General features: G+C 44.7%; 2 protein-coding genes and 1 long non-coding RNA gene across 3 annotated transcripts in view; 1 reads left to right on the forward strand and 2 right to left on the reverse strand.

The window, feature by feature from the left end:
* Positions 1-37,518: 37,518 nt before the first annotated feature.
* Positions 37,519-101,829, reverse strand: LOC116990692 (TNF receptor-associated factor 1-like). Its single transcript, XM_033048614.1, has 11 exons — positions 101,525-101,829; positions 65,282-65,518; positions 63,544-63,628; positions 60,769-60,867; positions 58,982-59,143; positions 56,659-56,730; positions 51,760-51,828; positions 48,305-48,823; positions 46,321-46,498; positions 41,943-42,091; positions 37,519-38,345 (listed from the first exon to the last, which is right to left on the reverse strand). The coding sequence occupies exons 2-11, from the start codon at positions 65,488-65,490 to the stop codon at positions 38,127-38,129; spliced, it is 1,761 nt and encodes a 586-aa protein (XP_032904505.1). The 5' UTR covers positions 65,491-65,518; positions 101,525-101,829; the 3' UTR covers positions 37,519-38,126.
* Positions 101,830-115,982: 14,153 nt separating this feature from the next.
* On the forward strand, positions 115,983-137,053 carry LOC116990847. Its single transcript, XR_004416638.1, has 2 exons — positions 115,983-116,202; positions 136,770-137,053. It is a non-coding gene; the product is annotated as an uncharacterized LOC116990847 (long non-coding RNA).
* Positions 116,202-142,912, reverse strand: part of LOC116990846 (TNF receptor-associated factor 1-like) — a 37,635-nt gene continuing 10,924 nt past the window's right edge. Inside the window, exons 2-6 of the mRNA XM_033048903.1 lie at positions 133,284-133,349; positions 128,826-129,236; positions 123,192-123,369; positions 122,062-122,210; positions 116,202-116,615 (exon numbers count right to left, since the gene is read on the reverse strand). Of these exons, the coding sequence (XP_032904794.1) occupies positions 116,385-116,615; positions 122,062-122,210; positions 123,192-123,369; positions 128,826-129,236; positions 133,284-133,349 (1,035 nt within the window). The 3' untranslated portion in view covers positions 116,202-116,384. The remainder of the gene's footprint in view (positions 116,616-122,061; positions 122,211-123,191; positions 123,370-128,825; positions 129,237-133,283; positions 133,350-142,912) is intronic.

The following is a 142,912-nucleotide window of genomic DNA, read 5'->3' on the forward strand; positions in this document are numbered from 1 at the left end:
CCAATTCATTGAGTAATTTTAAAGCAGAGATTGACAGGTTCTTGATTAGTAGGATGTCAAAGGTTATGGGGAGAAGGCAGGACAATGGGGTTGAGAGGGAAAGATAGATCAGCCATGATTGAATGGCGGAATAGACCTGATGGGCCAAATGGCCTAATTCTGCTCCTATGACATATGCGCTTATGAGGTGACATTTGAGAACATTAGGTGCGCACACATACACGTCAGAATGGTAGATACACACATAATACATGTGAGAATACCGGCTGCAAGTGCACGACATTTGCAAAAACATGAGGTGTACGTGCACAACACATACAGGTACATCAGGTGTACAAACATGCCAAACGCAGAAACAACAAGTGCATACGTATGACACACATTCAGATTCCCACAGCGTTCCGGTTCCCCACAAACATACACGTGCTCCCATCTTTCTATTCCCAGAGGCAATCGCAGCACAGAATGAATGATACTTTATAGTGACGTGATGTCACAGTGACATTCTTCGTCGTGCGTACACAAGGTATGCCAATAGTCTCCACATAAAGGGCACTGACAAACTTCGGTTTAGTTTATTGTCGTGTGTATCGAGGTACAGTGAAAAGCTTTTGTTGCGTGCTAACCAGTCAGCGGAAAGACAATACATGATCACAATTGAACACTGGCAGCTCAACAGCGTATCTACGCAGTAGATCCTGATATATTTGAAGAGAAACCCATTTGCTGATTCTACAGGAATCTCATGATCGTACAACCCTGACAGTACAGTTGACCCCCTCAGTCTCTGGCTGCTTCGGACATAGCCCTCCCAGCCCCTCTCCGTCACGCTTCCTCCTGAGCCTGTAAATTATTCCACCTCAGTGCTTATCCCATCTTTTGTAGGCACTGGTGGACTAGCAGGTAACAAACTCCACCAAGAGCCCCAGCGTGTGTGGACCAGGAGTGTAAGGAGCAAGTCATCACCCTACTATAGGTACAAGATATTGTGTCGTTGTAATTATCGTTGTTCCATATTTTACTCCAGGCAGACAGAGAGAGGCTCCTGAATGAGTGGCACAGTGTTGCAGCAAGAGCTGTCTCACATCGCCAGTAACACAGGTTCAAACCTAACTTTTGGTGCTGTCCGTGTGGAGTTTGCACGTTCTCCCTGTGGCTGCATGGGTTTCCTCTGGGTGCTCGGTTTCCTCCCACATCCCCAAAATATCCAGATTCTTTACAGTAGGGTCCCGATCCAAAACGTCACCTATTCCTTTTCTCCAGAGATGCCACCTGACCCACTGAGTTACTCCAGCTTTTTGTGTCTATCTTTGGTGTAAACAGCATCTGCAGTTCCTTCCTACACAGATTCTTTGGTTGATTGGTCTCTGTAAATTACATCCCACACCCCATCACCAACATTGGTTTTGGTTTACCGAGGTACAGTGAAAAGCTTTGTTTTGCATTGTATCCTAAAGATATCAGATAATACTACACATAAATACAATTGAACTTTGCTCTACAATAGGTAGAGCAAAGACAATAGACGCAGGAGTAGGCCATTCTGCCCTTCGTGCCAGCACTGCCATTTAATGTGCTCATGGCTGATCATCTACAATCAGTACTCCCTTCCTGCCTTCTCCCCATATCCCTGACTCCGCTACCTTTAAGAGCCCTATCTAGCTCACCCTTGAAAGTATCCAGAGAACCGGCCTCCACCCGAGACAGAGAATTCCACAGACTCACAACTCTCTGTGAGAAAAAGTGTTTCCTCGTCTCCGTTCTAATGGCTTACTCCTTATTCTTAAACTGTGTGGCCCCTGGATCTGGACTCCCCCAACATCAGGAACATGTTTCCTGCCTCTCGCATGTCCAAACCCTTAATAATCTTATATGCTTCAATGAGATCCCCTCTCATCTTCTAAATTCCAGAGTATACAAGCCCAGCCGCTCCATTCTCTCAGCATACGACAGTCCCGCCATCTCAGGAATTAACCTTGTAAACCTACGCTGCACTCCCTGAATAGCAAGAATGTCCTTCCTCAAATTAGGAGACCAAAACTGCACACAATACTCCAGGTGTGGTCTCACTAGGGCTCTGTACAACTGCAGAAGGACCTCTTTGCTCCTATACTCAACTCCTCTTGTTATAAACGCCAACATGCATTTCGCTTTTTTCTCTGCCTGATGTACCTTCATGATGAATCACTGATGAACAAGGACCCCCCCAGATCCCGTTGTACTTCCCCTTTTCCCAACTTGACACCATTTAGATAGTAATCTTGCTTCCTGTTTTTGCTACCAAAGTGGGTAACCTCACATTTATCCACATTAAATTGCATCTGCCATGGATCTGCCCACTCACCCAACCTGTCCAAGTCACCCTGCATTCTCATAGCATCCTCCTCACAGTTCACACTGCCACCCAGGTTTGTGTCATCTGCAAATCTAAATCATTGATGTATATTGTAAATAACTGGTCCCAGCACCAAGCCTTGTGGTACCCCACCAGTCACTGCCTGCCATTCAGAAAGTGATCCGTTAATCCCTACTCTTTGTTTCCTGTCTGCCAACCAATTTTCTATCCATGTCAGCACTCTACTAGGCACAGCCACCTGGGTCTCCTACTCTCCACGATTTCCACCCTTTCTCTCCATCACACACCTTTGTTCTTCCCTTATCCTCGGTGTGACAACCTCACTGTAGGTCCTGTCCAGGAAATTCTCGTTTTCCCAGATGGCCCTGAGGTCATCCAGCTGCTTCTCCAGTGCCCCAACATGGTTCTTCAGGAGCTGAACCTGGACGCACTTGCCACAGTTGTAGCAGCCAGAGGCTCCATCCGAGTCCCAGGGCTCCCACATCCTGCAAGCCTCACACTGTCTTATCTTACACCTCATGTGTTCACCGTGTCCCGTCCTCTCCAGCTTTTTGCATAGTCTCCTCTCCTCCACCTCCTCATCGAAGACTCTTGAGCCAAAGACTCGCACTTCCCTCACAAAGCACTTCCCTCAGTGCCGCTCCCCTAGAGCAGCCTTGCTTATATTGACTGATAAATTGCCTAATTTGCCAATTTACAAATCAAATTCCTCAGTTTTAAACTGTTTTCCCCCTCTGACTCACCTTTCCCACGGGTTTCAGCCAATCTCTTCTCCCTGCATCTCTGTGATTGCTGCTTCTCTGAGATCCATGTAAGCACTGGGCAAGACCACATAAGCAAAGGGGAAGATACAGGGTGCAGAATATAGTTCTCAGCAGTGCAGTTCCTTAGACTGTGTCCAATGTCCGCAATGGGGTAGAGGTGAATCGGACAGTACCCTAGCTTATGGAAAGACTGTTCAGAAGCCTGAGCCTGAGATGAGAAAATCATTTTTTACACAGAGAGTGGTGAATCTGTGGAATTCTCTGCCACAGAAGGTAGTTGAGGCCAGTTCATTGGCTAGATTTAAGAGGGAGTTAGAATTGGCCCTTGTGGCTAAAGGGATCAGGGGGTATGGAGAGAAGGCAGGTATGGGATATTGATTTGGATGATCAGCCATGATCATATTGAATGGCGGTGCAGGCTCGAAGGGCCGAATGGCCTACTCCTGCACCTATTTTCTACGTTTCTGTTTCTAACAGAGGGGAAGAAGCTGTTCCTGAGTCTGGTGGTGCGCGCTTTCAAGCTTCTGCCCAATGGGAGGGAGGAGATGAAGGAATGACCGGGGTGGGGCATGTCTTTGATTGTGTTGGCTGCTTTTCTGAGGCAGCGTGAAGTGTAGATGGAGTCAATGGTGTGAAGTCTGATCTGTGTGATGGACTGGGCTACATCCACAACTCTCTGAAATCTCTAGTAGTCTTGGGCAGAACTGTTCCCAAACCAAGCTGTGTCGCAACGTGCCAGTAGGCTTTCTATGGTGCATCTGTAGAAGTTTGTAAGAGTCACTGGTGGCATGCCGACGTTCCTCAGTCTCCTCAGGGAGTAGAGACGCTGGTGAGTGGTGGAAGTATTGAGCGTGCTTGGACAATGTGTAAGAGGAAAATTAATGATGGAATGGGATTGCTCCATAAACCAGTGCAGATTTGGTGGACAAGATTCCCTCCTTCAATGTCATACGGAAATATGAAAGGCCAGGAGAAGCCAACAGACTGGACATTGTGGACTCAGGAATCTGCAGAGGCTGGAATCTGGAGCAGATATCAGCTGGACAGGCAGCATCCACGGAGGCAAAGAGATGGTTGGCATTTCTAGTTGACACCCTGCATCAGGACTGAGACTGTGGAGGGAAGATCAGCGCTTAAAGAGGTGATGGGGAGAAGGTGGGAATTGGGAAGTGACAGGTAGATAGATGCAGGTGAGGAAGGGTTGTTGGGAAGATGGAGGCTGGAAGATGACATCTGGAGACAACAAATGGCAGATGATGGAGTTGTGGGCATTGTCTCCAGTTGGGAAAGTTATTGTGACATTGTGATTGGAAATGGGAACTGACCATTATCAAGTACTCCACTTGAATTAGTATATCGAAACACCCGACTGATGGAAAATAACATTCTATTGCTAATGTGTTCTGAATATCACAGGTGTCCGTTGTTTACATATTTATTACACGGCTAAATTTGTGAGTTTGCTTCACCGTGGGTATGCAAGTCATGATCCAAACTATCAGCTTTGTAATGGAGAAAGTCACATGCAGACTGGTCATAGAGTGATACATGCTATTTGGCCCAACATGCCCACACTAACCAACATGTCCCATTTACACTAGTCCCACTTGCCTGCGTTTGGCCATATCCCTCTAAATCTACCTATCCATGTACATCTAATTGCTTCTCAAACGTTGTGATAGTCACTGCCTCAACTACCGAGCAATCCTGACATGTATTCAATCCTTTTTCCAATAAGCTGCCCACTAGAGTGGAACTAATTTACAGGGAAGATGTTCGACATATCGCCACAAATCAGAACCAAGGTCTCCTCAACACTCCAGACTAGCTGCAGATGACATGCAGACCTCCATGTCATCGATGACTCATTCAAGGAAGCATAGAAGAAGACACACCGGGGATCCCTGGAGGGGAGCTTCGACTGCCGGCCCTGCGGTCTGCGGTGCTTCTGGCTGCGGCGGGAACTTTAAATCTCCGACCGCCGGCCTGCGGCCTACACCAACTTGAAGCTACGGTCTCCGGTGGGGGAGGCACCGTTTCAGGACTTACCTGGACTTTTAACCTTGTCTGTACATCTGGACGCCAGCAGCGACGGCTGCGGAGGGTTGAGGTCCCGACCATTGGGGGAAATGGAGGAGGACTGGCCAATTTTTGTGCCTACCACCACAGTGATGAATGCTGTGGTGGATGTTTGTGTTAAATTTTTAGTGTGTTTTTGTGTGTTCTTTTTCATTGTACCGCTGCTGGCAAATTCATTCACTTGCACTTTATGTGCAATGTGATGAATAAAACTGATTGTATTGTACACAAGATGCACCAAACTGCTCTCTATGTATAATGCCATTCTGACACCCAAGATCCACAATGTCACCCTGCAAAGGCCAAAGAGGAAATGATCCAAGATGGGGCCCAACCTTGGCGACTCTGTGTGTGCTGCTCACTGAAGTGGATCTGCAAACACACATCATCAAAATCGCTCCACTCTTTTAAATCTCTATCTGTACACAGTGGATGTCCTGATTGCTGCCATGTATTGTCTCTCCGCTGACTGGTTGGCACGCAACAAAAGCTTTTCACTGTATCTCAGAACACGTGACAATAAACTAAACACAAACTCAAAGTATGAACCGATTGCAACATCTTTGAAGCCACTGCTGAATGAAGGAAAATATTGATGATGATTAACAAAGATATTGATGCTCAGTCCGCCCTGGTCCACGTGTTCATCTGGTTTCCAAACATTTTATCTCTCCCTCCCATTCCCACATTGACCTTTCTGTCCGGGGCCTCCTCCACTGTCAGAATGAGACCACAAGCAAATTGGAGGAACAGCACCTCATATTTCACTTGGGCAGCTTACACCCCAGCGGTAAGAATTCTGATTCTCCAATGTCAAGTAGCACCTGCAGTCCCTCTCTCTCGCCACCCCCCCATCCCCCCCCCTCCCCCCCTGTACTTATCCCCCCAATCCCCCAACCTAGTCGTCTTTGTTCGGATCCTTGTATCCCTTCATTATCTCTTCCACCCCAGCCCACAATGGGCCATTGTGGGCTCCACCCTCCCTTGGCCATCTGTTGCCGGCCCTGCTTTGTTCCGGCCCTCCCCTCTAAAAATGGGTCCGTCACCCATCCTTTTTCTCCGGAGGTGCTGCCTGACCCGCTGAGTTACTCCAGCTCCTTGTGTCTATATTGGTGGTCAGGTTCAGCAATGTCTGTGTGCAGCAGCACAGGTCTTGGCCATCTGAGGAGAAAGCTGTTTACAAATTAAGTGACAGGCCTGGATAGAGTGGATGTGGTCAGTGGAGCGAATGTTCCCTCTAATGGGAAAGTCTAGTGACCAGAGGTCATAGCCTCAGAATAAAAGGATGTAGCATTAGAAAGTAGATGAGGAGGAATTTCTTTAGTCGGAGGGATGTGGAATGGAATCCATTGCCACAGAAGGCTGTGTAGCCAAGTCAATGGATAGTTTTAAGGCAGAGATTGACAGATTCTTGATTAGTACGGGTGTCAGGGGTTATGGGGAGAAGGCAGGAGAATGGGGTTGAGTGGGAAAGATAGATCAGCCATGATTGAATGGCGGAGTAGACTTGGTTAGAAAACTTGCTTTAAAAAAGGCTGACAGTGGTGGGGCAGTTATGCCGACTTTGAAGAAGTCCTCCTCCTCACTCTGATGAGAGTTCTGCACCACCTTCTCTCACTGCTCCCCCTCTCTGATTCCTCCTGCTCTCTGGCTCTGATCTGTTTATTTGCATATCTTTCATTCTATGTACCTTTTCATATCTCTCGTTTCCCTCACCCTGAATCTCAGCCTGAAGAAGGGTCTTGACCCGAAATGTCACCTATTCCTTTTCTCCAGAGATGCTGCCTGACCCGCTGGGTTATTCCAAGTTTTTGTGTCTGTCTTTGGTGTAAGCCAGCGTCTGCAGTTCCGTCCTCCAGCCCTTCTGCTTCATAGCTTTGGAGAGAAAGGTTCGATCCTGACCTTGGGGGCTGTGTGGAATTTGCATGTTCTTCTTCTGACTGCGTGGGTTTCCCCCAGGAGTTCTGGTTTTCACCGACCTACAAAGATATGCTGATTTTTTTTTAACTTTTTCTTTAAAAAATTTTTTTTTAGTTTGTTTTAAAGTATGTTTTTGATGTTCCTCGGTGTGTCTTGTGTGGGGGGTGGTGTGGGGGGGTAAGGGGGAAACCGCTTCGGTCGCCTCCTCCATGGAGAGGCAACTTTTTCCAGGTCGCCTCCCCCGTGGCCTAACATCAAGGATCGGCGCGGCCTTTCCACGGAGACGCGCCCGGGACTTCAGCGGCGGGCGCAGCGTGGACTCTCGGCGTGGAGCGGGTGAGCCCTCGCTGGGGCTCGCCGGAGGGGAGCGCTCGGTTTAGCAAGCCCGCGGCAGCCGGCAGCCGCAGTCTGCAGAGCTCCAGCTGGTGCGGCGTCTACAACCCGGGATCCCTCGTGGGGGACCCGGGGGGGGAAGAAGAAGCCACCACTGCCGGCCCGCGGCCAACTTCTCCCGCGGGCCCGGCGTGAACTTAACATCACCCCTGGAGGGGAACTTCGACCGCCGGCCCTGCAGTCTACGGTGCTTCTGGCTGTGGCGGAGACTTTAAATCTCGTCCGCCGGCCTGCGGCCTACACCAACTTAAAGCCGCGGTCTCCGGTGAGGAAGAGCCGATCCTGGACTGACTCTGGACTCTGGTCCTGTCCACGGGGGGGAAATGGAGGAGGACTGGCCAAGTTTTGTGCCTTCCACCACAGTGATGAATGCTGTGGTGGATGTTTGTGTTACATTTTTGTTGTGGCTGTGTGTTCTTTATTATTGTACCGCTGCTGACAACCCAAATTCCACCGACCCTGGTTGTGTGGCAATAAATTCTATCTAATCTAATTAGCTACTGTAAATTAGCCCTTACTGAAGTAAGGGACAAAAAAACCTATGAGGGGTACATGACAGAATGCGAGAGGAATAATGAGAGGGGAATGGGACTGGTGGGATCGCTCTCCTGGCTGTTAGCATGGACCCGATGGGTTGAATGGCCCCTTTCTGTGCTGTCATGAGTCAGCCCCATTGTCACACCATTTGCATGCTTCTTATGAGAGACAGAAATAGTGTATTCCAAGCAATGTCACAAGCTGGAATGGGTGCAGAGAAGAATGACAAAGATGTTGCCAGGACTTGAGGGAAGAGAGGGAGAGGTTGGCCAGGCTAGGACTCTGTTCCTCAGAACACAGGAGGCTGAGGAATGATCATATAGAGGTGTATAAAACCATGAGGGTTGAATGCACAGAGTCTTTTACCCAGGGGAGGGGAATCAAGAACCAGAGGTCATACTGTAAGTTTAAGGTGAGAGGGGAAAGATTTAATCAGAACCTGAGGAGCAACATTTTCACACAGGAAGTGCTGGGTGTGTAGAACGAGCTGCCAAAAGAGGAGGTTGAGGCAGGTAACCATAATAGCATTGAAAAGACACTTGGACAAGTACATGGATAGGAAAGGTCTAGAGGGATAGGCAGCAAACACCGGCAAATGGGACAAGCTTGGATTGGTGAATGGATGATTGTCAGAATGGATGATTTGGGCCAATGGGCCTGTTTCGGCACTGTATGTCTCCCTGAAAAAGATTAGCAGTTGGACAGTAGAGAAGATTCAAGGATTTCCAACACCCCTTTCAGATAATGCAATTCCTGGGTCAGATGGTACTGGGAATTCAGGAGTGTAATGCCCCTGTCCCGTTTAGGAAATCTGAATGGAAACCTCTGGAGACTTTGCGCCCCACCCAAGGTTTCCGTAGGGTTTTGTCAGTCTCCCTACCTGCTTCCACTACCTGCAACCTCCGGCAACCACCTGCAACCTCCGGGAACCGCACGGAAACCTTGGGCGGGGCGCAAAGTCTCCAGAGGTTTCCATTCAGGTTTCTTAAGTGGGACAGGGGCATTAACATGACTACATCAGTGGATGCAGTGGGGCAAGTCTTCATGTCCCAAAGGATTGCCTAAAGAAATGAGGGGCATGCAATGGTTGTCCTCACCTCCACATCTATAGCTTCAGGTTCAATGCAAGGCCAGTACAATCGGCAACAAATACATTTGCACTCAGTGCTGGCAATTATAGCTCATTTACTGCTTTTAGTACTTTAATTGCTGGTTCACAAATTAGATTCCTAAATTAACACAGGGAAGATATGGCGGAAATGAATGGCAGGAATGGGGAGCGGCTTTAAGGATGAACATGATTTAATTGACAGTTCAATAGTGCACGGAATTGAGTTCACAGTAAGGTTGAGAAAGGAGAAATACAAAACAGTTACTAATGTTCCAAATATATGTAAATCTATAACCCGAGTGACGTGAATCAGAAAGCCAAGTGTAAGCGGAGCAAAGTTGCTGAAGTGTAAAACCAAAGTCATGGTGTTCAAAAAAATAACTGTGATTCACACAGGGACAGGCCCTTCAGCCCACAATGTCTGTGCTGACCATGCCAAGACCATCACTTCCTCCATTCTCCGCATATCCACATACCTATCCTAAATATCACTAACAAATCTGCTTCAACCACCATCCCCGGCAGCGTGTTCCAGGCACTCACCACCCTCTGTGTAAACCATTGTCCCTGTACATCTCCTTTAAACATTGCTTGTCTCACCTTATACGCTAACGGCCAAGTGCTCCACAGAAATGTAGTGACTGGAATACTTAGAGGAAGGGGAATAGAAATTTAAAAAAAAATACAAAAGGTCCAAAACTGAAGAGGGTTCCTGAACCAAAATGTCACATATCCATGTTCTCCAGAGATACTCCCAGATCGCTGAATTACTCCAGCATTTGGTGTCCTTTTCTTCTAAAACCAGCATCTGCCATTCCTTATGTCCATATAGATCCAGGTTTCTGGCTGAAATACAAAGAGCAAGGTGACAAAGGGACAGGGAGACGATGGAAAGTAAATGTGAAGAGAAGCTTGCAAAGGAAATCAAAATTAATACGTCATGGTCAGGAGCAACTTGGGAAACAGAGAATGGTGATACTGTAAGTGAGGAAAGTGCAAGTGTGTTAAATGAACACTTTGCATCAGTATTTACAGAAGAGATGAGTGGTGTACACCACACCAGGAACACCAGTTATCAGGCTCTGATACATGTCAAAAAGAAAGAAAACAAAGATTATAACACACCATGTGGGGGGTGGGGGGTGTATGATGTCCATTATTGCAGATTGTCCGTTATAACAGAGTAAGGGGTGTAAATATGTCTCATCCATCGTCCCCCATTGACATCAGTGCCCGGGCGCTGGGTCAGAATCCTGGATCCCCGTCACTGAGAGCCCAGTGGGACCTCCCTCACCACAAGAGGCCGCCCGGAACCACCTTGTCCAGCGCAGCCGGGGAACGGCCATAACCACTGCCCCTGCTGCTGATTCCCACGTTCAGAGATCGAGAGCAAAACAGGAGGGCTGGAGCAATGGGCTGGCGGGTGGCAGGATGAGGGAGATTCCCACGACCGACTGCCTGCCTCCCGGAGTTCAGGATGAAAGAGCGGCGCGGCACGGCACGGCATGGTGGCGCAGCAGTAAAGTTGCTGCCTTACAGCACCAGAGACCTGGGTTCGATTCCAACTACAGGTGCTGTCTGAATGGAGTTTGTACGTTCTCCCCGTGACTTGCGTGGGTTTTCTCCAGATGCTCTGGTGTCCTTCCACATTCTATAGATGTGCAGGTTTGTAAAATTGTGAAATTGTCCCGAGTGTGTGTAGGATGGTGTTAGTGTGCGGGGATCGATGGTCTAGGTGGGTCGAAGGGCCGGTTTCCACGCTGTATCTCTAAAAAGACATTGATCTTTTACTTAAGATGTTTAAGAAGGAACTGCAGATGCTGGAAAATCGAAGGTAGACAAAAGTGCTGGAGAAACTCAGCGGGTGAGGCAGCATCTATGGAGCGAAGGAAATAGGCAACGTTACGGCCCGAAACGTTGCCTATTTCCTTTGCTCCATAGATGCTGCCTCACCTGCTGAGTTTCTCCAGCACTTTTGTCTACCTTTGATCTTTTACTTGTTCATTCTACTTCCAATGATGCTGCCTAACCTGCTGAGTCTATCCAGATGTTTCCCAGTTTTAGTTCAGGATCAGTTCTGTTTCTCTGACTCCAGGATCGTGCAGTCTCTGTTGGTCCCAGGATCCAATGATCACATCCCATGGATAGAATCTTTCTTCAAGCCCAATGTTGAAAGTGAGATTACAACAGATTTCATCCGCTATAACTGAAATCAGTTATAAAGAGGTCCATAACAAGGAGGTAGGCTGCAATAGCATCAAAGAGTAACAAATAGGCAGGACTGGAGGCTTTCCTTCCCTGGATCTTCTGCCTGATGGGAGTGGGGAGAAGAAGCAACAAGTCTTTGATTGTGTAAGAAAGAAAAGTCGAAGGTAGACACAAAATGCTGGAGTAACTCAGCAGGTGAGGCAACATCTATGGAGAGAAGGAGGTATGTAACAGCTTAAAGAGCCTGTCCCACTTTGCAATTTTTTTGGCGACTGCCGGGGTCATTGACTGACGTACCAGGTCGCCGAAGAACCGATGAGTTGTACAACAAGCTACGACACAGTGGATGACAAGTTGCCACAATTTACGTCATCCGGCATCACAATTTTTTGGGACCTGGGTCGACCACAACAGCGACAACCTACGACATCCTGCGTCAAACAATGGCAACTGAGGTCAACATTCGTCCACCCTCGACACGATACGGCAAGATACAACAAGCTACGCCACTGTCTGTGACGTCTGAAGACAACAGAAGACGTAACGTCATTTTGATCCGTATCTTGACACAGGCATTGTCGCCGGTTGACGTATGATGACGCAGGTTGTCGCAAAAGGAATTCGCCGAGGTCATGACCTTGCGACATCGTACGTCACCTTGCGCCATCCTGGCAACAACCTCAGACAGCACGTACGACAGGAGACGACAGGCAACGTCAAGCCCACTGTCGCCGCAAGGTTTTGAACATTTCAAAATCCAGCGGCGACAAGAAAAAAGTGAGGACACTTGCGGAGACAGCTCACGACAACACAGGCGTCAGCCCGCTTCACACCGCAAACGCCACGTGTGACAGGGGCTTAACGATAATTATCCAAACTTCTCAGGTCAAGAACCATTCTTTTAGCTTAAGAAAAGTGATAAAGGGAACAGGAATTACAGGCTGGTTCGGTGAATATTAGTTGTTAAAGACTTTGAGTGTTTACAATTAAGGATGGAGTGACTGAATATAGACGCACAATGCTGGAGTAACTCAGCGGGTCAGACAGCATCTCGGGAGAAAAGGAATAGGTGACATTTTGGGTCAAGATTCTTCTTCAGACAGAGTCAAGGACAGGGAAACGAGAGGTATGAAAAGGTACAGAAGAAATCAGAGCTGTCACTGATGACCCAGGAAAGGTGAATGGGACAGGGAGAGAATTGAAGGGTTATTTGAAAATAGGGAAATCAATATTAATACCAATGGGGTGTAAGTCGCCCAAGCGAAATATGAGGTGTTGTTCCTCCAAATTGTGCGTGACCTCTCCCACCCTAGTCGTCCTGCTAATTTCACTGTTCGTACCCCTTTGTTATCACCACTTCCACAGCCAACAATGGACTATTGTGGGCTCCATCTTTCCTGGGTCATCGGTATCAGCTCTGATTGGTTCTGATCTTTTCATATCTCTGGTTTCTCTCTCCCGTGACTCTCAGTGTGAAGGAGGGGTCAGGGCACAAACTTTAGTTTGAAGTTTCATGTTGTTTTCTGCGCTGTTCTTACAGTGAAAGGCTTTGTTTTGCATGTTATCAGACAGATCAGATAAAACTTAAACACAATCAAGTCAAACTCTTGTGCAATAGGTAGAGCAAAGGGGAAGATACAGAGTGCAGAATATAGTTCTCAGCATTGTAGTGCACCAGTTCCATAGACAAAGTCCAATGTCCACAATGGGGTGGAGGTGAATCAGACAGTACCCTGGCTTATGGAAGGACTGTTCAGATGCCTGATAAAAGAGGGGAAGTAGCTGTTCCTGAGTCTGGTGGTGCGCGGTTTCAAGGTCATTTATCTTCTGCCTGATGGGAGTGGGGAGATGAAGCAACAAGTCTTTGATTGTGTAAGAAAGAAAAATCCTGTATAAAAATACAAAATTTCTGGACGGGAATATTCAATATCATTTCTAAAACACTTAAAATTCAATTGGAGTCAGATTCAAAATGAATAATATTAGGAATGTCAGAGGGCTGCCCTAATTTAACGATATCCCAAACACGCTTCCTTGACTACGGTTGAATCACAGCGAAAAAACATACTTAAATTCTGGAAAAAGATAACAGTCCCCACAGTGAAGATGTGGATCACAGAAATGACCGAGACACTACATCTAGAAAAAATAAGGCTTGTCTTGACTGACAAACCAAATCAATTTTCCAAAATATGGTCTCCTTTCATTGAATTTCTTCAACAACATAATGGTTGAACACAAATTCAAAACCGACGCTAGGGTCGGGTGAGCGGGCGTAGGGAAGGGTAGTGGGATATATCTCCGCTTTTTATTTCACTTCTTCGTTAGTTCAGGGGTTTTTCTTTTTTGTATTTCGTGTCTTTTTCGAAATTCTTTCTTTTCTCTTTTCTATTTTCTTTCCCTTTTTTCCTTTTTCTTTTTTGCTGATTTAGTTATTAGTTTATAAAATGTTAAAATTGAAGCTGTACGAAAATTGTATAATTGTTATGTCGATTACTTTCTTCTTGTACAATTGCTTCTAATAAAATATATATTTTTAAAAAGAAAGAAGAATTGAAGGTAGACACAAAATGCAGGAGTAACTCAGCAGGTGAGGCAGCATCTATGGAGAGAAGGAATGGGTGATGTTTCGGGTCAAGTGCAAAACTGCCTGTACTCCTTTTAGGTTCGAACTTAACTAATCCAGGAGTAGAGTCAATAAGTCAGTCCACTTGTCAGCATTGCCCAAATAATGATTCTATATTGATAACTAACTCTCAGTAACACAGGGGTATAAATTTTCTCTAAGATAATGTACAGCAGATTGGCATTGTTCAAATGTGTGAGTACTAAGGGCAGCACAATGGAGTCAAATAGCCTGGCAACAGGTCCTTCGGCTCAACTTGTTCCACCAACACTAGTTCCACCCTGCTGCCTTTGACCCACATCCCTCTAAACCTTTCCTCTCCAGCGACCTGTCCAAATGTCTTTTAAATGTTGTTATTGTACCTACCTCTACTACCGCCTCTGGCAGCTCGTTCCATACACCCAACATACTAGAAACATAGAAACATAGAAAATAGGTGCAGGAGGAGGCCATTCAGCCCTTCGAGCCAGCACCGCCATTCATTGTGATCATGGCTGATTGTCCCCAATCAATAACTCGTACCTGCCTTCTCCCCATATCCCTTGATTCCACTAGCCCCTAGAGCTCTATCTAACTCACTCTTAAATCCATCCTGTGATTTGGCCTCCACTGCCCTATGTGGCAGGGAATTCCACAAATTCACAACTCTCCGGGTGAAAAAGTATTTTCTCGTCTCATTCTTAAATGGCCTCCCCTTTATTCTAAGACTGTGGCCCCTGGTTTTGGACTCGCCCAACATTGGGAACATTTTTACTGCATCTAGCTTGTCCAGTCCTTTTACAATTTTATATGCTTCTATAAGATCCCCCTCATCCTTCTAAACTCCAGTGAATACAAGCCTAGTCTTTTCAATCTTTCCTCATATGACAGTCCCGCCATCCCAGGGATCAATCTCATGAACCTACACTGCACTGTCTCAATCACAAGGATGTTCTTCCTCAAATTAGGAGACCAAAACTGTACACAATACTCCAGATGTGGTCTCACCAGAGCCCTATACAACTGCAGAAGAACCTCTTTACTCCTATACCAACATTCCATTAGCTTTCTTCACTGCCTGCTGTACCTTCACGCCAACTTTCAGTGACGCCCAGGTCTCGCTGCACGTCCCCCTAACCTAACCCCATTGAGATAATAATCTGCCCTCTTGTTTTTGCGCCAAAGTGGATAACCTCACATTTATCTATATTATACTGCATCTGCCACGCACTGTGTGAAAAACTTGCTCCTTGGGTTCCTATTGAATCATTCTCCTCTCACCTTAAACCTATATCTTCTGCTTCTTAATTCCCCTACCCTGTGCATCTATCCAATGTATTCCTCTCATGATCTGATACACTTCTGTAAGATCACCCCTCATCCTCAAGCACTTCAGGGAAGAGGGACCCAACCAACTCAACCTCTCTCTATAGCACAGATCCTCCAGTCCTGGCAACATCCTTGTAAATCTTCTCTGTACCCTTTCCAACTTGACAACATCTTCCCTATAACACGGTGGCCAGAACTGAACATACTCTAAATGTGGTCTCACTAATGTCTTAAACAACTGCAACATGACCTCCCAGCTACTATATTCAATACTCTGACTGATGAAGGTCAATGTACCACCTTATGTACCTGCGACTCAACCTTCAAGGAAGCATGCACCTATACTCCTAGATCCCTCTGCTCTACAACACTATCCAGAGGCCTACCATTCACTGTGTAGGTCCTGCCCAAGTTATACTTCCCAAATCCAACACCTCACACTTTTCTGTATTAAATTCCATCAACCATTCCTCTGCCCACCTGGCCAATCGATCCAGATCCTGCTGCAATTTTACACAACCATCTTCACTATCTGCACAACCACCCATTTTTGTATCATCAGCAAACTTGCTAATCTTGCCCTGCATGTTCTCATCCAAATCATTGATGTAGCTGACAAACAGTAACGGGCCGAGCACCAAACCCTGAGGCACACCACTAGTCACAAGCCTCCTGTCCGAGAAGCAACCTTCCACCATCACCCTCTGCTTCCTTCCATGGAGCCAATTATCTGTCCAATCGGCTAGGTCTACCTAGATCCCATGCGATCTAACCTTCCAGAGCAGCCTACCATGCGGAACCTTGTCAAATTACTTGCTGAAGCCCAAGGCACTGTCTTTGCCCACATCCATCTTTTAGCCAATTTCTTCATAAAACTCTATCAGATTCAGAAGACTTGAATAAGTACAATGCACTTCCTTGCTTGTACACTAGAGGACTCCAAGTGCTGGCAAGAGTGTATGACCGATATTCACCTTGACAAGAAGCACTTGTTACTTATCCCGAGGTAAGTCTATATCGATTGCATTTATTTCCTTGCCCTTCTCAGAGGAGGAGTTGATATCGTATTGTCCCATGTACTGAGATACAATGAAAACATTGTTTTGTGCTATCCAGACAGATCATACCATAAATGAGATCAATTATACCATACCTGAGTACAGTGGGTAGTGAAGAGAAGATAAACAGAGTGCAAAATGTAGTGTTGGAGCTACAGAGAAAGTGCAGTTTAAAAAAAGTTCAAGGGTCACAATAGGGTAGATTGGAAGATTGAAAATACATCAGTTGAGGCTTTGGTTTGCTTTCTTGGTTGTAGCACTAATGTGGGTGAACCTTGATTCATTGTTGGTGATATTAACACCTAGGAACTTAAAGCTCTCAACCATTTCCACTTCAGCACCATTGATACAAATTAAGGCTTGCACTCCACCCTGCTTCCTGAAGTCAACGCGCAGCTCCTTGCTATAGCTGACATTGTGGGTGAACTCGGTTCTCCATCTCTTTCCTGGAGTCTGTCTCATCATTGTTTGAGATCCAGCTCACTACAATGGTGTCATCTGCAAACTCGCAAATGGAGTAAGAGCACAATGAGTGAGGAGGGTGTTTCGCTGCCGTTTCTTACTGATTGTGGTCCATGGGTCAGGAAGGTGAACTCTGAGCTGCAGAGGAGTTGCCGAGTCCAAGGTGCAGGAGTTTGGATGGTATTATGGTGAAATTTCTTCTCATCTCCACCTGAAATGGGCCATCCCATCTTCTGAAACTAAGTCTGACAACTTGAGAGATTCCCAGCTGGGGCCACTTCCATCATGACAATGACTGTCTCACCTCTCATGCTTCAATCTATTCTCGAATCAGCATTGATCAAACACTTCTTCATGTGACAACCCCTTCATCATTTGAAACAATCTAGATCGGCATGGTGGCGCAGCGGTAGAGTTGCTGCCTTACAGCATTGACCAGAGACCACCAGCACCAGAAACATAGACACTAACACTATACGCTGTTCTCTCAGTGTGGTCTCTTCACTACTTTTATATTCTATACTCCCTGCAATAAAGGCCAACATTTCATTAGTCATTATAATTGTTTGCTTTAGCTGCAGGCTAATTTAGTATTTCATATGCTGGGACTTTGTACTGCGACACTTTGTGTTAAAATAATAAATTAATCGTTCATTTTGCCTTCCAAAGTAGATGACCTCACATTTTCTAACCTTAATTTACAGTTATTTTTTATTATCCATTCACTTTTCACATTCTCTAAGTTTTACTACAATACATTCTGTTCTTTATCCAGAGTCATCAAATCATTAACAGTGTTTCATAAATAAGTTGTTGATCGGTAAATGAAGCTGGTTGCCAAAATGTTTATTCTCAACAATGTATTTAAAACATACTGCTGTTCAGAGGCCGTTCATTACTCATACTTTATTCTATTACTGTTAAAACACTGACCATATAAAAGATTGATTTGGGGATATTAAAATGTACACAATAACCAAGAATTTAAAAAAATTCCATTAAGGTTAGCAAACTTAGCCTTTGCTTGGTCTTTCACAATATGGATTAGGCAAAGCAACATTTGTTTAGTAAAACAAATCAGGGTTGACGTGACCTTATTCAGAGGTTATTTAGGCATGCAAAGTTACAAAAGTTATAAAATAAATTGTTTCTTATGTAGTTACAAGGAACTGTAGATGCTGGTTTCAGGGCTGCAAACTCTGTGTGAGAGTTGAGAGTGAGAAATTGTGAGGGAGAGTAGCGACCGAGGGGGAAGGGTGTTGGAGGAGAGTACTCCAACGGTAGGGAGCATTTCCATTTTTCAGCTTGAAATTGTGCAATCTGGTGCATTTTGTAGTGAGCCTTTTAACTTACACTTGAATGTAACATTTATGCTTTAAATTGGATTAGGTATAAGGTTAGGCTAAATTACAATCCTAATTACATTCCACAGTAGAGCCAGGCTCTGATCAACAGGTGCAGCATATGAATGACCTTATTATATTCATGTATGGAAATCAGATTATAATTCATACTGTTTTGCATATCTATAGAGAAAAAAACAGAAAATCAAGGCAAGAGGAGTCAGGCTTCCATCATTGTTCTGCACAAATAAATCAATCAACCTTACCCTTTGACTATAGAAACAAGACAAAAATAATGCCACATATTCAACTGTATATGGTTCAATAAAATTAAGAGATAAAACATATACATGGAAACAGGCCCTTCACCCCACCAAGTCCACAACGACCAGCAATCTACCATGCACCAGTTCCATCCTACACGCCAGCGACAATTTACAGAAGCCAATTAACCTACAAACCGGCACTTCTTTCGGATTTGGGAGAAACCGGAATATCCGGAGAAAACCCATGTGGTCATAGGGAGAATGTACAAATTCAGTACAGACAGCACCTGTAGTCAGGATCAAATCTGGGTATGTGGTGCTGCAAGGCAGCAACTCTACCGCTGCGCCACTGTGCCACCCCATTAAATTATTTTTTCTGTAATATATTTATTATGGTGTCAGGTCAATAAAGATGAACACATGATTCTGATTTCTGCCCTTAGTTGGATAACACACATCTCCAGTCATTATGTTTTATGGCTGATTTTCAACCTCTTCAGTCTTAAGGTCTCGACCCGAAACATCACCTATTCTTTCTCTCCAGAGATGCTGCCTGTCCTGCTGAGTTAATCCAGCTTTTTGTGTCTATCTTTTTCAATTCAATTCAATTCAACTTTAATGTCATTGCACAAATACTGAGTATGGGTACAACGAAATGCAGTTTTGCGTCAGTCCGTAGTAGTGCAATATAGAAATTTAAAAAAAAAGAGGATACAGAATAATAAAAAATACAGAATAATTAAACAATGGGGACGGAGGGACCGGAGGAATCTATCGGCGGGACTCCGAGTTCAGCAATGCGACGGTATGATTGTAGAAGCTGTTCCTCATCCTACTGGTACGAGACCTGAGGCTCCTGTACCGCCTCCCTGATGGGAGGAGGGCAAACAGTCCATGGTTGGGGTGGGAGGAGTTTAAACCACCATCTGCAGTTCCTTCCTACACTCTTTGTTAAGCGAAAAGGTCCTATTCTCATAATATTATTCATCTCAACTAAGTTTTTTCTTCACCTCCGTTACTGCAGAGAATACAATCCCAGTTATCAAATCTTTCTTCAAAGTGAAAAAAAAAAAATGTCCAGCCCTGCCAACATCTTCATAAATCGCCCCTGGATCCACTCCAGAGCAATTGCACCCTTTCTACAATGTGTCATAGTCTTACAGCATGGAAACAGGCCCTTCATCCTAACTTGTCCATGCAGATCAAGATGCCCCATCTAAACTAGTCCCATTTATCCGCATTTGGCCCATATCCCTTTAAACCTTGTGTGCGCCAGTGTGTGTGTGAGAGTGTGTGTCAGTGAAGCGGCGACAATATCCGGAGTGAGCGTAGACTTGGTGATGCCCGGGAAGCGTTTCCCTCTCCCCCCCCCCGTCACCTTCTCCATGACCCCCCTCCCCCGGGGCATGCAGGCCGGCCCAGGTGCTCTGTGTCCAGGGGGAGGCGAGGGTCAGTGACCCGGGGGTTGGGCATCGGAGCGGAGCCTTAGCCTGAGATTCATCCCGCGGCCCCGGAGGTGGCACTGACGCCCCCACTCACCGGGTCCGCTCCTGGCTCCGGGCCGGGGTTAAACCTCCATGGGGTGTGGACAGAGCGGCCGATGGACACAAAGCTGCCGGAGGTGAGGGTGGGAGGTGTGAGCGGTGCCTCAGGGATCACCGCCGTGTCTCACCTATCACACCATCTGCACGGGAAAAACTAAACTACCTTTTTCCCCAAAATCATCCCGCGGGCTGGATTGGATCCCTTTGCGGGCCGGTAGTTTGACATCCCTGCTTTAAACCAATGCCCTCTAGTTCTTGAATCACATATCCCGGGAAAAAGACTATGCATTCACCTTATATATTCCCCTCATGGTTTTTACTCATCTCTAAAACAATTTTTGAATTCCAGCACCTGCAGATTTTGGTTCCATGAATGTCAAATGTACTGCAGTTTGCCATTTTAAATAGTGAGGTGGAGCTGCTCACAGGATGGTGCAAATCCCACAACCTCATTCTCAACGTGGGAAAAACTAAGGAGATGATGGTTGACTTCAGGAGGGCGGGAAAACAACACCATACACCTCTACACATCGATGGAGCTGATGTGGAAAGGGTCAGCAGCGTGAAGTTCCTAAGACTCCACCTGTCAGATGACCTGACGTCCACGACCAACACCACAGCACTGGTCAAGAGAGCCCAGCAGCGACAACACCCTCTCCGAAGACTACGGAAAGCAGGTCTCCCCACTACACACCTACGAACTTTTTATAGGAGGACAATCGAGAGCACATTAACCTATGGCATCACTTCCTGGTTCGGGAGCTGCAAGGCGTACGAACGGCACCAACTAGACAGGATTGTGAAGACCGCCAGCAGGATTATTGGTGCTCCACTCCCTTTCCTGCTGGACATATACAGGAAGAGATGTATCAGCAGAGCCATCTCCGTCATCAAAGACCCCTACCACCCATCGCATCACATATTCTCCATCCTGCCATCTGGGAAGAGGTACAGGAGCATTAGCTGCAAAACCAGCAGGATGCTCCTCAGCTTCTTCCCGCAGGCTATAAGACTGATAAACGGACTTTGCCCCCTGCCAAAGTATCGCGCACCAACCACCAACCTGGACACACTGCAGCAGAGCCACTGTTGTGCCGCTGCCGATCGGAACGCCTGTTGATGTTTAGCAGAGAGTAGAGTGTTTAATTTGTTCATGATATATGTACTTTTATTTCTATTTATTTTTTACTGCACACTGAATGGACACTGGTTGAGCAACGCTTTTTTGTTTCCTCTGGGTATGTGAGTACTCAGGAAAATGACAATAAAGATATACTACATACTATACTACTTGTCTAAGACAATTAAATTGCTCGTTCTTTACGGGAAACCCGCAGACAGAAAACTATTCTCATTGGTGAGTGTGGAGGAGATCTGGAAGCCTTGGGCAAACCAAATTGTTCTTGACTTTATTTATTTATTTATTTTAAATTTGAGCGTGAGAAATTTTTTGATCAGCGTGAGAGCGTGAGAATTTCGTGAAATGCGTGAGTCTCACGCTCAAAGCATGAGAGTTAGCAGCCCTGTGGTTTGCAGAAATCAACACAAAATGCTGGAGTAACTTAGCAGGTCAGGCAGCATCTCTGGAGAAGATGGGCTCTGAACTCTGGAGAATAGGTGATGTTTCTGTTTGGGTCCCTTCTTCAGACTGAAGAAGGGTTTTGACCCGAAACCTCATCTAAATTATTTCTTATCCATGTTTTGTAGAGTTTTGTTTCAGTCTCAGCATCATTCCAAACGGTGCCATGAGCTCGGGAATGAGGCAGCATTTATAACGCAGTCATCACCACACCAAACCAGTCACCACAAGTACAGGGTCAATAGGTTCATGTTTACAGTAACATCACAGTCATTCAGAACCATCAGGATTTGGTGCTGCTGGACTACCAGATTTTCTGGACTATTGGATGTTACTTCTAATAATCCAAGACACCTTTGTTTCTGTTTTTATATGTTACACAGTAATATAAGAAATGTTCCAGTGAAGCCAGGCGTACAAGTGTAGCGGACCCCCGCGTAACAGACCCCAACCCCTGTTCCAGCTGCACACAACCCACAGTGGGACTATCATGATTTCAAAATGTGTGTGTATCCATCCGTCCCTCCTTCCCTCCATAATTGGCAAGGTATATAATTCCTGCACACCCTGATTCAACAAGTCGATTAATTAATCTCTAACACCAGTGCACCCAAGGTTTCACTCCACAAAATCTTTCTCTTGTGAAATAAAAAAGTCTACACTCTTCCATCCTGATACAATACAATACAATACAATACCTTTTATTGTCATTTGAACCTCACATGAGGTTCAAACGAAATTTGGTTTCTGTATGGTTGATGTATGTCAACCTCAATATGTACTTTGGGCAAGTAACAACATTGATACATGAAGCTGAAAAACAAGTGTGTGTAGAAATCTGACATGGTTTCAACACAAAACATCACCTTTAGTTTAGTTTCGAGATACGGCATGGAAACAGGCCCTTCAGCCCACCGAGTCCGTGCCGACCAGCAATCCCCATACACTAGTTCTATCCCACACACCAGCGGCAACTTACAGAAGCCGATTAACCTACAAACCTTTGGAATGTGGGATGAAACTGGAACACCTGGAGAAAACCCACATGGTCACAGGAAGAACATACAAACTCTACACAGACAGCACCCGTAGTCAGGATCGATCCCAGGTCTCTGGCGCTGTAAGGCAGCAACTCTACCACGGAGCCACTATGTCGCCCTACAACCTATGCATGTTCTCCAGAGAAGATGCCTAACCTGCTGAGATACTCCAGCACTTTTGTGTTTTTTTTGTAAATCAGCATCTGCAGTTCTTTGTTTCGCTGCATTAAGAAGCTCCACTATTTATAGCTACTACGATATAGATAGGGGAGACAGTCAGAACCTTTTTCCCCAGGGTGGAAGTGTCAAAAACTAGAGGGCACAGGATTAAGATGAGAGAGGCCAAGTTTAAAGGAGATGGGCAGAACATGTTTTTTTTACAGTGGTTGAGGAGGAGTGCGTGGAACATGCTGCTAGTGGTGAAGCAGATATGATATTGGCATTTATGAAACGTTTTAGGATAGGCACATGGATACGGATATGGATCAGCCGTTGCATAATCCTCACTTTCCACCCCATCAGCCGTCGCATACAACATATAATCCTCCGACATTTTCGCCACCTCCAATGGGATCCCACTACTGGCCACATCTTCCCATCTCCACCCCTTTCTGCTTTCCGCAGAGACCGTTCCCTCCGTAACTCCCTGGTCAATTTGTCCCTTCCCACCCAAGCTACCCCCTCCCCAAGTACTTTCCCTTGCAACCGCAGGAGATGCAACACCTGTCCCTTTACCTCCCCCCTCGACTCCAACCAAGGACCTAATCAGTTTTTCCAGCTGAGGCAGAGGTTCACCTGCACCTCCTCCAACCTCATCTACTGCATCCGCTCTTCCATGTGTCAACTCCTCTATATCGGTGAGGTCAAGCACAGTCAGGCCCGTACGAAGCTTTCCAAAAAGGGGGGTGGCATGACAGGATTACAAAAAAATTAATGTGAAATAGTGTGCGCGCTGCGCACATCATGAGCACGAAGCGTGAAGTCCCTCGATGCCAGGGTCCAGAAAGGGCCCTAGAAGCTCAGGGGTTTTAGATGCTCTCTGATACATTCTGAGCCTTATTTTGGAGCATTTTTGCACCAAATCTATGAACAATATTTCAGAAATTAACAGGAGAGAGGAAGCTTTTTCACACAAAGGGTGCTGAGTGTACGTAACGAGCTGCCAGAGGAGGTAGTTAAGGCTGGGACTATCCTAATGTTTAAGAGACATTTGGACACGTACATGGATAGGACAGATTTAGATGGATATGGGCCAAACGCGTGTGAGTGGGACTAGTTTAGATGGGACATGTTGGTCCGTGTGGGCAAGTTGGGCTGAAGGGCCTGTTTCCACACTGCATCATTTTATGACTAAAAAGTTAAGAAGAAAAATGAATGTAGATAAGTAGTGCAGATTTGAAAGAGGAGTGAAATGTAAAGGGAGAGAGAGGTTTATGGGTGGAAAGGAACATATAAAGGAGGGGGGAGAGTGGGCTTGGGCAGATGGGTGAAGGGAAAATAGACACAAAGTGCTGGAGTAACTCAGTGGGTCAGGCAGCATCTGCGGAGAATATGAATAGGCAACGTTTCACAGAGTGCTGGAGTAACTCAGCGAGTCAGGCAGCATCTCTGGAGAACATGGATAGATGACATGTCACAGAGTGCTGGAGTAACTCAGTGAGTCAGGCAGCATCTCTGGAGATTATATTTCGGGTCAAGTCCGTTTTTCAATAATATTCATGATGTGGCATGCATAGACATTCCTGAATGTTACCCAAACCATCGTGAGCTACTTTGTTACAGTGCTTGCCCTCTCCTATAATGTCTCTGCTGCCTTGGGTGATGAGGGCAGGACACAACACGAGCTTTGGGACACGGTGTGAAGCTGTTGCCGTCTGTCCCAGCCTGGTAAAAACCTGGATGGAGTGGATGTGGAGAGGATGTTTCCACTAGTGGGAGAGTCTAAGACCAGTGGCCACAGCCTCGGAATTAAAAGACATTCCTTTAGGAAGGAGATGAGCAGGAATTTCTTAAGAGGATGGTGAACTGTGGAATTCATTGCCACAGACAGCTGTGGAGGTCAAGTCAATTGACATTTTTCAGGAGGAGATTGATAGATTCTTAATTGATACGGGTGTCAGAGGTAATGGGGAGAAGGCAGGAGAATGTGTTTGAGAGGGAAAGATAGATAGAGCCATAGAGTGATACAGTGTGGAAACAGGCCCTTCGGCCCAGCATGTCCCATCTGCACTAGTCCCACCTGCCCAAGTTTGATCCATATCCCTCCAAACCTGTCCTATCCATGTACCTGTCTAACTTTTTCTTAAATGTTGCGATAGTCCCCGCCTCAACTACCTCCTCTGGCAGCTTGTTCCATACACCTACCACCCTTTGTGTGAAAAACATACCCCACAGATTCCTATTAAATCTTATGCCGTTCACCTTAAACTTATGTCCTCTGCTCCTCGATTCACCAACTCTGGGCAAAAGACTCAACCATATCTATTCAAATCATGATTTTATACACCTCTATTAGATCATCCCTCATCCTCCTGTGCTCCATGAAATAGAGTCCCAGCCTACTCAACCTCTCCCTATAGCTCTGGCCCTCTAGTCCTGGCAACATCCTCATAAATCTTCACTGTACCCTTTCCAGTTTGATGACATCTTTCCTATAACATGGTGCCCGGAACTGAATACAATACTCTGAATACGGCCTCACCAACTTCTTATGCAACTGCAACATGACCTCCCAACCTCCATACTCAGCCTGACCCGCTGAGTTACTCCAGCACGCTGTGAAACGTCACAGAACAGGGCATGATTAGCAAGTTTGCTGATGATACAGATGTGAGTGGTTTTGCAGATAGTGAAGATGGTTGTGAAACATTGCAGCAGGATCTGGATCAATTAGCCAGGTGGGCAGAGGAATGGTTGATGGTTGAATGGCTCCTTGAAGGTCGTGTCACAGGTATATCAGGTGGTCAAAACGTATTTTGGCACTTTGGCCCTCATCAGTCAGAGTATTGAGTATAGAAGTTGGGAGGTCATGTTGCAGTTGAATAAGACGTTGGTGAGACCACATTTAGAATATTGTGTTCAGTTCTGGGCACCATGTTATAGGAAAGATGTCAAATTGAAAAGAGTACTCCGCAAACTTGAGAAGCTTGACAGATGTCTGTTGAGGTGCAGTCATTGGTGTGGCGAGAGTAGAGGAGAGGGGAGAGTACGCATCTTGCGGTGCTCCTATGCTGAGCGTTTGCGGGTCCGAGATATGCTTTCCCGTCTCACATGCTGCATCCTGTCAGTCAGAAAGCTGGTGATCCACCGACAGAGGGGTTCAGGCACAGTCAACTCAGAAAGTTTGGAGCGTAGTAGCTCTGGCACAATGGTGTTGAATGCAGAGCTAAAATCAACAAAGAAAATCATCGCATAGGTCCCCTGGCAGTCTAGGTGCTGGAGGATGAAGTGTAGGCCTAGATTGACTGCATCATCCACAGATCTATTGGCCCAATATGCAAAATGCAGAGATTGTGACATTTTTCAGCTTGGCCAGCACAAGCCTTTCAACGGTCTCCATGACTACAGGCGTCTGTGAGACAAGCCTGTAGTCATTAAGACCAGTAATCCTTACCTTTTTGGGTACAGGGACTATAGTGAAGACTTTGAAGCAGGCAGGGACAGTGCATCTTTGCAGGTGCTGGTTAAAAATGAGTAATTGCGTGTGAAGTGTTGGTTGGGGTGGGAAAGGGTCCACCCTTTTCATACTGGAGTCTTGCCTTAAGTAAGTGTGAGGTGGTGAATGGGAAGGAGAGGGTGCAGGGTCCATTCTTTGCTGACTGGGGTCTGCCTGTGTTTGTTGGTGAGGGGGTACCAGGGTTACGTTTCTGATTTTCATACCTGCAGTAAAACTCATTCAGGTCGTTCATCAGCTGACGATTGTCCAAAGAGCGGGGGGCTTTCCTCTTTTAGCTGGTGATTTCTTGCATGCCCTTCCAAACTGAAGAAGAGTCACTAGCTGAGAACTTGCTCCTCAACTTCTCAGAGTGCCTTTGCTTGGCAGCTCCGATTCCTCTTCTCAGCTCTTTATCGATTAGGCTATCTTTTAACTCTTTAACGATTAGGCTATCGGCTTGACGCATATTTGCACCTCCCCCCGATCTCGAAATGGAAATGTTACATCTGTATATAATGATCCCTTTAAAATGTATATTTATGTCACAAACTATGGAATTCATATTTTTCAGTATTATTATCAAGGAAAAGAAAGCAGTTCCAATTGTTTGATATTATTTGATATTGTTTAAAATTATTCATATGGAGAAAATATAATAGCTCTAAAACCTACCTTAATTTTGCAATCTCACTAAAGATAATCCCCCTTTCCCTGTTCCCTCCCCATCTCTCTCTCCCCTCCCTTCCCCTCTCTCTCTCCCCCTCCCACATCCCCCCTTCTGGGCGTGGGCCCAGTGGGGGTCAGCGGGGGGAGGTGTGGGCCCAGTGGGGGTGGCTTGGGCCCAGTGGGGGTGGCTTGGGCCCAGTGGGGGTGGTGTGGGCCCAGCGGGGTTGGCTTAGGCCCAGTGGGGGTGGCTTGGGCCCAGCGGGGGTGGCTTGGGCCCAGTGGGGGTGGCTTGGGCCCAGTGGGGGTGGTGTGGGCCCAGCGGGGTTGGCTTAGGCCCAGTGGGGGTGGCTTGGGCCCAGCGGGGGTGGCGTGGGCCCAGTGGGGGTCAGCAGGGGTGGCGTGGGTGCAGCGGGGGTGGCGTGGGGGGGAAGATGGCTTGGGCCCCGCCGCAGCGGCGTCTTGTGTTGAGGTTACAGTCGCTGGGTTCAGATTCAGCCACTCCCGCCCGGCGACGGGAGGACGGTCTCGTCGTTGGTGAGGCTCCGACGCCGCGGATGGAGACGCTGGACCGGGCGGGCAGACACCGCACCCCCCCCTCCCTGGGCCCGGAGAAATGGACACTCCCTTATCCCGCGAGCCAGATTTTTTTTTTTCCGATTTTTTTTTTTTTTTTTTTCCTTCTGGATTTTTTCTTACTCTGGGTGAAAAAAGTGGGGTGCGGTTGCACCCAACGCACCCCCCCTTCGGACGGCCATGACAGTCTCGGTGAACACCTCCGCTCAGTCCATCTTAACCAACCAGAACTCCCGGTAGCTCAACACTTCAGCTCCCCCCCCCCCATTCACAATCTGACCTTTCTGTCCTGGGCCTCCTCCATTGTCAGAGTGAGGCCCAGTGCAAATTGGAGGAACAGCACCTCATATTGAGCTTGGGTAATCTACACCCCAGCGGTATGAACATTGACTTCCTCAACTTCAGATAGCCCTTGCTTTCTCCCTTCTTCTCCTCCTCCCCTTCTCAGTTCTCCCACCGTCCTACTGTTTCCTCCTACTTCCTTTATTTCCCCCCCCCCCCTCCCCCTCCCACTGACATCAGTCCAAAGAAGGGTCTCCTCTCCGTAGATGCTGCCTCACCCGCTGAGTTTCTCCAGCATATGTTGTCTATTTTGGATATGGTGAGATATGGGCTATGTCCAGCCACATGCAGGCAGAAGGGCTTGTTCTTGTTCTATTGCATATATCTAATGGCTTGCTATTTCATATTTCTTGTTGATGTTCTCTGGCTTCCGAAAATCAATTCATTTCTGCAAACTTTGCTTTGCTTTCTAAAACCTTCCACATTTATACAAAAAAAAAATCAAGTAAGGTTACAGCCGAAGAATACAGACTAATATTGTTACCGCTGTTGGCGATACTAATTCTCACCATGGTTAGTTTTATATTAGCTGCATGTGGGGTGATAGTGAAAGTAAGGAACATTATATGACTCAACCTCTGCTGAGTTACTCTACTTTTTTTGCCAGCCAGCACTTGCAGTTACTCATTCCCACACGTGCTTCCCTCTGCAGTGCTGTGTAAGGATTGGAATACCCTGTCTTTAGTCATAGTATAGTGGATGTGGAGAGTATGTTTCCACTCGTGGGAGAGTCCAGGACCAGAGGTCATAACCTCAGAATTAAAGGACTAAAGAATTCAAGAATTCAAGAATTTTAGAAAAGAGATAAGGAGGAATTTCTTTAGTCAGAGGGTGGTGAATCCATGGAATTCCACAGAAGGCTGTGGAAGCTATCTAAGGCAGATTTAGATAGATAGATTCTTGATTAGTACGGGTGTTAGGGGTTATGGGGAGAAGGCAGGAGGGAGAGATAGAACAGCCATGATTGAATGGCGGAGTAGACTTGATGGGCCGAATGGCCTAGTTCTTCTCCTATCATTTATGAACTAATGAACATTACCAGACTGACGAATGGAGTACTGGCGTGATGGATGTGGGTCCTGGGGTTGAATGGCCTCCTTGCTCCTGATATCCCTGTGTAAACAATGCACTCAGTACATCGCCCGTCCTGCATCTTGTCAGGCAGGACAAAAACACATTGAAAGATGCAATTAAAATGAATTATTGGTTGAAAACAAGCACAAGGTTACTGGGAAATATTAGCCCTTCCTCCCAAGCTTCTATCCAATGTTGCTGCCAAGCCCCAACTGATGGGGCCAGCTGAAAAACACAACTGAAAATGATTCCAGCAATGAGTGGGTTAGCATATGATGAGCGTTTGACTGCACTGGGCCTGTACTCGCTGGAGTTTAGAAGGTTGAGGAGGGACCTCATTGAAACCTACAGAATAATGAAAGGCATAGATAGAGTGGATGTGGAGTGGATGTTTCCACTGGTGGGAGGGCCTAGGACCAGAGGTCATAGCCTCAGAATTAAAGGATGCTCATTTAGAAAGGAGGTGAGGAGGAACTTCTTTAGTCAGAAGGTAGTTAATCTGTGGAATTCATTGCATAGAGGGCTGTGGAGGACAAGTCAGTTGATATATTTAAGGCAGAGATAGACAGATTCTTGATTAGTACGGGTGTTAAGGGTTATGGAGGGAAGGCAGGAAAAGGCGATTAGGAGTCAGAGATCAGCCACGATTGAATGGCGCAGTAGACTCGATGGGCCGAATGGCCTAATTCTATTCCTATAGTTTGTGAACTGCTGCAAACGTATACAGACGGTGTTAAAAGCCAGGAGGGCTGTGGTGAGCTTGCTGGCGAGGGGGTGGGGAACAATGCTGCGCCTGGTGTTGGTGGAGGAATAGCCGCTGAGTACAAAGGGGGACCTGATGTGGTGGTGCGGGGGGGGGGGGGGGTTACTGCCACGTGCGGCAGCAGGTAGTAGATAGGAGTGTTCAGTGAACTTCTGTAACTTTGTCAGTGCCAAACGTGGTGACACGTGTGACCTGCCCAACCGAGATCTGCTGCATATTTTTACCGGGTTGGGTCAAACCAAAGCGTTTCACTGTAGCCAGGTACACGTGACAAGAATCATTGAAGTTCTGATCACTAGGCAGGGTATTTTCCCCAACCTCTCCCCTCATGTTCTTTCTGTAACAAATTACTATGAGCATGTTGGATGCCATTCATAACAAAGCTCAAACTAACTATGAGAGAACCACCATTGCATTTCTGATGCTAAATTTATCCTTAAAATTACTTTGCCCATTGTGAGTAAATGTAAAATAATCCAAATATAGCGAGTTATGGTTTCAGTAGAGATAAACAAATATATTACACTGACAGTTGCCAAATTTCCCATCCAGTAATGTTATGTTCTGACACTAGAGTTACTGATCAAACCATGGGAATATTTAACATTGTAAATTGCTGTGCCAATTGTCACAATGCTGCTCTTACTGCCGGCTGTAATGTGGCTTCACAGTATGGCGTTCATTTGATACACATGAAGAGGTTCACTTGCACCTCCCCCAACTTCAGCTACTGTATCCGCTGTTCGAGGTGTGGTCACCGATATATCGGCGAGACCAAGCGCAGACTTGGCGATCGTTTCGCTGAACACCTCTGCTCGGTCCGCCTAGGCCTATGCAAACTCCCGGTTGCTAAACACTTTAACTCCCCCTCCCATTCCCACACTGACCTTTCTGTCCTGGGCCCCCTCCACTGTCAGATTTAGGCACAACCAAATTGGAGGAACAACTCATATTTCGCTTGGGCAGCTTACAACCCAACGGTATGAATATTGACTTCTCTAACTTCAAGTAACCCTTGCATTCCCTCTCTCAATCCCTCTCCCATCCCAGTTCTCCTAGATTCACTGTCCTCCTGATTACATTTTACTGATTGTATGCCTCGTTGTCACCTTTCCCATAGCTAACAATGAGCCATTCCTTGATCATCGTCCCCTTTGATATGTTTTCACACCTTACCCTTCCATATCTCTATGTCTCCCTCTACCCTGACTCTCAGTCTGAAGAAGGGTCTCTGCCTGAAACGTCACCCATTCCTTCTCTCCAGAGATGCTCCCTGTCCCGCTGAGTTACTCCAGCTTTTTGTGTCTATCTTAATAATATGAAATTCTGAAGTCCTTCTCTTGCCATCAGCATCTTGTACAAATGAGAAAAATCAAACATAGTTAAGGGGAAATGAAGTGGTTATAATATAAAACACAGAAAGGCAGAAGCAACTTGGGAGAAAATGTATACAGTGCAGAGAGGAAAATTAAAAAAAGCATATTACAATTAGGTAGAGGGGGGGTCAGCAGCCGAGCTGGGGCATTGAAACCCGATAACTATCATTACGTGAACATCAGGCAGTGACAGATAAACTGGTGTCAGTGTTTACAGTGGGAGGCAATGTAGCACTACAGACACGTCAAGGAAACCAACGGTGACTCAAGGTTTAAAAGGGGGCTGCAGATGCTGGAATATCGAAGGTACACACAATTGCTGGGGAAACTCAGCGGGTGCAGCAGCATCTATGGAGCGAAGGAAATAGGCGACGTTTCGGGCCGAAACCCTTCTTCAGACTCAAGGTTTAGTTTGGTTTATTGTAACGTGTTCCGAGGTACAGTGACAAGCTTTTGTTGCCTGCTATCCAGTCAGCGGAAAGACAATACATGATTATAATCGAGCCATTTACAGAGTATAGATACGTGATAAGGGAATAATGTTTAGTGCAAGGTAAAGCCAGCAAAGTCCGATCAAGGATAGTCTGATGGTCACCCTTGAGGTAGATTGTTCTTCAGGTGGAAGATTCACCAAAATAAATGTATGGGGAAAAAACAAAGAATAATGGCACTCTTGAATCACTGGAATACAGTGGTTTCTATCCCAGATTTGAATAGAGTAACTAGAGAGAAGTCCTGAGCTACTATCTACCTCCTTGGTAGAGACCCTCAGACATTCTTTGATCGGACTTTATCTTGCACTAGATGTTATTCTCTTTATCATGTTTCTGCGTGCTCTGGATGGTTCAATTATAATCATGTGTTGTCTTTCCGCCGACTGGTTAGCACAAAATAAAATCTGTTCACTGGACCTGGGTACGCGTAACAATAAACTAAACTATGGGCTCTGACAAAGGCATTTCACAAAGTCCCTCAAAGATATTATTAGCTAAAGTTGAAGCTCCTAAAACTGAATAAAAGTTATTGATCTGCTTCACAGGAACAACAGGCAGAAAATAAAGATAAAGGGCAGATATACAAATAAGGAACGTGTGGGTCTCAAGGGTTTAGTTTAGTTTAGAGAAACAGTGTGGAAACAGGCCCTTCGGCCCACCAAGTCGGCCCCGACCAGCGATCCCCACACATTAACACTACCCTACACACTAGGGACAATTTATACATTTATACCAAGCCAATTCACCGACAAATCTGTATGTCTCCGGAGTGTGGGAGGAAACCAAAGATCTTGGAGAAAACCCACACGGTCACGGGGAGAACGTACAAACTCCGTACAGACAGCACTCGTAGTCAGGATGGAACTCGGGTCTGTGGCTCTGTAAGGCAGCAACTCCACCGCTGGCCATTATTGTTCTCCTATTGTATAGACACCTTGAATAAAGGACAGAATTGTACCCAGTTTTGCTGTTGATACAAGGATAAGCAGCACAGAAAACACACAGGCATTAATTGATGAAGTGACTTGTCAAAACTCTAACAAATGGATTTAAAATCACTGGCTATCCTTTTTGAATATAAAAACGATTAAAGATTTCCATTGCTTCTCATGATTCAGTAGAACATGTGCCTCCTTTATGTGAACGTGGGGAGGGGGGTGAAGTAATGGAGATCAGAAGAGATCAGTAGTCAGATACATGTAAATAACATGTCACTGGAGGAGTAGGGCTGCAGGAATGTTTGAGGATACCACTGTGGCTATCTATCGAAACCCCCTGACTTCTGCAACAAGCAAATCATGTTCAGAAGATAAGAGTGGATCCCTAAGCTTGCCATACAACTCTAATCCAATGCTCAAATAGCCACACATAATAAGAAGATTCAAAAGCCATGGGATAGTATAGTGAATGTAGCAAAGTGGGTACATTAGTGAATGACTAGTTGAAAAGTCAAGAGCAATGATGTGACCCATTGTGCCAATGTCCATTCCACTGTAGTAAATAGAGAATTTAAAATCAGTTCATTCAATAAATTCCAGTTGAAAGTGATCATCTGAAATTATTGGATTGTGGAAAAGTAATCCGGTTCGACTGATAACTTTCAGGGAAGCAAATAGACAATAGACAATAGGTGCAGTAGTAGGCCATTTGGCCCTCCGAGCCAGCACCGCCATTCAATGTGATCATGGCTGATCAAGCCCAATCAGTACCCCGTTCCTGCCTTCTCCCCATATCCCCTGACTCTGTTATTTTTAAGAGCCCTATCTAGCTCTCCCTTGAAAGCATCCAGAGAACCCGCCTCCACCGCCCTCTGAGGCAGAGAATTCCACAGACTCACCACTCTCTGTGAGAAAAAGCGTTTCCTCGTCTCCGTTCTAAATGGCTTACTCCTTATTCTTAAACTGTGGCCCCTGGTTCTGGACTCCCCCAACATCGGGAACATGTTTCCTGCTTCTAGCGTGTCAAAGCCCTTAACAATCTTATATGCAAATGTGAATGTGAAATGCAAATAACTTTCAGGGAAGCAAGACCTTGGTTTTTGTGTGAATACAGATCAGAACAATATACTTGCTGCTTTGCTGTCTTCACAAAAGATATCTAACCACCACCAACTTCTCAATGGCAATATGCTCAAGAGAGCAACTTTGAACACTGCACCTTAGAAATAATCTATCAGCCTGTGAGGGAGTAAAGCGAAGATTATCAGAAAGATATCTGGTACAATGAGACAATTCACAAACTATGGAAGTGCGAGGGGTCATTTGATTTAAGTTTCCAAGACATTAATAGATGTGATGACTTTGAGACTGAAGAGAGGACAAGGATTAGAGTATAAAAATTATATCTCAACCTTTCAGGATTAAAGTCAGAAAGCTGGAGACACAAGAGACTGCAGATGCTGGAATCTTAAGCAAAAGCATTACTGGAGGATCTCAGCAGGTCAGGCAGCATCTGTGGAGGGAATGGATGTTTTGGGTCAGGACCCTTCTTCAGTCTCATTTCCCTCCACAGATCTTGCCCGACCCGCTGAGCTCCTTCAGCATTTAGTTTTTTTGTCACACTACCCACTTTACATAAATGCCGGAAGTCTGGAATATCATGAATGGCAACATAGCTAAGAATTAATGTTTTACTCTGAGTCCAATGAGACAAAGGGACGTTGAGTGAGATGAGCACATTGATTAACGCTCCAGAGCATGGATGTATGACTGTGGCTCTCAGCCCTGATCTTAATAATGAGCGCAGATAGTCTTGAAAGTCTGATCTACCTCTGTTCTTATGTATTCTTTCATTAAATACCAATAATCCTAATATGGCACATTAAACATGTGTGGAAAGACCAACTTTAAACAACCATTACGTGAAGTGTAAACATTGTAGCCACATAGGTTTCTCAGCAAGAAGGATATGTGAACGTTTGCGTGCAGGTTTTGTTGCCGAAGTTGAGGAAGAATGCCATTGCCTAATTGCGCTACAACCAAAGGGCAGGTGGCACAGGTGTGGACTACGGGTGCTGTCTGTGCGGAGTTTTACGTTCTCCCCGTGACCGCGTGTGTTTCCTCCCACCTGCAAAGACGTACAGGTTTGTAGGTTAATTGGCTTGGTATAAATGCAAAATAATTGTCCCTAGCGTGTGTAGAATAGTGGGGATCAGTGGGAAAGTGGTGGTGGTGGCCCGTCAGTTACGACGATGGCCGGTTGTGCAGTCTTAATTCTGGTGAATTCTGACATGGCTTCTAGTCCGCTCCCTTAATAGGGTGAGCAGTGTTGTCCTGAAGAGGGCTGCTCAGTCGCCTGGGATGCTGCTGAACTTCCTTGCTGCCCTGATACAAAGAAGAGCGACCACTGGTCCATAGACTGCCTACGTGCAGGTTCGGAACTACGACTTCCAGAAGTAACCTCTACCTGTCGCTTTGCTCCTAGCCCATCGCTGCAGGACTTTGTGTAGAGAAGAGGGATGCACAAAAACCTGTGCATGAAGGGGGGATACAATGGACAACGATCTAGTTCTATCCCTACGGTAGTAAGTGGGGATAGTACGGGAATCACTAGTCGGCACGGACTCGGCTCACCTGTTTCTGTGCTGTGTTTGTAAACTATAGAGCTGCTCCATACTTGTTGCAGTGTGGACGAATGCGAGGCCACCCACCTGAAGCACCACACACGTTCTAAAACAGCGTGGATTGACATAAAATGCTAGAGTAACTCAGCGCGACAGGGAGCATCTCTGGATGGAATGGGTGACGTTTTGGGTCGAGACCCTTCTTCAGACTGCAACTGTCGGTATCTGTAATCCAGGTTGGGTCCGAACTGGGATGTCTGGAACCGGAGCTGGAAGCCCCGCGGTAGGAGATGGAGGCGCAGGCAAGCACCGAGAGAGCACACGTGGCTGTGGTAGCGAGTCTGGGTTAAAACGTGGTTGTAGAACGGGAGGAAATACAGAGGGGGAGCAGCGAGAGAGGATGAACTCTCATTTAAGGTGAACTTCTTCAAAGCAGACACACCTTGAGGAGATTTCACAGTGGAGCAGACAACATGTGTAGGAAGGAACTGCAGATGCTGGCTTACACACAAGATAGACTCAAAATGTCAGCGGGACAGGCAGCATCTCTGGATGGAAGGAAGAGGGGGCCACCTTACTCACCCCAGGACAATGATGAGTAAGGTGGGCCAAAAATTGTAGCGCTATCATGTACCGTTTTGGCGTAATTTCAGGATCATCCAGCAGACAAACACGAATAAACTTTTAGTAATATATACTAGACCAAGTGGGACCTGCTGGGCCCCGTTCCCCCAATACAATATTCCACCACTCACCCGTTTCCCCAATGCAACCCGTTCCCCAACGCAATATTCCACCACTTACCGATAGCCCCCTCATCCACCAGCACTCCCTCCCCCTCCTCTTCACCCTCTCCTCTTCCCCTCCCCCACTCCCTTCCTCACCTCTCCCTCCCTCTCCTTTCCCCTACCCTCAGTCACGCCCTCCCTCCCTCCATAACCCCATTCCCCTCCCTTCCCCACTTGACATCATTGTGAGGTGGAAACTGCTGGGTTTTTTTTAATGTAAATGAGATCCCATTGTGATGTCATTGTGGGGTGGAACAATGCTGATGAGCAGTTTATGTAAATGAGATCCCATTGTGACGTCATATGCTGCTAACTGCCAGCGCAAGTGATTTTTGTCAAACTGGATTTTGTAAAGTTTAAAATGTGAATAACTTGTAAATATATACCATAACGAAACTTGATACACCACACAACAATGGCGAGTAAGGTGGTCCAAATTTTGTAGCGCAATCGTGTACCGTTTTGGCATAATATCAGGATAGACAGGGACAGACATAGACACAGACAGAATCACAGACATAGAAACAAACAAGATGAGAGTTTTAGTAATATGTGCAGATAGATAGATAATAGATGGAATTATGGGGATAAAATGAAGTGATTTATGGTAGAAGACCAGGTGTGACCCGAGTGAATGACACAATAAGTTACAGGAGGCAATGTGTTTTATATCCCATCTCTTTTGTAATTATCAATGATTCAATTTCACAATTCTTTAGCGATTCCTTTGTGTGGCATAGAACAGTACAGCACAAGAGCAATGTCTGTATCAAACATGATGCCAAGACAAGCACTCATCCACCTGCACATAACTCATATCCCTCCACTCCCTGCATATCCATGTGCCTGTACAAAAGTTCCAGGCACTCACCACCCTCTTTTTTAAATTTGCCCCTCTGACCTTAAAGCTATGCCCCCTAATATTTGATTTTTCTATCCTGGGGGGGAAAACATTCTGATTGTTTATCTTACATTGTCTCTCACAATTTTACATACTTCTCTATCAGGTCTAGACACAACCTCCAGCGTTCCAGCTAAAATAATCCGAGTCCGTCCAACCTTTCCCTGCAGCTAATAACCCCTAATCCAGGCATCATCCTGGTAAAATCTGACATGTACTGCATACATTGTTGACTCAAGCTTATAAATGCCAATGCAAATCAAAATATTCCATTGCATCATTGAATTAAACCTATCAGGGGAAAAAACACCAAAAAAGTGAAAGATTAAATTCCATTAAATTAAAATACCAAGACATAAATGGGTGGCACGGTGGCGTAGTGGTAGAGCTACTGCCTCACAGCGCCAGAGACACGGGCTCGATCCTGACCACGGCTGCTTGTCTGTACAGAGTTTATATGTTCTCTCTGTGACCTGCATGGTTTTCTCTGAGATCTTCCACACTCCAAAGACGTACAGGGTTGTCCATTAATTGGCTTGATATAAATGTAAAATTGTCCCTAGTATGTGTAGGATAGTGTACGTGTGTGTGGGGATCGTTGGTCGGCGCAGACTCCGTGGGCCAAAGAACACATTTTCATGCTGTATCTTTCAATCGATTTCGAGCAATTAACAGAGCAATGAAGTTTTCATTAAAAAAATATGGGTAGGAATCTGTATCTGCCCATCAATTTTAAAATTATCTTAATTTTCTCTTTGCAATAAATGGAAATTTATTTTTCATATTAATTCCCAAATGACGTTCACACCATTTCTCTTGTCAAGCCGTTTAACAGAAATAGTCTTTATAAAGCAGTAATCGGAGACGGTCAGTAAAGTCAGATATTCAGCAGACGCTCCTCATTGGCGAAGGGACAAACTCAACTGGCAGAAGGCACAATCCAAGAGACAAAGACCTCTTGCATATATTTCATACACAAAATAAACGGAATCACCAAACAATATTTCATACTCAAAACAACAGGAACACAGGGAACACTACTGTAAAATAAATTATTACATGCACCACTAAAAATTTGCAACACTCACACAATGCAATGATTCACAATCATGAAATTCAATCATCTTAATTTTACATTTCCAAAGTTGAAAATATATATTTACAGATACCAATGTTCTATTAATAAAAATCACAATAGATGATGCAGTACATCATTCACACAGATATTTCTGTTTTTAAATAAAATTATTGTTCTGTGGTACTTGTAAAAACATCAGTGCGAAAGACAAGGCAATGAAAATACAAACTCGTTTCTGCAGCTTTTCAACTCTTGCCCCATTAACTTGCAGCATCTACAATGCATTTGATAAATATGGCATCATTTTTCAGGTAGGCCTGCTTGGGAGCGTCGAGTTTGGACAATGGTAAAAACATAGGGCATCCACTGGCAATATTCATCTCACTGACTGGTCGTTGAAATGAGGACGAGTTAGCATCTGGACGAAATGCATCAATTAAATGTTCCCGACTGTTCTGGTCCAAGAGCATGAACGTAACCTTGGAAAGGCACAGTTAAAACATTCCAAGATTAATACATTCAACTAATTAATCGGCAGCAACATACCCAGCAGGTCCCAGTATTATAGGAATCAATACTAAACCTGGAGGTGGGATACATTTAGAAGCCATTTAGTTTTGTGAAAGGGATTTTTCACAGAGTTAAATATGGAACATTAATGTACCTTCTGCATCAATATTAAATGTACAAAATCCAGGATATTCTACTCATCAGAATCATCACATTACACATGCAGAACAGAACATATTATTTTGATTGGATTTCGAATGCATGTTTCATTATTGTATGCCGTACAGCAAGGATGAATCTTTAAAGATAGACACAAAGACCTGGAGTAACTCATCAGGTCAGGCCACACCGCTGGAGAAAAGGAATAGGTGACGTTTCTCGTCGACACCCTTCTTCAGAATGAGGGTCAGGGGAGAGGGAAACTAGAGGTATGAAAAGTACAGAACAAACAGACCTGGCACCGATGATCAAGGAAATGGTCCATTGTTGGCTGTGGAAGAGATGTTAATGAAGGGATATGTACAGTGGAACTAGCAGGACCACTATGGTAGGGGAGGGGTGGAGAGAGGGGTAATGCAGGGGTTACTTGAAATGAGAGAAATCAATGTTCATACTGCTGGGGTGTAAGCTGCCCAAGCGAAATATGAGGTGCATTTCCTCTAATTTGCATGTGGCCTCACTCTGACAGTGGAGGAGGCCCAGGACAGAAAGGTCAGTGTGGGAATGGGAAGGGGAGTTAAAGTGTTTGGCAACTGGGAGATTAGGTAGATCCAGGCAGAATGAGCAAAAGCGTTCAGCGAAACAATCGGCCAGTCCACGTTTGGTCGCGCCGATGTATGAAAGTCCACACCTTGAATAACGGATATAGTAGATAAGGTTGGAGGAGGTGCAAGTGAACCTCTGCCTAACCTGAAATGACTGTTGGGCCAAGGCTAACGTGTCCATTCTGAGTACTAGATTGTTAAGGGCTTGGACACGCTAGAGGCAGGAAACATGTTCCCGATGTTGGGAGAGTCCAGAACCAGGGGCCACAGTTTAAGAATAAGGAGTAAGCCATTTAGAACGGAGACGAGGAAACACTTTTTCTCACAGAGAGAGGTGAGTCTGTGGAATTCTCTGCCTCAGAGGGCGGTGGAGGCAGGTTCGCTGGATGCTTTCAAGAGAGAGCTAGATAGGGCTCTTAAAAATAGCGGAGTCACGGGATATGGGGAGAAGGCAGGAACGGGGTACAGATTGGGGATGATCAGCCATGATCACATTGAATGGTGGTGCTAGCTCGAAGGACTGAATGGCCTACTCCTGCACCTATTGTCTATTGTTTATACTCCTCATCTTACACTAATGGTGTGTTGAAGTATTACACAAGTTGCCAATGTGCACGAGGCTCTCTTCCTCTCCTTGTAAAAGAAACATCAGGAGACTAGAACATATGCAAGGACATCCAATGTCACATTGATGGCGCACAAAAGGTGGCGACTCTTGTGTGCCGACACAGTGTGGTCCACTGCCTTACACTCTTGTACCTAGTATGACTATGCCTGATGTATAGTAGCATTGTCACTAACCTGCATGCAAAAACAATTTCACTGTACTTGGGTACATGTGACTATAAAGTGAACCATTACTGCACCTTGTTTCACTGCACCTTCCTGAATTAGGATCAGTGGCACAGAACTTTCCTTCATCCATTTTTAATTTCTCTTGGGCAGTATTTTCACTGAAATTGATAAATCATTCTGGGAAGTGTTAAGTGTGAGCAAGAGTGATGGCTTTTTGAAAATTTATAATTGTTCCAAATACTGGCTGGCCTAACTTTGAGGATACAATGGGATAAAAATGAACATGAAAGCAAGTTCAAACACTAATTTTAATTAGGGCAGGACTCATTAAGGAACCTAATCACTATCGATTAATTCCTTTGAAGCCAACGACTTTGATTAATTATGTCTGATTTAGGGATAAGTTGATCCAACAGGTCGTGACCTGAAACGTCACCTATTCAAATTCTGCAGAGATGCTGTCTGACGCTGCTGAGTGACGCTATCTTCAGTTTAAACCAACGTCTCCAGTTCCTTCCTACACAATAGCAAGTAAATGTGGATTGCAACAGTAATCTTTCCTGCAAGTGCCTCATTAAATAGATCCTCTCCAAAGCAATCACGATTAGGTCAGTGCATCATTTAGAGATACAGCATGGAAACAGGCCCAGGGACTGGAGAGGAGGGAGTTGTTGGAGAGAGGGCAGGTAGGCAGGCCCGATGCGGGAGGAAGTGCTGTGTCTCGATGGTGGAGTGGGCCGTTGGATGCCCTGCAGCAGCCTGGGGCTTGGCTGGACCGGGCGCCGCTCCAAGAGGACGTCACAGGGTCACAGAGCAGTGGAGCCGGGGTGGAGAACACCGGCAGCCACGCATGGTCAGGCCAACAGCACTTCATGGTCAGGTTAGGTACCCTACACCCATAATAACTGGGACTTGATAACAGTGCCAAATCTGGCGACTCTGTATATGTGTCTCTGTATTCTACAGCTTGTATCTGAGACCATACCCGAGATGTTTATCCAAGTGTTTATGTACATTGATACTTTGTACTGAACTGTACACAAAATGAATTTCATTGTACCTCAGTACACATGACAAATAAAGCACAAATTAAGCAATGGTCTGTGGTAATCTCTTCAGGAAACTAAATAACTTGCTAATGGAACAGAACTTAACTACCTAATTTTCTACTGCTAACCATTTTCAGAATTCTACCAAATAACATTTTAGATTGGAAGGGGGGGGGGGATCAAATGGTTTAGAATGAAGAAACCCAACTTAGGAAATCAAGATTCCCTGCAGGTAAAAACATTAAATTCTGTGATTTCTAATGAAGAAGAAAGCTTGTTGGCCTTCATAACACGAGGAGTTGAATATAGGAGCAAAGAGGTCCTTCTGCAGTTGAACAGGGCCCTACTGAGACCTCGCCTGGACTAATTTGAGGAAGGACATTCTTGCTATTGAGGGAGTGCAGCGTAGGTTCACAAGGTTAATTCCTGGGATGGCAGGACTGTCATGTGTTGATAGAATGGAGTGGCTGGGCTTGTAAACTCAAGAATTTAGAAGGACGACAAAAGAGCTGGAGAAACTCAGCGGGTGCGGCAGCATCTATGGAGATTATTAAGGGATTGGACACGCTAGAGGCAGGAAACATGTTCCTGATGTTGGGGGAGTCCAGAACCTGGGGCCACAGTTTAAGAATAAGTGGTAGGTAATTTAGAACGGAGACGAAGAAAAACTTTTTTACCTAGAGAGTTGTGAATCTGTGGAATTCTCTGCCTCAGAAGGCAGTGGAGACCAATTTTCTGGATGCTTTCAAGAGAGAGTTCGATAGAGCTCTTAAAGATAACAGTCAGGGGATATGGTGAGAAGGCAGGAACGGGGTACTTAATGTGGATGATCAGCCATGATCACAGTGAATGGCGGTGCTGGCTCAAAGGGCCGAATGGCCTACTCCTGCACCTAGTGTCTAAGGGACACAAGAGACTGCTAAATACTGTTAGAAGTTTGTGGGAATTCTTGACGTACCTTCTGCTTAAATGGCCATTGAAGCAAGGCGTCATATTCTCCCTTCATGATAACAAAGAACAAGGAGATGTGACCTCCTCGACCAGCCCCGTCTCCGTTTAAATATATTCTCATGCGCACTTTGTAGCCATATCTGCTGGTGTAGAATGCTGCAAATAAAGATTCATCAACTTTAGTTTAGAGATACAGCGCGGAAACCGGCTCTTCGGCCCACCAAGTCCACACCAACCAGCGATCCCCGCACACTAACACTACCCTACACAAACTAGGGCCTTTTTAAAAAACATTTATACCAAGCAAATTAATCTACAAATCTTTGGAGTGTGGGAGGAAACCAAAGGTCTCGTAGAAAGCCCACATAGGTCACGGGGAGAACGTACAAACTCCGTGTTGACAAGCACCCACAGGATCAAACCCGGGTCTCTGGCGCTGTAAGGCAGCAACTCTACAGCTGCGCCACTGTGCCACTTGTTGAGAAACATGTCATGTTGCCACGTGAACATTAATAAGCTGTGCACAAGATTGATACTAATTCTCAAACCGAAAATACATGTTAAATATATACATTGTTCTCATCTTCAATTAGTACACAGGATAAAAACACAATCCCTTCAAAAGGATTTTCAAGACTAAACTGTTATTAATAACTAATATAATCCTTGGTGAGATATCAGAATAGAGAAGGCAGGCAATGAAGTCCACAAGACAGGCAGGGGAGTGAACAAGCCCCTGACAATGGTGGGGATCTCAAATTCACATCACCAAAAATCACTCACATTAAATAATATCATAATGAACAGAAAAGTAAATGTGAGTTACAAATAAGGGCGAGGGATGACTTGTTATTTACCTTGAATGTGGTCAAAGAGACTCATTCAATAACAATGTACAATAAACCAATTTATTACAAATTCCGATTCGTGGTGCTTGAAGAGGAGTATATTCATTTTGATGGATCTCCTTGGGAAGGTTCAATTGGGCATTAGCCAGCTGGTTTTCATAATGTGCTCATAAGAAAACAATTACAACAAAAACATTTAAAAAAATGGGGAGACATCAAGATGTAGAAATTGGTCGGATTGGGGTAATTGTATCTTTTCTAAAAATACTTTTGTTTAAGCTGTCTAACATGGCAGCAAGATAGACACTAAATACTGGAGTATCTCAGCGGGTCAAGCAACATCTCTGGAGAAAAGGAATAGGTGAAGTTTCGGGTCAGGACCCTTCTTCAGACAGTTGCCTGCACTGCCCACTGATGTCATTCAAAATGTGCACACTTGGCTTGGTCAATGGGAAATCACATGGGAGATGATGGATACAAAGATGAGTATTATGATCATCGTATTAGGCACAAGTGAAAATACAGAGTCTATACTACATATCGTATGGAACATAAATGAGTTTGCAGGAACGGGGGGGGATTAGTCATTGAAATAAGGCAGCCAGTAAATAGCAATATCATTTGGAGACACAATTTGTGCAGCTCTATAGGACTTTGCTTAAGTTGCATTTGGAGTATTGTGTACAGTTCTGGTCGCCCCATTACAGGAAGGATGCAGAGACTTTGGAGAGGGTACAGAGGAGGTTGCCAGAATGCTGCCTGGATTAGAGGTTTCAGCTGCAGGAAGAGGTTGGATTGACTTTGATTGTTTTCTCTCGAACATCGGAGGTTGAGGAGAGACGATAGAAGGAGATAAAATTCTGAGAGGCATAGATAGGGTGGCCAGTCAGAACCCTTTCCCCCTGGGTGAAGATGTCCAACACTAGAAGGCACAGCTATAAAGGTCAGAGGGGGACAGTTTAAAGGAGATGTGCAGGGCAAGTTGCAGGAAGTTGTTGGGGCCTGGAATATACCAGCGGTGATGATGGAGGCAGATACAATAGTGGGGTTTAAGAGGCTTTTAGATTGGCACATGGAACTGCAGGGAGTGGAGGAATTTGCATCATGTACATGTAGATGAAATCAGTTTAACTTGGCATCATGTTCGGCACATACATTGTGGGCCGAAGAGTCTGTTCCTGTGCTATACTGTTCTAACTGCAGATGACGGAACTTGAGTAAAAAAAGTGCTGGAGGAACTCAACGGGTCGGGCAGCATCTGTGGAGGGAATGGACAGACAACATTTCAGGTCAGACCCTTCTTCAGAGTAAGGCTGTGTAAGAAGGGAATAGGATTAAATGGTCAATGGGGGTGATGTGAAAGCTTTGTTTATCCTTGTTGCCTCATCTGGAAGAAGTTAGTCAGTTTTGGTTCCCATGGAACAAAACTGTTGTTTAGATATTGGTAGAAATCCAAAATGATCAGCAGCCGAGTCAGTAGAGTCCAGAGAAAAGTGATATATTCCAGGACATTACTCCCTGAACAATATGATAGAAGGTTTCATGGGCTTTGACAATTTGGATAGAACACAGAAAGTGCTGGAGTAACTCAGCTTGTCAAGCAGCAACTCTGGAGAACATGGAGGGGCAACATATTTGATCGGGACCCTGCTACAGTTTGACTGTTGCAGGGCAGAAAAAGCTGAAAGAGAGGAAGGGCAGGATAAAGCCTGGCAAGTGACAGCTGGCTACAGGTGGGGGAGTTGGTTGTAGGATAAGGAGAGAAGAAGTGCATGAATAAAGGTGGCAAGCGATGGGGTTGCAGAGGGGAGGGGAGGGCAGGAGAGTGGGAGAAATGGGTGCAGATGCGGGGGGGGGGGGGGGGAAATAAGGGAAAGAGAATAAAAAAGGCAGAGCGGGAAAGAGGGGGGGTTATCTATAATTGGAGAGTCAATATTCATACTATTGGGTTGTAAGCTACCTAAGCAGAATATAAGGTGTTGCTCCTCCAGTTTGCCTGAGGCTTGACTCTGGCAATAGAGAAGGCCAAGGGCAGAAAGATCAGTATGGGAATGTGAAGAGGAATTAGCAACTGAGAAATCCAGAAGACCATGGAGGACTAAGTGCTAGTATTCAACGAATTGGTCACCTAGCCTTTGCTTGGTTTCGTCGATGTACAGGAGGCCACATTGGAAGCACCTATATGCAGTAGACGAGGTTAGAGGACGGGCACGTGGAACTCTGTCTCAACTGGAAGGTCTGTTGTGGTCCCTGAATTGAGGTGAGTGAAGCGGTATAGGGACAGGTGTTACATCTCCTGCGGTTGCAGAGGAAGTACCTGGTGAGGGGATGGTTTAGGTGGGAAGGGATGAGACGTGGCATTGACAATGAATGAGTTTTTTTTGCCGTCCCCTAATATATAATGAAATTTACCAGAAGACAGAATAATAGTTGGAAATGCTTTTTATCATTCAACGCTGAAGAAGGTCACCTTGTATACCCCAGTCTGATACTGAAACATCTGCTTTAATGCTGCCATGAAAGTTTAGTTTGGTTTATTTTTTGACATGTACTGAGGTACAGTGAAAAGCTTTGATTTGCATGCTAACCAATCAGATCAGATTATATCTCAATACAGTCAAGTCAAATTAGAAACATAGAAACATATTGGACATAGAAACAAATTCAAGTACAATAGTTGATCAAAAGGGAAGAGAGTGTAGAATATAGTTCTCAGCACTGTAGCACATTAGTTCCATGCAGAAAGTCCAATGTCTTCAATGGGGTAGCAGTGACCCGACAGTGCCCTAACTTATGGAAGAACCATTCAAAAGGACAGGAAAGGTTAAAGGGATATGGGCCAAAAGTGGGCAGGTGCGACTAGTGGGGCATCTTGGTCAGCATGGGCAAGTTGGGCCGAAGGCCCTGTTCCCACGCTGTATGACTCCAAGCATGATAACAGAGGGGAAGAAGCAGTTCCTGAGTCTGGTGGTGCACACTTTCAAGCTTCTGCATATTCTGTCCAACGGGATAAGGGAGAAGAAGGAATGACCGGAGCGGGACAAGTGGTTGATTGTGTTGGTTGCATTTCTGAGGCAGCGTGAAGTGTAGACGGAGTCAATGGTAGGGAGTCCGGTCTGTGTGATAGACTGAGCTACATCCGGGCGGTACGGTGGTGCAGAGCTAAAGTTGCTGCCTTAGACCTGGTTTCGATCCTGACTACGGGTGCTGTATGTACGGAGTTTGTACGTTCTCCCCGTGACCGCGTGGGTTTTCGCTGAGATCTTTGGTTTCCTCCCACACTCCAAAGACACACATGGGTGTAGGTAAATTGGCTTAGTAAATGTAAAAATTAATTGTCTTTTTTGGATAGTGTTAATATGCGGGGATCGCTGGTTAACACGGACACGATAGGTCAGGGCCAGTATCTCTAAAACTAAAAACTAAATCCACAACTCTGCAATTTTTTGGAGACTTATGGCAGAAAGTTTGCTAATTGCTTGAAGTTTGCACATTATTACTTAAAAATAACCAGACCATATTTTACTTAACAAGTACCTGGGGAGTAAAGACTTGTCGTTCGCCCTGACATGGCCTCCTGCCGTTTTCTATTGACGTCACCAATTTTCCAAATCAATATTCCATCATAGGAAATGTGCTCCAAATTGAGCAGCTGTATGCGGAAGTCATTGATAACCATATCCTTCAAAGCCAATAGGTGTTGCTGATCAGAAACCTGGAAATGGATTGGAATGTCAAATACTAAAATGTTATCTACATCAGCTTACAAAAATAAATAAACACCAGCACAACGACCTTCAAAAAAGCATTGCTCTAGTGGGTTAGCCTTGAGTTCTATTGATCAGTCAGAGTGATTCTCCTGCTCTGGGCTCAAGAAACATAGAAAAATAGGTGCAGGAGTAGGCCATTCGGCCCTTTGAACCAGCACTACCATTCAATATGATCATGGCTGATCATCTAAAATCAGTACCCCGTTCCTGCTTTTTCCCTATATCCCATGATTCCTTTCGCCCCAAGAGCTAAATCTCTCTTGAAAACATCCAGTGAATTGGCCTCCATTGCCTTCTGTGGCAGAGAATTCCAGATTCACAACTCTGGGTGAAGAAGTTTTTCCTCATCTCAGTCCTAAATGGCCTACCCCTTATTCTTAAACTGTGACCCTGGTTCTGGACTCCCCCAACATCGGGAACATTTTTCCTGCATCTAGCCTGTCCAATCCTTTTAAGAATTTTATATGTTACTATAAGATCGCCTCTCATCCTTCTAAATTCCGGTGACTACAAGCCCAGTCAACCTATTCTTTCATCATACGACAGTGCCGCCATCCCGGGAATTAACCCGGTGAACCTACGCTGCACTCCCTCAATAGCAATAATGTCCTTCCTCAAATTAGGGGACCAAAATTGCTCAGGTCTCCCAATATTCAAACAATTCCAGAAGATGTAACAAGTAGAATGGATAAGGGAGAGCCAGTGGATGTGGTGTATCTGGACTTTCAAAAAGCCTTTGACAAGGTCCCACACAAGAGATTAGTATGCAAAATTAGAACACATGGTATTGGGGGTAGGGTATTGATATGGATAGAGAACTGGTTGGCAGACAGGAAGCAAAGAGTAGGAATTAGAAGAAACCCGACGAGTCAAACTGAACTACACCCACATATATCACCCATCACTACTTTACCCAATTTCAGAGCTAACAGTTCACATTACAGCACAGGCCCTTTGGCCCACTGTGTCCACATCAACCATTGATCAGCCGTTCACACACTAGTTCTATGTTATCACGCTTTCCATCCACTCCCGACACTCGAGGGGCAATTTACAGAGGCCGATTAGCTACATACCCACACATCTTTGAGATGTGGGAGGAAGCTGCAGCACCTGGAGAAAACCCATGTGGTCAAAGGGAGAACGTGCAAACTCCACATAGACAGCACCTGAACGAACCCTGATCACTGGTGCAGTGAGGCTGCGCCATGGTGCAGATTTAATGTGTTGTTGGATTCAAAAATCTTTGGTAACGCATTTAAAAAAAAGTTACTTAAGACTTGAAAACTATTTGTAGTATAAAAGAAACTGGATGGTAAAGAATTGCACCACGATCACAGATCCTTAGATGAATCCCATAATTATGGTCAAATAAAAACTGACCACTTGGTGGGATAATGAAATACTGTTCATCATCTCTCTATATAGGAGTAATTATAGAATAAGTATTCCAAAAGATACAAGTTAAATTAATTGCTATAAATGAATACACCACTTACGAGTTATGACTCATTTTCAAATAGCTTAGTTCTGTTCAGTTAGTTTATTGTCAAGTGTGTCGAGGATCAGTGAAAAGCTAGTTTGAACAAGAGCTCTTCAAACCAGAGATGATACTATTCTAACAAAAGAAAAGGGAAGGGGGGGGGGATACAATTTTAGCAATAGCTGTCTTGAGATTTTTATTAAAGTGGTGTGTTTCCTACAACAAACAGGAGGGGAAAAAATGGAAATGCATAAACAAAATACTTTACCCTGCGTTCCAAAGCTTTAATGGCATCTTGGTCAATCTTGTTTTGTCTCTCAAAAGCAACCATAGTGGTATGAGTCTTTTCTACCTCTCGGTTCAAAACGGTCACAATGTTTTCAAATGTCTGGATTTTGCATTCAAGAGCATCAATTTTATTTTGACAGCCCGTCAATGCTTGACCAGAATACAGAGGTGCCGGCGAATCTGAGCTGTTACTGGATCCAGAAGCTCCTTCAAAATGATCCGTTTCTAAATCACCGTTTGATTCCACAGCCACCTGGGAGCGTAGGGAGGATAATGAATTTTTGTACGACAGAGACAGTACATTCTTTTCGATTTCTTGGACTCTGAGCTGCAGTTGAGTGATCAGTGAAGGGAGAGCAAGCACCGATGTATCTTCTTCATCATCAGCAGCGCCAAAGCTGTGCAGGCTGGTGTTCAGAGTATTGGCAAACTGGAGTAATAATGCAAGATGTGCGGCAACTGACCCACTTTCATGATCCTTGACACGTTCTTTGCTGCCCTTTATTAATGAACATTAAAGAATACAGAATTAAATACTGCACATTGAGTAGGGTAATATTTGAAACAGTGATAATTTATGTGCAATCATGTCAGATTCAGATTCAGATTCAAACGTTATTGTCATTGTGCAGTGTACAGTACAGAGACAACGAAATGCAGTTAGCATCTCCCTAGAAGAGCGACATAGAATATGAGCAATAAATAAATATATTTACGTGCATACAGTCATAGTAGTGCTATTTTTTTTTTCCCCGGTGGGAGGAGTGTCCGGGAGGGGTGATTGGCAGTCACCGAGGTACAGTGTTGAGTAATGTAACAGCCGCAGGGAAGAAGCTGTTCCTGGACCTGCTGGTCCGGCAACGGAGAGACCTGTAGCGCCTCCCGGATTGTAGGAGGGTAAACAGTCTGTGGTTGGGTTGAGAGCAGTCCTTGACGATGCTGAGCGCCCTTCGCAGACAACGCTTGCTTTGGACAGACTCAATGGAGGGGAGTGAGGAACCGGTGATGCGTTGGTGTGCTGCGTTGTCATTCTTGGAACAGGTCATAAAAACCCGTATTAAATATTACGCAGGGGCAGAGACTTTTTCCCAATTAAAACAGCGACTTTGGATGTAGACATGGAACTGCAGATGCGACAATCTTGCGAAGAACACAAAGTGCTGGAGTAACCTAGTGAGTCAGGTAGCTTCTCTGGAGGACCCAAGAGGTCTGAAGAAGGGTCCTGACCCGAAACGTTATCTATCCATGTATTCCAGAGATGCTCCCTGATCTGCTGAGTTACTTCAGCATCTTGTGTTTTACAGTACGCATTGACTTTGGATGCTCGAGTTAAAGGAATGTTCCTTCAGCAGTTCTTGATCAAGACCAAAAGATGCGACAGAAATGGATTACAGTTAATGGCTATTGATGACTTTCTAAATGAGGTTACGCAAGGCTGGATAGGGGATGGAAAGGGCAATAACCATACAATACAAATCTGATGTACAAAGTAGAAGTGACTCTTGAAGGAGTTTGACCTTTCACATTTAATTTCCTTGTGAATTTCACAGAATCTAATCAATACAACCATAGAATTCACATGAAGAAACATTCCCCTCACAGAAAATCACTGTGGAGATGCAGATGTTGTGGAAGTAACTGGAGTAACATATCCATTCTCTTTCAAATCAACTTTTCCTGCCAGGAAATGATGATGTTTGGTTTTAGTTTTTTTCCATTTTCCATTTTCCGGTCCTTCTTTAGTCATTGTTATTCAATTCATCCTCTTCACTATCCATCACCATTCTGACAGTTAAGTAACTCACTGCAGTTTAATTTACTTTAGAGATACAGCGCGGAAACAGGCCCCTCGGCCCACCGCGCCCGCACCGACCAGCGATCCCCGCACATTAACACTATCCTGCACACGAGGGACAATTTTTACATTTACCCCAACCCAATTAACCTACAAATCTACAAAGACCTGCACGTCTTTAGAGTGTGGGACGAAACCGAAGATCTTGGGGAAAACCCACGAGGGTCATGGGGAAAATGTACAGACAGCACCCGCGGTCAGGATCGAACCCGGGTCTCTGGCGCTGTAAGGCAGTCGCTCTACCGCTACGTCACTGTGCCGCCATAACTCATTTGGACAACTTTTATAACATCACTGTAACTCAGTTCTGCACCTTGTGCAATACATCGTACAGACTGAAATTTAAAAAAAGGACTAGTTGTAATGTTCCTGGAAGACAGCAAGACCCTTTCAGCCAAAGAAAGATTGGTCCCATATATTGTAAATATATTTAATGTGAAGATAACTGGGCATTAAATCACGAATTGACATTCTTCAAGAATCTGAAGAAGGGTCTTGACCCAAAACGTCACCCATTCTTTCCTTCCAGAGATGCTGCCTGTCCTGCTGAGTTACTCCAGCATTTTGTGTCTATATTCAAGAATTGACATAATGTTTATAAGAGGCCAAAGAAAAAATATATTTTGAAACAAAATAAACAGCCATCTTCCTGTTGTAGGAATGTGATAAAATGGAAGGAAAATAAGATATTTTATTAATACCTGCTTTAAAATTCACAAGGAAATTAAATGTTAAAGGTCAAACTCCTTCAAGATTCATCTACTCTATCAATTCTTATCACAACAATACAGGCTAAATTATCTTGCAAAGATCATAAAAGTTGATCAGTTTCCAACATGACCATTTATAATTTTAGATTGTGCTCTGATTTCAGACTCAGTGCATTCACCCTATCTCTTCCCCTCATGATCTTAAACCTCTCCAGAAGATCACCTACTCAGCCCCCTGCATTCATAGGAATAAAGTCCTAGCTTGTCCAACCTCTCCCTGTAGCTCAAGCTCTCAAGTCCTGGCAACATCAACCCTCTCTGCATTATTTCCAGCTTAACGACATACCTCCTAAACTGTACACGGTGACCAAAACTGTACATGGTGCTCCAAATGTGGCCTGACCAACACCTTGTCCAACTTCTATACTCAATACCCTGACTGATTGCCAATGTACCAAAAGCTTCCTTTACCACCCTATTTTCCTGTGATGCCACTTTCATGGAACTATGTTCTCTGCACTCCAACACCCCTTTGCTCTACAACACTCCCCAATGCACTGCCGTTCACTGTGAAGGTCCTCCATTGTTTGACTTCTAAAATGCAACACCCCGCACTTATCCGCATTAAATGCCATTAGCCATTCCTCAGCCCACTTGCCCAGCTGTAAGATTCTGCTGTAATTTTTGATAACCATCTTATATTGTCAGGTGTACTGAGGTACAGTGAAAAGCTTTTTGTTTTGTGCTATCCAGTTAGCAAAAAGACCAATTCCTTCACGGTCAATGTAGGAGAACAAGAACATTATTTACCAACAGTTTACTAATTCCAACAAAAAAATGATTGATTTTTTTAAATTAAAAGAGACCTACCTTAAAATTGCAGCCTAATTCTACAAAACGGCAGCCGTCACGTGATCGGTTCCCTCCAGGTGAACGAGACTGTGAAACAAGTTTTGCAACATGTAGTTACTCTAAATTGCAAGTTGTGTTCTTAAATTTAACACATGAAAAATAATTTCATTAGTTCATGATAGGAGCAGAATTAAGCCATTTGGCCCAACAGGTTTAGCCATTCATTCATGGCTGATCTATCTCTCCCTCCTAACCCCATTCTCCTGCCTTATCCCCAATATCTCTGACACCCGTACTCATCAAGAAATGTCATTATTTATGTCATTCTCACGTGGAGATAAGAACTTATCACCAGCCTTGTCTTTGAGGTTACCCGTCACAACATTTCAGAGCAAGGCTGTAGCTTCCAACAACTCTACTGCTCACTAGATGGAGTGGAGTTGTGGTAAAATTATCAATGGAAGGAACTTCATCTTTTTTGTTCATGTCTTCCTCAGTTAATGATTAAAACCAATATTGTAAGTACAGGTGCACAACCTTTTATCCGAAAGCCTTGGGACCAGACACTTCTCGGATTTCGGAATTATTCGGATTTCCGAATGGAAGATTTTTAGCGTAGATTAGGTAGGTAGCGCGGGCGGCTTGTAAAGCCTGGAGCGGCTGCCTCCTCCCCGGAGACCGGGGAATCATTGTAAATCATTGCTTAAATGTTAGTCAGTTAGTTTGGAGGTACAGGTGCACAACCTTTTATCCGGAGTTCCGGAAACCGAAAAGCTCCGAAAACCGGACATTTTTTCCAGAATGTCGTCTGCACACCAAAGCTCGCGTTTGGCGCCAAACGTGACCCGAAACGGCCCACGGTCAACCCCGGTCTGTACTACTAGCGGCTGCCTCCTCCCCGGAGACCGGAGAGACACTTAAACATCTGTAAATCATTGCTTAAATGTTAGTCAGTTAGTTTGGAGGGCTTTTATGTGAAGGGAGGGGGGGGTGAAGGGGGAAACTTTAATTCTTAGTCCCCTACCTGGTCGGAGAGGAGGGGAGAGGGCAATGCCTTACCGGGTCGCCGTGCAGTAAGCTCCGGAGCGCTGTGGCCGCCGACTCCCAACATCGCGGAGCTGGGGCTGCGGGCGTCCGGCCGCGGGCGGCGCCGGTTGTAGCTCCGACCCCGGCAACTCTACCCCTGGCTGCGCGGCGCTCCAAATCCAGCGCCGCCTGCAGCCCCAGCTCCGCGATGTTGGGAGTCGGCGGCGTCGCAGCGCTGGGATACCAGCGGGGAGCGGGTAATGCCTTACCGGGTTGCCGTGCGGTAAGCTCCAGAGCGCTGTGGCCGCCGACACACAACATCGCGGAGCTGGGGCCACAGGCGTCCGGTCGCGGGCGGCGCTGGATTTGGAGCGCCGCGCAGCCAGGGGTAGAGTTGCCGGGGTCGGAGCTACAACCGGCGCCGCCCGCAGCCCCAGCTCCGCGATGTTGGGAGTCGGCGGCCACAGCGCTCCGGAGCTTACTGCACGGCGACCCGGTAAGGCATTGCCCTCTCCCCGCCTCGGTAGGGGACTAAGAATTAAAGTTTCCCCCTTCACCCCCCCCTCCCTTCACATAAAAGCCCTCCAAACTAACTGACTAACATTTAAGCAATGATTTACAGATGTTTAAGTGTCTCCCCAGTCTCCGGGGAGGAGGCAGCCGCTACAGTAGTACAGACCGGGGTTGACCGTGGGTCGTTTCGGGTCACGTTTGGTGCCAAACGCGAGCTTTGGTGTGCAGACGACATTCTGGAAAAAATGTCCAGTTTTCGGAGCTTTTCGGTTTCCGGAACTCCGGATAAAAGGTTGTGCACCTGTACCTCCAAAACCGTAGAGTGATGATAAGAGCCCATTTTAATAATAACCTAGATATTTTCACTGGTGACAATTTTATAGTGGTCAACATTTTTGGTTTGCTCTTAGACTTCAATAAGGATTAGTGAGGTTACATACACAGTCGAACAAGAGATTAAAGGATTAAAGAGTGTTTTATTGTCATATGTCCCAGACAGAACAATGACATTCTTACGTGCAATAGCACAACAGAATATGTAAACATAGTACACTGTAAACAATATATACACACATATATATACATATACATATACATATATATATATTATATATATATTAATTATATATATATATATATATATATATATTAATTATATATATATATATATATATATATATAATACACACATATATATATACACATATATACATACATATACACACATATAGATACATATACACACATATAGATACATATACACACATATAGATACATATACACACATATACATACATATACACACATATACATACATATACACACATATACATACATATACACACATATACATACATATACACACATATACATACATATACACACATATAGATACATATACACACATATAGATACATATACACACATATACACACATATAGATACATATACACACATATAGATACATATACACATATATACATATACATATACATATACATATACATATATATATATATATATACACACACACATTCTATATACATGCATATATATACACACACACACACACACCACAGTGTGGGTACATATATACACACACTATACATGTCAGACCATTTGCAACAGACAAAATTTCAAAACGAAGCACACGGCAAACTTGCTAATCCATGAATTTATTACAACAATAAAGCTATTAATACACTAATAACAAAAGTGTGATTCAATTTTATGCTTGCCACAAATGGTGTAAACTCCATTAAAATTGTCAGGTAACACCTTGCAAACTATTATTACGAGCATTTGCAGTCAAACTATTAATTGTGGTAGAAACAAGGAACTGTAGATGCAGTTTTACAAAAGCAGACACAGAGTGCTGGAGTAACTCAGCAGATCAGGCAGCATCTCTAGAGAGCATGGATAGGTGACGTTTCGGCTGGGGTACTCCGGCACTTTGTGTATTTATTTGTGGGTTGGATGTTAATACTCCAACACATTTTTAGACTAACTTTTGATTCTGGTGTCACAGAGTCTCATAACTGAGTGAACCCAGCAGGTTCGGCTTAAACCAGCATCTGCAGTTCTTTCCTACACAGGTTGAAAGGGAGCACAGGAATCAAGTTCACAGATCCACGCTGGACCCCAGGGAGATTAAAAGGCATCTGCGATTCAGATGCTCACCCACTGCGATTGTTGAACAATGGATGGTGGATTATCAGAGTTTTACTTTAGTCTTGCAAAATGTTCCCAGATCCTTCATAGGAGCCTTATTACAAAAACACTTGAGAAAGAGATATTAGGCAGACTCGATGCGGTTTTGTGCGGAAATATTAGAGAGGGCCAGACGAAGGTTTGGGTGCCAAAGAAGGACTGAAGAAAATTTGAAATGTGTATGAGGCCTGTGTTCAAGGTCAATAGCAATCTCTGCCGTTTGGTAGGTTGCAGCAGCTTGTTTTGTATGTAGGTTGCAGCAGCTTGTTTTGTATGTAGGTTGCAGCAGCTTGTTTTGCATGCTATCCAAACAGAGTAAATGATACTATTAATAAACACAATCAAGTACAGTAGATAGAGCAAATGGGAAGATACAGGGTGCAGAATATCGTCATTAGACTAAGCCACAGGGAGCCTCAATTGAAAAAATGTCTTACAGTGATATGAACTGGTTCAATATTGGAGGGATTGCAACACGGTAGAGAATTGTAAAAATGACTACAGTTGGGCCTGAGGTTAAAGAGTGTGGGTGGGTTAAAAAGTATAGACGGGATCGGAGGGTGTACTGGACATGGATGACACATCAGCAGAGGTCTGGATGAGCTCAACTTTATCCATGACGCAAGACAGGGACTGAGTTGGACATCAGAGAAATGGATGAAGGTCTTAAAAGCAGATGAAACAGGAGTGGAGATGGACAGTGTTATAAAGATGGAAGCATTATCTTGGTAATGGAGAGACTACTGGCTTGGACGCACAGGTAAGATCACATAGGGTGCTTCAGCTGCGGTTTGCAAACCTGACTAGATTCCCAGATAAATCTTCAGATGTGAATGAGAATAAAAGATGGGATAATGGGGATATTAATTTTACTGAAATTATATTTCCCCATTTTTTCCAAATATTCTTCCATTCACATAAACTTTGTGACATGATGTCCCAAAGACACGACTGCCTTTTTAGTTTTACTTTTTAGTCTTAGAGATGGAGTGCAGAAACAGGCCCTTTGGCCCACCGAGACTGCACCGACCAGCGATCCCCGTACACAAACACTATCCTACACACTAGGGAGAATTTACAATTTTTACCGAAGCCAATTAAACTACAGCCCTGTGCATCTTTGGAGTGTGGGAGGAAACCAGGGTTCCCGGGGAAATCCCACGTGGTCACGGGAAGAACTTACAAACTCCAAACAGACAGCACTCGTAGTCTGGATGGAGCCTGGGTCTCTAAGGCAGCAGCCTTTACAACGCCACCGTGCCACCCTAAAGTGCTGAACGTAGTTTCTCAAACTTGCCGCTCTTAAACCCGGTCAGTGACCGGCCGTTCCTGCAATATTGTCTTGCTCATTTTTATATGGAAGTTAAAAAAAGACACAATGTGCTGGAGTGACTCAGCGGGTCAGACAGCATCTCTGGAGAACATGGATCGGTGACGTTTCAGGTCGGGACTCTTCTTCAGAATGATTGGAATAATTTTTATGGAAGCATTTTAATACCGTGATCGCACAGCAGCATCATGAACCTTGGCACTTTTATGATATAAAGATGCAGTTAGGTTTAAGTTTCCTATATTATCCTAAACTAAAATCACCCAACAACACAGATCAAAGTCCCATAACCGTCAAGCCTTAGTGACTAAACATGATCAGTTAGTGGGTAGTTCTACCTTTTCTTTGTGGACCAAATCAAACCGGATAGATTTTTTCTCTTTGGAAGGTGCTTTCTCACACACGTGCTTCTGATGTTTGGAAACAAAAAGATGAACATGATTTCAGAGCTATTCAGCAGAAACAAAACAAGGCTAACAAGTTACATCAGGTTTAGGCTTATTATTGTCATGTGTACTGAGGTACAGTGAAAAGCTTTGTTTCACATGCTATCCAAACAGATTAAATATTACTACACATAAATACAATCAAGTCAAACGCAAATACAATAGGTAGAGCAAACGGGAAGTTACAGAGTGCAGACTGAGCCACAGGGAGCCTCAATTGAAAAATTGTTTTTCAATGTTAGAAATGTAGACAAAAGTAGTAAAGATGAAGAAAGATATTTCACTGAAAGAGAGCATTAAATGATGCAATGAAGACTCACGGTAAAGTATATGGTGGTCGCTACAAATCGCAGACTAGAGTGAATATTAGAGAGCAGTTACAGACATAGTCATGCTGTGACTTGATTGCTAGGTTAGGGTTAGTGTTACAATCTATAAAGATACAGAGGAAACCTGAAATATGTTATTGTAAAACTTTAACCTAAGATTTAAATGCGGAAATAGACCCTGGCTTAATTAATGATTTAGACGAGGGAATTAAATGTAACATCTCTAAGTTTGCGGATGATACAAAGCTGGGTGGCAGTGTGAGCTGCGAGGAGGATGCTGAGGCTGCAGGGTGACTTGGATAGGTTGGGTGAGTGAGCAGATGCATGGCAGATGTAGAATAATGTGGATAAATGTGAGGTTATCCACTTTGGTGGCAAGAACAGGAAGGCAGATTATTATCTGAATGGTGTCAGATTAGGAGAATGGTAGGTGCTACAAGACCTGGGTGTGCTTGTACATCAGACACTGAAAGTAAGCATGCAGGTACAGCAGGCAGTGAAGTAAGCCAATGGCATGTTGGCCTTCATTGTGAGAGGATTTGAGTTTAGGAGCAAGATGGTCCTACTGCAGTTGTACAGTGCCCTGGTGAGGCTGCACCTAGAGTTTTGTGTGCAATTTTGGTCTCCTAATTTCAGGAAGGACATTATTGCTATTAAGGGAGTGCAGCGTATGTTCACCAGGTTAATTCCCGGGATGGCGGGACTGATGTATGATGAAAGAATAGGTCGACTTGGCTTGTATTTGCTGGAATTAAGAAGGATGAGAGGATATCTTATAGAAACATAAAGTTTTTAGAGGATTGGACAAACAGGGTAGATGCAGGAACAATGTTCCCGATGTTGGGGGAATCCAGAACCAGGGGTCACAGTTTAAGAATAAGGGTAGGCCATTTAGGACTGAGATGTGGAAAAACCTTTTCACCCAGAGAGCTGTGAATCTGTGGAATACTCTGCCACAGAAGGCAGTGGAGGCCAATTCACTGGATGTTTTCAAGAGAGAGTTAGATTTAGCTCTTTGGGCTAAGGGAATCAAGGGATATGGGGAAAAAAGCCTGAACGTGGTACTGATTTTGGATGATCAGCTGGCTCGAAGGGCCAAAGGGCTGAATGGCCTACTCCTGCACCTATTTTCTGTTTCTATCGGAGGCATACATGGCAAATTATGCCAATTGATCCGTTTCTGATCTTGCCTTAATGTGACACGACAGTGGCTTTGGCAGAGTAATTATCTGAAAGTATTACCCCTCAAAAGGGTTTATGGCAACCAGAAATTCCAATTGCAATCTTCACAATGGAGGTACAACATATTTAGTCACTTGGTCATTCTCATAGCCTACTATAAAAGCAGAAAGTTCTGCAAACACTGTAGTGGGAAGTGAAACAGATACAGTTTCAGGTTTAATCCCCCCCCCCCTCGTGTCTTTCCAGCATTTTTGATGTTTTTACTTCCTCAGAGTGTGAAAACAAAAGAATCTGCGGCTGTTGAGACGTGAAACAGAAACAGAGGGTCTGGGGCCTGGTACATTAATCCTGTTTCTCTTTCTGTGACTGACTTTGAGCATTTCCAGCGTGTTTTGTCTTTTTAACCGGCTGTATTACTGTCTTGAGTGGGGGATATCTGGAGATAATAGAATAATGAGAGGATAGAATAACAAACTTAACCACACATTTGTTTGTGTCGAATGCAGCCAACTCTAGGATAAAGTAGCTAGTAGATCATATCCAATTAGTAGATCATATCCAATTAATTGTATCAGTGAGGTAAGAATATCAAATATTCTATATAATGTATAAATCTATATAAAAATATACAATTGGAGGTGCATAAATTACGTTCTACTATAATACACTGAATTCAGTTTTGCGTATAAATGTTGCCAACAAACCTGTAAGTCTCTCATAAACATCTTCACTTCACATTGCTGACATTCCGTCATATTATTTTTACATTCTTTTTCCAAGTGATCTGCCAGTTTTTTTCTTAAAACCATCAATCCACAACCTGTACTGCAGGGTATCAGTGAAAATTCACACTGAGTTACGTGATCCTGGAAACAATTTAAAAAAGTTCAGAGACACAACATCAATGACAGAAATGACAATAGTTAAAATCTTTTTTTGTAAATCAAACAAGCAGCAACTGTTTAAAACCAACATTTAAACACAGAAGAGATACTGGCTTGGATTTTTCAGTGCCTGTTTCTAAGAACTTATTTTCTCTAAATAAAATAGATTTTCTGGAATTCTCATCTTGCGGTCCCACATGGTGTCGGAGCCAAGCGACTAAACCCTGAGCCACTAATTGGGTGCCAGGATCAGGTCAGGTGGAAAAAAAACGTCAACCAAACTTGAAAAACGAATCTTCCGGCTCTGGGTATCACTGACAGAGCTAGTATGTAACATCCTTCCCTAACTGTTAGAGAGCGTGAAGGTGAGTGGTCTTCTTGAAGTACTGTAGCACATAAGGTGCTGCACATTGCGCTAGGGTAAGGCACATCTGATTAAAGTGCGCCACACTGCTGTAAGTTAGCGTGCATCTGATAAAGGTGGGTTCACACTGCTGTAGGGCAAGGTACATCTAATGAATGTGGGTCTACACTGCTCTAGTGCAAGGTACATCTGATGGTGGGTCACAGTGCTGTAGGGCAAGGAGTTCCTGGATTTAGAACCACATAATGGGCAGGAAAAATAATTCCAAGTCGGGGTGCTCTGCAATTTGGAGAGGAAGTGGACAGGGTTGCGTTCCCATGTACAGGTCCACCACTGATTTTTTGGCACTGGGTGGTAAGGCATCCCTCGTGGTTGTACAGGTTTATATATTAATGAGTTGGATGAAAAAGTAGGTGTTCTGATTAGTAAATCCGCAGATAAGATGAAAATTGGTGGAGTTTTTCGGCCGAACGCACTACTCTCTGCAGAGCCTTCTTGTCCTGGGAAGAGCAGTTCCCAAACTAGATTGTAATGTTTCCGGACAAGATGCTTTCCACAGCCACTGAGTTGAAGCACTGGAGGATCCTCAGAGACACTCTGAATTTCCTCAATTGCCTGAGGAGGTAAAGGCGCTGCCTTGCCTTACTCACCAGTGCGGCAGTACAAGCCATAATCATGTCATAAGGTCATAAGGAATGGGAGTAGAATTAGGCCATTCGGCCCATTAAGTCTACTCCATCATTCAATAGTTGCTAATCTATCTCTCCCTTCTAACCCCATTCTCCTGCCTTCTCCACATAACCTCTGACACCTGTACTAATCAAGAATCTATCTATGTCTGCCTTAAATACTCAAAAGTGAAAATGTAAGTGGAAAGGTTTGTAAAGAATATTTACGGCATGATAGCCTTGATCAGTTGGAGCATGGAGTGGAGAAGTTGCTATGACAAAGTTCCCCATATTAAATAAATTGTACACAGAGACAATTCTAAAATAAAAAGGCAGCAAAAGTGATCAGCGCAGAGTGGATTTGTAAGCAGGATATTTAAGATTAAAATCTTTGGATGCTTGGAAGGGATGATAGAGGGGTCCTTATGAAAGTCAGTGCTTCAGTAGAATGAACGGGCTTCTTTGCCAATCTTGCAGGAAGTTGTATTATAAATTGATTCCTTCATGATTTATTTTGACACCAGACAACTAAATTAAATTTTAAAACGTGAAATTTCACCTGCTCTATAACCCACCTCATAATTCTTCATTACATTCTTCCAGTTACAACCAGGATTGATGCAATGCACTTTCAAATCCAAGATCTCTTTGGAAACTGCAGCATCACTGAACATCTTAAAATTAAAAAAAACAATTAATTCCTTAAACTGGTTTGAGTGAATTGATCATGGATTTCGTTTGGTTTAGTTTAGTTTAGAGATACAGCGCGGAAACGTGCCCTTCGACCCACCGAGTCCGCACCTCCCAGCAATCCTCACACATTAACACTATCCTACATTAAGGGCAATTTTTAAATTTCTACCAGGCCTATTAACCTACAAACCTGTACGTCTTTGTAGTGTGGGAGGAAAGCGAAGTTCTCAGAGAAAGCCCGCGCAGGTCACGAGGAGAACGAACAAACTCAATACAGACATGCACCCGCAGCCAGGATCGAACCAGGGTCTCTGGTGCTGCAAGCATTGTAAGGCAGCAACTCTACCGCTGCTCCACTGTGGTTAGAGTTTTATTTAAAATTTTTAAATCAGTTCTCAAAAGGTTGTCTGTACAATGAAATAGCTTTTGTTATTTAATTAAGCCAACCATATGAAGCATATCTGTGGCAGTTTAAAATGTCACTTGATCAAAATACTATTTCCTCTTCTGACAACAAAGGTTATTTGAAATGTTGTCACGACAATTCAAGTACTTTTGTCTGCATTTCCTTAAAATATTGGTAAAACATATTGGCACATTTCCTTCTTAACATTAGGGAAAAAAGGGTGAAATTATAAAATAGTCTCTATTTGGGAGAGAATGTTTGAAGATGATGGTATTAAAGATCTTGATATGTATAAGTTACATGCCATGAATTTACTAACAGGAGCTCTCAAAAACAAATCGAGCCATGATGTGAATGCAAGAAGCTATTTTAAAGAGGAGTCAAACAGAGTCAGAGTTGTTCAGCAAGGAAAAACAGGCCCTTCTGCCCAACTCAACAATGCCTATCTATACTGATTCCACTTGCCTGTATTAATTACATGTCCCTCCATGCCTTTTTCATTTTAGTACCTGTCCAGTTATCTCTTGAATATTGTTACCATTTAAGAGAATTGAAAGTGGGTTAAAGAAACAAGGAACAGGTTTACAATACACAAAGTGCTGAAGTAACTCAGTGGGTCAGACAGCTGCTCTGGAGAACATGGATAGGCAATATGCTTGTTATTTGGCATATTCGACAGTGGCATCTTGGGCCAAAGGGTTTGTTCCTGCGCTGTACTGCTCCATGTTCCATTTATTACTTATCAATATTTTAAAATCATTTTATGCAGCGTGCAAGGTCCAAATCAACCCTTCATCCTCGGGAGAGGTTGTAGAAACTAAACATTCATTGTTGCTGTAGACTCTACCCCGCAATCTTATGTCAGCCGTCTAAGACTCTTCTGAAGGGACTAAAAATATTCCTTGAAATGCAGCAAACTAATGTAAAAAACAAGCTTGGGGAAGCCCCCAATATTTTGAAAAGCAACTTTCATATTTAGGATACTACACATGCACCAACTGGAAACAGATTTTTTTTCCCATGTGAAAATATAGAACGTATTACACCAGAGTCTCAATTGCAAAAAGTATTTGAAATGCTTCACGTAAAAGCACAATAAATGAATTTCCTGCCTGTTTTAATAGATGTGAGAATTTGTGGTAACGTTACCACAGTGTATTTGGTCTTTACAAAGAACTGTTATGACATAGAGAATGGAAATATTTCTTTAAATGGCAGTCAATGTCTGGTTAATACGTCAGAGCCTCAACTCCTCCCATTTCAGTCATATTTTGATGACAAAATGGAATTTGCAAATCTTAAATAACAACTGATGTTTAATTTTTGACATAAAGAATTTTGAGAATCATTGATAATGACTAAAGATAGAATTATGTTTTCAATTCAAAAAATTATTTTCATATATTCTCTGTGGATTTCAGAATGAAGATGGTATTTTAGTGGCATCTCCACACATGGAAAATTACTGATATAATTATTTTAACTGCGCCTCTTTCCCTCCACAGAATTGCCCAGAGATGCAGAGTGCCATTAGTACAGTTGCAGAAACAAGAAACTGTAGATGCTGGTTGACAAAATTCAAAGGCAAATTCATTTATATCAAGAGGACTGGAATGCAAAAGCTGAGATGTAATGCTGAGGCTCTATAAGGTGCTGTTCAGGCCGCATTTGGAGTACTGTGAGCATATTTGGGCCCCATATCAGAGGAAGGGTGTGCTGGTCTGGAGAGGGTCCAGAGGAGGTTTACAAGAATGATTCCAGGAACGAGTGGGTTAGCATTGGGACAGGCGTTACATCTCATGCAGTTGCAGGGGCAAGTACCTGTGGAAGAGGTGCTTTGTGCTTACGGTTGTCTCTATTAATAATATGCAATTAGCTACCAGTTTTGGGGTTTTTAAAGGTAAACATCATTTAAATGAACAAAGAATTTAATGGCAGAGCATTATTGCTCTTGGTTTTCTGTATTACTTTGAACAATTTTAGATAGAAATACAAACACTACTCATTAAAAGATTCTGAGCTGTTTTGGGGGGGGGGGGGGGGGACCAACCACAGTAGAGATGTTAGTGGACTCCAATGCTGAAAGTGAGCAACAGTTTAATAATATTCCAATATACTAATAAATATCAATCAATACATTCAACATCACAAAAATGTTCTACTTATTTTAATATTTTTTTAACCATTTTGTTAGCACCAAAAGTGTTAAATATCAAGCTGAATGAATAGCCATTGTAATAAAATTCCATACCTTTCCCAAAGCCAAAATGCTATCTTCATTTACACTCTGTGGGTCATCTTCCTTACATTTTTGGCAGACTGAACTTGTATTGTATCTGTTTGACGTAAGCATAATAGTTCAATATGAATATCTACATCAAACCAGATTAGAATAATAAGCAAGATGGAAATATATTTAAATCGTAAATCATTATCGTTAACCTTTCTACATTTTAAATTTGGAATTAAACCCAATTAAAGGAAGTGCACAGAATACAATGGTTAGATTTATCAAGAATGAACTCTCATAACCAACTAAAATTATTCTCTGCCCATCAACAGCACTGTGTACACAGACGTACAAACACCTCTCTCAGCTTGTAGGGGACAAAAATGAACATTTCCCTTCCCTAACAAACTTGCTTCCTCAAAAATGTTTAATTTACATAAGATAGACACAGAATGCTGGAGTAACTCAGCATCTCTGGCGAGAAGGAATGGGTGACGTTTCGGGTTAGTTTTCTTCATCATAAGTATTGTTTTACATCTCTCCACATCACCGTCTATATCTCTTTCCCTTTCCCTTGACTGTCTGAAGAAGGGTCTCGACCCAAAACGTCACCCATTCCTTCTCTCCAGAGATGCTGCCTGTCCCGCTGAGTTACTCAAGCATTTTGTGTCTATTTTCAATTTAAACCAGCATCTGCAGTTCTTTCCTGCATATTTACATACTGATCAGCTTTCGTGAGAAAAACGAGTTGATTCCGTGGTCATTTTGAGGTACTTTTTCCTCACAAAAGCTGATAAATACAAGTCAGAAATGACACGGTGGTCCAATGGCTTTTCTCCAGTGAAAGCCCCACTTGCTCAGTTCCAGTAAGATGTTCACGATGCTCACTCCCATGTAAATGCCCCATGATGTCATTCTCAAAGGGGCTGTCCTGGGTTTTCTCACCGGCTGCCAGCCTCCCTGGTGCTGGGGCAGCTAACGTTCCCTATTTATTATCACTTTTAAAAAAAATAATGCTATTTGCAAATAAATTAAATCAATATTGTAAAAGTGTCACAGTCTGTGGAGTCATGCAGATCAGGCTGCAAACCATCAGCGTGGCTGACAAAAGCAGCATGTTTATATTTATAATGCTCTGCAAGATAGCCACGCAAAACATTTTACAGATAGGATGAGGGATAGCTACATGTGGAATGCATCAAATGTGTTAAGTTGTATGTTTCATTTTAAAATGTTGACAATCTTTTAATCCTTCCTAGCCTGTCAACTTACAAGGTAACTAATAGAAACATTCAGCATAGATATAGACCCTTCGGCCTAACTCGTCCATGTTGACCACGATACAAGCCCCATCTGCCCATGTTGTGCCCATATTGCTCGGAACCTTTCCTATCCAGGTACCCGTCCAAGTGTCTTTTAAATGTTGATATAGTGCCTGCCTCAAATTCCTCCTCTGGCAGTTCCTTCCATATACCCACCACCCTCTGAGTGAAAAAGTTGCCCCTCAGGCTCCTATTAAATCTTGCTCCAATCACTGTAACCCTATGTCCTCTGGTTTTTGATTCCCTACCCTGGGTAAAAGACAGTAATATCGTACCGATGTTTAATTAATTTAAAAAGTGACAATGTCTTTCATCAGTATCATTTAAGCAAGTAATTGGCTAGCCGACAAAATGTTCTGAATGTTCTCGGAGCAATTATTTTTAGTCAAGTACAGAAATGACAAACTGATAGTAAATAAAAGGTAGAAGAGACTCACTTGACGATCCACTCCACACAAGCCCAGCAGTATCGATGGCCACACAACGTTTGGTATGCCTTCTTCAAGACGTTTTTACAAAAGCTGCACAGGTACTTCTCCTCCGGTACATCGTCACAGATATTTTGTGGGAAGCCAGAGGGTAACTCGTTTTCATCAGGTGAGGATTGCACCCCATTGCATATAAAGCCGTTGGATTCTTGCGCCATTAGAAACCGGTTATGCACCCAGGGTTTCCTATTAAAAAAGTAGCAAGGTTCCTGTGAGTGTTCGTCGAGCGATCACAGCAGCAAATGTCAAATGAGAGCAAGTCAAGGTTTTACTTTGCCCAAGGAGGATGAGTAAACTTCATACTTCAGCTGTGCTTTTTAAAAAAAAACCCTGCTATGACAAATCTGGAAATTTTTACTCTGTTTATACTAAATGTACACACGTACACGAACAAAATCAGCAGAGTTTCCTGTAAACGCCTATTGGTTTACACAAAGTAGATTATTTGTATTATAACAAGAAAATGAATGCGCAATGAAATGTTGGACCTCAATACTGGGGTCAATAGGACTACTAACTCACTGTGCATCCTATCGAGGTACGCCCGGATGTGAATTCATTGGTTAATGGAAGAAGAAGAATGTTTTGAAAGTAACTGGAATTTAAAGATTGGATTTAAACAGATGGACTGAAGGGAATGATGCTTGGAATTTTATATCCCATGCCAAAGTACAACAGGAGGCAAGTATAATTCCCATTCTGGTTTTGATAGTGCCTTTTGTGGAATTTTGTCCTGGATTCATTGGAATTTGTCCTGACAACATGATCCTTTGGCAACATCAATAATAATTATAATAATAATACATTTTATTTATGGGCGCCTTTCAAGAGTCTCAAGGACACCTTACAAAAATTGAGCATGTAGAGGAAAAACATGTAAGGGGAATGAAATAAATAGTAGAGACATGACTAGTACACAAAGTAAAGACAGAATTCAATACAAAACACAGTATGAGGCAATTAATGCACAGATGAAAAGGGACGGGGACGTTGGGCTAAGGATAGGCAGAGGTGAAGAGATGGGTCTTGAAGCGGGACTGGAAGATGGTGAGGGACACGGAATTGCGGATCAGTTGGGGGAGGGAGTTCCAGAGCCTGGGAGCTGCCCTGGAGAAGGCTCTGTCCCCAAAACTGCGGAGGTTGGACTTGTGGATGGAGAGGAGACCGGCTGATGTGGATCTGAGGGACCGTGAGGGTTGGTAGGGGGAGAGGAGGTCAGTGAGATATGGGGGGGCCAGATGGTGGAGGGCTTTGTAGGTGAGGACCAGGATTTTGTAGGTGATCCGGTGGGAGATGGGAAGCCAGTGAAGTTGTTTGAGGACTGGAGTGATGTGATGCCAGGATTTGGTGTGGGTGATGAGTCGGGCGGCTGCGTTCTGGACCAGTTGGAGTCTACCTCTTTAGGTTTGACCCCTGCCACTGAGAACCCACCTTTTCTTTGATCCACTATCAATCAATTAACAGCACAGCCTTACATTCTGACAATCCCTAGCTCTATTGTTGGTAATTGAAGTCAACATCATGTCAGACATGAAAATACACTGCTCTCCATAATGTTTGGGACAAAGAACAGCCATTTATTTATTTGCCTCTTATACTCCACAATTTGAGATTTGTAATAGAAAAAAATAAAAATCACATGTGGTTAAAGTGCACATTCTCAAATTTTAATAAAGGTCACTTTTATACATTTTAGTTTCACCATGTAGAAATGACAGCAGTGTTTATACATAGTCCCCCCATTTCAGGGCACCATAATGTTTGGGACACAGCAATGCCATGTAAATGAAAGTAGTCATGTTTAGTATTTTGATGCATATCCTTTGCATGCAATGACTGCTTGAAGTCTGCGATTCATGGACATCACCAGTTGCTGGGTGTCTTCTCTGGCAATGCTCTGCCAGGCCTGTATTACAGCCATCTTTAGCTTAAACTTGTTTTGGGGGCTGGTCTCCTTCAGGTTTCTCTTCAACATATACAAGTCATGCTAAATTGGGTTCAGATCAGGCGATTGACTTGGCCACTCAAGAATTTACCATTTTTTAGCTTTGAAAAACTCGTTTGTTGCTTTAGCAGTATGTTTGGGATCATTGTCTTGCTGTAGAATGAACCGCCGGCCAATAAGTTTTGAGGCATTTGTTTGAACTTGAGCAGATAGGATGTGTCTATACACTTCAGAATTCATTATGCTACTACAGGTGCACAACCTTTTATCCGAAATTCCAAATAACGAAAAGCTCCGAATAGCGGACATTTTTTCGGTCCTTGAAGAAAGGTCCTTGAAGACGTTCACCGAGGGCGGCCCACAGAGGTGACAGCGGAACCTCTGGTCGGTCCTCGAAGAAAGGGGAACTAAATCCCCATTCATAAAAGAGAAGGTGAGGGTATATTGCGCGGGAGGGTTAATAATTGACAATCTGCTGCTGCCTGCCCGCTGAGTTAAAAAGTTCCCACGTGAGTCTTGCGTGGGAACTTTTTAACTCAGCGGGCAGGCAGCAGCAGATTGTCGCTCCCTTCAGTTTCACCCCACCTACACCCCTCTGCTTCCTGGCCATGTGTGTGACCCCTTCCCTCCCCTCTCCAGCTCCCCGCCCATTGCACCGGCGCGGGGGCTTTGCACTGTCTTCACGTCGGCGATGCCAGCAGATCAGTGCCAGTCACCGGAGACGTCAGGACCAACGGGACACCGACCCCCAGGCCCACTTCAAGCACGGAGATCCCAGAGACCCACAGCCAACAGCAGCCCAGCCCCGTTCCAACTCCAGAGGAACTCGCTCCCCATAGGGACAGAAGCTGATGGTGTGCAAGGCACGTCTTGTTCTTGGGGTTGCGGATGAGGGGGCGTAGCTCAGGCTGTGACGTCTCCGGCCACCCCCCTGTACAGGAGCTGAGACTGGGAACTGTACCGCCCTTGCAGGTGAGCAGGAGAGTGGGGTTGTTTGCAGTTGCAGAGGGAGGGGGCAAGGGCGGTACAGTTCCCAGTCTCAGTTCCTGTCCAGGGGGGTGGCCAGAGACGTCAGGACCAACGGGACACCGACTGCAAGCACGGAGATCCCAGAGACTCACAGCCAGCAGCAACTCTAGCCCAGCCCCGTTCCAACCCCAGAGGAACACGGGTTGCGGATGAGGGGGTGCAGCTCGGGCTGTGGGCGAACTGCCACTTGTCGCTGTAGCGGCCCATCGGGGAGCAGGTTCCTGTTGGTCCTGACGTCTCCGGCCACCCCCCTGGACAGGAGCTGAGACTGGGAACTGTACCGCCCTTGCCCCCTCCCTCTGCAACTGCAAACAACCCCACTCTCCTGCTCACCTGCAAGGGCGGTACAGTTCCCAGTCTCAGCTCCTGTACAGGGGGGGGGGGGGGGCGGAGAAGTCAGGACCACCAGAAGCCGCTCCCCGATTGTCCGCTACGGCGACAAGTGGCAGTTCGCCCACAGCCCGAGCTGCGCCTCCTCATCGGGACACCGACCCCCAGGCCCACTGCAAGCACAGTGATCCCAGATCAGCCAACTCCAGAGGAACACGCTCCCCGTAGGGGCAGAAGCCGATGGTGTGCAAGGTACGTCTTGTTCTTGGGGTGGCGCAGCTCGGGCTGTGGGCGAACTGCCACTTGTCGCCATAGCGGCCCATTGGGGAGCGGATTCCTCTGGAGTTGGAGGGGGAGGGGGGTATTGTGCTGTTTGATCGCCCCCTGCTACCCCAGGGACAGGGAGACACAGCGGCTTTTGAGAATGGTGGGCAATCACTTCCAAAGTTCTGCCCACACAGTCAGTACACCTCTCCTACACTTGTCTCCCGCACTAAGATCATCTCGCAGAGAATGATCCCAGCCTAACCCTCCCTATTCTGCAAGAAAAAACTACATTGAAGACTCAAACTCGCGATCGAGTAACTGCCGGGATCGAGGCGCAAACTCGCGACCTTGCGGATATGAGCCGAGCACTCTACCACTGAGCCAGCCGTTAAAATCTACGCTAACAATCTTCCATTCCGAAGGCCAAAAAATTCAGAATTACGAAAAGTGTCTGGTCCCAAGGCTTTCGGATAAAAGGTTGTGCACCTGTACAATCAACAGTTGTATCCCCAATGAAGATAAGTGAGCCAGTACCTTCAGCAGCCATACATGCCCAGGCCATAACACCCCCACCACCCTGTTTCACAGATGAGATGGTATGCTTTGGAACTTGGGCAGTTTAGTTTAGTGATACAGCACGGAAACAGGCTTTTTCAACCAGCGATCCGCGCACATCAACACTATCCTATACCCACTTGGGATAATTTTTACATTTACCAAGCCAATTAACCTACATACCTGTACGTCTTTGGAGTGTGGGAGGAAACCGAAGATCTTGGAGAAAACCCACACAGGTCACGGGGAGAACATACAAACTCCGTACAGACAGCACCCATAATTAGGATCGAACTCGAGTCTCCGGTGCTGCCTTCGCTGTAAGGTAGCAACTCTACAGCTGCGCCACCATGACCACTTTTCCCTCCTCTCTACTTTGTTCCTTCTCTCCTCTATACTTTGCTCTTGCCATCACTCTGATATGTTAATCTTCATCTCATCTGTCCACAAGACCTTTTTCCAGAACTGTGGCTGCTCTTTTAAGTACTTCTTGGCAAACTGTAACCTGACCATTATATTTTGTATTTCTGTATTTCTGTTCATGAAGTCTTCTGCGGACAGTGGTCATTGACAAATCCATACGTGGAGTGTTTCTGATCTGTCAGACAGGTGTTTGGGGATTTTTCTTTATTATAGAGAGAATTCTTCTGTCATCAGCTGTGGAGGTCTTCCTTGGCCTGCTCGTCCCTGTGCGATTAGTAAGCTCACCAGTGCTCTCTTTCTTCTTAATGATGTTCCAAACAGTTGATTTTGGTAAGCCTACGGTTTGGCCGATTCTTGTTTCTCAGTCTCATAATGGCTTCTTTGACTTTCATTGACACAACTTTGGTCCTCATGTTAATAAACAGCAATAAAAGTTTCCAAAGGTGATGGAAAGACTGGAGGAAAGACTAGGTGTGAGAGCTCTCTTTTACCTGCATTTAGGAGGCAATTAACCACACCTGAGCAATTACAAACGCCTGTTAAGCCATGTGTCCCAAACATTATGATGCCCCGAAATGGGGGGGACTACACAGCTGTAATTTCTACATGGTGGAACCAAAATGTATAAAAATTCATTAATTCATCGTTGAAAACATTAGCGACGCGGTGGTGCTAGTTTCCAACGGGAACGGTGACGGACGCACCACACATCTCTGTCCTCCAGTTCCCGCAGACTTCCAACAGCTGGAAGTATAGGATTTTGGTGTGTGTGCTCTATCATCATTCCTCACAATGCTATGTACGACAGTGATCGCAACTTCTACTGAAGTGTGGATGGCCGTTGGCTCGCTAGTTCATCCGCCCTTTGACAGGTCTTGCTTTTGGTCCTGCTGGGGGTCCACACCCCCCACCTCACCTGGCAAACCAGATGGGGGAGACGGTTTAATCGCTGACCATCCGACCATGGAGCAGGTTGCACGGGATTACATGGTACCTGCGGCGGGGGGGGAAACTCCCCCCAACCCGACCATAGAAATGGCCTTTGCTAAAATCTGACAATGTGCACTTTAACCACATGTGATTTTTTCCTATTACAAATCTCAAGTTGTGGATTACAGAGGCAAATAAATAAATGATGGGTCTTTGTCCCAAACATTGTGGAGGGCACTGTACAAAGGCTATTAGCATTTAGAACAAAATTACAGAAAAATTAAGAAAAATGGCTAAATCTTGAGGCGGATAATGTTAACAAAGCAGTTAACAAAGTACTTGCAGCACAGAGCATAAAAACGGGGAAATTCTGTCTATTAAAACATTCAATTTCATGTGTATTACTTTGACCAATTCCAGGTACCACATTTTGATGAGCTGTGAAAAATGTTAAAGAAGGTATAAACAATTGACTAGAATAATTCCAGGGATGAGAGATTATATATACATGGAAAGAGGCCCTTCGGCCCATATTGCGTACACCGACCAAGATGCCCTATCTATACGAGTCTCAGCTGCCCGTTTTTGGCCCATATCTCTATAAACCTATCCTGTCCATGTACCTGTCCAAATGTCTATTGAATGTTGTTATGGCACCTGCCTCAAGGGCCTGTCCCACTTACGTGATTTTTTCGGCTACTTGCCGGAACCCGTCATAGTTGCAGCAGGTCACTGAAAATATTCTAAATGTTGAAAATCCAGCGGCGACCAGAAAAAGGTGCGACTCTTTGGGTGACTACTCACGTTCAAAAAGGGGTCACCCCGCGATGTCGTACCGTTTTCTGGTCGCCGCTGGATTTTCAACATTTAGAATAATTTCAGTGACCTGCTGCGACTATGACGGGTGCCGGCAAGTTGCCAAAAAAACTCGTGATTGGGGCAGGCTCTTCAACTACCTCCTCTGGAAGCTCATTCCATATGCTCACCACCCTATGTGTGGAAAAAGTTTCCTCAGGTTCCGATTAAATCTTTCCCCTCTCACTATAAACCTATGTCCTCTAATTCTTGATTCCCCTATTCTGGGTAAAAGACTTTGTGCATTTACTCTATCTATTCCACTCATGATCTTATACACCTCTATAAGATCACCCTCAACCTCCCTATAGTTCAGGTCCTCAAACCTTGACAACATCCTTGTAAAGCTTCTATGCACCGATTCAACATAACATCCTTCCCGTATCAGGGCGGGCCGAACTGTACACAATACTCCAACTGCAACCTCGTCATCATCTTGTACAATGATAACATAACATCCCAACCTCTATACTCAATACACAGGCTGATGAATACCAATTTACCCGAACAGCTTTGCCCTCTCCCACATTGGGCCCTCTGCATGTTGCCTGGGGAAACTTTCCAAAATCCACCCCATCTAAGCCCTATGCGAGTTCCAGTCCATATTGGGAAAGTTAAAATCCCCTACCTTATTAGTCTTGCAGCTGCCTGTAATCCCCTGGCATATTTGCTCTTCTAATTCCCGTTGACCTTTGGTGGCCTATCACCTCGGACTACTGCCGTGACATCCTCCTTTATCAACTAAGCAGCAACCCCTCCACTTTTACCTTTATCTCTCCTGTAACACCTGGACCCTGGAACATTAAGCTGTCCCTCCTTTAGCCAGTTTTCAGTAACACCTACAACGTGCCAGTCGCACGTACCTACCCACGCTCCGAGTTCATCCGCCATACTCGTCAGGCATCTTGCATTAAAATAAAGGCAATTCTATCCAAAAGTCCTCCCTCTCTCCCTGCCATGTTCCTGCCTATTCTGTCATCACCATCCATACCGACTTCTAGCGTCTCGCCTGCTTCAGTCCTGCAATGGATCTCAACCTCCTGCCTATTTAGTTTAAACCCACGTGTGTAGCACTAGCAAACCTGCCTACCAGGATATTGGTATCCCTGCAGTTCAGTGGTAAACCATCCCACTTGTACAGGTCACCTCCGCCCCAGAAGCCATCCCGATGGTGCAAAAATCGGAATCCCTGCCCCCTGCACCAACTCTTCAGCCACACATCCATCTGTCCTCTCTTCCTCTTCCGACTTTCACTAGTTCTTGGCGCAGGGAGTAATCCGGAGATCACTACCCTGCTTTTTCACCTTTTGCCTAATTCCCAATAATAATTTTGCAGGAACTCATTCCTTTTCCTACCCATGTCATTTGTGCCAATGTGAGAATGTCATGCAGCTGCTCCGAGACACCATGGACCTTGGCACCAGGGAGGCAACACAGCATCTTGGAGCCTTGTTTGCTGTCTGTGCCCCTAACGAGAGATTTGACAGTGGTAGTTAAAATCAACAAAGGTTTAGGTACAGCATATAAAGTAAAACCATGTCCAGTGGCTGTAGAATTCACCACAGATTAATTTTAGCTGTGAGACTTTCCTGTGTGGCCTAGTGAGTGACTGTATAAATATACACGGTCAAAGAGTGATGTGGCACACATTTAAAGTGACCAGCATCACCCATTCCAGTGAGGATTTTTTTCCAAGGAAAAATATTAAAAATAAAAACACACAATCTAGATTTACAATAATCTGTTTCTGAAGACAGACACAAAATGCTGGTGTAACTCAGCGGGACAGGCAACATCTCTGGAGAAAATGGATAGGTGACGTTTCGGGTTGTGACGCTTCTTCAGACGGAAGAGAGTTCGATTTAGCTCTTAGGGCTAAGAGAATCAAGGGATATGGGGAAAAATCTGGAACGGGGTATGGATTTTGGATAATCAACCATGATCATATTGAATGGCAGTGCTGGCTCGAAGGGCCGAATGGCCTACTCCGGCACCTATGTTTCCATGTTTCTAACAGCACCTCATATTCCACCTGGGTTGTTTACAATCTAATGGTATGACCATTGAATGATCAAATTTTAGATAACTAACCTACAAACTACCCTTCCTTCTGCCCCACCTGGTTGCACTAATTTCTCCCCTACCCCCTCAACCTCCACCTATATTGCCTCCTCTTGCTTCAGAACTCACACCTCTGCTATTCTTATCTCATACCTATTGTCTTTTCATCTCTGGCCATTATCCACCATCTGCTTATCAAATCTCCCCCTCACCTTATCCACCTATCATTTGCCGTGCTTTGTCCTGCCTTCCCAGCTTTCTCTCTCCCACGCCCCTCTTCCCTCCCCAACCACATAGTCTAACCACAAGTGGATAGAGTGGGAAAGAAGGCATGCCCAAAGGAAACAGAGTTAGGCTAATCGGCCCATCGGATCTGCTCTGCCATTCAATCATGGCTAATTTATCTAAACCCCATTCCCCTGCCTTCTCCCTGTAACACCTTTACCAATCAAGAACATAGCAATTACTACTTTATAAGTACTTTATAAATAACCCAAAGCCGGTCCCCACGGCTGTTGGTAGCAATGAATTCCACAGATTCAACACCCTCTGACTAAAGAAAATCCTCCTCATCCACTTTCTAAAGATCCTTTTATTCTGAGGCTATGCCCTCGGGTCCTAGACTCTCCCACTAGTGAAAACATCCACTCTGTCCAAGCCTCTATCCAGGTATGTGGCATGCTTGCTTTCATAGGACAGGGCATTGAGTATAAGAGTCAGGAAATCATGATGCAGATTTATAGGATTGTGGCTGCATTTGGAGTATTACGCGCAGTTCTGGTCGCCCCATTACAGGAAGGATGTAGAGGCTTTGGAAAGGGTGCAGGGGAGGTTTATTAGAATGATGCCTGGATTAGGGGATTTTTGCTACAGGGAGATGTTGCATAGACTTGAACTGTTTTCTCTGGAACGTCAGAGGTTGCGAGGTGATCTGATAGAATAATTATTTGAGGCACAGTGAGGATCGACAGTTGGAATCTTTTTCCCAGGATGGAGATATCAAATACAAGAAGGCATAGCTTTCAGGCAAGAAGGGCAAACTTTAAAAGGAGATATGCAGGGCAAGTTTTTTTTTTACACACCGAGGGTGTTGAATGTCTGGATCAATGTGTCGGGGTTGGTGGTTGAGATACTATATTGGCACTTGACTTTTGGATGGGCACATGGATATGGATTATGTGCAGGCAGATGATAGTTGGTCTTGGCATCATGTTCAGCACAGACATTGTGGGCCGAATGGCCTGTTCTTGTACTGTTCTATGTATGTCAACCACAGATTGCATATTACAATGGCAAGATTGTGTGCAAAGACTAGAAATTAACAGAGGAACCAGCAGAGAGGTAAGGGCAGGGCACAATTCTTAATTTTATTGCCAAAAATTGTGTGATTTAAAACCAAGAAGATCTGAAGTGTTGTTGTTATATCACTTAGCAACAGAATACATCAAAATGTAGGGTGAGAATTCCAGATTTATTAATATCCCACACATGATGACTTTTTAAAGATTATTTAAGGTCTCTGAATGCATAATCAAGCTGTCCACAGTGCCACTTACTTGAGGTAACACATTAATATCTGAATTTTACATCGATTCTAAAGGGGGAACAAGCAGCAAATGCACAGTATGGGTAGAAATACTGAAATTAAAGTGGAGCGCCGTTTTACTATGAACACAAAATCTGGAAACTTAAAGAAAATTTGCTCAGAACAATATTGCCGTATCTACGTCATAATTTCAACAATATCCCTCCTTCCCCCATCCCCCCCCCCCCCACACACACCTCACTTAATAATAATTTCAAAGAAATAACAAACTCAATTATCAAATTAGAATGAAAGACATTAGCAGTTTCATTCTGTTAAGACAGTTTGGAATTTTAGAAAAACAAAGGCAGAACAGTACAGAGCACTTAATGCTAGTCCCAGCTAAAGGAAGTAAGACAGTCTCTGGTAATTAAAAAGACCTTTATTGTTTGAGATGCCACTCAAAATATGTACAAGATAATACAATGAAGTTCTGTGACACCTTGAACATTATTTAATCTTTCCACGTGCAGGAAGGAACTGCAGATGCTGCTTTACGCCGAGGAGAGACACAAAATGCCGGAGTAACTCAGGCAGCATCGCTGGAGAGAAGGAATGGGTGAGACTAAAGAAGGGTCTCGACCCGAAACGTCACCCATTCCTTCTCTCCACAGACGCTGCCTGTCCTGCTGAGTTACTCCAGCATTTTGTGTCTACCTTTAATCTTTAGATGTTTGCTGGGCAAATAACTGCACTAACACACAATGCAAAGTTTGTGTCACTTCAATCTCCCTTTTCCAGACGTTTATACAACATCAACATTCAGTAGAATGTCGACCTGCCTGCAAGAGCAATCAGTCAAATCTCAAGATATTTACTTGTGGGGCTATGACTCGAAATTAGTTCATATCCACACCATTAAATTGCCTTTAAATGTGCTTGGATAGAATGATGCCTGATGTTCTGTGACAGCTCATGGAACACATTGAATGGCCCATGGCCAAGTGTTACACAGGGTACCCCAAAGCAAAGTCAGAATTTCTGTCTAGACTGAGGTTGATGGATAATTGCCAGAAAAAATTACCGTGTAGACTTCTAATTAAAGTAATTAACTCCAAGATTCAACAAGTTCTGAAACAAAAAAACATCTGTCTATTCCATCCATCAAATCACAGCGACAGGAGAATTTTAGCTCAGATACTAGTTGGTCTGTTAGTAATAGTACACTGCTGAAATGGGGCATCAGTTGAAGAAAAAAATAAGTTGATATCTAACTTGCTTTCAGAACTTCTATGGAGTTTGAACTGTAGTTAATTAAAATAGTCAAGTCTTTCCTAAAACTAAAATAATCATAATCATATTTTATTAGCCAAGTGTTTAAGAAAGAACTGCAGATGCTGGAAAAATCAAAGATAGACAAAAATGCTGGAGAAACTCACCCGCTGAATTTCTCCAGCATTTCTGTCCACCATTTATTAGCCAAGTATGTTTTGCAACATACGAGGAATTTAATTTGCCATACAGTCATACCAATAAAAAGCAACAAAACACACAAAATACATTTTAACATGAACATCCACCACAGTGACTCCTCCACATTCCTCACCGTGATGGAAGGTGAAAAAAAGTTAAATCTCTTCCCTTCTTTGTCGGGCCTCGAGCCTTCTGTTGACAGGACGATCTTGGCTCCCGTAGCCGATGGCGTTTGGGCCCTCGCGTCGGGCCGATCAAGCTCCCGAGCGAGGCCACCAGCTCCATGATGTTAGACCGCAGAGCGTCCGGAGATACGATCCGGAAAACAATCGCATCTCCGTCAAGGTAAGAGATTGAAAAAAAGTTTCCCTCAACCCCCCACCCCCACCCCCACATAAAACAAACCAGAGAACATTAACACAAACTTTTAAAACACACTAAAAATAACAAAAAAAAGACAGACAGACTGTTGGCGAGGCTGCCATCGTGGCGCCACCTGGTGGAATATAATTATCTGTCTAATTCAACATAATGGTAATCTCCTCATAATTGTACGTATAATGGGGAGGATTACAATGACAAAGGATACTAATAAATGTGGAAAGAACGGCAGATACTGGATTAAACAAAGATAGACTTAAAATGTTGGAGTCACTCATTTGCAGGCAGCATCTCTGGAGAGAAGGAATTGGTTTTGGGTTGCCTCTTAAGAAGGGTCTCGACCCGAATAATAAATGAATGCTCCATATTACTTCAGTAAAGAACAGACGCTCCAACCTACTCTCAATTTTACTGTCTCTGCTTTGCTGCATCTGCTCCAAAAAGGAGGTTTTCCACTCTCGGACATCCGAGATTACCTCGTTCTTTAGTAAATATCGTTTTCCCCTGCTGTCGTAGATGGATCCCTCACCTGCGTCTCCTCTGTGTCCCGTAGTTCCGCTCTTATTTCACCTCCCCTGCCCCCCCCCCCCCGAAATAATAATGATAGCGTTCCCCTGGTCCTACACCACAAGCCTTCGCTTCCGCCGCCTTCAATGTGATCCCACCACCAGTCACATCTTCACATCACCACCCATTCCCACAGAGACTATTCCCTCCTCAACTCATCCCTTCACACCCAAACCAACTCTTTCCCAAGTACTTTCCCCTGCAACCACAGGAAATGCCTCTTTCCTCCTGCCTCACCTCCATCCACTCCTCCCACTTTATCTAACTTTATCCTCTAACTTTATCTGCTGCATCTGGTGTGCCCAATGTGGCCTCCTGTACATCGCCGAGACCCATTGTAGACTTGGTGACCATCTCACGAAACACTTGCACTTGGCCTGCCGAGACATACTGGATCTCCCGGGTGCCAAACCTTTTAACTCTTATTCTCACACCAACTTTTCTGTCCTGGGCCTCCTCCATTGCCAGAATTAAGTCGCACACAAACTGGAGGACCAACACCTCATATTCCGCTTGGGTAGCTTACACCCCCAACAATATTAATATTGAATTCTCTTCTCTTCTTCCCGTCACCTTCTAACCGGTATTCCTTGCTCTGGCTTTATGGTTTTTCTCTCATCTCCCCCTTTTTAATCTTTTCACCTCTGGCCTTTATTCACCCATCTGCCCCACCTCACCTGCATCCATTGCTACTTGCCTAGGTCCCAACCTCACATCTCTTTCAGCTTTCTCCCCCCTCTTACAATGTCTGAAAGGTCCCAACCCAAAACATTGTCTATCCATGTTCTCCAGAGATGCTGCCAGACCTGCTGAGTTACTCCAGCACTTTGTCTTTATTTGCTTCTCAAGCATCAGATTTACAGAAGTACTAGTCTGGGATTTGCTTTGAGGTGTGGACAAACAGAATCAACAGCATTGCCAGGAAGATTTGCGCCTCTAGCCATTTTAGTTTAGGGTGGAAAATAATGCATCCCTGAGGCCACTCTAGAATTTCAGAGTTCTACAGGATTTAGCCATACAGAGAAGTGATCTGAACGGTGAGATCCAGCAGGCCTTGATGGACCGAGTGCAAGTGTTCCTCACTGATGAAAAGAAGATCATATTGGGAACCAGATGCAGCAGATTCTGAGCTTGATGTTCCCTTTATTATCTATATTACTAAAACCCTTTGTTTGTGCTGGCAATGTGTCACTCTGCTCTGCTTTTTCCTGTCTTCTTCCAATCGCTATGCCACAGCCTTTCCATTTTCACATACTCTACTCACATTTTCCCCGTCGAAGCAATAAACATATTCCCGTCGCATTCCGACCTATATTTCCGAAGTTATTCATGATATAAAGTTTAAAAAAAAGCCAAAACCGCTTTCTCAGAGAGCGTCCAGTGATGATGCATCACACAATGGGCTCTCAAGATGTCCAGGCCCTGGCACTGGCTCTGCGACCATGGGTAGGCCCTGGGGCAGGGGATGGGAGTGAGGGGAGGAGGATGATGGGGTCCCAACCCCCCTCCTTGCCCCTCTCCCTCTCTACCCCCCTCCCCTCCCTCTCTACCCCCCCCCCCCCCCCATCTCTCTTGGGACCTATAGAGAGTGGTAGAATATTGCGTTTGGGGACCAACCCCCTGCGACCACGAGCCCCCCCCCCCCCCGCGACCACGAGCCCCCCCCCTCCCATCTCTCTTGGGACCTATAGGGAGTGGTAGAATATTGCGTTTGGGGACCAACCCTCCCCTGCGACCACGATAAATGGATAATATGCTCATCATTTGTACATCGTAAAAACATGGCAATTTTTCTTCAAATGAAATTCACATCCAAATTTTACCAATGTACTAATTTAAACTTAAATTCATATAATGAGTTAATGTCTTCCCCACAAATATTCCATTGTTGATAATATTTCCAGGAATCATACCAAAGTCGCCACATCACAGTCTATATCTCTCGTTTCCCTTATCTCTAGCCAGCCTGAAGAAGGATCTCAACCCAAAACGTCACCCATTCCTTCGCTCCAGAGAAGAAATGGGTGACCCACATCAATTCTCCTCAGGATCCTTCCACTTACTATATAGGTCCTTTTAATTTAGATATATTTACTATATACTTTCCCTCACATTTGATCTCCCACACCTCACACTTTAAACAATTAAACTCCATCTGCCATTTCTCTGCCTATATCTCAAACTGATCTATATCCTGGCACATCTTTCTTCAACGTTCTTCACTATCCATAACTCCACCAATGTCTGCATCATCTGCAAACACTATCCACCCACCCACATTTTTGTCTAAGTAGTTTATATACCGCGCAACACCACTAGTCACAGACCTCCAGTCAGAGAAACACCCCTCCACCACTACAGTTCACCCTCTATGACCAAGTCAACACTCAAACTCCTTAAATTCGGTTCTATTACTGCATTTGAATCAAGCACAGATAGACAAATCCTTGCACATTGAAACTTGCACCATAGTGGATAGATTATTCATAGACCATTCAATGCTAGATATTGTTCAATTGGAGACACATAAAATTGACCCTTTTTCAGATTCATTGGAGTAGGGGGGAGAAAAGTGGAAAAAAAGATGCGGGTGAGACCGCGCCTGGCAAGTGATAGGTGGATACAGGCGAGAGGGGTGGTGGAGGAACAACATCTCGTATTCCGTTTGGGTAGCTTACAAACCCAACGGCATGAACATGGAATTCTCCAATATCAAATAATAACACCCCTCACCTCAGTGCTCACACATTTCTACAACCAGCTCCCCCCGTCCCCCTGTCACCCTGTTCCTTTCCCCTCCTTAGTACACTCATCTTCCACACCCGAGTCCCTATCTAAATTGGCAAATCCATTCAACAACATTGAGGTTAAGAAGTTGATGCTTACAGGAATCTGGGTGTGATGGTATACATAACAGTTAATATTGAGATATTGAGTTAATATTCTTCAGTGTGAAGAAGGGTCTTGACCCAAAACGTCACCTATTCTTTCTCTCCAGAAGCTTGTATGTTAGGGGGTGAAAGAATATCCTGGGTAGATAGGAACACTGAGCTCAGGTGACAATTGAATCAGCAATGATCATATTAAATGTCGGAGCAAGCTTGCGAGATTGAGTGGCAAGATCCTGCCCTTAACCTGCTGTTTGTATTCAATAGAATTGATTCCTCAGACAAAGGTGTGGCCTAAGACCAAACTACTTGGATTGCCTCATGCCGACTGAAGTTTTGGAAGAGATTTCATTAAAACATGCAACAAAAAAAAGAGGAATGACAGAATAGATACTGAAAATTATTTTGAATGGGTAGCAAGGCCATAACTGAGGTCGGCATCATTTTAAGATGATTCAGATTTTACGGTTGGAGGTTTGGAGGGATGTGGGCAACGATAGGGTATCTTGGCTGGCAAGGACACGTTGAGCCGAGGTGCCTCTCTGTGCTGTATGATTCTATTAGGAGAAACTTAAATAGACAGTCAATTTTTGAAATTCCTTAGGGAGGAGAATAGTCAAATGAACTGACATTCAAGGGAACATAATGCCGGCTTGAATGCGGACTGGAAGGTGATCATCTATTAAATACCAGATTTTAATTGAATATCTCAAGGATGGTTGTGGTTTGAGCAGGTTACTGTACAACAGTGAAGCATGGGCGACTTACCTACATCAAGATTGGAAATTGAATAATTTTCATCCCCGCCATCTTTGACGCATTCTGGGGGTTTCTTCGCAGGCCAAAATGAACAATGAATCTGTCCTCTCCCTGACCAATATGCCGAGCATCCCTGCGCCCTTCAAACAGAACCATCTCAGCTGGCTTGGACGTGTGCACAGGATGGAAAATGTACACATCCCCAAAGATGTGCTACACAGGGAGGTCGCCAAAGCAAGAAGGCCAAGAGGGAGGCCAAAGCTTCTCAATAAGGATAAGGTTAAAAGACGTGACACATTTTTAACATTGGCACTGACAGCTGGGAAGCAGTTGCTGAGGACCGGGGGTGGTGGAGAAAGGACCTCCAGGCAGGTATGAAACACCACAACATATGGTTGAGGACCCTGGAGGCATAACAACACACTCCTCCATCCAATGGCCAGAGACAACTTCACCTGAGAGGCTCTGCCTGTCAAGGATAGAGGTCTGGTCAGCCACAGCAGGACATGCAACTACAGATGAAACATTCCCCACTCCATGCAGGACAACGTCAAAGCCGCACCATCATCTCTCACAGATGGACGGATGCTAACCAACTGTGATTTACTCTGGTTTATCCTCCTACTACTCATTTCATATTTCATAAGATCATAAGTGATATGAGAAGTATTAGACCATTCGGCCTATCAAGTCTACTCCGCCGTTCAATCATGGCTGATCTATCTCATTCCCATTCTAACCCCATTCTCCTACCTTCTCCCCATAACCTCTGGCACCCGTACTAATCAAGAATCTATCTCTGCCTTAAATATATCCACTGACTTTGTCTCCACAGCCTTCTGTGGCAAAGAAAATTATTTAAATATTACTACTAGTACTATTCTGGATTCTATCACTACTACTCATTTTATATTTCAATACAAAAATGTAATTAGTCACATTAAAATGCACCACATAATGTGGTAAATGTTTTGGCACAACGGCAAAATAGGAATTTTCAATGATGAAGGGGGTGCAAGAACTGAGTGAGCCGTGTGTGTCTTTACACAAATGGTGGGACAGATTGAGAAAAGGATTGAACCCCCATGAAACTCCGGTTCCACAGTAACTGCAGCCAATTCCCGTCAACACAACTGGGAAGATGTGAAGGCCATTGAAGGGATGTAGGAAAGATTTAGCAGAATGGCAAGAGGGACTTTAGTTGTGTGGATGGACTGAAAAACTCAGATTATTTCCCTTAGCAAAAACCAACACAACATGGAGTGACTCAGCAGATCAGGCAGCATCTCTGGGTGCTTTCATTACAACAGCGAAGGGCACAAGTTCATCATTACCAGGACTTCAAAATGGAAAATGCATAAAGGGAAGTTATTTACATTTTTACGATTTGGAATTCCCTGAAAGGTCAGAAGTGGATTCCATGCAAATGCTGACGCTACAATGCTGAGAACTATATTCTGCACTCTTATCTTCCCCTTTGCTCTGCCTATTGTACTCGAGTTTGGCACAAAATACTGGAGCAACTCAGCAGGCCAGGCAGCATCTCTGGAGAAAAGGAACAGGAGATGTTTCGGGTCGAAACCCGATATCACTTATTCCTTTCCTCGCCTGACCCGCTGAGTTACTCCGGCTTTTTGTGTCAAAAGCCAGCATTTGCAGTTTTCATTCCTGCACACTTGAGTTTGCCTTGCCTCTGTATGGTATATCTGATCTATTTGCATAGCATGCAAAACAAAGCTTATCACTGTGGTATACGTGACAATAATAAACCTAAACCTTCAAATGTTGCGTTCAACAGAGAATTTGGTAGATACTTGAGGGGGAAAAAAGAAGGGCTACAGGTAACCATTAGAACAGACTAGGCTGCTCTTGCAGTGTGTTAAGATGAGCTTCATGAACTCAATTACCTCCTTCGATGTTGTAATAATTGGCACAAAATCAGCAACATTGACCATAGACTAGTATTAAAAAATAAAATGGTTCATTGCACCACATGAAGAGACTGGAGCTCTGTGACAACACATGGGCGTAGGTAGAACAGCAATGTTTAGCCAGTGACTGAGAATGACTGGTGATCATCAATTCGTAGCACCTCATTTACCTGAGGAGAGGTGGCGGAGAAAATGATAGCCCGGGAAGCAAAGAAAACATACTTTTGAACTGCAACATTTTTCAATTATATGACCTTGGCATTCACACCTCATTCATTTTCCACTGCCAAAGCAAAGCTGGAGTTGCTACAATCATTCTTCCATGATTAAGTCAAAATAAAGTTAGAATAAATGCCATGAAAGTCAGCCAAAATGGAAACAATGGCATTTATCAAAATATCTTCACATAGGAAAATCTGAACAAAAAAAGCACATTCAGATCCAGCGCAATAATGTTGGCCTTTCACAAAATTAGTTTTCCAAAGCACAAGAAATGTCATTTGATCAGCAACTTTAACACAGAAAAACATTCACAGCCTCATGAACTCAATCACCTCCCTCCATGTGGTAACAATCAGCACAGGACAGGCAAAATTGACAAAAGACTAGTATTAAAAATGAAATAGATTATGCTGCATTCAGAAGAGACTGAAGACTACCTCAACTCACACGCATTGGAAGAATAGCACAGAGAATAATGTGGTGTCAATGGCCCAGTCAGGTGGAGATGGACGAGAGCATCAAGCTGCAAGGCACCAACAACTTATCTAAGGTAGACAAAAATGCTGGAGAAACTCAGCGGGTGCAGCAGCATCTATGGAGCGAAGGAAATAGGCAACCCTTCGGTTTCGTCCCGAAACGTTGCCTATTTCCTTCGCTCCATAGATGCTGCTGCACCCGCTGAGTTTCTCCAGCATTTTTGTCTACCTTCGATTTTCCAGCATCTGCAGTTCCTTCTTCAACAACAGCTTATCTAGTTTACTCTAGTATAGCCACATGTACTGAGGTACCGTGTAAAACTTTTTATTGTGTGCTATCCAGTCAGTGAAAAGACTCTATATGTTTACAATCAAGCCGTCCACAGAGTACAGAAACAGGATGAAGGGAATAACGTTTTGTGCAAGGTAAAGTCCAGTAATGTCCGGTTTAAAGATAGTCCAAAGGTCTCCAATGTGGAAGATGGTAGGTCGGCACCGCTCTCTAGTTGGTCAAAGGATGGTTTAGTTGCCAAATAACAGCTGGGAAGAAACTGTCCCTGAATGTGGAGGTGTGCGGTTTCACGCTTTTGTACCTCTTCTCTGATGGGAGAAGGGAGCAGAGGGAGAGACACGTCCTTGAATATGCTGGTGGCCTTGCCAAGGCGGTATCAATGGAATCAATGGGAGGTTTGTTTACGAGATAATCTAGGCTACGTCAACAACTCTGTCCAATTTCCCAAACCATGCTGTACTGGATCCCGATAAAATGCTTTCTACGGTGCATCTGTAGAAGTTAGTGAGAGTTGCTGGGGGCATGCTGAACTTTCTAAGCTTTCTGAGTTGGTGTGCTTTCTTTGTCTGGACCAACCATAATGAAGCTATGGCTCCCAAAGCACAGCAATGCATCTAGTTCCTCAGAAGACGAAGAAATCTTGGCATGTGTCCAATGACTCTTGCCAACTGCTCCATCGCAGCTTGGTTTGGCAACAGCCCTGTCCAAGACCACAAGAAATTGCAGAGCGTTGTGGATGTAGCTCAGTCCATTACTCAAGCAAGTTTCCCTGCGTATACAGCCCCGTCATTCCATTTTATCGCCTCTCCCATCGGCTGAAGACACCAAAGCATGAAAGCACATATCATCAGATTCTGGAATAATCTCGATCGAGCGGTCTCAGTGGAGCGGCCGACTGAGCTCACGGCTGGGGCCTGGGTTGGCACCTTGAAGGTCTCAGGAGAGGACCCGGTAGCGTTGTGGAGAGGTCGGCGCGGCAGGCAAGACGGACATGTGAAGTAAGGACATCGCTGCCGAGGAAGGAACGAAGGAGGACCCGACATGGGGGGGGACCACCGTGAAGGAGGGGGGAGGGGAAGAACAAAGGGAGAACTGGCGCGGGGGGGGGGGGGGGGGGGGGGGGGGGGGAAAGCAAAGAATTTCACTGTGACTTGTCACATGTGACAATAAAGTTTTCAGTCATTCATTCAATGGGTTGTTTCTGTCCTGCATATTCTCGTCCATTTGTTTACTTTGACTGCAGCAGATTATTCGTTTAGTTTGGAGATACAGCGTGGAAACAGGCCCTTCGGCCCACCAAGTCCGCACCGTGCAGCGATCCCCACACATTAACACCCGAAGGACAATTTACAACGTTTCGGGCCGAAGAAACGTTCCGAAAGAAGGGTTTTGACCCGATACGTTGCCTATTTCCTTCGCTCCATAGATGCTGCTGCACCCGCTGAGTTTCTCCAGCATTTTTGTGTACCTACAGTATATAGATACATGATAAGGGAATAACATTCAGTGCAAGGTAAAGCCAGCAAAGTCTAGTCAAGGATAGTCCGAGGGTGATCAGAAGGTAGATAGTAGTTCAACACTGCTCACTGGTTGTGGTAGGACGATTCAGTTGCCTGATAATGTTACCAATGAAGCTGTGGATTGGCCCCTGGCCTATCAGCCAGTGATAGGGATCAGAGCGGCATCCAAGGGAAAGGGTGCTGTCATCAGGGCCAGAGACAAGCGGCCAGAGCGATTAGCCACTGACATGCAACTAGTATGAACTTATCTTTTCCAGATTTTCTATCATTAACTTGTTTGATGCCAGCTGTAAACGGCAAGCATGGGCCAGTTGAGCCAAATTGGCATCATGTGGGTCCCCACGCACAGAGCAGCTGTGGTGTTCAAAATCAGACGCAGCCAAGAGAATGCAGTACAAAGCAGCCAAGAGGTTCGTCTTCCACTGGCAGGCAGGAATCCTGAACGTAGTGACACTTCTGTGGAAAAGTCCTGGATGTTCCGTGCGCAAGTACCAACATTTCTCAGCAAATTCCAGCCCATTTAGAACAAGGTATAAAAATGGAGACCAAAACTGAAGTAGTATCATACAGCAAGGCAACAGGCCCTTTGGCTCAACTGGCCCATGCCGACCAAGATGCCCCATCTACACTAGTCCCACCTGCCCGTGTTTGGCCATTATCCCTCGAAACCTTTCTATGTACGTCAAAATATATTTTAAAAGTTGTTGTAGTACCAGTAGTATCAACTACCTGGTTCCATATACCCACTACCCTCTGTGTAGAAAAAGTCACCCCTCAGATTTCTATTAAATCTTACCCCTCACCTATGTTAATGGAATTCTGTTTTAAAAAACAGTTAACATAAGTTAAGGTATTTAGTCACATCAATTTAAAGTACAAATTAATTATGATCTAACATCAGCATGGTGGCTGTGTGGTTATTACAGGTCCACAGACACTGGTTCAATCGTTAGTTTGGGTGCTGACTAGGTGGTGTTTGCATGTGCTCCTTTTAAATGCCTGGGCATTCTGGTTTCCTTTCATATTCCAAAGATGGGCATGGTATGAGAATCAGGACAGTTGATGGGCTTGTGAGAGAGAGAACAAGTTAATGTAAATAAATGAGCTGACTGAATGGTTAACATGATAAATGGACTAACTCTGTCCCTATATTCCCAGCTGTTACATCTATATAACTCTTCCACATGCAATGCACAGGAATATCTAATCAATTCTGTTACCCAAACTTCTTTAAGTTTTTTCTATTTATTATAAATATTATCAATGCCTCTGGGTATTTCTATTTTATATCTCATAAACCCTAGAATTCGAATAGCTCCCAGTTTACATCCTTATCAACAGGAGTTGCTCTCTTTAATGTCCAATGAACTTATATTCTCAACACGTTCGCCTCCAGCACAGCACCGAGCATATTCCTAGTTAATGAACAGTCAGATTTCATAGAAAAATAGAAAATAGGTGCAGGAGGAGGCCATTCGGCCCTTCGAGCCAACACCGCCATTCATTGTGATCATGGCTGATCGTCCCATGTCAATAACCCGTGCCTGCCTTCTCCCTATATCCCTTGACTCCACTAGCCCCTAGAGCTCTATCTAACTCTCTTTTAAATCCATCCAGTGACTTGGCCTCCACTGCCCTCTGTGGCAGGGAATTCCATAAATTCACAACTCTCTGGGTGAAAACGTTTTTTCTCACCTCAGTCTTAAATGACCTCCCCTTTATTCTAAGACTGTGGCCCCTGGTTCTGGACTCGCCCAACATTGGGAACACTTTTCCTACATCTAGCTAGTCCAGTCCTTTTATAATTTTATATGTTTCTATAAGAACCCCCTCATCCTTCTAAACTCCAGTGAATGGAGTTTCCCTTTAAACACTCTTCACACTTAACAATATTGGATTCCTTTTTTAAAAAATATAAATATTTTTATTAGAAGCAATGTACAGTAGTATAAACCGTGTATATCATAATACATTTTGTGTACAACTTCTTGTTTTAAATTTAATAATCCAAGAGTATCAGAAGCAGAAAAGAGAAGAGAAAGTTAACTAAAGTAGTGATATTGAAAGTTCGTGAAAGAATAGATAGAAAGACCCCGCAAAGATATAAAGAGAGAAGAAAAAAAACCGAAAAAAAAAGGAAGAAAAAAAAGGAACAAAAAAAAAAAAAAAAAAAAAAAGGGAAAAGGGATATACCTGCTTCATATCTTTCCACACCCCTCACCCAGTTCTGAAACAGTTAATTTCCAGGGTTATGTTGCACCATATAAATGTAATAAGTCGATAAAAGAAGACCAAATCTTTAGGAATTGGTCTGCTTTAGCTGTTAGGACGAATCTCATATCTTCGAGGTGTAACATTTCGGACAAGCTTGAAATCCACATTTTAAGCGTTGGGGTGGGTGCGTTTGAGTATAAGTTTTTTTGCAGTTATGAAGCCATAGTTAAGGAGAGAATTTTGGAACGAAGTCAGCTCCAAGCCGGCTTCCATTGTTCCAAAAATAATCAATTCTGTGTTGGGGTCCAATTTTATTTTAAATAATTTTGTGAAGACACCAAAAATGTATTTCCAAAATTTATGGAGTTTTATGCAGGAGACAAAGGAGTGTGCTATAGTTGCGTCTTGAGATAAGCATTTATCACTGGTGGGAGAAACATTTGGAACATTTTTATTCAGTTTTGTTTTAGAGTAATATAGTCTATGTAACATTTTAAATTGAATTAAGGTATGTCTAACAAATCGAGCATTTGTGTACATATAGCAAATATTTATCCCATCTGTCTTTCGGAATTTTTATAGATAGTTCTTGTTCCCACTCTCTTCTAATTGCATCTGACAAAGGTATTTCTATATTTAGAATGATATTATACAAGTATAATATTAAATTATTTGATTCCACCTTTCTATTCATGCCTTCATCTAATGGATCGGAGGTCAGAGTTTGATATTCTTGTGTATGTTTTTTCAAGTAATCTCGAATTTGATGGTATTTAAAATACCGATTACTTTTCAGGTCGTATTTAAGTTGCAATTGTTGGAATGATAAGAGATTTCCCATTTCATACATGTCTCTAAACATTTTAATTCCTATTCTTTCCCAATGAGTAAACGTTTTATCAATAATAAATGGTTTAAACGACGGATTATTAACTATAGAAGAGAGATGCGATAGATTTCTTAATTTGAGTTAGTTTTATTTGTTTCCAAATTCGTATTGTGCTATGAATAATTGGGTTCTTCTTGGATATTGTATTATTCAGTTTTATTGGGGAGAGAAGGATCGCTCCTATGTTAAAAGGAGAACAATTCTCTCTCTCCATTACTATCCAGTCTACCTGTTGGGCAGAATTGTCCAACCAGTAAATTTTTTTATTTTTTTTATATTCACTGCCCAATAATAGTACAAAAATTGGGCAGTGCCAGTCCACCGAATTCTTTGGGTTTACACAAGTGTATTCTTTTGATTCTATGTGATTTATAATCCCAAATAAAATTTATGATGTAAGAATCGAGTGTTTAAAAAAAAATTTAGGTAAGTATATTGGTATTGATTGAAATAAATACAAAATTTGTGGGAGAAAAATCATTTTTATGGCATTTATTCTGCCTATTAAAGACATCGGAAGTGTTTTCCAAAATTTAATCAAACCGTTTAATTTGTTAAGTAAGGGCATATAATTTGCATTAAATAAAGACTTATATTTTCTGGTAATTTGAATATTTACATTTTTCTGTAGCGATTCTAAAGGGAAATTTTAAAAGGTGTGTCGGCTCTTGAGGTTTTATCGTCATAATTTCGCTTTTGTTCCAATTTATTCTATATCCTGAAAAGGAACCGAATTCCTCTATTAAATTTAATATATTTGGTATGCTTATTTGCGATTTTGTAATGTATAATAGTACGTCATCTGCATATAATGATATTTTATTCTTCGAGTGTTTAGTATTATAATCATGGATATTGGGATGTGTTCTTATACTTTCTCCTAGGGGCTCTATCATAAGAGCAAATAGCAGGGGTGATAGTACACATCCCTGTCTATTGCCCCTGGATAGTTGAAATTTCGGAGACAGTATGTTATTAGTCAATATTCTAGCAATGGGCTTGTCATATAATAATTTTACCCATGAGATAAAGTTCTCTCCCATTTGAAATTTTTGCAATACTTTGAAGAGGTATTCCCATTCTACTTGGTCGAATGCTTTTTCTGCATCCAGTGAAATAATTGATAAATCTTCCTCTTCAATTTTATGTGAATGCATTATATTAAAAAGACATCTCAAATTATTGAATGAGTGGCTCTTGGGTATAAACCCCGTTTGATCCGCATTTATTAATTTACTAACATATTTGCTTAATCTTCTTGCTAAGATTTTCGCTAGTATTTTCTGATCTGTATTTAACAGTGCGATAGCTCTGTATGAACCAGGGTCTTCTAGATCTTTATCTTTTTTAGGTATAAGTTCGATTGTTGATTCTGCTAATGTTTCTGGTAATGTCTGTTCTTTAAAAGCGTATGTGTACAGTTTTTGTAAGCGTGGTGAGATTATCTCGTAAAATCTTTTATAGAATTCATTACTAAATCCATCAGGTCCTGGCATTTTACCGTTCTTCAGTGAATTTATTGTCTCTTCAATTTCTTCAATCGAGACCTGAGCTCCTAATTCCTCTTGTTCCAACAGATTGAGTTTTGGGAGGTTGCAGTTATCCAAAAAAATTATGACTTTAGTGCTATCTGTTGATGTTTTGGATGTATATAAATTTTGATAAAATTGAGCAAATCTTTTGTTAATATCTTTAGGTAACGTTAACAATTCACCTTTATCTGATTTAATTTTTGGAATCGCATGATCCTTTTCCTGTTTTTTTCAGTTGACGTGCTTAAAGTTTATGTGGTTTATCACCGAATTCAAAGTTTTCCTGTTTTGTGATTTGAAATAGTCTTATAACTCTTGCAGATAAGATTCTGTTTACTTTAAATTTCAGTATTGTTATCTTGTTGTGTTTGTCTATAGTTGGCTCTTTTGCATTATCTAAATCCAATTGTCTAATTTGTTCTTCTAGCTGCAATTGTTCGGTCTTATTCTTTTTATTTTGAAAAGCTTGAATAATGGATTCCTACTGCAGATTTTCCATGTTCTCATCTAATAGTCATGGCATGCCCCTTGTTTTTCTAAGGATCTCACTATAACTCGTATGTTGGTATAATTTGCAGATATTGATACCACTCTATCTACATCTTTGATGGGTACAGAATATGTACCATTCTAAAAGTAATAGAACAATACCTGGAAATGAAGAAAATAATTTTTAAAAGCATCACCGTTAACAGAAATGGCGGAGGAGAGTAACACAGTAGATGTCACATATGCAGATTCCCATTAAAGCCTGCCATTTTAGGATGTTACATGTGAAATTTGTAGCTAAGGGATGGTATGAGTCAGTGAATTGACACGTTATAAAGAAAAATTATGCATCATTTATATTTTAGAAATTAGAAAAATAATACTTGGTACTCTGGTGACAATGGCCTCCTAGTTAATAATTTCGCAGTGTGGTTCTTTGGGGTCAATAGTCAAGTCCCATGGGTTATTTTTCCACAGACATTGCATGACCAGCTGAGTGTTTCTAACATTTTCCATTTCAACAGGAGTTCGATTTTCAGTGATCGAGTAGTTCCTTGCAGCACAAGCTTGCTGTTCAATGCTCGGGGAATGTCCTTTGGGAATGGAAATTTGCTGTTCGATGTAGCTACATACCCAAACGGGAGCAGAAAAATGGTTGATATTTAACTGAAACACCAACGTCACCTATCCATGTTCTCCATAGATGCTGCCTGACCCGCTGAGTTACTCCAGCATCTTTCATCTAACCTCTGTAGCATGTTACATTTGGTTCAAGAAAGCAGCTCGCCTTCACCTTTACATGACAATTATGGATGGGTAATAATTAATGACCTAACCAGTTTACCGTAGGCATTTAGACTTTAGATATACAGTGGGGAAACAGGCCCACCGAGTTCACGGCGACCAGCGATCACCCCGTACACAGGCACTATCCTACACTCTAGGGACAATTTACAATTTACAGAAGCAAATCAACCTACAAACCTGTATGTCTTTAGAGTGTGGGAGGGAGCCGAACACCCGGGGAAAACCCACAATGTCACGGGGAGAACATACAAACTCCATACAAACACACCCTTAGTCAGGATCGAACCCGTGTGTGCGGCGCTCTAAGGCAACAACTCTACCACTGCACTACTGTGCTGCCCCTATACAACATGCCATGAATAAACAAAAACGAGATCTGGCATATGGCCGAGAGGAATACTTACTACAGGCCATTATGGATTGTGGACTACTAAAGCACAATGGAATTTAAGATCAAATTTCTTTGTCCATTCTAGATACATTTTCTTTAGCAGTTATATTATGATTCCCAGCAATATATACTCTTGTTTGTTGACCTGATTATTAGTGTGAATTCTCACTTGTGAAGATTCCAGGATTCCTGTCAGCCTCTTAATTTGTTAGATAGGCCGCGTTATATCTAGAGGGCAGCACGGTGTGCAGCAGTAGAGTTGCTGCCTTACAGCACCAGAGACCCGGGTTTGATCCTGACTATGGGTGCTGTCTGCAGTTCGCCTACAGAGCCAACCGATCCACAGAGGACGCAGTCTCAACAACACTGAACCTCGTACTGTCACACCTTGATCGGAAAAATACTTATGCCAGGATCCTCTTCATAGACTTCAGCTCTGCTTTTAACACAATCATTCCGCAGCAGCTGGTGGAGAAGTTGGAGCTATTGGGGGTTGATGCTGGCACATGTAACTGGGTCCTGAACTTTCTATCGCAACGGCAGCAGACAGTCAGGGTGGGCAGTAGGACATCAAAAACCATAGCCGTGAGCACTGGCTCGCCCCAAAGCTGTGTCCTAAGCCCCCTGCTGTTTAGTCTGCTTACATACGACTGTACTGCTAGACTCAACAACAACTTCATCAACAAGTTCGCTGATGACACAACAGTGGTGGGTCTCATCAGTGACAATGATGAGTCGGCGTACAGGATGGAGGTGGAGCTACTCACAGGATGGTGCAAATCCCACAACCTGATTCTCAACGTGGGAAAAACTAAGGAGATGGTGGTTGACTTCAGGAGGGCGGGAAAACAACACCATACACCTCTACACATCGATGGAGCTGATGTGGAAAGGGTCAGCAGCGTGAAGTTCCTAGGACTCCACCTGTCAGATGACCTGACGTCCACGACCAACACCACAGCACTGGTCAAGAGAGCCCAGCAGCGACTACACCCTCTCCGAAGACTACGGAAAGCAGGTCTCCCCACTACACACCTACGAACTTTTTATAGGGGGACAATCGAGAGCACATTAACCTACGGCATCACTTCCTGGTTCGGGAACTGCAAGGCGTACGAACGGCACCAACTAGACAGGATTGTGAAGACCGCCAGCAGGATTATTGGTGCTCCACTCCCTTTCCAGCTGGACATATACAGGAAGAGATGTATCAGCAGAGCCATCTCCATCATCAAAGACCCCTACCACCCATCACATCACATATTCTCCATCCTGCCATCTGGGAAGAGGTACAGGAGCATTAGCTGCAAAACCAGCAGGATGCTCCTCAGCTTCTTCCCGCAGGCTATAAGACTGATAAACGGACTTTGCCCCCTGCCAAAGTATCGCGCACCAACCACCAACCTGGACACACTGCAGCAGAGCCACTGTCCATCGGAACGCCTGTTGATGTTTAGCAGAGAGTAGAGTGTTTAATCTGTTCATGATATATGTATTTTTATTTCTATTTATTTTTTACTGCACACTGAATGGACACTGGTTGAGCAACGTTTTTTTGTTTCCTCTGGGTATGTGAGTACTCAGGAAAATGACAATAAAGATATACTTGATACTTGTCTTTATGGAGTTTGTATCTTCTCCCCGTTTCTCTAAGTCCTCCAGTTTCCTCCCACACTCTAAAGAAGTACAGGTCTGTAGGCTAATTGGCTTTGGTAAAATTGTAAATTGTCCCTAGGTTGTGTGGGATAGCGTTAATGTGCAAGGATTGCTGGTCGGCGCGGACTCAGTGGGCCAAAGGGCCTGTTTCCATGCTGTATCTCTAAACTAAACTTTATATGTCAGGTTACTAATATTTTTGTTGCTGGATGAAAATAACGCTGTATTCAGTAATGAGAATACCGAGTGCATACTAAGAAAGGGAAAGTAATTAAGTGTATAATGTTGTGGCACTTCCTCACATGAAAGTTCATTAGAGCAGGGAATCTTAACTGTTGAGTATCTTTCTCTCAATGTATTAATCTTCCACTCACTCAGCTATTTCCTGTTGACAGGAATTGCAATGGGGTCTCCGGTGGACCTTCATAATAGAAAATACAGAAGCAGCATGCGTTTCAACAACATAAAATCACTCAGAAATTTACCCATATTGGGCAGGAAGGGTTTCGGGGGATATGGTGTAATGCAGGTAAATTGGCAAGCCCAATGTGCCAAGTACCCCTTTATTCCAAGTAATCCTTGCATTCCCCCTTTCTCCGTTCTGTCCCCCACCCTACTCGGCCTGCTAGTTTATTGTTTGCTTCCCCTCGTTATCATTTCCTCCACAGCCAACAATGGACCATTGTGGGCTCTTTGTCTGTCAGTGCTGTCTCTGATTTATTCAGTACATTTCCATACCTCTAGTTTCCCTCTCACCTGATTCTTAGTCTGAAAAAGGGCCTCGACCCAATATGTCGCCCATTCCTTTTCTCCTGAGATGCTGCCTCACCCACTGAGTTACTCCAGCATTTTTTGTCAATCTTAGGTTTTTGATTTGATTTGATTCAATTTATTGTCATTGCACTTTTCAGTGCAACGAAATGGTTTAGCCTGCAGTCATAACATAGAATAAATATCAAACACTCAACACAGTTTAAAGTCCCAAAATCATTGTCTCTTCCCTCCTTGCTCTCCCTCTGCGCTGAGGCGATCCAGGCCTCCGATGTTGTGACCCCGCCGGGTGATGGTAGGTAAGTCCCGCGGCTGAATCCGTGATCCGCAAACGGGCCGGTTCAAACTCCGCGGCCCGGGGCGGTCGAAGCTGCCGCCCTCCAGTCCAGCGGACGCAGTTGTAGTTGCGGGAGCTCCGGAAAACAGAACTCGAGCTCCCGATGATGTCGTCCACTGGCCTGCGGCCGAGCCTCCAAAGTCGGGTCTGAAGTTGGATCGCACCGCAACCACAGCCCCGAAGTCGGCCAGCCTCGCGTTGTAAAGTCCTGGCTCTGCCTCTGGAGCCTCGAGGTCGGTCGCAGTTGGAGGCCGCCAGCTCCGCGATAGGCCTCAGCGCAGACGGACACGGAGACGGGGGATATGGCAGGAAAGGTCGCATCCCCCCCGAAGGAAGAGTAAAAAAACATGTTACACCCACCCCCCCCCCACACACACACAACTAAATAAACCGAAATAAACTGTAAAAACGGGACAAAAGAAAACAAAAACAGAAAAGACAAACGGACTGCAGGCGAGCCGCAGCTGCAAGCCTGCGCCGCCACTGCCGAAAGGCACGTTTTTGTGCTGTACGGCTTCATGAAACTAATTGATGCACAGGAAAGTGCAACTCGAAGAGTTAAGCAATGGAAATATGACGGAAGTATTATGACAGGTTCTGCAAGATTCAACCACAAAAGGAAGCAGTATGTTCTCTGGCCACTTCCCTCTCCTGATGATCTTTAACGGGAAGTTCCATTATAACAGCATACTTTATTCTCCATTAACTTCTCTCTATATTGCATCTTTCACAACCTCAGGGTATTTAAGGACTACAGCTATAGGGTACTTTGAAGTAAGTCACTGCAGTAATATAGGCAACATGACAGAGCAGAATAACTCCCAGGAACTACAATTTAATAATGCTAACACAGGGATGCCAACTCTCACGCATTGAGTGTGAGAATCACGCATTTGACGAAATTCTCACACTCACGCTCATGACAGAAGTTCTCACGCTCAAATAAAAATATATATATATAATTGCTCGTTCTTTACAGGGAACCCGCCGACAGAAAACTATTCTCATTGGTCAGTGTGACTTTATTTATTATTCATTATATATAATGCGTGTAAGGGTGTGTGTTAGGTTGTGTGTGAGAGTGTGTGTCAGTGAAGCGGTGACAACACCCGGAGTGAGCGGAGACTTGGTGATGCCCGGGAGCGTTCCCCTCTCTTTCCCCCCCTCCCCGGGAATGCGGGCCGGCCCAGGCACTCTGTGTCCAGCTGGGGTCCGGGGGAGGTGTGGGTCAGTGGCCCGGGGGTCCGGGGGAGGTGAGAGACAGTGACCCGGGTGTCGGGCATCGGAGCGGCGCCTTTGCCCGAGATTCATCCACGTGGCTCCGGAGGCGGGATAGATAGATAGATAGATAGATAGATAGATAGATAGATAGATAGATAGATAGATAGATGAAGTTACACTGACCAATGAGAATAGTTTTCTGTCGGCGGGTTCCCCGTAAAGAACGAGCAATTGGTTTAAGCCCATCACACACTATTTAAAATGGCAATGTAGACCCCCCCCCCCGCCCCTTTGGTCCACACCGCGTGGAGTTTTAACCTCAGCCCGGAGCGGCCCGGTTGAGTGGGGGCATCGGTGCCGCCTCCGGAGCCACGTGGATGAATCTCGGGCTAAGGCTCCGCTCCGATGCCCGACACCCGGGTCACTGTCCCTCACCTCCCCCGGACCCCCGGGCCACTGACCCACACCTCCCCCGGACCCCAGCTGGACACAGAGTGCCTGGGCCGGCCCGCATTCCCGGGGAGGGAAGGGGGGGGAAAAAGAGAGACGCTCCCGGGCATCACCAAGTCTCCGCTCACTCCGGGTGTTGTCACCGCTTCACTGACACACACTCTCACACACAACCTAACACACACCCTTACACGCACACAAGGTTTAAAGGGATATGGGCCAAATGTGGATAAATGGGACTAGTTTAGATGGGGCATCTTGATCTGCATGGACAAGTAATTTAGCCTAACCTCATTCATACCTAATCCAATTTGAAGCATAAAACTCTCTCTTCACATTGTGTTTTTGATTTTTTGTTTTTGGACTGAATTCTGTTTTTAATTTGTGTTTCTGTGATGTCTTTATTATTTATTTTATTCTGATTATATGTTTATATTCCTGTTAATCTATGTAAGGTGTCCTTGAGATGTCTGAAAGGCGCCCAACAAATAAAATTTATTATTATTATTATTATAAATGTTGCATTCAAGTGTAAGTTAAAAGACTCGCTACAGTATGCACCAGATGGCACAATTTCAAGCTGAAAAATGGAAAAGCTTTCTTCCGTGGAAGGGGGACTCCCGCCTCCCACACTCTCCCCCGCCCTCGGTTGCTACACTCCCTCGCAATTTCTCACTCTCAACTCTCACCCAATGTTGGCAGCCCTGCTAACATAATGGAAATATATTGGCTCGAACACCAGGGCACGATCCCCTTCATCAAGAGAGCGATATGGGGTCCTCAGCATCCAGCTGAGAGACCATATGGGGTCTCAACAGAATGTAATACAGGACAGAAACAAACCCTTCAGCCCACAAAGTCCATGCCGAACACGATACCATGTTAAACTAATCTCCTCTGCCTGCATGTGATGCATATCCCCTCATATCCACGTGTGCCCACCACTTTGTGTTAAAAAAAAAAAAATTGTACTGCACATGTTCTTTAAACCCTCACCAAAAGCTATGCCCATTTCCACACTGGAAAAAAGATTATATCTATCTTATCGATGCCTCACATAATTATATAGTTCTAGTAGATCTCCTCTCAACATCTGACGTTCTAGAGAAAACAATCAAATTTGTCCAATGGCTCCTTATAACTAACACCTTCTAATCCTGGCAGCATTCTGTTAAAGCTCTGCTGCACTCTCACCAAAGCCTCCACATCCTTCCTGTAATGGGGCGACCAGAACTGCACTCCAAATGCAGCCTAACCAAAGTCCTATAGAGCTGCATCATGACTTCCTGACTCGTACTCAATGCCAGACAGATGACGGCAAGAATAATATGGTTGAGGAAGTCATGGTGTAACAGGGAAGGTCAGTGTTTTTTTTAAATTATTATTTTTATTAAGAATTTTAGACAGGCACATGGATATGCAGGGAATTGAGTAATATGGACCATGCACAGGCAAAAATGATTAGTTTAAGTTGTCATCGTGTTCAGCAAAGACATTGTGGTCCGCGGGGGTGTTCCTGTGTTGTCCTACATCACGTTCTATCTATTCTTTCAGTTTGTCCACAATATAATATAAACTTTGATGAATTCACCTGTTGACATTAAAACAAATCTAAGGACTACAAGCCAGGATTGTCTATTTTTTCATCATTAGTGTGTAGCTAATAGTTGTGCTTCTGAGTAAATCTATGACACGGATAGATGTAGCATGTATCTATGCATCTCTATGTATCTCTCTAAAGATACAATATTGAGAGACAAGGTACATTTTTGAATTGAGGCAAGGCCAACTTTCATGGTATTAGACAGGAACTTGCTCAAGTTGATTGGAGTAGGTTGTTTGCAGGCAAACAAACGTCTGGAAAGTGCTAATAATAATGGACTGCAAATGCCAGCTGATACCAAAGATAGACACAAAGTGCTGGAGTAACTCAGTGGGTTAGGCAGCATCTCTGGACAAAATGGATTGCTGACCTTTCTCGGGTCGGGACCTGAAACATCTGAAGAAGTAATGTGGGAAGAAGAATGTCACATCCATGTTCTCCAGAGATGCTGCCTGACCCGCTGAATTACTCCAGCACTTCGTATCAATGTCTGGAAAGTGGGATGTTTTTAAAATGTGTGGTGATAAGAGTTCAGTGCATGCGTGTTCATGTTAGAGTGAAGGGCAAGGCAGGTGGCAGTAACAAAGCTTGGATGATGGTAGAAATTGAGGATCTGGTCAGGAAAAGGAGGCGGCATGGGACAGATACCGGCAGCGGGGATCAAGTGAATCCCTGGAGGAGTTTTGGGAACTGAGTAGATTCTTAAGGAGAGCAACGAGGAGCCAGGGGTTAGCTCTGGCAGATAATATTAAGGAAAATCCAGAGAGATTTTATGTACATTAGGGAAAGGAGGGTAACTAGAGAAAAAATAGGGCCCCTAATGAATCTCAGTGTGCAACCATAGGAGATGGGCAAGGTGCACAATAAGTATTTCTCCTATGTTTTTACCGTGGACAAAGACGTGAAGACTGAGGAACATGGGACAGTTAATGGAGATGTCTTAGTTCAGGAAGTCATGTTGCAGCAAGGCAAGTCTTTTGTGACACAGGTGCCTGGAACGCACTGTCAGAGCTAGTGCTAGAGGCAGATACAATAGTGGCATTTAAGATCCCATCCACCTCAACGCTCTTCAAATGCCCCAAGACCATCTCCTTATTCATTTCAATGTTGGTGAAGCTACATTTGGAGTATTGTGTTCAGTTTTGGTCACCCTACTATAGGATGAAGGTTGACACAAAGTGTTGTGTGGGTCAGGCAGCATCTCTGGAGAAAACGGATGGGTGATGTTTCGAGTCAAGACCCTTCTTCAGATTCTTCCCCTCAGAGTTAGGTTAAATGTAGTCTCTTTCCCCCAGTGTAGGGAAATCAAGAACTAGGAGACAGGTTTAAGGCAAGAGGGGAAAGATTCAATAGGAATCTGAGAGGCATCATTTTCATATAGAGGGTTGTAAGTATATGTAATAAGCTGCCAGCGGAGGTAGTTGAGGCAAGTACTATAACATAATTTAAAATACTTTTGGACAGGTACAGAGATTGGAAAGGTTTAGAGGGATACAAGCCAAATGTGGGCAGATAAGGACTAATGTAGATGGGGCATCTTGGTCAGCATGGGCAAATTGGGCAGAGGGGTCTGTTTCTATGCTGTATGACTCTACATTCCTCCTAAGGTATGGTACTCAGAACTACTTCACAATACTCTACTCTATTTTGTATAAAGGTTGCATTATCACTACATTGAGACCCTGTAGGCTACCCCTGACCCGACAAGGGTCCCAACCCAAAATGTCACCTATCCATACTCTCCAGAGATGCTGCGCGAGTTACTCCAGCACTTTGTGTCTCTTTTTATATGGAGCATCTGCAGTTTCTCATCTAATGCTACCAAAGTCTTCTGCCTTCTCCTGTGTTTAGCTCCCTCCACCCAAAAATTGATTCTACTCCTTGATTTTTTTGCTCAAGGTTGTCTCATTTATCAAATTATTGCTAAACAATCATCTTGCAACAACTTCTCTTCCAAATTCCCCGTAATAGTCACAAAAGTGCCCCAGAGCCATGTATTTATATAGCTGTAGTATCACTTGCACAATCGGATAGTTATTATGCAGCATAGGCCATTGGACCATCTAGTACATGCCAACTTTGCAGAAGAGCAAATACAAACAGAACATGCTTGAAAAACACAGTAAGTCAAAACTGCATCTGTGGAGAGAGAAAGAGTCAACCTTTCTTCCACACAGTTGCTGCCTAAGTTTTTCCAGCATATTCTGTTAATGTTTCCATTGCAGCGGTTGTACACATTTACAATTTAAGAATAATCGGGAGTCATTCTAGGTGAGAAGTTTGAAGATGATGCTCCACCCACGGTACTGATACTGCTGATAAGATACAGAGACTAAATCATTCAGTTGGAAGTCTACAGATCTAAGTTTCCTGCTTCAATCCTAGGTTTCCGCAACGTTTGAATCTCACTTTTAGGGGCAGCAGCAGAGTGGTGCCTCTGGTAGAGCCGCTGCCTCACAGCGCCAGAGACCCAGGTTAAATCCTGACCTCGGGTGCTATCCGTGGAGTTTGCATGTACTCTGTGTGACCGTGTGAGTTTCCTTCAGGTGTTCCGGTTTCCTCCCACATCCCAAAGACGTACGGACCTGTAGGTTAATTGGCCTCTGTAAATTTGCCGGAGTGTGTAGGGAGTGGATGCAAAAGTGAGATAACATAGAACTAGTGTGAACGGATGATCAATGGTCAGTTTGGACTGTATCTTTCAATCAAACAAACAAAAAAAAACATATAGAAAAACCTGCATTTCATTAGCCTTTCAAAACATTTTCTGTGACATTTTCTTTAGAACTATTAACGGGATTACTCCTTAACTATTTCTGACATGTCTAAAAAAAAGCTGCAATGAACATGCAAAATAAGATTTTTCCTAATTTGACACACATGTAAATTTTATGTCAAGCTTCCAAAAATGAACCCGATTAATGTTTTCTACATTAAAATAAAGTACTGCACCGTCCAGTCACAACTTTTTGACACAAGGTAGACACAAAATGCTGGAGTAACTGAGTGGGTCTGGAGAGAAGGAGTGGGTGACGTTTTGGGTCAAGACCCTTCTTCAGACTTAAGGATCTCGACCAGAAACTTCATCCATTCCTTCTCTCCTGTCCCGCTGAGTTACTCCAGCATTGTGTGTCTACCTTTGATTTACTGCAGTTTACTTACCGCTACAACAGGTCTCCAGCAAACGGCATCTCCCTGGCACTAAATTAATTTCTGCAACACCTAGACAACAAGGACTTTCGCCTTCACTTCAACACATCCCATCCAAATTAATCTGCAAACTCTTGGTTAATGATAAACTCATGATTAATGACTACCGGCATAATAAACCAAACGTTACTGGCAGAAAACCCACATTGAGGCAACACTTAAACCAAACTCACTGTCGGGGTTGAATAAGTACCTTAGAGGTGAGGTGAGGTGAGGCGCCGACCGTAGGCCCGACCTGGTCTCCTGAAGCCTCCGGGCCCCGGGCTGTGGGCGTCTCTCCCGGCCGAGTCTCTCTCTCTCTGTCCCCGGGCCGAGCTTGGTTCTCCGCCGCTCCCTCGACCCCGACCAGGCCCGCTCTCCGCTCTCCGCTCCCTCAGCGGGATCCTGCTGCAGTAACTCCGGCACCAACTACTCCCTGGACACCAGCAACTCCGGGAGAAGCAAGAACTCCCCCAGCAGCAGCGGCAGCAACAACAACAACAACAGCAGCAGCAGCCAAAGACCTTGCTATAAGATCAGCAGCAACAACAACAACAGCAGCAGCCAAAGACCTTGCTATAAGATCAGCAGCAGCAACAGCAACAGCAGCAGCAACAACCTCGGCCGCCGCAGCAGCTGCTGAATCATTCAGAATGTCTCATTTCCCCGGCCTTGCTTGGGGAAGTTAGGGCGGTGCTGAGTTCACCCTGAAGCTCCCAGCATCGTGCATCAACACCCACTCTCATGAACACTTCCCATCGATAGTCCCAAATGAATACTTCTCCCACACGTTTTATACACTTGACAGTCCTCCTCTGCCTTTGTTGGTAAGTTAGAGTTTGTTAATAAAACGAGAGGACGTAATTTATTGTAAGATATATAGAGGGAACCAGAGGGTGGTCTAATATCTGCAATGTACTGCTGGGAAAAGATACTGCTCCTCTAGTATCTTTGCTGCTGGGGAGGGTGGTGGAGGTTGGGTGGTTGTCAGTCAGTTGTAGAAGACTATGACTGTCATGTGCTGAGAGAATGGTGCAGCTGGGCTTATACACTCTGGAGTTTAGAAGGATGAGAGGGTATCTCATTGAAACATATAAGATTGTTAAGGGCTTGGACACGCTATAGGCAGGAAACATGTTCCCGATGTTGGGGGAGTCCAGAACCAGGGGCCACAGTTTAGGAATAAGGAGTAAGCCATTTAGAACTGAGCCGAGGAAACACTTTTTCTCACAGAGAGTGGTGAGTCTGTGGAATTCTCTGCCTCAGAGGGCGGTGGAGGCAGGTTCTCTGGATGCTTTCAAGAGAGAGCTCGATAGAGCTCTTAAAAATAGCGGAATAAGGGGAGAAGACAGGAACGGGGTACTGATGGGGGATGATCAGCCATGATCACATTGAATGGCGGTGTTGGCTCGAAGGGCCAAATGGCCTCCTCTTGCACCTATTGTCTATTGGCCCAAATGGAAGGTGATGAGGTTAAAACAGATAGGTGTCCACTGGTTGGCATAGACACGGCCTGTTTCTCTAAAAAACACACAAAGTGCAGGAGTAACTCAGCAAGTCAGGCAGCATCTGTGGAGAACATGGATATGCGACTTTTCAAGCTCGGGACCCTTCTGCAGACTAATTGGGGGAGTAGCAGGGGGGGGAAGAAATCTGGAAAAGAGGAGGGGGAGTCTGAGGCAGGGTCTCGACTGGAAACGTCAGCAATTCCTTTTCTCCAGCGACGCTGTCTGACCCGCTGATTTACTCCAGCATTCTGCGTCTATCTAGGGGCAGGACAAATCCTGGCAGATAATATGTTGATACAGGTGAAGGGATATCACCGCAGGGAGCCACATGAGTGGCATGGATGCTTGGTTTAAGGATAGTTGTGAACACTATCGAATACGAAACGAATGAACATTGAGAATGTTGGAAGAACTTTTGCATTGATCTTGTTTCGTATATATTTTTTAATCTGAATAAAGTTTCTGTTTGGAAAAATAAAAATCTCCAAGCTTTCTCTACAATTCAAGTTCATACCTGATCTTCCATCTAGCCCCATTTTCTTGCCTATCCCTTATCCCTAGATTCCCTTCCCAGAAATCCATTGATCTCCATTTTCAATTACTGAGCCTCCACAGCAATTTGGGATGAACGGTTCCAAAGATTCGGCACTTCCCGAGTGAAGAAATTTCTCCTCCACAGGAGTCCAGGTCTGGGATACCTCGTTGGAATGAACAGTGAACATATGCTACTTCCAGCAAGATATGAACAGTGCTGGTCTTTTACAGTGACGTTTTGCGGTCTGTTGTGAATGGGGAATGAGAAACACCGGGAGGAAGTTCAGCACCCGGAGCTTCAAAGTTTAATTTATTTATTTCAGTTTATTGTCATGTGTACTGAGCTACAATGAAATTTTGTTGTTGTGTACTAACTAGTCAGTGGAAAAACAATATGCGATTACATTGAGCCATCTGCAGTGATAAAGGGAATAACATTTAGTCAAGAGTCAACAATGTTTTATTGTCATGTTCCCAGATGAAATTCTTGCTTGCTGCAGCACAACAGAATATGTAAACATAATACAGAACAGGAGATAAAAGTTCAGTGTGTCTATATACCATAGAATATATATACACAATAAATAAACAGATAAAGTGCAATAGGCTGTTATTGTTCAGAGTTTGTTTGATGGCGAGTTTAATAACCTGATGGCTGTGGGGAAGAAGCTGTTCCTGAACCTGGATGTTCCAGATTTCAAGCTCCTGTACCTTCTTCCCGATGGCAACGGAGAGATGAGTGTGTGGCCAGGATGGTGTGGGTCCTTGATGATGTTGGCAGCCTTTTTGAGGCAGCGACTGCGATAGATCCCTTCGATGGTGGGGAGGTCAGAGCCGATGATGGACTGGGCAGTGGTCACAACTTTCTGCAATCTTTTCCATTCCTGGATATTCAAGTTACCGAACCAAACCACGATGCAACCCGTCAGTATGCTCTCTACTGTGCACCTGTAGAAGTTCGAGAGACTCCTCCTTGACATACCGACTTTCCGTAATCTTCTCAGGAAGTAGAGGCACTGATGTGCCTTCTTTATGATTGCATCAGTGTGCTGGGACCAGCATTATAAAGTCCGATTTAACAGAAATTCCAGGTAGAGTGGGTAGTAGCACCATCCCCTTACTGCATCCACCATTTAAATGACTAGACGATTGGATTTATCCCTTGTTAAATCAGAGATGCAGGAACGATCCCTTGTTAAATAAACAAGATCCCTTGTTAAATAGCTAGATGCCGGAAAAATGTTCCCAATGTTGGGCGAGTCTAGAACCAGGGGCCACAGTCTTAGAATAAAGGGGACGTCATTTAAGACTGGTGAGAAAAAACTTTTTCACCCAGAGAGTTGTGAATTTATGGAATTCCCTGCCACAGAGGGCAGTGGAGGCCAAGTCACTGGATGGATTTAAGAGAGAGTTAGATAGAGCTCTAAGGGCTAGTGGAATCAAGGGATATTGGGAGAAGGCAGACACGGGTTATTGATAGGGGACGATCAGCCATGATCACAATGAATGGCGGTGCTGGCTCGAAGGGCCGAATGGCCTCCTCCTGCACCTATTTTCTATGTTTCTCTACCAATTCTATCAAAAGCTGGACGCAAAGTGTTGGAATAACTCAGTGGGTCAAGCAGCATCTCTGGAGAACATGAATAGGTGACATTTCAAGACAGGACCTTTCTTCAGTCCCCACACAAAACGTCACCTATTAATGTTCTCCAGAGATACTGCCTCACCCCCTGAGTTACTTCAACACTTTGTGTCTTTTTCTTCAAACCAGCTCTGCAGTTCGTATGAATATTGATTTCTCTCACTTCAGGTAGCCTCGGCATTCCCTCTCACTCTAACCCTCCCCCACCCAATTCGCACCAGCTTCTTGTTTTCACCCAACAAACTGCTAACAATGACCTGTTTCCTTTATTATTGTTACTTCTTTGCATGTCGTTTATTCATTGTTCTTTATCTCTCTACATCATCATCTATACCTCTCGTTTCCCTTATCCCAAACCAGTCTGAAGAAGGGTCTCAACCGGAAATGTCACCTATTCCTTCTCTCCAGAGATGTGCCTGTGCCGCTGAGTTACTCCAGCCTTTTGTGTCCCTGCAGTTCATTGTGCCTATCAAAAACTGAATTTGATAATTTTTAGATCAATAGAAAAGGTATTGAGAGATATGTGCCAAATGCAGATAAATGGGACTAGCTTTAATCGACATCATAGATGCACGGATGAGATGAGCTAACGGGAACATTTCCATGCAGTATGACTCTAATAACAAGGAAGCACATTATTAAAACCAGATCAAAAGATAAAGGATGGAAGGTTTAAACAGGAAGCTGGATGCAAAGGTTTAAACAGGAAACAGGAAGTAAGAGTGTAGTGTTCATAACTTGGTACTTTCCTCTATCACTGAAAAGTGATTAATCTAAAACTCCAGTTTCGTGGTTCTAAAATCCCCTAAATTACAATTGTCTATTTTCTGTGAATAGCTGTTATGTTCAATGAACGATGGGTGTTGTTCATTTAATGACGTCTTTGCTTCACTTATTTTAAAAGAATCATCATGGAACTAGGAGGGTCACAAACCACGATTTTGCACTCAAATGAACTACCTGCATCTTACACCCATGTGATTTCACTACTCTCCCCGTACTAGGCATAATACACTGAATTATAGTATTCTTTTCCATACTATGGAAGAGAATTGTAGGCAACACAGATGGTAGAGGTGTTGCCCCACAGCGCCAGAGACTCAGGTTCAATCCTGACCTATAGTGCTTCTGGCATGGAGTTTGTATGTATTGCCCGTGACTGCGTGGGTTTTGTCTAGGTGCTCTGGTTTCCTCCCACAGTCAAAGACGTGTTGGTTTGCAGGTTAATTTGCTGCTGTAAAGTGCCCCTAGCGTGCTGCTGGGTTCTGCTGCCACATGTGGCTGCAGGCAGTAGATAGGAATGTTTGGTGAACTTTTGTAGCTTTGTCGGCACCAAAACGTAGCATCACTTGTGTACTGCCTAGCTGAGGTCTGCTACATGATGTTACTGGGGTGCAGGGCCGGCCTTAGGAGGTGCGGGGCCCAATTGGGAAAAGTTTTCGTAGTCATATATAAATAAATAATTATGATTGAGTCACGTGTCGTGAGTTACATGACAATTCGGGGGAGAGTTCCTTTCACAGCGTGTGGGGAATTTAGCCAGGGGTAAAGTTGCGAGGAGGGAAGGAGCGTTGAGAAGGAGGGTGTCGGGTTCATGCCTGTAACACTCACTCACCGCTGCCGCGGCGCTCCGGGCGCGGGGCCACCGCATTGTGGCCGGGGAGGGAAGCAGCTCGTGTGGCTACGAGCGGCCTCCATCGCCGGACAGCGGCACCGACTGCCATCTGAGCTCCTTCTGCCGGCCCGCTCACCTCTGGCAGTGCTCTCCGTCTGAACAGTGAGGGGACCAGCTCAAGAGCAAAGATCATAGAGCGGAGTGGGTCAGCGGGTGATGGATAACATCACAGCGGGCGGTGGAGCTTACTCCTGTGTCAGCGCAAACAAGGGATCAATTGAGGTTACGCGCAGCGACTCTGGAGAAAAGACCCTTCTTTAGACTGAACTGAACTCTCGTCGGTGAGAGTATTTGTGATTGTCTGAAGAAGGGACTCGATCAGAACCGCAACCCTCTCCCCAGAGCCCCTGCCCGTCCTGCTGAGCCACCACAGACAGGGAGTTGAAGGTAGACACAGGGGGGTCAACCTTCAACTTCAGAGCCAAACAAAAAACACAGAGTGCTGGAGGAACTCAGTGGGCAAGGCAGCACCCGCGGAGGGAACACATCACTTATCAGGAGCCACCACGGGCCCGGACTCTTCCCCCCCCCCCTCCCAACAGAAAGGAACCGCAGATGCAGCCATCACCGCAAAACGTCTAAGAATTAACTGTAGATGCTGGAAAATCGAAGGTAGACAAAAATGCTGGAGAAACTCAGCGGGAGCAGGTGTGAGGCAGCATCTATGGAGCGAAGGAAATAGCCAACGTTTCGGGCCGGGTCTAAAGAAGGCTTTCGACCCGAAATGTTGCATATTTCCTTCGCTCCATAGAGGGGGGGGATGCAGGGAGTCAGATAGACTGCGCAATGACAGGGGGGGGGGGGGGGGGATCCCAGTGTGAGAGTGAGTCACCACCTGCGTACAGCGTTCCCACATCCCTCTTCTCCACCAAGCAAGGCACATTCCTCTCTCCCCTCTGCCCTCTCCCCCCTTCCTTCCCTCATTCTCACCCCCCTTTCTAAAGAAGGAGGCAAGGGGAGGGGGAGGGAGGTAGTGAGAGGGAGATCTAAAAGGTAACTGGTTTTGGTCTCCAATCACCTCACAAAGGGCAGCCAACAGTGGTGGTGAGGCAGAAGGGAGAACTCTCTCTCTCTCTCCTGCCCCCTTCTCTTCACCCCCTCTCTCTCCCCCCTGTCTCTCTCCCCCTCTCTCTCTCTACAACTCTCCCTCCTTCCTCTCTCTCTCTCTCTCTCTCTTCTCTCCAATATCCCCCTCTCTCTCTCCCCCCTTCCTCTCTTCTCTCTCCAATTCTCTCTCTCTCCCTCTCCCTCTCCCTCTCCCCCCCACTCCTCTCCCCCAGCCACGTTTATATCGACAGTTCACTCCACGAGTGTGTGTGTGAGAGCCGAGCAGTGTTTCTCATTCTGACTCTGCTCCGTGAGTTGCTCGTATTGACAGTAATTGTACCCACCTCTTAACTGAAAACGAGTGGTTTGCAAACTGAAAATCCCCCCTCTGTCTCACGTTTGTTATCCATGTTCGTTTTGTAAAAAAATCTGTATGGCGATGGTTTTAAAAAAAATCTTTATTTAACATAGCGAATTTGTATTTCCATATGAAATACAGAAAATTAACGCGGGGCCCCCATTGGGCACGGGGCCCAATTTGGAAAATTCGGTCCAATCGGCCTAGGGCCGGACCTGCTGGGGTGTATGCTAAACAAAGCATTTTACTGTACCTAGATACATGTGTCAACAAAGTATCATTGAATCATTAATGTCCTTGCTTGCCCAATTTCTCCCTGGAGCTCAGGCCCTCGTGTCCTGGCAATATTGTCGTAAATCATCTCTGCATTCTTTCCAGTTTAATGACATCCTATAGCGGAATGACCACAGTACTCCATTGCGGTCTCACCAACTTCTTACTGTAACTGCAACATAATGTCTCAATGTCTGTACTCAATACCATGACTGATAAAGGCCAATGAGCCAAAAGCTTATCCAGTTGTGATGCCATTTTCAGGGAATTATAAACTCTTAGATCGCCTTGCTCCCCCGAACACTCCCCCGAACCCTTCCATTCATCGTAAAGCTCCTGCCCTCGTTTAACTTCCCAAAATGCAATACCTCACCCTTATCTGCATTAAAATCCATTCACCGTTCCTCTGGCCACTTACCCAGCTGATCAAGATCCTGCTGTAATTTCTGATAACCATCTGCACTATGTACGATACCATCTACTTTAGTGTCATCTGCAAACTTACTAATCATGCCTTCTACATTCTCATCCAAATTGTTGATATAAACCACAAACAGCAATGAGCCCAGTACTGATTCCTGAGGCACACAGGTCCCCAATCCAAAAAACAACCCTCCTCCAATATCCTCTGCTTCCTTCCATGTAGCTTATTCTTCTTATCAAGTCCACACACAATATTAGAAGTTGTTCTGCTGGAGCTGAACACACTTCTCGGCATCTGCATGCAATGGTATCTGTCTTGTTGCTTCTTGTGCTTCTGGTGGAAAGATTGGTGGAAACAGGGCTGCGATGTGAACGCTCTCCCCTTGACACCTCCATGTTGCTAATTCTGTATCAAAGCAGCTAGCTCTCCCTGGATCCCATGAGATCTAACCTTCCAGAGCAGCCTACCATGCAGAACCTTATCGATGGCCGTTCTGAAGTCCATATAGACAATGTGTATAGCCTTGCCCTCATCAACTTTCTCAGTTACTTCTTCAAGAATTATTTTTACCAGAACACTGCCTAGATTGGAGGGTTTCAGCTATAGGGAGGGGTTGGATAGACTTGGGTAAGAAGGAACTGCAGATGCTGGTTTAAACCGAAGATGGACACAAAAAGCTGGAGTAACTCAGAGGGACAGGCAGCATCTCTGGAGAGAAGGAATGGGCGACATTTCGGGTCGAGGTCTGAAGAAGTGTCTCGACCCGAAGCAGCACCCATTCCTTCTCTCCAGAGATGATGCCTGTCCCGCTGAGTTACTCCAGCTTTTGTGTCTTTGGATAGACTTGGATTGTTTTCTCCGGAACGTCAGAGGTTGAGGGGAGACTTGATAGAAGTTATCTTCATAGTTAAGAACTTGATAGAAGATTAAAATGATGAGAGGCAGAGAGAGGGTAGATAATCAGAAATGTTCTCCAGGGTGGAAATGTCCAACACTAGAGGGCGTAGCTACAAGGTGAGAGGGGAAAATTCAATGGAGATGTGTGGGGCGTGGAGGGGGCCTGGAACGCACCTCCAGGAGTGGTGGTGGGGGCAGATATGATGGTAGGGTTTAAGAGACTTTTGTATAGGCACAGGGAAGTACAGGAATATAAAGATATGGATCATGTACAGCAGTGGTCGGCAACCTTGTTCTGCATAGGGGCAAGGACGTATGTCTGTGAGGGGATGGCGGGCTACATCTATCATGTGTACACATGGATCCCGCCCCGGATGGCAGGCATCAAATCATGTGTTCACAGAAGGTACGCGCCCGTGCCGGCGGCTTTGTGCAGGATGCGGTACAACCAGAGCTCGGTGCTCCGTGGGCCGGATGATTACGGGGAAAGTAATCCACCTTCGGGCTGGATGATTTCGGGTTAGGTGCCGTTTTGGGCCCGGGGGCCGTAGGTTGCCGACCCCTGATGTACAGGCAGGTGAGATCAGTTTAACTCGGCATCATGATCGACATAAACAATGTGGGACGAAGGACCTGTTCTTAGCAGTACCGAGCTATGTTGTATGAAACTCAAATTCATAAAAAACACAATCTCCCATATACAAAACATGTTGACTATCCCTAATCAGCCTCTGTCTATCCAAAATGCATACACAGTGGCTTGCAAAAGTATTCATACCCCTTGAACTTTTCCACATTTTGTCACGTTACAACCACAAACGTAAATGTATTTTATTGGGATTTTATGTGATAGACCAACACAAAGTGGTGCATAATTGTGAAGTGGAAGGAAAATGATACATGGTTTTCAAATTTCTTTACAAATAAAAAACTGAAAAGTGTGGCGTGCAAAAGTATTCAGCCCCCCTGAGTCAATACTTTGTAGAACCACCTTTCTCTGCAATTACAGCTTCAAGTCTTTTGGGGTATTACCAGCTTTGCACAGGAGGAGGCGACCGAAGCGGTTTCCCCCTTGCCCCCCCCCCACACCACCCCCCACACAAGACACACCGAGAAACATCAAACACATACTTTAAAACATACTAAAAAATAAAAAAAAGTTGAAAAAACTAACGCGCTGCTGACATGGCTGCTGCCCCTGTGTAATCTAATCTCAGTATAAATACAGCTGTTCTGTGAAGGCCTCAGAGGTTTGTTAGAGAACATTAGTGAACAAACAGCATCATGAAGCCCAATGAACACATCAGACAGGTCAGGGATAAAGTTGTGGAGAAGTTTAAAGCAGGGTTAGGTTATAAAAAAATATCCCAAGCTTTGAACATCTCACGGAGCACTGTTCAATTCATCATCCAAAAATGGAATGAGTATGGCACAACTGCAAACCTACCAAGACATGGCCGTCCACCTAAACTGACAGGCCGGGCAAGGAGAGCATTGATCAGAGAAGCAGCCAAGAGGCCCATGGTAACTCTGGAGGAGCTGCAGAGATCCACAGCTCAGGTGGGAGAATCTGTCCACAGGACAACTATTAGTCGTGCACTCCACAAATCGGGCCTTTATGGAAGAAGGCGAGAAGAAAGCCATTGTTGAAAAAAAGCCATAAGAAGTCCAGTTTGCAGTTTGCCACAAGCCATGTGGGGGGGACAGCAAACATGTGGAGGAAGGTGCTCTGGTCAGATGAGACCAAAATTGAAGTTTTTGGCCTAAATGCAAAACGCTATGTGTGGCGGAAAACTAACACTGCACATCACCCTGAACACACCATCCCCACTGTGAAACATGGTGGTGGCAGCATCATGCTGTGGGGATGCTTTTCTTCAGCAGGGACAGGGAAGCTGGTCAGAGTTGATGGGAAGATGGATGGAACCAAATACAGGGCAATCTTGGAAGAAAACCAATCTTGGAAGTCTGCAAAAGACTTGAGACTGGGGCGGAGGTTCACCTTCCAGCAGGACAACGGCCCTAAACATACAGCCAGAGCTACAATGGAATGGTTTAGATCAAAACATATTAATGTGTTAGAATGGCCCAGTCAAAGTCCAGACCTAAATCCAATTGAGAATCTCTGGCAAGACTTGAAAATTGCTGTTCACAGACGCTCTCCATCCAGTCTGACTGAGCTTGAGCTATTTTGCAAAGAAGAATGGGCAAAAATTTCAGTCTCTAGATGTGCAAAGCTGGTAGAGACATACCCCAAAAGACTTGCAGCTGTAATTGCAGAGAAAGGTGGTTCTACAAAGTATTGACTCAGGGGGGCTGAATACCTTTGCACGCCACACTTTTCAGTTTTTTATTTGTAAAGAAATTTGAAAACCATGTATCATTTTCCTTCCACTTCACAATTATGCGCCACTTTGTGCTGGTCTATCACATAAAATCCCAATAAAATACATTTACGTTTGTGGTTGTAACGTGACAAAATGTGGGAAAGTTGAAGGGGTATGAATACTTTTGCAAGCCACTGTATATCTCATCCCTCAGAATCCTCTTCAGTAACTAGCATGGATGTTCGGCTCACTGGTCTATAGTTCCTAGGGTTTTCTTTGCAATCCTTCTTTATTTAAGAGGCACAACATTAGCCACCCTGCAGTCTCCCGAGACAACCATGTCTGAATGGTGCGGGGAGGTTCCTAAAGGGGAACCTTGATATTAGTTTAGTTTACAGATCAAGCACGGAAACAGGCCCTAGTCCACGCCGTCCAGCGATCCCTATACTTCTATCCTGCACACGAGGGACAATTTTTAACAAACCCAATTAACCTACAAACCTGTACGTCTTTGTAGTGTGGGAGGAAACCAGGGCAAACTGATGCGGTCACAGGGAGAACGTACAAACTCCATACAGACAGCATCCATAGTCAGGCTCGCTGGGGCTGTAAAGCAGCAACTCTACCACTGTGTCACCGTGCCGCCGATTTGATGACACAAGATTAATGACATTAAGTCATCTGTACATGCTCCAAGCCAGCAGGAACAACGATTCAACAGCCTTGTGACAGATCTCTATAATTATACAACTCTGATCTTGTATGTGTTTATGTGTGTCTGTGTGTATAATCACATCTTCTCGAAAAAACAACGAGCTAACAGTAAAATGTTTACATATTCCGGCAGAGATATATCCCGTTGACTCCGAATTCACATTATCTGCAAAATTCATGCTTTATTTCTCGAGTTATTAATCAAAATGTTCAAAAATCTGAAAAAACATTTTTAATAAACCCGGCTGGCTTCGGCTGATGACGTCTGAGTGCTGCAGTCTTGGATCTGCGCGCTGCGAGTGACGTTACCCCCCCCACCTCTCCCTTCTCCCCCCCCCCATTATTCAAAAGACGCAGCCCTCTCACCCCCCTCCCCCACTGCTCTCTCCCCCCTCTCCCCTCCTCCTCTCCCCCCTCTTCCTCTCCCCCCCTCCTCTCCCCCCTCCTTTCCCCCTCCTCCTTCCCCCTCCTCCTCTCCCCTCCTCCTTCCCCCCTCTCCCTCCTCCTCCCCCATCTCCCTCCTTCCCCCAACCTCTCCCTCCTCCACCCCCGTTATTCAAAAGACGTTTGGTAATCGCTTTCTCTCGGGGATCACTTTCTCTCTGCGCTTTCTCTTGGCTCCTCTGTCGGCTCCTCTCTCCCCCCCCCCCAGCCTCTCTTCCACCCCCCATCCCCCCCCTTCCACTCTCCCCACCCTCTCCCTTCCCACCCTCCCCCCTCTCTCACCCCCCTTTCCTCCCCTCCTCTCTCTCCCCCATCCTCTCTCTCTCCCCCCTTTCTCTCTCTTCCTCCCCTGGCCTCTCCCTTCCTCCCCTCTCTTCCCCCCATCACCCCCCTCCCCCACTGCTCTCTCCCCCCTCTCCCCATCTCCTCTCTCCCCTCCTCCTCTCTCCCCTCCTCCTCTCCCCCCTCCTCTCCCCACTCCTCCTCTCCCACCTCCTCTCCCCGCCTCCCCATCCCCCCTCCTCCTCTCCCCCCTCCTCCTCTCTCCCCCCCTCCTCTCCCCCTCCTCCTCCCCCTCCTCCTTCCCCCTCCTCCTCTCCCCTCCTCCTTCCCCCCTCTCCCTCCTCCCCCCCCATCTCCCTCCTTCCCCCACCTCTCCCTCCTCCACCCCCGTTATTCAAAAGACATTTGGTAATCGCTTTCTCTTGGGGATCACTTTCTCTCTGAACTGTGAGTCTACTGAACTGTGAGCCTACCCTTTATGTGGTTATGTGCTTTATGTGGTTATGTGCTTTATGTGGTTAACCCTTTAATTGCTTGCAATAAATGATTTGTTATCCAGCAATGTGCTTGCAATGAATGATGATTTGTTAACCCTTAATGTGCTTGCAATAAATGATTTGTTAGCCAGCAATGTGCTTGCAATGAATGATTTGTTAACCCTTAATGTGCTTGTAATAAATGATTTGTTAGCCAGCAATGTGCTTACAATGAATGATGATTTGTTAACCCTTAATGTGCTTGCAATAAATGATTTGTTAGCCCTTAATGAAATGAAATGAGTTGTTTGGCCTGCCCTGTGCTTTTGATTTGCCTTTGCTTTGTTTGACCTCACTTGAAATGAAAGCAAATGGATTGAATTGTTGGCTGGCCCCGCCTGCCCTGTGCTTTTGGTTTTGCCTTTGCTTTGCTTGAGCTCACCTGAAATGAAAGCAAATGGATTGTATTGTTGGCTGGCCCTGCCTGCCCTGTGCTTGACTTGACTTGACTTGAAATGGATTGACTTGACATGAAATGGATTGAAATGGATTGTTGACCCTGCACTCACTGTGCCTGACTTGACTTGACCCACAACACCCATGCTAGCCCTCCAGAACCCCCCCACTGGCCACCAATATTGGAATTGGTGGAGAGGTGGAATATTGCATTGGAGGAACCAGCCCTCCCGTGTGAACCTGGGACCCAACGGGTCCCACTTAGTCTAGTACACATTATAACTCTAACTCACAAATGCCAAATTGTGATATCATTATGAAACGGAAGATATATCTGAAATCAACCTAACCAAGAAAACAATGAGAATTGAGAGTACAAAGCATCCTCAGGACTAGCGTTAACCTGTATTTTAATGACATTATTGTCATATAGCCCTTAATGAAATTAAATGAGTTCATTTTTGGCCTGCCCTGTGCTTTTGCTTTGCCTTTGCTTTGTTTGACCTCACTTGAAATGAAAGCAAATGGATTGTATTGTTGGCTGACCCTGCCTGCCCTGTGCTTTTGGTTTTGCCTTTGCTTTGCTTGAGCTCACCTGAAATGAAAGCAAATGGATTGTACAACAGTGCCAATTAAAATATGATTTGAAGCATATTTTGTGAAAATAGTTTTTTTAAATTATCATTCAAACTCAGTTGGCAATAGATATTAGCTTAAGAACAGCTTTACCTCTTTTTGAAATTAAAAATAATAAGACGCCAATTCAAAAAGTCATCCATCACAAATACTTGGGCTGAAGCAATTCAGGGACTGCCTGTCCTGTTTTTATCAGTATTTCTGTACAATTGTGGCGCAGTGATCGAGTTGCTGGCTTACAGCACCAGAGACCCAAGTTCATTCCTGACTACGAATGCTGTCTGTACGGAGCTTATACGTTCTCCCTGTGACCACGTGGGTTTTCTCCGGGTGATCCGGTTTCCTCCCACACTCCAAAGACATACAGGGGCGGTCTAAGCTCCCGTGTCGGGGCGGTAGAAGCTCCTGCGGTTGGAGCTCCCAAAAGTAGATCCCCAGCAAAGGGACCGCCAGCTCCATGATGTTAGGCTGCATTGCGATACGGAAAAAGTTGCATCTCCGTCGAAGAAAGAGATTTTAAAAAGTTTCCCCCGCACCCCCCCCACATAATACATAACAATAGACAATGGACAAAAGACAACAGGTGCAGGAGTAGGCCATTTGGCCCTTCGAGCCAGCAACGCCATATCATGTGATCATGGCTGATCATCCCCAATCAGTACCCCGTTCCTGCCTTCTCCCCATATCCCTGACTCCGCTATTTTTAAGAGCCCTACTAGCTCTCCCTTGAAAGCATCCAGAGAAACTGCCTCCACCACCCTCTGAGGCAGAGAATTCCACAGACTCGCCACTCTCTGTGAGAAAAAGTGTTTTCTCGTCTCCGTTCTAAATGGCTTACCCGTTATTCTTAAACTGTGGCCCCTGGTTCTGGACTCCCCCAACATCAGGAACATGTTTCCTGCCTCTAGTGTGTCCAAACCCTTAACAATCTTATATGTTTCAATGAGATATCCTCTCATCCTTCTAAACTCCAGAGTGTACAAGCCCAGCTGCTCCATTCTCTCAGCATATGACAGCCCCGCCATCTCGGGAATTAACTTTGATTAGCAGAGCTCAGGAGGTTTGGACTGGTCCCATGACACCTGAGTCTCTCCTGAAGATGGCAGGAAAGAAGTGGCAACAGTGGCAACGATGGAGGAGATCGATGTACAAGGCTGCCGTGGACCCGGTAAGATGGACCTTGACATCAGAAAGATGAGGTGAGATTCTTTTGGAACAATATTTACCGTTACTGAAGTCCTAAATATTGAGTTCATTACCAGCTTACAGTGCTGAAGAGACGATAAGGTATTATGTACATTATATCACATGTTACATATAGTATAGGTAGCGCGATGCTAACTATGTCCCAAACATCTAGGACATCTCCATCCATCGTGGATTATGATGGCACGTTTGCGGGGACTATCTCAGCACCCACAAACATGTCATCGCTGTCCACCAACTCGCTGAAGCACTGGTGGAATTCAGGCAAGGCCATGAACATGGGGAAGCCATGGGGTGTGTTCATTCCTTCCACGGGTCTTTGTGAAACTGGGTCTTGGTCACTGGGCACACAGATCCTCAGAATGGACTGTTGTCGATCTCTTGCATTTAGTAAAGCAAGTTTCACCTGTCAAAAGAGAAGGCATAATCTGAGCTTCAACCCTGAGACTCATAGAGTCACAGTCATACGTCACGGAAACAGGCCCTTCAGCCCAACTTACCCATGCCAACCAAGCAAAGTCAATTTTATTTCTATAGCACATTTAAAAACAACTCTTGTTGACCAAAGTGCTTAACATTAGTGCAGGTACTAACTTGCTACAAACAGTGGTACATAGATCAACAATACATACAGCGCTCCCTCAGAGGACCTCAAGAAAGGCTTGAGAGTAGAAATAAGTCTAGACTTTAAAGAGTTGATGGAGGGGGAAGTTCTGATGGGAAGAGGGATGCTGTTCCATAGTCTAGGTGCTGCAACCGCAAAAACGCAACCAAGAAGGCCTCCCATTTGCCCACATTTGGCCCACATCACTTTAAACCCTTCCTATCCAGGTATATTTTAAATGGTGTTACAAGACCCATCTCACCTACCTCCTCTGGCAGCTCGTTCTACAATGCATTCACTATTTCCACATTTTGTTACATTACAGCCTTATTCTAAAATGGATTAAATTCATTTTTTTAATCATCAATCTACACACAATGCCCCATAATAAAAAAGCAGAAACAGGTGTTTAGAAATTTTTACTAAGTTATTAAAAAGAAATAACTGAAATATCACATTTACATAAGTATTCAGACCCTTTGGTATGACACTCAAAATTTAGCTTAGGTTGGTCCTGTTTCCATTGATTATCCTTGAGATGTTTCTGCAAGTATTCTTCAGTCAATTTTTTAATCAACTTTTTCCCTTTTTTCCTCCTTTGCTGTTAGTGTTACTGATTTCTTTGCTTGAGTGTAGCTCCAATTGTGTGTAGAAACAGATGTTTTTTTTCCTATAGAAAGTACTGTTGTGTTTGTAAATGTGGAAATGGGACAAAGGGGTTGTGAAAAGACTCCACACACTCACTGCTGTCCCTATTACATCCTGACCATGTCCCTTCACTGATGGAGAAGAACTATTGTCATCAATGCTGGCCGATACTGAGAGTTTGAATGCTGAGAGTTTTGTGCCGATCAGAAATTAGTGCAAAGAGTGCAAGCAAAGGAGTGCCAGAAATGGTGGTGGTGGTGCATCAGTGGGAAGCTGAGCCTTTGAGGGAAGAATATCGACACAAAAAGCTAAAGTAACTCAGCGGGTCAGACAGCATCTCTGGAGAAAAGGAATAGGTGACATTTCGGGTGGAGAACCTTCTTCAGACTGAGTCAGGGGAAAAGGAAATGAGAGATATAGACTGTGATATAGAATATAGAGAGAACAAATGAATGAAAGATATGCAAAAAATGAAACAGGCCATTGTTAGCTGTGGCCTAGGTGAGAACGTGTAACAGACAATGAGGCTCAACAAGACGACTGAAGCTGGTACAACTTGGGTGGGGGAGGGATGGGGAGAGAGGGAATGGAGGGATTACTTGAAGTTAGAGAGACCACTAGTCATACCACTGGGCTGTAAGCTACCCAAGTGAAATATGAGATCCTGTTCCTCCAATTTGTACGTTCTTCCTGTGTCTGTACGTGGGTTTTCTCCGGGTGCTCCCTTTTTCTCACATTCCAAAGACATACAGATTTAGAGGTTCAGTTTAGTTTGTTGTCACGTGTACCGAGGTACAGTGAAAAGCTTTTGTTGCGTGCTAACCAGTCAGCGGAGAGAAAATGCATGATTACAATCGAGCCATCCATGGTGTACAGATACATAATAAGGGAAGAATGTTTAGGGCAAGATAAAGCCAGCAAAGTCTGATCAAAGATAGTCCAAGGGTCACCAATGACGTAGATAATAGTTCAGGACAGCTCTCTAGTAGTGGTAGGATGATTCAGTTGCCTGATAACAGCTGGGTGAAACTGTCCCTGAATCTGGAGGTGTGCGTTTTCACACTTCTATACCATTTGCCTGATAGGAGAGGGGAGAAAAGAGAGTGGCTAGGGTGCAATGTCCTTGTTTATGCTGCTGGCCTTGCCGAGGCAGCATGTCAATAGAAGGGAGGTTGGTTTGTGTGATGATCTGGGCTGCGTCCACAATTCTCTGCAATTTCTTGCGGTCTTGAATGGAAATATTCCCAAACCAAGCTGTGATCCATCCTGATAAAATGCTTTCTATGGTGCATCTGTAGAAGTTGGTGAGAGTTATAGGAGACATGCCAAACTTCCTAAGCCTTCTAAGGAAGTAGAGGCGTTAGTGTGCTTTCTTGGTCGTTGCTTCAATATGGGTGGTCCAAGAGAAATTGTTGGTGATATTGACTCTGAGGAATTTGAAGTATTCAACCATCTCTACTTCGGCACCATCAATGCAAACTGGGGTATGTTCACTTCCTGAACTCTGATCACTATCTCCTTTGTCTTGCTGACATTGAGAGAAAGGTTGTTGTCTCGACACCAGGACACAAGGTTCTGAATCTTCTTCCTGTACTCCATCTCATCATTATTTGATATCCGGCCCACAATGGCGCAAATTTGTAAATTGAATTAGATTTGTACATGGCTACACAGTCGTGGGTGTACATGGAGTAAAGAAGGGGGCTGAGAACATCCTTGTGGAGCCCCCGTGTTGAGGATTATTGTGGAAGATAATTTGTCCCCTATCCTCACTGATTGGGGTCTGTTGGTCAGGAAGACGAGGATCCATTTGCAGAGATGAGTGTGGACACCAAGTCCCGCGAGTTTGGCGATGAGCTTGGATGGTATAATGGTGTTAAAAGCAGAGCTGTTTATGAATAGGAGTCTGCCATAGGTGTCTCTCTTATCCAGGTGTTCCAGGGATGAGTGTAGGACCAGGGAGATGGCATAGTCCATGGACCTGTTGCGGCGGTGGGCGAACTGCAATGGATCAAGGCCGCTGGGTGGACTGGATTTAATGCATTCCATAACCTGCCTCTCAAAACATTTCATGGTGGTGGATATCAAGGCCATGGGACGGCAGTCGTTTAGGCATGAGATCTTCGGCACCAAGGCTTCAGTAAGTTGTAAAATTGTTGCTCAAGTATAGGACAGTGTTAGTGTAGGGGTTGGCCTGGACTCGGTGGGCCAAAGGGCTGTATCTCTAATGTCTAAAATAAAGTCTAAGTTGCCCCAGTGCCAATACAATGTTGATTTGCACAAAGATGGACACAAACTGAAATATTTCAAATGTCATTAGATACGGGAATGGTGCCGGAGGATTGGCGTATTGCGCATGTTGTGCCATCGTTCAAAAAGGGTTCTAAGAGTAAACCTAGCAATTATAGACCTGTTAGTTTGATGTCAGTGGTGGGCAAATTCATGGAGAGGATACTTAGAGATAATATATTTAAGCATCTGGATAAACAGGGTCTGATTAGGAACAGTCAACATGGATTTGTGCCTGGAAGGTCATGTTTGACTAATCTTCTTGAATTTTTTGAAGAGGTTACTAGGGAAATTGATGAGGGTAAAGTGGGGGATGTTGTCTATATGGACTTCAGTAAGACCTTTGACAAGATTCCACATGGAAGGTTGGTTAAGAAGGTTCAACTGTTGGGTATTAATGGTGGAGTAGCAAGATGGATTCAACAGTGGCTGAATGGGAGATGCCAGAGTAATGGTGGATGGCTGTTAGTCAGGTTGGAGGCCGGTGACTAGTGGGGTGCCTCAGGGATCTGTGTTGGGTCCACTGTTGTTTGTCATATACATCAATGATCTGGATGATGGTGTGGTAAATTGGATTAGTAAGTATGCAGATGATACTAAGATAGGTGGTGTTGTGGATAATGAAGTAGATTTTCAAAGTCTACAGAGAGATTTAGGCCATTTGGAAGAGTGGGCTGAAAGATGGCAGATGGAGTTTAATGCTGATAAGTGTGAGGTGCTACATCTTGGCAGGACAAATCAAAATAGGACGTACATGGTAAATGGTAGCAAATTGAGGAATGCAGTTGAACAGAGGGATCTAGGAATAACTGTGCATAGTTCCCTGAAGGTGGAATCTCATGTAGATAGGGTGGTAAAGAAAGCCTTTGGTGTGCTGGCCTTTATAAATCAGAGCATTGAGTATAGAAATTGGGATGCAATGTTAAAATTGTACAAGGCATTGGTGAGGCCAATTCTGGAGTATGGTGTACAATTTTGCCCGCCATATTATAGGAAAGATGTCAACAAAATAGAGAGAGTACAGAGGAGATTTACTAGAATGTTGCCTGGGTTTCAGCAACTAAGTTACAGAGAAAAGTTGAACAAGTTAGGTCTTTATTCTTTGGGGTGCAGAAGGTTAAGGGTGGACTTGATAGAGGTCTTTAAAATGATGAGAGGGATAGACAGAGTTGACGTGGATAAGCTTTTTCCATTGAGAGTAGGGAAGATTCAAACAAGAGGACATGATTTGAGAATTAAGGGACAGAAGTTTCGGGGTAACATGAGGGGGAACTTCTTTACTCAGAGAGTGGTAGCTGTGTGGAATGAGCTTCCAGTGGAAGTGGTGGAGGCAAGTTCGTTTTTATCATTTAAAAATAAATTGGATAGGTATATGGACGTGAAAGGAATGGAGTGTTATGATCTGAGTGCAAGTAAAAGGGACCAGGGGAGAAGAAGTGTTCGGCACGGACTAGAAGGGCCGAGATGGCCTGTTTCCGTGCTGTAATTGTTATATGGTTATATGGTTATAAACTGCTGGAGTAACTCCCGTTGAGTTAGTCCAGCATTTTGTGTCTATCTTCGAATTAAACCAGCATAGATCTGCAGTTCCTTCCTGTTGGTTTGCATTAGTTTGGATGAATAGCGTGAAGATGATCACTCAGCAGAAAGTCTCTCAACAAACAAGTGGCCTCCCTATTTTTAGCTGGAAGCAACTCTTTACTAGAAATGTAACTCTTTACCAAAAATAGATCTGAAGTGATCACTCATCATTTAACAGAGAGCAACAGCTGTTTTGTTTAGCATGGTTGGGGCACGCGCTATTTCAATGTACTAATTGGGCACATATTCCACCACGTAGGTCTCTGATCTTTCTGTTTAAGGCCACAGGAAATATTATTCAACAATGCACAACTCTTTGGGCAAATACCCAGGGTAGGGTAAAAGAAGGGTAAATCAAGAACCAGTGGACACAGGTTTAAGATGAGAGCAAAATGATATATTGGGAACCTGAGGGGCAACTTTTTCATTCAGAGGGTTGGTATATGTAGAGGCAGTGACTATAACAGCATTTAAAAAGTCACTTGGACAGGTACATGGATAGCAAAGGTTGAGAGAGATATGAGCCAAGCGCAATCAAATGGGACTAGCTTAGGTGGGGCATCTTGGTCGACATAATGAGTATGGCTGAAGGGCCTGTTTCCGAGCTATATGAGTCTATGACATGTAGGTAGGGCAACGTCCCAGCTGATATTTTGGAAAAAAAAAGTGCAGAGGGAGGAATTTCAGCATGAGATTGGCAAGAAACGTTTCTGGTTCCATGCATCCTTACCTTTTCTTTGAAAGGCCACTGAGTCAAGGCATCATAGTCTCCCTTCAGCAAGATGTAGTAGAGTGAAATGTGCGTTCCCTTCCAGTCTTCATGGCCATTCAGGTAGATACGTAGGCACATCTTATAACTATATGTGGAGAAATAAAATTCTGTGAAAGTAACAGAGGACAAGGAATCAATTCTCATAAATCTTCCGATTATCGTTGTATGTTTACAGAGCTCATCAGCGAAGCAGTTTAGTTTAGTTCCGTGTCCACGCCGACCAGCGGTCCCCGTACATTATCACTAACCGACACACACTAGGGACAATTTTTTTACACATACGCCAAGCCAATTAACCTACATACCTGTACGTCTTTGGAGTGTGGGAGGAAACCGAAAATCTCGGAGAAAACGCACGCAGTCATGGGGAAAATGTACAAACTTCGTACAGACAGCACCCGTAGTCGGGATCGAACCTGGGCTCTGGTGCTACAAGTGCTGTAAGGCAGCAGCTCTACCGCATTATAATGACAAACAGTATGTTGGTCTTCATTGCACGGGGACTGGAGTATCAGTACAGTCATGTTGCTCAATTGACCAGGCCAACTGGTGTGACACCATTTGTAATATTGTGCACAGGCCTGGCTTTTCTTCTGATGGAACAACGGCCTTGCTATTGGATTGTGATGAAGGTTCATCAGATGGTGACTTAAAGACTGGACTTACGCTGTCCAAATTGAGAAGAGTTCTCATGTGAACACATAGATTCAATACTGAGGGCTGGAAGTTGACTATTCAGGGCTTCACTTAAATCTTTGGAAATGACTGTCTAAGGTGATTCTGAAGATTCAATCTTTAAATTTATTCAAGACAAAATATATCAATTTCATATCCCGAGGTCAATATATTTAGGTATTAAGGGAAGCAACGGATATGGGGTTAGTGCAGGAAAGTGGTGCTGAGGTAAAAATATCCGTCATGATAATATTGAATGTAACAGCAGGCTTGATGGGCTGAATGGCCAACCGCTACTTCTGTGTTTTATGTTCCAAGCAGAAACAAAACTCCATTCGGGGTGCAGGAGGTAAGCTGTTGTGTTAAAGGTGCAATTGTCACACAAACAACAGAGGTATTTACGATGATCCTACCACTAGAATCCAAGTAAGGGTTTGTCCCATCAATGGCTTCTTGAAACCTTTCTTGAATTTGTGGAATTCTCCAGATAAATACGCCACAGTGTGTCATACATTCCAGTGCTGTAACCTTTGCAGTTCTGACTTGTATAGCTTGGTCTGTTCGATGCATTCTGGACTGAAGGACTGTCAGCTTTTGGGAGACATAATGTTAAAGAAAAGACAATTGTTGAAGAAAAGGGTTTACTGGTTCAGATAATATTCTTCATTTGTGCTATTCATTTAGAATAGAATATTTATTACATGTCATTTGAACCTCAGTGAGGTTCAAGTTCAAACGAAACTCAGTTTCCACAGCCATACAAACAAAGACAATTCCTACAAAACATACAAACAATTCAATCTACATAAACATCCACCACAGTGAATCTCCTCCTCACTGTGATGGAAGGCAAAGTCTTTTCTCTCCCCTGCACCATTTTTTCTCCCGATGTTGAAGCCCCAGGCGGGCGATGAGTCCCACGGCCATTTTATGCCGCGCCGGGCGATGTACGGCCCCGCTCCCGGTCTAAAAGTCACGAAGTCGGAGCCCCCGGCGGGCGCTGGAATGTCCCGCGGCCATTAAGCCGCGCCAGGCGATGTATGGCCCCGCTCCGGGTCGTTCCAACCCCGCGACACAGGCTGGAGAAGTCGCGTTGCGGGAGCTCCGAAAAGCGGTCTCTCACCCGGACCTGCGAGCTCCCGATGTTCCAGTCCACCAGACCTGCGGCTGTAGTTGGAGCTTCCGAGCTCCGGGTCAGGCCGCAGCAGCGAGCCACCACCGCTCCCCACGCTCTGAGGCCGGCCAGCCCCATGATGGTAATTCCGCGGCTGGAGCCCCCAGGTCGTTCCGGCTGGAGGCCGCTCCACGGTGTTAGGCCCCAACGACAACAGAGACCCGACAGGAAAAAGGTCGGGTCTCCCGTGCAGGGAAGAGATTTTTAAAAGTTTCCCCCTTCCCCCCCCCCCCGCCCCCCACATATACACAGTTATTAAAACAGTATTAAAAAAAACACGAACAACTACACTTAACTAGACAAAAAATAAAATAAGACAGACAGGCTGAAGGGGCCGCTGCAACACTGGGTCGCACCGCCACTTGGTTAACTGTAAAATGAAACAGGTGAATACATTATATATAAGAAGTTTTTAATCTCCCACTAAAATCAAACACTTCAAATTGTTCTATTGCTATAGAAGGAGAGAATTCCACCCTTCTAGGGATTCAAATTACTCTTACTATCCACTTCTTTCTCTACACATCGTTTCTGAAACATGGGTAGTCTCAGAATACCGTAAAATCAGGCAATTATTTTTGGGTATCATAGAATAGAATAGAATGCCTTTTATTGTCATTCAAACAGCTTGGTTTGAACGGAATTGCATTTCTACAGTCTTAACATTACAAAAAAACAAGACCCACACTTAACACAATTTACACAAACATCCATCACAGTGAATCTCCAACACCTCCTCACTGTGATGGAAGGCAAAAGTCTTATGTCTTCCCTTTGCTCTTCTCCCGCGGTCCAGCAATCCAACTGCAACATCGAGGCGACTGGAGCTCCCGATGTTAAAGCCCCCGGCGCTGAGCGATGTTAGGCCCCGCTACGAGTCCTTTAAACCCCGCGATTCCAGCGGGAGAAGTTGCCGTTGCGGGAGCACCGAAAAGCGGTCTCCCACCAGGGACCTGCGAGCTCCCGATGTTGCTGTCCACTTGACCTGCGAGCTCCCGATGTTGCTGTCCACTTGGCCTGCGGCTGGAGCCTCCTCAGCTCTCCCCGCTCCAAAGTCGGCCAGCTCCGCGATGGAGAGTCCACAGGCTCCGCGACTGGAGCCCTCAGGTTGGTTCCGGCTGGAGGCCGCCGCCGGCTCCACGATGTTAGGCCCAATGACATCGGAGACCCGACAGGGAAAAAGTCGGGTTCCCGTAAAGGAAAGATATTAAATGGTTTCCCCCCACCCCCCACCCACCCACACATACACAGCTAAAAAATAATAACAACTAGAATCAAAAACATACATTTAACGAGACAAAAATTAAAAAAAGAGACGGACTGCGGTTGAGCCGCTGCCGTTAGGCGCCACTACACTGACCATTTGTCCCTAGACCATAGAGTCATACAGCATGAAAACAGGCCTCGGCCCAAGTTGCCCACGCCAACCAAGATGCCCCATCTACATTAGTCCCACCTGCCTGTGTTTGGCTCATATCTCTGTAAACATTTCCAATCTACGTACTTGTCTAATTGTTTCTTAAATGTTGCGATAGTACCTGCAGGGTGTACCATAGGGTGCTGTTAAATCTTTAGCAATTAGGTCACTAAACATGTTCCGTCAATATAAGGCTGCAGTAATGGCACGCTAAAATTGAAATACTTGAAAAGCTAGTAAGAGGAGGTTAGATCCAGAATATTAGTTTCACCAATGGGAGGAAGGTCAGTATAACTGGAGCATTTATTGAAGGAGGATGTTGCTCTCAGGAATTTCTTTACAGGGTGGCACGGTGGCGCAGCGGTAGAGTTGCTGCCTCACGGTGCCTGAGACCGGGTTCAATCCTGACTACGGGCGCTGTCTGTACAGAGTTTGTACGTTCTCCCCGTGACCTGCGTGGGTTTTCTCCTGTTTCCTCCCACACTCCAAAGATGTACAGGTTTGTAGGCTAATTGGCTTGGTATAATTGTAAATTGTTCCTAGTGTGTAGGATTGTGCTGGTGTACGGGTATCGCTGGTCGGTGTGGACTCGGTGGGCCGAAGGGCTTATTTCTGCATTGTATCTGCAAACTATAAACTAAACTAAATAGTGGAATCGACACCAGGTAAGAGCACCAGTGAAAGTTCTGTAAAACTTTCAAAGCAATAACTGGATGCTGAATTAAGGGTAATATTGGATGGGTTGAAAGATCCAAAAAAATCTACAAAATATCATTGTCCAAACATTCCTGACAGTGGACCCCACACCTAAAGTGTTGACTTTCCTCGGATGCTGCCTGACTTGATTGATTGAAAGATAAAGCATGGAAACAGGCCCTTCACCCCACCGACTTCATGCCGACCCCTAAAGACTTGCTGAGTCTTTTTTCAGGCATTTTATGTTTTTGGTTGATACATTCAGCATCTGCAGGTTTTAATTGTTTACCGTTACAGTACCTCCCTTCATTAGCAAAGGAACGGTTTTACCAGTTTGAACGGCATTAATATACACTGGAGTACATTGCCACCAATATCTTTGGGTCTTGATAGAGTCAGTGAGTCTTATGCCCCTGTCCCACTTAGGAAACCTGAACGGAAACCTCTGGAGACTTTGCGCCCTACCCAAGGTTTCCGTGCGGTTCCCGGAGGTTTTTGTCAGTCTCCCTACCTGCTTCCACTACCTGCAACCTCCGGCAACCACCTGCAACCTCCGGGAACTGCACAGAAACCTTGGGTGGGGCGCAAAGTCTCCAAAGCTTTCCGTTCAGGTTTCCTAAGTGGGACAGGGGCATTACAGCACGGAAACAAGTCCTTGGGCCCAACTTGCCCACGCCAACCAAGATCCCCCATCTACACTAGTCCCATCCGCCTGCGTTTGGCCCACATCCCTCGAACCCTTTCCTATCCAGGTACCTGTCCAAATGTTTAAGAAGGAACTGCAGATGCTGGAAAATCGAAAGTAGACAAAAGTACTGGAGAAACTTAGCGGGTGCAGCAGCATCTATGGAGCGAAGGAAATAGGCAACGTTTCGGGACGAAACGTTGCCTATTTCCTTCGCTCCATAGATGCTGCTGCACCCGCTGAGTTTCTCCAGTACTTTTGTCTACCTGTCCAAATGTGTTTGATGTGAATAAAGTCCCAGACAGAAAGACTTACTCAAATCTCATGAGCTTTTCCTGGTACAATTACAAACCCATTGGATCTACCGGCATCAGGAGGGTTCGCAACTTAAGATCAACTGGAATTCAGATACAGTAAACCCTCGTTTATACGGACCTCCTTATAATGGATTTTGGTTATAGTGGACTGACGTACCGACATTCACCGCCAGGCTGGGCTGCCAACGCCATCCCACACAGCTTCCCCCGCTGCTTCCCGGCCATGCCTCCCACCGTTACTGCCAACGCCCAACCTCACCTGCACTCTGGCCGCGACCATCGACTCTGCCGATCTCATCTCTCCCCCAGCCCGCCCGGATTCCAGGCCCAGCTCCCGACCGAGAGTCTGAAGAAGGATCTTAACCCGAAATGTCACCTATCCATGTTATCCAGAGAAGCTGCCCGACCCGCTGAGTTACTCCCGCACTTTGAGTCTTTTTGTGTATTAACCAGCAACTGCAGTTCTTGTTTCTACTAATACAATGGTATTCACTTATTTGATTATAGCAGATCATTGGCAACAATGTACACTATCCCAACAATGCATCCTTTATCTTTCTTTATATGCTCAGTTCACAAGATATCCTTGGCTGGAACAAGTATAGGGAGCTGACAAAGAAGAAATGTAAGTGGTTGCCAAGGGTGGCAAGATTCAAGAGATTCAAGAGAGTTTATTGTCATGTGTCCCTGATAGGATGTAGGTGATGCAGGTGGCTGCACCAGCCAAGGAGACAAAAACTGAGAGAAAATAATTGTGCTAAAATGATTTATTTCTCAGAATATTGGACGGATGGTACAATGGCGCAACTGTTCAATGCTGACCTCGGGTGCTATCTGTATGGAGTTTGCATGTTCTCAGTGTGACTGCATAGTTTTCCTCCGGGTGCTCCAGTTTCCTCCCACACACCAAAGATGTGTGGGTTTATAGGTTAATTGGCCTCTGTAAATCACCCCTAGTGTGTAGGGAGTGGGTGAGAAAGTGGGATGATGTAGAACTAGTGTGAACGGGTGATCGATGGTCAGTATTGATTTGTTGGGCCGAATGGCCTGCTTCCATGCTGCATCTCTAAACTAAGATCAATATTTTAAAGTTGTATTGATGGAATCCGATGGGACCAAAGCGCAACACAGGCATATTTACAAATGTTACATGCTACAGGTCAAAAAATAAAATAAAATATAATAGAATTTGGAAGAGCAAATACAAGAAAACCAAGTCTGAAGAAGGTCCCGACCCAAAATGTCACCAATCCATGTTCTCCACACATGTTGCCTGATCTGCTGAGTTACTCCAGCATTTTTGGTATAAACGCAGCATCTGCAGTTCCTTTTTATTACTAAGATCCTCATATTTCAATTGGGCAGCAAGAATATTGATTTCTCTAACTTCAAGTAACCCTTGCATCCCCTCTATTGCTATCCCTCCCCCGCCTTAGTTTCACTGTCACCCTGTTGAGTTTCACTGTCTGTATGCTCATTATCACCTACCCACAGCCAACAATGAACCATTGTGGACTCCACCTTTCCTTGATCTTTGTTGCTTTTTGCATATCTTTCATTCACCTGTCCTATGTGCCGTCTATATATCTCTCGTTATCCTCTCCTCTCACTCCCAGTCTGAAGAAGGGTCCCGACCCGAAACGTCACCTATTCCTTTTCTCCAGAAATGCTGCCTGACCTGCTGAGCTACTCCAGCTTTTTGTGTCTGCCCTCGACTATTCTCCATTCAGGCAGATGGGAAGTAGTATTTTCACCAACCTGGTCCTCGACGCCAGTGAGCAGTTGGTCATGGCACCTTGTCTGCCTCTGCAGAGTGGCTGCCATCTGTGAGCATTTGTCAATCTTCTGTGACACAACATGCTGCTTGTTTTGAAAGGCAGCGAGTCTGGTCTCCACACTTGCCACACACTCTTCTGCAGTTTCCGTCAGCTTGCACAATTCCCTCAGTGTTCTGCAGATTTCACTTATTCCGTGATCTCTCTGGAGGACTTTGACCCTCATCTGCAGGCTTTCAGTTTCTCTCTCCAACTGCACTAAAGCTCTTGACGTATCCGGTGGCAAGATGGCAGGAGATGCTTTGTGGTTGAGCTTTGTCAGTTCCTCCATGAGAAGGTGAAGGTGCTGTCTAACAGATTCAGCTTCGTGTTCCTGGAGTTTTGCTCTCCCTCCCTGGAACAGAGAACGGCAAGCTTTGTGAGTCCTAGTCAGGCCCTTTGGCCCATCTCATCCATGCCGACCAGGACACCCCATCTATGCTAGTCCCATTTGGCCCATATCCCCCTCAACCCTTCCTATCCATGTACCAGCCCAAGTGTCTTTGAAATGCTGACTGAATTTACAGAGATGAGAGGACTTGAGATGGAGTCTCAGGGAAGGCATTGAGAACAAAGGTTTTTCACGATAGGTTGAGGCTCCCACATAAGGTGGCACAGCGGAACTAGTGGAGTTTACTTTAGTTTTGATACTGCTCCAAAACAGACCCTTTGGGCCACCGAGTCCTTTCCAATCAACAATCCCCGCACATTAACACTATCCTACACACACTAGGGACAATTTACAATCTTTACACTTTGCCAAAGCCAATTAACCTGCCAGCCTGTAAGTCTCTGGAGTGCGGGAGGAAACCGGACTTCCCGGGAAAAACGCAAGCAGTCATGGGGAGAACGTACAAACTCGCTACAGACAGCACCCGTAGTCAGGATTGAACCTGGGTCTGTGGCGTTGAAAGTCAGCAACTATCGCTGCGCCACCGTGCCACCCGTAGTCTGGGGTCAGAGTTCAGGAATAGTAGGCACCATGAGAAGCACTCGGGTGAGAGGGGGGGGGGGGCAGGGTTAATGGCCGGAAAATCCATGCTCATTTTGCTCCCCACTGACTAGGTGCATTCTCCTAGTGTCCAGTTCAAATCCAGCATTCCCCACAACAGTCTGATATCTCCACCTGTCCTTACGTTTTCTGCTGCAGCCCCATTGCAGGACAAGCGTTCCTACAGTCGCAAGTACAGGCAGCCCAGCTGTAATGTGATCATTGTGTTCCTAAGGAGCCTTGTATTAACTAAAATTGCATTATTAAAAACAGTTATGCTGATAGAAAATGGGGGTATGGGCTAGAGAGTTTCAGACTCCCAATAATAAAGTTAATTTTATTGCTGCCTCACCTGCTGAGTTTCTCCAGCATTTTCAAAAAAATGTTTTTTAATAGCTGTAAGTTTATATTTTAAATAATAAAGGCTTCTAATTTCATTATTTAATATTATCATTGCACAAATGTTAATAGAAACGATGGCTTGATCATTATAATGGCCATTGGCGGTGGAACTAGCAGCTGTGTTCTGAGAGACAACATTGTCCTACTACTGTGGGGAGGTTATATGTAAAGGCGGTTTTCTTCCAACATTGATTTTTTTTCCAAGACAGCTTTTTTTTAGCTTGTCAATTTCCATGGTAACTTTTAAGTGGTTCTGCAGTTACTGATGTGAATTGCAAAATTGTATCCCCTAATTCATCGATCGCAGAATATTCAATTTATGTTCTTGAAACCCGCGCCATAGCAGAACAATTGGACCTGTGCAGGATATGAAAGAGAATTTTGCAACATGATCAGGTGGGGTCTGAGAGTGGTGAGTCAGGGATATAAGATGCAGGAAAACCCAAGGGGCATTTTTTCTCAACATTAAAGCCTCAGTCGTTTTTGATCGGATTTCCCTCCAATAAGTTGTAAGTTTCCCTCCATGGAAATGACTAGTGGGGAAAATGTAGATATATATTTCAGTAATGAGAATGACACCACTATACACTCTGGAGTGGAATTACATGTTAGTTTAGTTTAGTTTAGAGATACAGCATGGAAACAGGTTCTTTGGCCCACAGAGAAGAATGGAACACAGGGGAGAGAAAAGACTTTGCCTTCCATCACAGTGAGGAGGAGATTCACTGTGTGGATGTTGGTGTGAATTGAATTGTTTGTGTGTCTTGTAGAAATTGTTTTGCTGGTATGGCTGTAGAAACAGAGTTTTGTTTGTATTGTATTGTATATTGTGTATAGAGTCCGCACCGACCAGCGATCCCCGTACATTAACACTATCCAACACATTATTATTATTATTATTATTATTATTATTATTATTATTATTATTATTATTATTATTATTATTATTATTCTTATTATTATTATTATTAACTTCTCTTTTGAGAAGCAAGGAGAGGGAAGAATTACATTTCATGTTTTTTTTCACTCCTTACAATGCTATGTACGACAGTGATCGCAACTTCTACTGAAGGTAGACAAAAATGTTGGAGAAATTCAGCGGGTGAGGCAGCATCTATGGAGCGAAGGAAATAGGTGACGTTTCGCGTTGATACCCTTCAGTCTGAAAAAGGGTATTTATTTGCTTTTATTTTGTTGGGAATGTGTTCATCCCTCATTAAAGTCCTCTGTTTAAAGTGAGAATAGTCCCATAGTCAATTTGTTGCATTGAAAGTGGATATTCATTTATCCCTCTGTGGCAAAATGTCCTAATTTTACCCACAAATTGCTGGGACATTTTCTAAACTGCAAAGACCACTTCAGGTAGAATGGAGACATGAGGAAGTCCTTGGGCTATTGGGCTATTTAACATGTGTTGTATGGAATTTATTGGAGAATATGGAATATATTAATTGAGTTTTAATTCAATTTAATTGAATTTTAATATATTAATTGAATCGACTTGAAGATAGCGGAATCAGGGGATATGGGGAGAAGGCAGGAATGGGGTACTGATTGGGGATGATCAGCCATGATCACATTGAATGGCGGTGCTGGCTCGAAGGGCCAAATGGCCTCCTCCTGCACCTATTGTCTATTGTCATCTAACAAGTAGATGTGATTGAATAACGTAAAACATCAAAGTCAATAAATACCATGGCGAGCCATGTGCAAACAAAGAATACATTCAACCATACAAACGCCACTGGGCACCAAACACAACCCTGATATCCCTATTTTTAGCTGCTTGTTGGGTTTTTGTGAGAAGTACAGATTCCTCACATGTTCCAGTCCCATCCTGACTGAAGTGGGTTGTGGCCACAAAACATATTTTGGAAAAGTACAAAAACAGGATGTTCTTCCCTCAATCCCAGGCCAGTGGAATGGAATGGGATGGAATACTCTATTGTCACATGTGACTAGGCACAGTGAGATTCTTTGCTGCGTACCCATTGTATACAATTAGCGGACAGCTACGGCACTGACAAAGTTACAAAGCGGGCCGGCTGCTCCATTTGTTAACCCTAACCCTAACCCTAACCCTGCTCTTGACCCTTTTATCCAAGTCAATGATACAATCTGTGAACAGCTGGACTCTGGGAACCGCACTGGTCTCCACCTTCTAATCCATAAATGACACGATTGTCCCGGCTCTGCCTCTTGTTATCCATCTGTAATGCTGGACAGTTCATTACACTAATCCTGGGTGTGTAAAAATGTGCTAAAAAGTCTCTTTGCTGCCATTTTATTTGAAAGCTTTCTCAAGCCTATACTACATTAACTGATTCATCTTCATGCACTCTGCTCGATCAGTTGTCAAACATAATTTTCCTTTCAAAAGTCCTTGCTCATCATACGATAGTTTCCATGTGCCTTTCTTCCTCTTCTTTAGACTTTTAGAAGTACAGCACAGAAACAGGCCTTTCGGCCCACCTAGTCCGTGCCGGACAGCTATCAGCCCGTACACTAGCACTATCCCACACACTAAGGACAATTTACAATTCTGACCGAAACCAATTAACCGACACACCTCTCCATCTTTGGAGTGTAGGAGGAAACTGGAGCACCCGGAGAAAGCCCACTTGGTCACAGGGAGGATGTATAAACTCTGTACAGACAGCACCCGTAGTCAGGATCGAACCGGGATCTCTAGTGCTGTGAGGCAGCAACTCTACCGCTGTGTCACCCTGCCACCCTTATTCTTCCTCAATAATAGTTCACTAAATAGTTTATTGAAAATAGTTTAAAAGTTTACTCATAGTTTACTAAAGCATGGGCTACTACTGATGCCAGGCTCCCTGACTTTTGCAACATTGGGGTTATTTTTATCCGTTGCTGATGCAGGTTTGCTTTAATGCTGATATTAAATAACTCCTATAATTGTCACTTCTGCTGTTGCATCCTGCAATGGGGGTTTGAATCGTGGCATTTCAGCGAGATTTCATTGAAAGACTTCACGCATGAACACACCTTGAACCTGCAGCCAACTTCACTGAAAAAGCAGCTGCTCTTCATCTTCAATGCTTTGTCTTCACACTGCAAAATAAAAGACTTATCAATAAACAAATCCAAAAATCTCTGCACGTGATCCATATTCCTCCATTCCCTGCATATTTATGTTCTTATCTTTAAGCCTCTTTAATGCCACAATTATATCAGTCTTCACCACTGCCCCAGGCCGCATGTTCCAGGCCCCCACCACCCTGTGTTAAAAACTTGCCCCGCACATCTGCTTTAAACTTTGCACCTCTCAACTTAAAGCTACGCATGTTAGTCTTTGCCATCTCCATCCTGACTGCCTGCCCTTTCCACGCTGCTCATAGTTTTGCATATTTCTCTCCGGTTCTATCAACCTCTGGCGTTCCAGAGAAAACAATCCATCTTTGTCCACCCTCTCCTTATGGCTAACATCCTCTAATTTAGGCAGCAATCTAGTAAACCTCTTCTGCATGCCCATAAAAATGTACTAGATGACGACATGGAGCTGGGGTTTTGTACCAATCGAAGATATTGACCAAAGAAGAGGTTGTTGTGGATGCGAGACGTAACGCTTTCCCAACGAGTGAAAGATCAAACTGATGCCGGATGATGGACGTGGCCGCGGTATGTGCTGGCGGTCGGTCTAGAACGCACCGCTGAGTGAACAAATGGGGCCCGGCGTGGAGGGGGCACCAAGAACAAAGAGGGGCCCAGCATGGAGGGGGGTGGGCGCTGAAAACAGGGGGCCATTGGGGATGGTAATGAACACTTTGTAGCTTTGTTAGCTCCCTATACATGGCTACTCTTTGCATACGGAGGTAGACAAAAGTGCTGGAGAAACTCAGCGGGTGCAGCAGCATCTATGGAGCGAAGGAAATAGGCAACGTTTCGGGCCGTCTGTCTACCTTCGATTTTCCAGCATCTGCAGTTTCTTCTTAAATACTATTTGCATACCGTGTGTAAGCTATCCAAAAAAAATAATTTCACTGTTTTTAATCAATTAATCAACTACACAATGTTCCCCAGGGATTAGTGTTGGGATGGCCACCGTTTTCAAATCGCGAATTCCAAATTCCGAAATTAAAATGGACTGCTGTGTCTGAGCACACGGCAGCGTGCCTCTATAATTATGTAAAACACTGCAAGTGGAAGGAACAATGGCACGTGAAATTTAATATGAACAAATTACATATTACACACATCATGTGGCCTAAATTGCTTCAAAGGTACATGATTGAAAACAACTAACATTTTTGTGTCGTAATTGTACAATTACCAGAGAGCAGCAACAAAAAAACAAACCACTAAATTCATAAAATAATGCAAATTAAAGGAAGTCACCCTCAAACCAAACTCTGTTTATTTCAGACCATGTTGTAAATTGCCTGTTTTGATAAGCTATTTTTCTTGGGCTGTCCCTTAGGATTGAGGATGATTGAGTTCCACTTCAGTTTTATGGATTTCAAGGTTGTCAAGGTGGTGCCGCGAGTAGAGCCGTTGCCTCACAACAGCAGAGACCCGGATTCGATCCTGACCATGGGTGCTGTCTGTGTGGAGTTTGCACAATCTCCATGTGGCCACGTGGGTTTCCTCCAGGTGCTCCGATTTCCACCCACATCCCAAAGATGTGCGGGTTTGTAGAATAATTGTGAGTTGTGTAGGGTGTGGATGAGAAAGTGGGAATACATAGAATAGCGTGAATGGGTGATTGATGAACAGTGCGGACTCGGTGGGCCGAAGGATCTGTTTCCATGCTGTATCTCTAAACTAAACTAAACTAATAAGGCCAGTGTGAGAACCACATGGGGACATTTAGTTTAGTTTAGAGATACTCAAATATAATGTTAATCAACTAAACCTCAACCTCATTCTTTAGAGCCAATCCTGATTGTATTAAACGATCTACAGCAACTCTTCTCAGTTTTAACTCAACTCAAATTTTAAGAACAAATTTCTATGAAAACAAACATGTACATCAATAGCACGGAAACAGGCCCTTCGGCCCACCAAACCAGCGATCCCCGCACACCAACACTATCCTACACACACTAGGGACAATTTACAATTATACCAAGCCAATTAACCTACAAACCTGTGGAGGAAAACGAAGATCTCGGAGAAAAACCACGCTGTCACAGGGAGACAGCACCTGTAGTTAGGATCGAACCCAGCTCAACCAGCTTGTGTCGCCCTGGTACGTGGTGGCTTTAGTTACCTCGCTAATCTAGAATGACCTACCCCTGGCACAATATTGCCATTCTGAAGAAGGGCCCCTCAACCCAAAACGTCACCTACTCCTTTTCTCCAGTGATGCTGCCTGACCCGCTGAGTTACTCCAGCATGCTGTGTCTATTTACAATATTGGTGTAATAGTGTTATACAATCATTCAGCATTGGAACAGAACATTTGGCCCATCACGTCCCTGCCAACCATCTGTATTCATCACATGACCCTGACTTGGCCCTGGAGCCGTCTATATCTGGGTGCTTTAAGACCTATCTAGACACATCTTACATACAGTCAGTGTCGCTGCATCCACCAATCCTCCAGGCAGTGTGTCCCAGCTAGTCACCATTCCCTGGGTGTGAAAGGCCTCCCTTGAAACCTCTTACTCTTTAATCTATGTCCATTAGTTTTATTCATAAGTTTTATTATCGTATAATATACCACGGGGTACTGATTTTACATGATCAGCCATGATCATAGTGAATAGCGGTGCTGGTTCGAAGGGCTGAATGGCCTACTCCTGCACCTGTGTTTCTATGTAACTCATTATGTATTAAACATTGAAAATTCATACTTGTTGGACTGACTGAAAGCAGAAAACCAGATTGGCACCTCACCAATGTCCAAACACTCACCCCTCCACCACCACCACTGCACCATTGCACTGTGGATAACCACGTGTGCTTTCTACAAAACACCTTGCCTTGACTACGCTGACAGCACCTCTCAAATTACCAGCAAGGACTTGGGCTCAGGGGAATATCATCCCTTGCAGGTTCCTTTCCCAGTCGACCACCAATCTGGTTTAGGAATGTGTCAACATATTTCATAACAGAAGGGTGGCACAGCGGTAGAGTTGCTGCCGTACAGCGCCAGAGTTCCGGGTGCGATCCTGACTACAGGTGCTGTCTTTGCGGAGTTTGTACGTTCTCCCCGTGACCTGCGTGGGTTTTCTCCGGGTGCTCCAGTTTCCACCCACACTCCAAAGACGTACAGGTTTGTAGGTTGATTGGCTTCGGTAAAATTGTTCATTGTCCCTAGTGTGCGCAGGATAGTGTACAGGGTGATCGCTGGTCGGCGCGGAGTCAGTGGGCCGAAGGACCTGTTTCCGCACCGTATCTCTACAGTCTAAAGTCTAAAGATCATGGGCGAATCTCAACCCTGGAGTTTCTCGCACTCTTTAATGCAGGAGCACAATGGCAGGAAGGATGCTGCACTTTAAAATACCACTCCGCTATCTTCTCATGCAGGAGCCTGATTGCCCTGGCTCTGAGGGCCCGACTGCCGGCTACTGGAGCCAAGATCGTCCCATCAACGGAGGGCTCGAGGCCCCCCGACTGCATGAGAACAAAGAAGGGAAGAGATTGAACACTTTTTCACCTTCCATCACAGTGAGGAATGTGGAGGAGTCACTGTGGTGGATGTTTATGTTAAAATGATTATGATTATGATTCTCATTGGGAAACTGATAAACACTGGCCTGGCCCATGATGCTCAAACACCCCAAAAATAAATAAACTGGAAATGAACTAAACTCTAAACTCTGGAGCTGGTGCAGATGGGACATGTTAGTCAGTGTGGGCAAGTTGGGCTGAAGGGCCTGTATGACTCTTGTTGCATGCACCCGCACCGCAGGAATAATGATCCTTGATGAATTTCATCAATTTGAGGTAAATGAGGTAAATTTGAGGTAAATTAATCTTATATGTGCACACGCCTGCTGTAAACCTTCCCGGAAGTGCCAACTATTGGTGGGTACAGTGGTGCAGCCGACCATTAATGAGTCTTCTGGTGAAAGAGAAGGAAGGATAGTATTCACCAAGTGAAAAATAGCCAATGTCACCGGGTTAACGGGCATTCAGACATATTCAAGTGACTTTGCAGCTTGATGCGGTTTTGGAGCAGCTGATGTTCAGTAGCGTAGATACTGTGCTGAAAGCCTAGACATAACTTCATTTCTCGAGGGAACAATGAATCACCTGAGATACAGCTGAATTATATGGTAAGATAGACTCAAAATGGTGGAGTAACTCAGCGGGACAGGCAGCATCTCTGGATGGAAGGAACATGTGACGTTTTAGGTCGGGGCCCTTTAGACTCATTATATGGTGATAGTTTAGTTTAGTTTAGTTTAGTTTAGAGATACAGCACGGAAACAGGCCCTTCAGCCCACCAGGTCCATACTGACCAGCGATCCCCGCACATTAACACTATCCCACACACACTAGGGACAATTTTACATTTATATCAAGCCAATTAACCTACAAACCTGTACGTCTTTGGAGTGTGGGAGGAAACCTGAGATCCCGGAGAAAACCCACGCAGGTCACAGGGAGAACGTATAGACGAGAACACATAGTCAGGCTTGAACCCAGGTCCCTGGTGCTCTAGGGCAGTAACTCTACCGATTTTATGATGAGGAACTGATTTGATAAAAACCAAGGAGATACTGAAGTACTGATACTGAACATCAAGCTTTACAGAGTGACTTAAATGTATCTTAAAAAGGATTAACGCCGGTGAACGCTGTGATAATTACTATACCTCTCTTGGAGGTGAATGCTATCCATCTTTCTCTTTCACCCTCCCTGGAGACCATTAAATGTCCACTGGTGAGTCCGAAGGAAGGACTCGACACAAAACATTGCCTATCCAATTGCTCCAGAGATGCTGCCTGACCGGCTGAGTTACTCCAGCACTTTGTGTTTTTTGCTGACGATACCAGCATCTGCAGTTCCTTGTGTCAATGAGATACTGAATCCATTTGATTTAATGTGAAAATGTTATAAGTAACAATAATTTTGTATGAAATAGCAACAGAATATGGTGGAAATGCTGTGCTGATGAGAGTTTTGATCACATGAATCGCTTGCTTGCAATAGTTCCCAACCTACTAAAAAAAAAATTTCAGCATTTTCATCATCTGTTATGAAAATGGAACTGGTTCTTTATAAACACGCATCAGCTTTTACTATTAGTTTAATTTAATTTAGTTTAGTTTAGAGGTACAGTGTGGAAACAGGCCCTTCAGCCCACTGAGTCTGGTTGACCAGCGATCCCCGCACATTAACACTATCCTACACACACCAGAGACAATTTACAAATTTACCAAGTCAATTAGCCTACAAAGCTGGACGTCTTTGGAGTGTGGGAGGAAACCGGAGATCCCGAAGAAAACCCATGCAGGTCACTGGGGGAACGTGAAAACTCCCTACAGACAGCACTTGTGGTGAAGGATCGATCTGGAGCTGGAAGGCTGTAACTCTACCACACCACCACCATGCGGAGCGGGTATTGTGAACGAGGTTTGCTTCAGTTAATGCCATCTCATTATCACTGAACAAACAATGAACAGAAGAAACTTTCTGGTGTTCTCCGGAGGTACTGAAGCATACAAGAGCCATCTGGTGGCCGTTAGTGTGATCTGTAGCGGTTTAGAAGTACAGAAAGGGTGGACTTTTCCCCAGATTGGCAGATTGGCAAAGGATAGCACATCACCCGGCCTTGAATAGCATGAATATTGAAAAAAATGCTTTGGCATCTGGAAAAGTCAAAACCTTTTGCGATCTCAGGAGATCCCAATGTGTCTTATAAGCAGCTTTAAAGCTAAGACCACAAACAGTGAATTCATGAGCAGAGATCTGATTTAAAGGTGATGGTTATGGAATAAATATCAATGACTGTGAACCTCCCTTGCTCTTCTTCAAAGCAAAGCCAACTCTTTATGACAGAAGTCTAGGGATATGGTTCAATATGTCATCTGTAGAGAGGACATCCTGATCGAACAGCAGTTCCTCAGTGTAGTGGTCACTGGGGTTAAACCCACAGCCGATACTCATTCTACAGCGGAGGTGATGGAGATTCAAACTCCAACAACACGGCAAATATGCAACTTTGTTCCAAAACAATTAATTTAACAGAATAAGGGGTCGGCCATTTAGGACTTAATGTGGAAAAACATCTTCACCCAGAGAGTTGTGAATCTGTGGAATTCTCTGCCACAGAAGGTGGTGGAGGTCAAATCACTGGATGTTTTCAAGGGAGAATTAGATTTAGCTCTAAGGGCTAAAGGAATCAAGGGATACGGGGAAAAAGCAGAATCAGGGAACTGATTTTAGATGATCAGCCATGATCATATTGAATGGCGCTGCTGGCTCGAAGGGCTGAATTTATTTATGTTTCTATGTTTTCTATGTTTCTAAAAACAGGAAATGGTGGAAACTCAGCAGTTTAGCATCAATGCCAAGATGAACAGTTAAGGGCCTGTCCCACTGTATGAGCTAATTCACGAGCTCTCCCGAGGTCAGGGAGGGGGAGCTGTCCTGTTCATGGCTGCCCAGCCAGCAGCTGTCCGTCTTTTCATCTCTTTTTTAAATTTTTAGTTAGTTAAAGTGTTTTTGTTCTGGAGGTCTAGACTTTTTTATTTGGGGGGTGGGGGGGGGGGGGGGGGGGGGGGGGAGGGGGAAACTATCTTTCAGGGTCCCTACCTGGTCGGAGAGGCAGCTTTTCTCCGGGCTGCAGTTTCGACCCGTCCTTGCGGCCTACCAGCGGGCCTGGAGCAGTGTTTCCTGTCGGGGACCGCCCAGAACCTCGGCTTCGGTGGCGGCACAGCGCTGGAGCGCTATCGTGGAGCGGAGCGGGCGATGCCTTGCCCGGGTCGCCGCGCTGGAGCTCCGGTGAGCTGAAGACCGCCGAGATAAACATCGCGGAGCTGCGGCTCTTTGGAGCGGCCAGCTGCGGGCGGCGGAGCTGAACTTAAACATCGGGAGCCTGGGATCTCTCGATGAGATCGCCAGTGGTGGAGCTCCAACCGGTGCGGCCTTGTTGGCTTCGGAAGCCGCGGTCTCCGGTGAGGGAAGCGGCCGTTCCAGGATTCCCATGCCGCCGAGAGGATTCTCCCGACGCCGGAGTACAATCATCCGGCGAGAACGGCCTGGAACATCGGGCCTCCTTAAAGGCAACTGTGGAGGCCTCAATAGGCCCGACTATGGGTGGACATGGGATGGGGACTGGACACTGTGCCTTCCCTCATAATGGGAACCATTGTGGGGGGATGTTTTTATGTTTAAATGTCTTTATTATTGTTATGTCTGTATTCTTTCTTTATGTGCTGCATGGCAAGAAGCATTTCACTACACCTAGGTGTATGTGACCAATAAAATAACCTTTGAACCTTTGAACCTTTAATTCACGAGCTCTCCCGAGTTCTCCCCTGATTCGCTCATGTAATGTATGTAGCGGGTAGGTAGGGGCTTGTATGAGTAAAAAATAACCATTTTTTTCATCACAAGTATTTTTTTACTCATGGAATTTTTTCACAGTGTTGTAAAAACATCCCGAATTTACCGGATTTCTCGAGTACCTACCGTTAGTATTACGAGCCGCTACGGGACATCCACGAGCTCCTACGGACCCGCTACGGACATTCTCCGAGTTCGAATCAGGGGTAAACGTGGGAGAACTCTTGAATTACCTCGTACAGTGGGACAGGCCCTTTAACATTTCAGGATGATGACCTTTCGTTAGAACTAAGACAGGTTAGATATTCATTCACCGTTCATTCTGTTTTCTTCATCCGTCAAACCAGTTACAGACAACATTGTGAATTTCCGGCCTATGGCAACATCCAACAGACAATAAGATGTAATAACGTGAATGAAAACATCAGCAGCGGTGACTCAGTTCTACAGAGATCAGGGAAACATAGAAACTCTCTGGGTGAGAAAGCTTTTCCTCATCTCAGTCCTAAATGGCCTACCCTTCATTCTTAAACTGTGACCCCTGGTTCCGGGTCCTGCATCTAGCCTGTCCAATCCTCTAAGAATTTTATATGTTTCTATAAGATCTCCTCTCATCCAAAATTCCAGTTAATACAAGCCCAGTCGCCCATTCTTTCATCATACGTCAGTCCCACCTTCCCGGGAATTAACCTGGTGAACCTACGCTGCACTCCCTCAATAGCAAGGATGGCCTTCCTCAAATTAGGAGACCAGAATTGCACACAATACTCCAGGTGTGGTCTCACCAGGGTCCTGTACAACTGCAATAGGACCTCCTTGATCCTAAACTCAAATCCTCTTGCAATGAAGGCCAACATGCCATTAGCTTTCTTGGTCATCGGGTGGCGCTGTGTGCGGCAGCCTTGCCATCAGTTTGTCTGTCATTTCACCCTTTTTGTTATTTTTAGTGTGTCAAAGAATATGTATTTGGAGGTTTCTTAGTCTTTTTTATGTGGGGGGGAGGGGGGGGAAGGGGGGAGGGGGAAGGGGAAGCCGTTTTCTCAGTCACTTCCTGGTCGAGGATGTGTCTTTTCACCAAGTCGCATCTTTGCTCCCCCCCACCACCACGGCCTACCATCTGGATTGGCGAGAGCTTCAGCTGCGGCGCCACACAGAGTTCCATCGCGGAGTGGGACGATGCTTTAACGGGGATCGCCTGTTGAAGCACCAGAGTGTTGGGCCTGCTGACTACACCGTGGAGCTGTGGTTTGCGGAGCTTCTAACCGCGGGCGATGCTGACCAACATCGCGGAGTCCTGGGATCTTTTGCCGAGGGTCGCCAGCGTTGAATCTCCGTCCAGCTCCGCCTGTGGACTTTGGGAGCCGCGGTCAATTCAGAAACTCCAAGCCGCTGAGAGTGTTCTCCATTCTGATGCTGGTACTCTGATCATCCCGGCGAGAGGGCCTGAACATCGGGCCGTCCGTAGCGGCGACTGCGGAGGGTTCAAAGGCCCTGACCGACCAGGGGTGAACAATGAGGAAGATGACTGAACTATATTGCCTTCCCTCACAGTGGGAAACGTTGATGCCGCTGTGTGGGGATGTTCATGTTAAACTCTATCGTGTGTTGTGTTCTGGCTGCATGGTAAATCAAATCTCACTGTACCAATTGGTGCATGAGACAACAAGTGTAACTTGAACTTGAACTGCCTGCTGTACCAGCATGCTTACTTTCAGTGACTGACGTACAAACACACCCAGGTCTCGTTGCACATTCAGATAATGAAGGTTGTGCATATGAGCTCTCTTGCTCTCTCCTGCGACCTTTCCTCTCCATGCCATCTGAAACATGTGCTGTACTGTCTGCATGTCCTATGGTTTGTGTCACCTTCCACCAATCACCGTGCAGTGAAGACTTTCCGGGGCGGCACGGTGGCGCAGCGGTAGAGTTGCTGCCTCACAACGCCAGAGACCCGGGTTCAATCCTGACCACAGGTGCTGTCTGTACGGAGTTTCCACGTTCTCCCTGTGACCACGTGGGTTTTCTCCGGATGCTCCGGTTCCCTCGCACATCCCAAAGACGTGCAGGTTTGGAGGTTTATTGGTGTCTGTAAAGTTGTAACATTTTCCTTAGTATTTATACATCCGTTTACGGGGCGATCTCTGGTCGACGCC

The sequence above is a fragment of the Amblyraja radiata genome, chromosome 32, assembly GCF_010909765.2.
Source record: "Amblyraja radiata isolate CabotCenter1 chromosome 32, sAmbRad1.1.pri, whole genome shotgun sequence".
NCBI lineage: Eukaryota > Metazoa > Chordata > Chondrichthyes > Rajiformes > Rajidae > Amblyraja > Amblyraja radiata.

Excerpts from the sequence above, each read along its gene's own strand:
- LOC116990692 (XM_033048614.1), bottom strand. The coding sequence starts at position 65,490 with ATGGCGCAAGAATCCAACGGCTTTATATGCAATGGGGTGCAATCCTCA. Across the intron at positions 56,731-58,981 it reads TGTTTATGAGAGACTTACAG|AAGCACGTGTGTGAGAAAGC; the intron begins GTTTGTTGGCAA and ends TCCAAACATCAG. Across the intron at positions 48,824-51,759 it reads AATTAGGCTGCAATTTTAAG|GGCAGCAAAGAACGTGTCAA; the intron begins GTAGGTCTCTTT and ends TCATTAATAAAG.